A 120,340-nucleotide genomic window follows, 5' to 3' on the forward strand; every position below is an offset into this window, starting at 1 on the left:
ACACATTGAACGGAATGAAGTTGCTGTATTTGCGTGGTAGATACAAACTAAACTCGCCACAGAAAGTTAAGCCTTGTCCATTTCAGTCTAAGTACCCTTTTAAAGACATGATAAGTGTTAATTACTGCCAGTCAACTTCTCCGGCACTGAAAATTAACTATTATAAGTGTGGAATCTCATTCCTTCAGATTTTAATTGTTGGAAATTTTTAAAATGTAAAATTTTAAATTTAATTTTCTTTTACTTTTCTTTTCTGTCTCTTTTTTCTTTCTCTCTTAATCCAATCTTTCTTTCCCTCTCTTTATTTCTCTTTCTGTACTTGATTTACATTGAATTCACCCACTCTAATATACACTTCCTTCTCAGTTCTCAGTCTAATTGGTGGTTAAGGAGATACATAGTTGCTTGCCCTATTCACTCAGGTCCCAGATGCCCTGTTTCCCTCACTGCACTATTATCAGCTCGCACTTTCAGCAACTTGCCATGCAAAACATTTAAAACCTAAACGTGCAAGGGCGAGTTTAACTAATGGCAGACACCGTTAGATGCCCTGCCACAGCAAATTATGGCCCAATGTTATAGTAGATTGTTTTCAATTATGCAAAAGCTAAATCTACATTGTCCTTTCTTTTTAAAACTGTTTTAATTTAAGATCAGAATTTTCACCAATATATTCTACTACATTGTTCCAGTTTTGAGTTACCTGGTAAATGTGCATAAAACAGTGCCCGGTGATCTTTTGTTACCACACGAAGAGCTTTGTAACATAATCAAAATAACTTTCTACCAGGGTCTCTTGATTAGTTCCCAGGCAGACAAATGGGACTGATGATTTTTTTTTTAAATTAGAGTTTATCATTGAACATTGATGTCTCCAAGTAAAGCAACCCCATATGCTGTGCCAAAATTTTATGCTTTGTTATGAATCAGGCTCCTCCAGACACTTTTTCTCGTGTCTTGCACAAAAATCGGCTCCCATAGCCAAGCCCATACTTAGTATGAATTTAAGCAAGACCATATGTGCAAAATAATCTGGGATAGCATGCCCTGGGTGAACAGTAGACTCATTTATTGTCTTTGGATTACATGTATGATTTCCACTATGCTCCCATATCACTTCAGAAGATGGTTAATGTCAGACACTTTCCTAGCAAACTGAACTACCAAACAGGTATATTCAGTTAGACATTTACAGCAGCAAGCAGCAACAATGAATGGCCGAACTCAGTCCAAACAACATGGCAGCTTTGAACCAGTTCATGAAAGGGCTCAACGGACAACCTCGTTATTTAAGTTCCTTTAAATGGCTTTCCAAATCTTTCAAGAGAAAGATAAACAAACGTTTCTTAGAACAAATATAAAACCAAAAGGAGATTCTGAAAATCTGAAATAAAAACAGAAAATGTTGAATCTGGGTTCTGAGGTGGGGTCATCGACCTGATATATTAACTCTACCTTCCTCACTCCACAGTTGCTGTCTGATCTACTGAGTGTTTCCAGTATTTTCTGTTTTTAAATATTTCTTAGAAATGGAATAGCCACCTAATCCCTACTGCTGACTTTTTCTCTCAGAATTACTTGTGTATCTTGCCTGCAGAACTACTCTCCTGGCTGGCCTCCCATTTTCCACCCTCCATAAACTTGAGCTCATCAAAAACTCTGCTGCCCATATCCTAACTCGCACTAAGTTCCTTACTCCCATCATCCCTGTGCTTACTGACCTTCACTAGCTCCTGGTCCAGGAACGCCTCGATTTTAAAATTCTCGTTTTCAAATCCCTCCATGGCCTCACCGCTCCCTATCTCTGTAACCTCCTCCAGCCCTACAACCCGCCGAGATTTCTGCACTCCTTCAATTCTTGCCTCTTGCGCATCCCCAATTTTAATCGCTCCACCATTGGTGGCCCTGCCTTCAGCTGTCTAGGTCCTAAGCTCTGGAATTCCCTCCCTAAACTTCTCCACTTCACCTCCTTTAAGGCGTTCCTTAAAACCTACCTCTTTGACCAAGCTTTTGGTCATCTGTCCTAATATCTCCTTATGTGGCTTGGTGTCAAATTTTGTATGATAATGCTCCTGTGAAGCGCCTTGGGACATTTTACTATATTAAAGGCGCTATATCAATGTAAGTAGTTGTTGTTGTTTAGATTGTTCTTGTTTAGAGGTTTTAGTAGTAAACTGTATTAATGTTACAATAAAAGTGCTGTTAAAGCCAGAGCAGTACCTGTTCATGACGGTTTGTTTTGAAATAATGTTGTATGCAATGCAGAACTGGGGTTGCACCACTAGTGGACTTCCTTCTCCTGCCTCCGGGAAGGGAAATAGTGCTATAAGGTTCCAGAGGAAACACACTCTAGACAATTTTCAAGTCCTGGGCAGTGGAGTTGTTTTATTGACTGAAGCTGGCAGTAGGGAAGGGATATTCTGATCCCTCTCTTGTAGTTGGAGGGCTCCACAGAAAGAATTGGACAGAAGGTATAAAAACCCTATCCCTGGTTTTTGGAAGGAATCTGCCTTTTGCCTCAAAGAACAAGTTCTTTCGAAAGAAGAAAGAACTTGTATTTGTATTGCCCCTTTTATGTTCTCATGATGTCCCAAAGCACTTCACAACCAATTATGTACTTTTGAGGTGTACTCACTGTTGCAATGTATGCAAACTTGTCAAAAGTAAGGTCCCGCAAACAGCAATGAGATAAATGACCAGACAATTTGTTTTGGTGGTGTTGGTTGAGGGAAATATGTTGGCCAGGACACCATGAAAACCTCCCTGTCCTTTAAATAGTGCAATGGGATCTTTTATGTCCACCTGAACAGTCAGATGGTTGCCTTGGTTTAACACCTCCTCCAAAAAACAGCACCTCCAACAGTGTAAAACTCTCTCAGTACTGGATTGTAGTGTTAGTCTAGATTACATGCTTAAGTGTCTGGAGCAGGGCTTGAACCCACTACCTTCTAACTCAGAGGCAAGAGTGCTACCACTGGGCCAAGGGTGACGCATAGAGTGATGGTATGTCTTGCTGCAGGGCTGAATCCTTTGCCCTTCGGATGTGTTGGTGATTTACAATATTTTAAGTAATCTAAACTGATTTCAGTTAGGGAAGAATCTGCCTGTGCTGTTAATAAAGTTTGTTATTTTTTTTCAGTCTATATATTTAGTGTCACTGCAAATTGGACCCAACCTAACTCCAGAGAGGAGTTATGGTGACACACTGCTTGAGATACTGCTGCCCACAGTCTCAAAATATAAATTTTAACTTCTGGGAGTGGAGCTAATTACACATGTGCCACAGGTCTCTTCTGGATAGGAGAATAGCAGTTCCAGCAAGGCAATATAAAACGGGTCATCTGCAGTATAAATGGAGGATAAGACATTATCGTGAGATTCCCCTCTTTCATTATTGTCCTTGTTCCCCTTGTTCATTTTTATGAGTAAGTAATCTTATCTATTCAACTTTATGAATATAAAATAATTATGGAATATGCCTACTTTATTATACTAACAGCAGCAAGATGTTTGGATTTCATTCCAATGGTTTTCCCATGTCATCGTTTGCACCATTTTTGTGCTGTTGCATACTGAACTGAATAACAAATGTCACAATTGTCAACTAGTGCCATTTCAACTGTAATATAATTCCATTGAACAAGCTAAAATTGCTTGTTCTGTAGTATCTACGTTCATGAGCAACCGACACAGCATTCCCTCCCCCGACATGTTAGTTTTCTAACCAGCCAAAAAGTGCTCTTGATCATATTCACCGTAGATTGGATTATTTAAGAGCGGGAAGGCAGTGGACATACAAACTTCATCCAGGATTTTCAAAGAATGGGAGGAAGCAAAACATGCCAGATATTTGAGTTTATGGAGTCCCACAAGGATCCAGCCTTAGCCCATCCTCTTCCGCATCTACATGCTACCCTATGGTGACATCATCTGAAGACGTAGGGTCAGCTTACACTTGTGCTGATGACACCCAATTCCACCTCTCTACCACCTCTCTCAACCTATGCTACATTTGTGCTGTCAGACTGCTTGTCTGATATCCAGTTTTGAGTGAGTCACAATTTTCTCCAGTTAAACATTAGGAAGACCAAAGCCATCATCTGTGGCCCCCGCCACATATGCTGTACCCTCCTCAGTCATTGTCTCAGGTTGAACTAGACTGTTGGCAGCCATGGTGTCCTATTTGATCATGACCTGAGCTTCACAAAGGTTGCCTACTTGCTGCCTCTGCCTCTGTCTAAGCTCATCTGCTGCTGAAACTCTCATCCATGCCTTTGCTATTTCCAGACTTGACTATTCCAATGCTCTCCTGGCCAACCTTCCACTCTTCACGCTCTATAAACTTCAGTTTATCCAAAATTCTGCTGCTTGAACCTATCCCGCACCATCCCGCTTACCCTTCACTCCTGTTCACACTGACCTGTACAAGCTCCCAGTTCCTGAATGTGCCCAATTTAAAGTTCTCCTGCTCATGTTTAATTCCCTTCATGCACTTGACTCTCTTTATGTCTATAGCATGCTCCAGATCTACAACCCCACCTACCAGAACTCACCATTCCTCTGACTCTTGCATCTTGCGCCTTCCCCCTCCCTTCGCCCCACTATTGGCGACCGTACCTTCAGTTGTCTAGGCCCCACACTCTGGAATTTCCTTCGTAAACCCCTCCACTCTTCACCTTCCTCTCCTGCTTTATGACCCTGCACAAAACCCATCTCTTTGGTGAAGCTTTTGGTCACACCTCCTAATATCTACTTCCTCGATGGTGTCCCTTTTTGTCTGATTATGCTGCTTTGAAGAAGCTTGGGACATTTTTCTACGTTAAAGGAGCTATATAAATGCAAGTTGTTGTAGTTACAGTGATTATAGAGGATGAAACTGCTCTCTGAATTAGAGTTAACACACATGATGTGGGTGATGTGTAGTAATATGATGCAACAGGAACTTGAGTGCAATCTTCACCAGCTTCCCAAAATTCCTCCTGAGGCAGTACCAGTGTAACATGTATTAACACACAAACACAGATTCAATGTTTTTTTGACTTAATATGACTTGCTAAACACCAGCTATCGGTGAACATGTAAATTTGCACATGTTTGCCTTCAACAATGCATTGCACCTGTTGGTATTGAGGAAGGGTAACAGTCAGTAGAGGTCCAGTGTAGAGAAGAGCAAGAGTTACTGTAAAGAGGAAGTCACAACAGCATTGGTACATCTGCAAGCCTTAATTTGCTGAATGTGTTGGAGAACAAGGATAAAGAGAAGCCGAGAAGGCCCAGTTAAGTCTGAGGCCATTGGAGAAGGACCATCATCATCCACTCCTACCTCAGGTAAAATGCCTACCATCTGTTACAGAGCTACCTCAACCTCACTGAGAAGCAGCATGTAAGAAGGCTACATATTTCCAGGAAAGCCATAGATGAATTATGCAATCTCCTTAACTAGACCTGCAACCAAGGAGAAACATTGATACCACACTACCAACAGCTGTAAAACTGAGGCCGGCACTCAAATTTTTTCAGCTTGATTTGGCATGAATCAGTCAGTTTGTGGTTCACCACTGAATTACTTAAATCACAGGATGTACTGTTTCAACATATTGGTGAATACATTGAAATCAGCATGAGTGTGGAATAGCAGTAAGAGAGACTGACAGGGTTTTTTCAAAAGATGTGGCATTGCCAGGGTATAGGGTGCTGTTATGTTTTGGGGTTTTTATACCAGAGGGTTAATTTTCTGACTTAACACTACCAGCAGGGAACCTCACCTGCCTGAAGTGCATATCGCAAATTCAGTTGCGCTCTGCAAAGATTTCTCAACCGTTAATTTAAACGGTTGGAAAATTATGTAGGACGTGTTCCCATATTTTCACTATTCATTTCCGATGGGAGAGGTTCCCCACTGCATGCACAATGCTGGAACATTGCCCATTAGATATTTTCCAAGGTTCAGTGTCACAGACCACACCTGTGAGTTTTTGCTTTCTATGAACAGTGGAGTGTACCTTTATTTGCACAGTGTCTAGGTAAATATAGCAACCCCAGGGGTTGAATATATAACTTTTGTCACTATATTTTGGATCTATCACATGCCACCATATGGTTTCCTTGACTTTGGACAGTGGAAGAATATACATTCTATCTCTCTGTGGCTTACGCTTTAAATGCCTAGGCAGATTTATTGAATATTAAACAGATAAATGAATGGTAGCAATGACAAAAATAGATTTACAACAATTATAGACTTATCTATTTCTCTTGAGGATATAGAAAATAAGAAAGCTGCCTCTTCTGCACTAAAACTCAATGTAAAACTTAACCTGAAACAACATCTCTGACTAATGGTTCTTCACTGCTGACCTATCACAATCTCTTGCCTGCCCTATCTCTGAAGAATTCAGACGGACTGCTGACTTGAAGCAAAACAGCCAAAGATATATACTTTCAAAAATTTAATCAGAACAAAAGAAATTGAAAATGTACCACTCCAACTCATGGAAAGCTTCCAATCAAACATATTCTATAAAATGGTCCCTGCTGGAAAATGAGTCTATGGGCAAAAAGTATCCTCCAGTACCTCACCCAAGACACAATCATTCAGATGTAAGTCTTAAATTTCTGTGTAAGCAGAATGTTCGATCACAGGAAACAGTATAGCCCAGTATAATCTTGTTCTCATCTGACATCCACATATAAGTAGTTCAAGCAGGGGTTGCTGAAAAGCAATGTAGTAGGAACCCTGGTCAACTTTCTCCTCCCTAATTCAGTACCTTCACCTTCCTCATCTGTATGAATACTGATGAGATAAACTTGCTGAGTCATGAGACAGTTTGGCTCAATTGGAAGTACACTCTTCTGTGAGGTGGAAGACTATGGGTTCAAGTTCCACTTGAGCACATAACTTAAATTGAAATTTCATTGCAGTACTGAAAGAGTACTGCATTGTTGGAGGTGCCATCCTTCAGATTAGATGATAAACTGAGGCCTACATCTTTAAGAACTTAACACAATTAACTACTACTTGTTGAACTGCAGTAACATAAAACACAGCTGATATTTGCATTACCAATATCATACAAACAGCATTGAGATGTATTACAGGTTAACCTGATTAAGGGGGTATTGGTTGATGGAGAAGTATTGGCCCAGGACACCGGGAGAACTCCCTGCTCTTTTTTAAATAGCGCCATGAAAACTTTAATGTCCAATGAATCACCAGAACAAGTGTATAGCACCTCAGTTTATCATCTCATCCAAAAGTTGGAATCTTCAATGGAGCACTCCTTCATTAGTGCACTGCAGTATTAATCTTAACCAGGGGTGTCAAACTTGGTAACAACAATATTGGAAAACTTTTCCTTCAACAGAGTGTCATACTGCAGTTCAATAACTTCCATTTGGAGCTCCTCTGGTACATTATGCGCATTGACAGAAAATGGTGTGCGTAAAATTGCAAGATCTGATTCATGGTTCCTGAAGTCAGAGAATTGTTCTTAAAACTTCTTTCTCAGCTCTGCAATTTTGCCCATGTACCGTTCTGTGGCACCTTCACATTGAGTCCCAATAGTGTCATAGTGATTTCAAGGCGGGAAATTATGCCAAGTTACTCTGGGAAAGTTGCTTCTCACACAGCTGAAGCTTCATCTCAAAGGCCTGGATATTGTCATAGTAATCTATCACCACTTGGTTGCATTCTTCTGTTGAGCGAGTATAGGTGCTCCGTAATATCCACCATGAAAGCAAAGTCTTGAAGCCATTCATTATCCTGTAAGTCAGTAACATTGTTCCCTTTCTGATCCAAGAACGGTTGGATCTCACCATGCAATTCAAAGAAGTGCTTCAACACAGCTCCCCGACTTAGCCACCGAACTGCAGTGTGATATGGCAGTCCATGGTGAATGTCACATTCTTCCGATAGCCAGCTAAACTGCCGGTGGTTGAGAGCCACACTTTAAATAAAATTTACAGTTTATTAACAACATCCATAGTATAATTCATTTTCAAAGATTTACGACACAGAGCTTCTTGATGTAAAATGCAGTGAAAACTAGTAAACTGCTGGCTTGGATTTATACTTTCAATTTGGTCTTCAGTTTTGCCACAGTTCCAGCTTTCTCGCCCACCATTGCGGGTGTCCTGTCTGTGGCCACACTCACAGTCTTTATCCAGTCTCTGTAATTGATTCCTATGGTAATGACAAATGGTTAGCGCCATTTGCCCAATACAGGCGGCTGCCCATGATAAGCATGAAGGGTTTAAGCGGTGGGGACTGCATATAGTATAACCATGACTTATTTTAGGAATCTACCAAAAGAGGGCAGCACTAAGTATACAGATTGGTCATAAAATGAAATCTTCCTAAAGGTTACAAGATGTATTCACAAGTGCTTACTTCTACAATATTAATCAGACCTACATTGCTGAAATTAGGCAAATAGACAATGAATTAAACAATTTGGGGGGATTTTTGTAGGTGATGTTGCCCCTAAAGCTATTATTTCACAGCATCTCTCTCCTCTAAAGATTGAAGGGTTTCTGCTGTTAGCACTAAATGAGATTAACGTTGTCATGTCACAGTGCAACATCCTGTGGCAAATCCTACAAGTAGCATGATTTGCTGCATGCAATTACTCTAACTATAGGTCTATACTGAAGTTGCTTTTGATTTGTCAGCTCTTTGGGGGCTGTGTCAACTTTTTAAAACCTGTTGATCAGGTTTTGTTAGTTTTCTAGGTTGGTGTGTATGCCTCCCAGAGAGCTGTGTTTAAACTGCATGAGTTTTACCAGCAATAACTGCTTAACTTGCCTTATGTCCAATATCACCTGCAGTGATTTATTTAAAAAATGGGAATTTTAACAAACGGTTTATACTATTATTATCCCCAAACAACCTCCCAAACAAAAAAACATTAAAAAAAATTCTCCATTAATATCACTAGACTTTTGCATTTGCTTGTCCTCTAAGAGGAGATTATTTTTTTAACGTAATGATTTTTCAAATCTGCTGGATATATGGCTGCAGGGCAAAATTAACAGTGTAAAGGCAATGGATAAGGGGACCTTCTCAACCCCGCCACATTAAAATAAAGATAAATGTTTAGGGAGAGTGCTTTTTATTCAAGGTGCTCTCATATTATGTAAGAAAAGATTAATCTGGGTAGAAATGTTTTGGGCATTTTAGTAAAAATGTCAAGGTCTTGAAATTACATTGTACGAAGATTAGCATACGAATTCTTAGCATTTTACTTTAAACGTTATTTTAAATGAGTTAATGCCTTTTTTTAAATATCAAAGAACTACCTATAAATGCATAAATCATTTTTGTGTGATAACCTATGCACAGTATAATTTCAAAGCCTGAGCCTTTTATTGGCAAGGATGCCCTGGAGTTAGGTACCTCTTCCTGTTAAGCTGCCTCGGTGAAATTTACCTGTTAGAAATCACACTATGAGCAGGGGATGCAGATCTTGTTTGTCTAACTTTTCTGATTCTACTTCATCTTTATGATAATGACTCATCATAGCATGATCTGTGAATGTACAAAAAATCATTTCCTTAAAAAAAACATTCTGTGTAAAGATGTATAGTCCTGATCTTTGTAAGCTAGATTTATCTTTTCAGAATTTAAGCACCCCCTCAACTCTTTAGTGTTTCACCTGGAATTCTTTTATTGGGTAATTCCCCCATCAATCACGCCTGGAGACCACATTGCTGTAAGTGACTGGGATTGATTTTACGGAGGATTTCTGTTTGCTGTAGTTCATAGAGACTATTTTTAAATAGACTTTGTGAATAGACCTTGTTTGTTTTGCTGAGTAAATAAACTTTGTTCGTTTTCCTGTTTGCTCTATTTTGCTGTAAAATTCACGTCTTGCTGGCCGTAAGTCCCACCCTGCCACCAACTCATTGGCTGACACAGTGGTGTCAATAGTCACAGCGAATAATAATTCTGTGACACTTCGCAAGCACTATTTAACCACTTAACTAGTGGAAATAGCAAAATATTCAGTACTGCACTTGTGGAGTACAGAATTGTTGTGCATAATGGTCTAACAAAAATGGAAAAAACCATGGTTTCCCTACAAGGCTCCTTAAGTGTGCAGTCTCCAGGCGTGATTGATTGGGGAATCACCCAATCATCGCAATTCTGGCTGGGAATAGTGATGTCACTATATGCAGCTTATTACAGGTGGGCTGTGATTGATTTTCGCTCATTGTTGCTAATAAAATCCTATTTTTAACAAGATCAGCTATTGCAAAATTGTACAGCCATAATTTTGCTTCCAGCTCATAAAAATCTATGAAAAGAATACTTGAAGCCTTTATCAAAAGGAGGAAAATATAGGCCGAGACTCTTGAACTGTCTTTTCCTCCACTAACCAATATAAAGAATATATGAAAATAAGATTATTTTAATATATCGAGATTAGAGATTTAATTTTTTTAATTCATTCTCAGGATGCGGAGTCGCAACCCAAGTACAACTGAGTGGCTTGCTAGGCCACTTCAGAGGGCAGTTAAGAGTCAGCCATGTTGGTGTGGGCCTGGAGTCACATATAGGCCAGAGAGGGTAGGCATGGCAGATTTCCTTTCCTACAGGACATTAATGAACCAGTTAGGTTTTTACGACAATCCGACACTGCTTCCAACACTGTTTCTGGTAGGGCATTCCATAACCCTCTGCCTAAAAAAACAAATCACCCAACCTCTCTCTTCGTTCTTTTGGTGATAATCTTAAATTTATATCCTGTAGTTATTGACTCACACACTAGTGGAAATAATTTTCTCAATTTACCTCATGAAAACTCTTTATAATTTTGAACAGTTCTATCAAATCTCCTTTTAAACTTTTTTGTTCAAATGAAAAGAGTTCAGTTTCTCTAGTCTCCCCTCCTCCTTTAATATATGAACTAGGATCTCAACTGCACCAAAAATCTATTCTGTTGCATTCAATCTCTGATTTAGATATATTAAAAATTATTATAATATATTCTTTATATTAGTTGGTGAAGGAAAAGACATTCCAAGAGTCTCGGGCTATATTTTCCTTAATAAAGGCTCTAAATAATCTTTTCATGGATTTTTATGATCTGCATGCCTCTCATCCCTGGTATCACCTTAATAAATCTCTTCCATACGCTCTCCATGGCATTGACATCCCCCTGTCTAGAAAAGCTTGAGGCCGTCATATGTTGTGCAGATCCAACTAAATGTAGCCATCCTGCAGTTTCCAAACAGTTAAATGGTCAACCAGAAGTTGAGAGAGTTGTCATTAACAAGCTGAATACTTTTATGCCAAAGGCAGTGTCATGGTTCAGATTCTTTGGCCATATTCCCATGGAAATTCTAAATTTAATATCGCTTCTCTAACAGAAGCGATATTAAAATGTGTTCTGAGCAAATGTTACATAAAAGTTGTTAGCTTTTAGGGACATCCCATGCTGAGTTTTGATTCTGAGGGAAAACAAATGGTAATTAAAATGCAAGAACAGAAGAGGTTTCTTTCAGAGACTAAACAATAGGCAATTCATTAGCAAGGTCTGGTTATTCAAGAAGTCATCTAGCACCTTGGTGTTGACAAACGCTTTTGATCTCTGTGGGTCAGGGAGAGAAGCTTTTTAAATCAGCACAGACACCAGAAAGGCAGGCAGCAGCAGCTGGCTGTTTCGACACGTGTTTATTTTTTATAATAGTGCATGAACAGAAGTTATACTGAATGTACCAAGTGTCTCTCATCATACTCAGCATTCTAAATGATTTTCTGACTATGGAATAAAGCAGCTTATGAATCGAACCAAGCGCCATCTCGCCTATTGACTTGATCCGTCGTCAGTGAGATCGAAGGTGTACTTGTGCATAAGACATGGAGATCCAGTCGAAAACACAAAGGAGTTTCACTATTACACTCATGGGCCCTGCTACTGTGCTAACAGATACAGGGCAGTGGGAGTCCACTCCCATACGAAGCAGGTGGCCCAAACTCGTAAGGGAACAGCTGACACCACTGAACCAGAGTAGCTATCTGCAGCAGACCTGAGTTCATAACATAAAACTTGGATAGGTAGTAAACAGTAAGGAGGATAGTAGCAGACTTCATGAGGACATAGACAGACTAGTGAAATGGGCAAACACATGGCAGATGGAAATTAATGCAGAGAAGTGTGAAGTGATGCATTTTAGGAGGACGAATGAGGAGAGGCAATGTAAACTAAATATTACAATTTTAAAGGGGGTGCAGGAACAGAGAGACCTGGGGGTTTACATACACAAATCTTTGATGGTTTCAGGGCAAGTTGATAAAGCTGTTAAAAAAGCATACGGGATCCTTGGCTTTATAAACAGAGGCATAGAGTACGAAAGCAAGGAAGTTATGCTAAACCTTTATAAATTACTGGCTTGGCCTCAGTGGAGTATTGGGCTCAATTTTCAAAGTAAAAAATGGGTGGGTTGGGGGCGGGAGGGCATTGAAAATTGCCACCATTTCAGACCCGCCCCGAATTCGCCTCCAACCCGCCCATTTCCGGTTTTCACCGGGACGGGAAGAGGGAGGCAGGTCGGACCTTAAAACCTTTCAAGGAAGCATCAGACCTCCGTTTTTCTCGAATTCCCATTTCAACCCCGGGGGGGGGGGGCCGGGATTCCCGGGCCTTCTGTTTTAGCCCCGTGAAAGAAGGTGAGAAGGCCCGAGACTAATAGGTAGGTGCCTAGAAAGGCACAGCTTGTGGGCTTGGAGGAGCAGGAGTACTTCCCCCAGGCCCAACAAGTCTACCTGCATCAACCCCCCAACGATCGAAGACCCCCCTCCCCCTCCCCCGACCTCGATCCTCCCCCTCCGACCCCTGACCCCGATCCCCCGACTCCAATCCACCCCGACCCCTGACCCTGATCCCCCAACTCCCGACTGGCCCTCCCACTCCGATCCTCCCTCCCCACTCCGATCCTTCGACCCCCGATCCTCCCCCTGAACGATCGCAGACCCCTGTGATGACCCCTGATCCCGACTACCCCCCCCCCCCGTGACTGACCCTGATCCCATCCCCCATGACTCATGCCCACCTGTGCCAACCTATGCCCACTCATGCCCCCATGCCATCCCGTCCCCACCCCATCCATACAAACAAAGACTTACCTGCAGACTTACCTGAAGACGTCCTCTCCCTGGCTGGTCTCCCGTCTGACTGAGACCAGCCTGTCAATCAGGCCAGTCAGTTGTCATAGAGTCATAGAGTTAGAGTCATAGAGTTATACAGCACGGATAGAGGCCCTTCGGCCCATCGTGTCCGCGCCGGCCATCAAGCCCAGTCTAATCTAATCCCATATTCCAGCATTTGGTCCGTAGCCTTGTATGCTATGGCATTTCAAGTGCTCATCCAAATGCTTCTTGAATGTTGTGAGGGTTCCTGCCTCCACAACCCTCTCAGGCAGTGAGTTCCAGACTCCAACCACCCTCTGGGTGAAAAAGTTCTTTCTCAAATCCCCTCTAAACCTCCCGCCTTTTACCTTGAATCTATGCCCCCTTGTTATAGAACCCTCAACGAAGGGAAAAAGCTCCTGAGTATCCATCCTATCTATGCCCCTCATAATTTTGTACACCTCAATCATGTCCCCCCTCAGCCTCCTCTGCTCCAAGGAAAACAAACCCAATCTTCCCAGTCTCTCTTCATAGCTGAAGCGCTCCAGCCCTGGTAACATCCTGGTGAATCTCCTCTGCACCCTCTCCAAAGCGATCACATCCTTCCTGTAGTGCGGTGACCAGAACTGCACACAGTACTCCAGCTGTGGCCTAACCAGTGTTTTATACAGCTCCATCATAACCTCCTTGCTCTTATATTCTATGCCTCGGCTAATAAAGGCAAGTATCCCATATGCCTTCTTTACCACCTTATCTACCTGTTCCCCCGCCTTCAGGGATCTGTGAACTTGCACACCAAGATCCCTCTGACCCTCTGTCTTGCCTAGGGTCTTCCCATTCATTGTGTAGTCCCTTGCCTTGTTAGTCCCTCCAAAGTGCATCACCTCGCACTTTTCCGGGTTAAATTCCATTTGCCACTGTTCCGCCCATCTGACCAACCCATCTATATCGTCCTGCAGACTGAGGCTATCCTCCTCGCTATTTACCACCCTACCAATTTTGTATCATCAGCGAACTTACTGATCATACCTTTTACATTCATATCCAAGTCGTTAATGTAGACCACAAACAGCAAGGGCCCCAGCACCGATCCCTGTGGTACCCCACTGGCCACAGGCTTCCAGTCACAAAAACAACCTTCGACCATCACCCTCTGCCTTCTGCCACTAAGCCAGTTTTGTATCCAAAGTGCCAAGGCACCCTGGACTCCATGGGCTCGTACCTTCTTGACCAGTCTCCTGTGCGGGACTTTATCGAAGGCCTTACTGAAATCCATGTATACCACATCCACTGCGTTACCCTCATCCACACGCCTAGTCACCCCCTCAAAAAATTCAATCAAATTAGTCAGACATGATCTTCCCTTGACAAAGCCATGTTGACTATCCCTGATTAATCCTTGCTTCTCCAAGTGGAGACTAGTTTTGTCCTTCAGAATTTTTTCCAATAATTTTCCTACCACTGATGTTAGGCTCACTGGCCTGTAGTTCCCCGGTTTTTCCCTACTCCCCTTCTTGAATAATGGTACTACATTAGCGGTTCTCCAGTCCTCTGGCACATCCCCTGTGGCCAGAGAGGTTCTGAATATATGTGTTAGAGCCCCCGCAATCTCCTCCTTTGCCTCACACAGTAGCCTGGGATACATTTCGTCCGGGCCTGGGGATTTATCCATTTTTAGGCCTGCTAAAACCGCCAATACCTCCTCCCGCTCGATGTTAATATGTTCGAGTATATCACAGTCCCCCTGTCGTATTTCTCTGTCTACGTCGTCCTTCTCCATAGTGAAAGCAGATGCAAAAAATTCATTTAGAACCCCTCCTACATCTTCCGGCTCCACACACAGATTGCCATTTTTGTCCCTAATGGGTCCTATTTTTTCCCTAGTTATCCTCTTACCCTTAATATACTTATAAAACATCTTAGGATTTTCCTTTATTTTGCTCGCCAGAGTTTTTTCATGGCCCCTCCTTGATCTCCTAATTTCCTTTTTAAGTATCCCCCTGCACTTTTTGTACTCCTCTAGGGCTTCCTCCGTCCTTAGCCTTTTGTATCTGCCAAAAGCCCTCCTTTTTTTCCTAATCCATTCTCGTATATCCCCTGACATCCAAGGTTCCCTGGAGTTCTTGGAACCACCCTTGACCTTTACGGGAACATGTTGCCATTGTATGGTCTCAATCTCCCTTCTGAAAGACTCCCATTGCTCCGATGCAGATTTTCCTACAAGCAGCTGATCCCAGTCCATTTTGGCCAGATCCTGCCTTATCCTATTAAAATCGGCCTTCCCCCAATTTAGAACCTTTATTTCCGGCCCCTCCCTGTCCTTTTCCATGACCACCTTAAATCTCACTGAATTATGGTCACTGTCACCAAAGTGCTCACCTACTAGCACTTCTTCCACTTGGCCGGACTCATTCCCTAGAATTAGGTCCAGTACCGCCCCCTCTCTTGTAGGACTTTCTACATGCTGGCTCAAAAAGCTCTCCTGGATGCACGTTAAGAATTTTGTACCCTCTAAGCCTTTTACACTCTGAGTATCCCAGTTAATATTGGAGAAGTTGAAATCCCCCACTATTATTACCCTATTATTTGCACAATTTTCTGAGATTTGCCTACATATCTGTTCCTCTATCTCCCCCTGACTGTTTGGGGGCCTATAGTACACTCCCATCAAAGTGCTTGCCCCCTTTTTGTTTTTAAGCTCCACCCATATGGCCTCATTTGAGGAACCTGCTAATATATCATCCCTCCTTCTGGCAGTAATTGATTCTTTAATTAATATTGCGACCCCCCCTCCTCTTATACCTCCCCCTCTGTCTCGCCTGAAGATTCTGTACCCCAGAATATTGAGCTGCCAGTCTTGCCCCTCCCTCAACCATGTCTCTGTGACAGCAACAATGTCATACTCCCATGTGTTTATCAACACCTTCAGTTCATCCACCTTATTTGCAAGACTCCTTGCATTAAAATAGATGCCATCCAGCCTTGCTCTTACATATTTGCCCTGTCTTCCATTTGCCCTGTCTTCAATATTTGGCTGCACATCACCCCCTATTGTAGCTCCACTCTGTATCCCATCCCCCTGCCAAGTTAGTTTAAACCCCCCCCAACAGTGCTAGAAAACCTCCCCGCAAGGATATTTGTCCCGCTCTGGTTCAGGTGCAACCCGTCCGACTTGTACAAGTCCCACCTTCCCCAGAAGCAGGCCCAGTGATCCAAGAAACTGAAACCCTCCCTCCTGCACCAACTCTTTAGCCATGCATTCATCTGTTCTATCCTCCTATTTCTATACTCACTAGCCCGTGGCACTGGGAGTAATCCAGAGATTACAACCTTTGAGGTCTTGCTCTTTAATCTGCTACCTAGCTCCCTAAATTCTTGATGCAGGACCTCATCTCCCTTCCTACCTATGTCGTTGGTCCCAATGTGGACCACGACCTCTGCCTGCTCACCCTCCCCCTTGAGAATGCCCTGAAGCCGCTCAGTGACATCCATGACCCTGGCACCAGGGAGGCAACAAACCATCCTGGAGTCACGTTTACGGCCACAGAAACGCCTGTCTGTTCCCCTTACGATAGAATCCCCTACCACTATAGCTCTTCCACTCTTTTTCCTCCCAGCCTGTGCAGCAGAGCTACCCCTGGTGCCAGGAAGTTGGCTGCTGCTGCCTTCCCCTGATAAGTCATCCCCCTCAACAATATCCAAAGCGGTATATTTGTTTGAGAGGGGGACGGCCACAGAGGACCCCTGCACTGCCTGCCTGCTCCTCTTACTCTGCCTGGAGGTCACCCACTTACTTCCTGCCTGTACAACCTTTACCTGCGGTGTGACCATCTCACTAAACGTGCTGTCCACGACGTTTTCAGCATCGCAAATGCTCCATAATGAATCCATCCGCAGCTCCAGTGCCGCAATGCGGTTTGTCAGTAGCTGCAGCTGGATACATTTCCCGCACACATGGTCGTCAGGGACACCGGAAGGGTCCCTGATTTCCCACATAGAGCAGGAAGAGCATAACACGAGGCTGGGCTGTCCTGACATGACTTACCCTTTAACTAATTAATTCAAATTAAATGAATCCCACCAATTTCACTTCAATTAAAAGGTATACTCAAGGGCCCTTGCTGAACAGCAGTCCCCCACTACACAACAGAGACCCTAGAATCCACAAACTCTAACCTTAGACAAATTCAGCAGGAAAATACTCACCAACCAATCACTTACCTCTTCCTTGGTGACGTCCCACTTTGGATTACTTTTTGCTTCTTATTTATCTTAGGTCCAGGAGTTAAGTCCCTGAAAACAAAATATAAAAACGAACCTACCCTTTAAATTCCCTCTACCCCCCAAAAGGTTAGAGGAGGTGGGAGGGTGGGAGTCACTACTAGTGTAGTGTCTCGGGTTTAGCAACCGCTCCACCTATATACGGGTACCAATGAATTGGCCCCGCCCCCTGCCTTTGAAAAAGCCCGCGAAGCTCCCTCCCCGCTGGGGAAAAAGACTCACGTAGGTCTCTCCTAGGTCCGCTCCCGCCTGTAGCTCCGCTCCGAGTGCGGGTAGGCCCTCGAGCCTGGGCCTTTAGTAGTCTCCGAGTCCCGCGCTCTCTCCTAGGTCCGCTCCCGCCTGTAGCTCCGCTCCGAGTGCGGGTAGGCCCTCGAGCCTGGGCCTTTAGTAGTCTCCGAGTCCCGCGCTCTCTCCTAGGTCCGCTCCCGCCTGTAGCTCCGCTCCGAGTGCGGGTAGGCCCTCGAGCCTGGGCCTTTAGTAGTCTCCGAGTCCCGCGCTCTCTCCTAGGTCCGCTCTCGCCTGTAGCTCCGCTCCGAGTGCGGGTAGGCCCTCGAGCCTGGGCCTTTAGTAGTCTCCGAGTCCCGCGTTCTCTCCTAGGTCCGCTCCCGCCTGTAGCTCCGCTCCGAGTGCGGGTAGGCCCTCGAGCCTGGGCCTTTAGTAGTCTCCGAGTCCCGCGCTCTCTCCTAGGTCCGCTCCCGCCTGTAGCTCCACTCCGAGTGCGGGTAGGCCCTCGAGCCTGGGCCTTTAGTAGTCTCCGAGTCCCGCGCTCTCTCCTAGGTCCGCTCTCGCCTGTAGCTCCGCTCCGAGTGCGGGTAGGCCCTCGAGCCTGGGCCTTTAGTAGTCTCCGAGTCCCGCGCTCTCTCCTAGGTCCGCTCCCGCCTGTAGCTCCGCTCCGAGTGCGGGTAGGCCCTCGAGCCTGGGCCTTTAGTAGTCTCCGAGTCCCGCGCTCTCTCCTAGGTCCGCTCCCGCCTGTAGCTCCGCTCCGAGTTGGACGGGAAACTGATTAAAAAAAAGTCGTCCTTATGTCAAAATCGTAAGGACATCCAGGAAGCCCGTACTAATGGGTTTCCCTACCTCAATTTGACCCCCGCCCTCATCCCGGCTGGGTTTTAAAATTGAGCCCATTGTGTCCAATTCTGGGCACCACACCTTGGAGAGGGTGCAGAGGAGATTTACCAGAGTGATAGCAGGGATGATGGACTTCACTTATGTGAGGAGAATAGAAAAGCTGGGATTGTTGTCCTTAGAGCAGGGAAATTAAGGGGAGATTTAATAGAGGTGTTCAGAATTATGAGGCGTTTTGATAGATTAAATAACGAGAAACTGTTACCACTGGCAGGAGGGTTGGTAACCAGAGGACACAGATTTAAGATAATTGGCAAAAGAAGCAGAGGGGAGATGAGACTTTTTTTATGCAGCGAGTTATTATGATCTGGAATGCACTGCTTGAAAGGGTGACGGAAGCAGATTCAATAGTAACTTTCAAAAGGGAATTGGATATATACTTGAAAAGGAATAAATTGCAGGGCTGTGGGAAAGAACAAACAGTGGGACTAATTGCATAGCTCTTACAAAGAGCAGCACAAGCATAATGGCCTCCTTTTGTGTTGTATGATTCTATAAAGAAGAAAAATCAATCACTTTAGGAAAGTGGTTGGTAGATTGGGCCACTTTAGGCCTTCACCTCTTTGAAATACTCCATTTCTCAAAGTATTTTTCTAAGATATCAAATGGCAATAGGAATACATAGCTGATTTAATGAAATTACTGTTATCATAGCAGACTATATTTAGAGTTACCTAAGTAATCAACAGAATACTGAGAACATACTTTGTTGGTCTGAATTTAAGGAGTGAAAATATGTTTCTAATGGTGATTTAGCAAAAGATTGTAAGGAAACAGTTATCAAGATACTTTACATGGAACATTTAAAAATGTACATTTTTAAAAAATCATTCTCAGCAAAGTCCCACAAACAGCAATGAGATAAATGACTAATTAAACTGTTTTGTTTAGTAATGTTGGCTGAGCGCACCAGGGGATATCCCCTACACTACTTCAATTAGTGCCATGTGATCTTTTGTGTCCATCTGAGAAGGCAGATAGTACCTCATCTAGTTTAACATCCTCACCTCAAATACAACATCTCTGACAGTGCAGCACTGCCTCAGTATTACACTGAAGTGTCAGCGAAGATTATGTACTTAAATCCTGGAATGGGGCTTAAACCCACAACTTCCTGCCTCAGAAGCAAGAGTGCTACCACTGAGCCAAGAGTGACACCTCTAGCCAAAGAAAATGTATTTGAAAGGAAGTTTTCGGACTAACTCTCAAAGTATCATTGCACAATTCACCAGGAATCACATGGCCAAAATATATCTAACCATTAGCATGTTATAATAGCTGTGAAAGCTTGTGAAAGCTGTAAACCTCTTTCACGCAAAAGCCCTGAATCACTGCCAGTTTAACTCCTTCCTAGGAAAATGGTTGCAGGATATGTTGGCATCTTGTCCCACATTAAAAAGTGACTGAGCTATGGTGCTTTCTTTTATCTATTATGCCCGAAAATTTCCACATTTATGAAAGATAGGCATAAGAAAGCGTGTGAATTGGCAGATCCACACTTGTGACTAATCTTGCTTACCTGTTGGAGAGTACAAATAATACAAACGTGTTAATTTGAAGTTGTAGGGTCAGACCTGACAACCATGTTTAAGCACATGAAAAGTTTTAAAATGAAACTACGTCTGTGATTTTAAAAAAATGGATGTTTATGCAATTCAAGGAAGACAATTTATTCAATTCGCAAACATCAAGCAAAAGAATGAATATGTGTGAGGAACACAATGTAAGTCGACAAGGGAAAAACAATTTGTTTTGAATTTCACACAAGGGCTTCTCTTTCAGAGCTAATTAAGTTAAATCTTTTTGGAAACTCTTTCCGTAACAGAGTAGCAAAAACTACAGAGATGCTTCAGATTAACTGTGCTAGACAGCAAAGAATTCTGTATAAATGTTTTCACTGTTGTAGCACAGAGAGAGAATTACATTATTCTTTGGAGAGTTTACATTTGAGAACATTTTCTGTTATGAACATCAACACATCGTTTGTCAGAAGGTGGATTTTCAGTGAGGTTCTGGCCTCTTATGGGCGTCTCAGATCTAAAATCTGGCACCAACAAATTAGGAACAGGTCAAGAAGTGTTGTTTCCCTAGAGAACTCTTTAGAAGAACATTTTCACTATGATATGTAGTTTGATTTCTATATTACTTGAATCATTTGACACTGATTATATATGAGGTTACAAAATACCTCAAACTTAAGCCTTATACAGTTATCAGCTGTAACTTTTATTTTTACATTTGGCAGATTTTAACTTTTTATTTTTATCTAACATATGAAGCATATACCAGTACCCCAGTGTTTTGAGTTGAGATTAAGGTTCCATAATAAACCTGGTGTGTCACATGTTATTTTGATTGTGATTGCCCTTTCTAAATAATTCTGAATGTAAATACTGACAAGAATGGGAGCATTTGAAGGAGTGAAATCTTCTTAGAAAGGTTTGTTTGAAAACTCTTCTGATGTAAAATTGGAGGGCAGGGGTAGTTGAAAATGAAACATTGCGACTTTTTGGAAACATGGCTTCAAAGCATAAATATTTAAATAATGTATCAATTTTTTAAAGGAATTAATTCCTTAATATCATTGGTTAGTAGTATAACCTCAAATACTGTGGTGCTGCCATCAACAAATTGTCCATTGAGAAATACAATTCTTATTTTAAATTTACAGTGCAGATGCACACCTACTACTCTCCCAAGGGTGCTATTTTCAACATGGGTGGAGAAGGCTAAATATAGTTGTGCATTTCCACCCAACTGTAGCTTGATCTCATTTAATACCCCCCCCCCGCGCCCCCCATGGGACAATGACAAGCAGGCTCACTATCATGTTTGTACTATCTCCAGATTTGTCATTAGTTGGGTTACAGATATGCTAGTACATCCTCTAGATGGATGAGAGTATTAGAAAGATTCCTTTAATAACTTATTAATATTAACATTTTGTTACACCATACAAACTTAAAAAATTGCTTCTGAAATAACTTTTTTTGTTATGGGATGTCACAAGGTCACAAGATAGATATGGATGAGGAAGGTTGTTTGGCTCATTCTAATTCATCCATTAGAGTAAACCTATTTTCCAGGCTGATGCCTTTAAACCAATTGAATAAGCTGCATTTATTTAGTACCTTTAACATAACAACATTTCCTAAATTTCCTAACACACACACGTATGTTCAAATTTGGACTATTTGGGCAAAGCATGAGGTCAGTTCTCTGCAGTGCTCAAGGATCGGTGGTCCTAGTTCTACATTACCAGCCCCATTGTTTCTAATGTATGTAGCTTCCTGAACTAGATAAAAGGTAAAGTCTTCACTCCCATTCAATCCCAATGGGACAGACATTTAGAACTACCTAACCTTCCAATGCTGGTCTGATGCATCTTAAACCTTAAAGACGAGGTTTGCAGTATAAAAATCTCTTCAATAGTCACACACTAATTCCCAAAGATTATATAAAATTGGTCCTCCTTCTTACAGTGGAGAGATTGTAGTACATCAGCACAACAAATGGCTAACCTTTCCTACCACATCTTTGGCAAGTATGTGGTTGGAGAGGTCAGCCATATGTTGTGCCAATGCACTACAACCTCTCCACTGTAAGAAGGGAGTAACAGATATTTCATTACAGATCTTTGAACCTCTAAACCTGAGAGCTTATTAAATCATTAATATTGCTAGTCCCTATGATACCAACTGGATACTGCTCTTTAGTTTACAACTAGCAAAAAGATTAATTTTGCTGGCATCGAACTCCCATTCTATTTCAAGAGGAAATATTGGATGAATTCAGTAGAGAGAGTGAGTATTTTTAGATGGATGTGGGAAGCCGTTGAGAAATATGTGGAGTATTTCAACTGCCGGGTAGAGTTCACATAGAAATAAAACTTGGGTAATTTTCCATTATGCGTTTTGCTAATTCAAATGTTAACCCAGGGGAACAACCAGCTAAACAATCACAGTTTACACAGTTAATTACTTATCCTTGCATAAGCAAAATTAAACACAATAAACTAGCCATGTACAACATCTTATGGAATAAATATAAATTTCTATTTAACAAAAAGGCAAAAAAAAACACATCTATGTGCCTCAAATTAAAGGTTGGGTAACACCAGGTAGCGTGTAAAATGTTTACGCATGATGCTGAACGTGTATATTTAACCAATTAACAAAGATCTCCTCAACATGGCTCTCTATAAAATATACTGTAAATATTAAAAAATGGCCTAGAAATTTGTATGAGGCATAATGGGCACAGGGAACGATCCCGGCGTCAGCCCTCGGGTAAGTTTTTATCGGGGACCGCATAGGGTGGCGACCAGGAAAGGGGGCTATCGGGAGAGGGGCAACCGGAAGGGGCCAATCGGAAGAGGGTATGATAGGGAGGGAGGGTAGCGGTGTTTGGGAGGGCTGTGCAAAATTTAGGAAATTGGATGGATGACTCACAACACACTTCTGGCATGCAACACTGCTGTTGTACTCAACTGTACCCTTCCCAGCAAAGGGAACTTTGTCCTATATATGAAATGAAAAACTGTGCTGTTCCTTAGGAACGATATCCATAGCTTTGTTTGGTTCACAAATTCACCAATAAAGTGTTTTTTTTTACTAACTATATCTGAAGGAAGAGGAATTTAGGTTTAAGCCCATGAATTACTGTTGCCATATTGATGGACAAACGCTTAATATGTTGATGTGACATTTCTTTTCTGCTATTTTAGCAAAGGCACTAAGGGGTAAAAATTGGATAAGGGTCCATTCTGGGCGATGGTTGATCTACCATCCCGCGCCCAACGGACCCTACGTAGGCAGCAAGTGAACTTCGTGCTGCCTCCTACTTACCCTGAAACCTCCGGGCAGCAAGCGCAGCCCTCGCTGCTGAGAGGCTGCACGGAGAATGAGGAAGTTGGAAATGGGGCATGGACAGCGCACGTCATCAGCTGCCTGCACTACTTAAAGGTGTAGGCACATTTCTAATGGCAGATACAGAGCCAAGGACGAGAAGGGAGAATGGCATCTCGAGTAGCTGCACCAGCAAGAGAGCGGGCACCGAGATTCTCCGACGATGCTGAGGAGGCCCTGGTAGAAGGTGTGGACCATAGGAGGGCAGCCATGTACCCGCAGGGTGGCCGGAGACCATCTAGACTACAGCTGCGTAGGCATTGGCAGGCCGTGGCATAGGAGGTGAATGCGATGAGCATTGCAGCACGCACATGGGTGCAGTGCCGCAAGAAATTTAATGATTTGACACGAGTGGTCAAGGTGAGTGAATGCAAGTGTCAAGTGGCACATCCTACCAACTGCACCAATACTCCATGCACGACACCTCCCGTCACCCACCCACCCACCAACAAACACTGCCATCCATACGAAATGCTACATCTTACCCGCACATAATACCACACTTGCAGGCCACACAACCGGCACTCAAGTCACACAAACTGGCAGCTATTCGATCATGACAGGCACATCACCCACACACCTTGCAGGACACTCACTAACACACTGTCCTCTGTCTTGCAGGAGAAGATGGCGTATAACACCCGCCAGCAGGAGGGACCTGAGGCTGGACGGGCACGTCTACACGTCCTCATCCCCCTAGTTGAGGCGGTGCTGCGGATTATTGGGCAGGCCGTCGCTGCAGCCGTTACAACGTGCCGCGCTGGAGGTCCCGGTTAAAGGGGGTCTCTGCATATCTAATGATCCTTCTCCTTTTCCACATCTCCCTCCTCCCATAATCTTTTCTGACTCACGTGCTGCACACGCTGCCAGCACACACTCTTACTTGCTCCTCTCCCCACTCCACAACTCAACCTGTTTCCCTTTGTCATTGCAGATACCCAAAAACACTCGGCGGCACCTGAGGAGGAGGAGGAGGAGGAGGACACTGAAGCCACATCATCACTTGATCTGACACTTGCTTCCACCAGCTCAGAGACAGATACTGCACGTCCTTTAGAGGTTAGGTTAGAGGAGGGATCTGCACGTGGTGTGTCACTGAGCACAAGTGCGAAGGAGCCGGGGTGGAGGGAACGGATACCACAGAAGCCAACTCTCCCGAGGGCGAGGTCACTCACTAGTTCTGCTGCAGAGGAGTCAGATGAGGACTTCGATGGGCCAGACTACAGAAGACGGCTGATGGGCGCACACCAACAAATGCTTGGGGCACTGGAAAGCCTGCCAGAAAGCCTGCGCATAATGAGAAGGGGCATGGAGGAGTCCAACTCCAACTTGGTGCAGAGCTTGGAGCCCATCCTTTCCCACATGGAACCGGTGGTCACCTCAATCAGCGCACCTGTGGAACCCACCATGATGCAGCGTCTGATGACAGATGTCACAGCATCCATTGCAGTACAAACATCTGCCATCCAAGGTCTGACTGCTGCATTTGCAGCTCAGACTGCTGCATTGGAAGCTCAGACTGCTGCTATCATGGCTCTGGGGACCACTGTGGAACGGGGCTTCCAGGGCATCACAGCACTCCAGCAATCCGTTCTCCAGCCGATCACCAGGAGTGCTGAGGCGCCGCCCCGGGAGAGTGGCAGTGACGCCATGGCAGTCGGACCTGCTGTCCTCTCTCCGGATGACAGCATTCCTGTTCCCAGCCCTGCCACTCCGCCAGTGCCCCTGTTGTTGCCTGTCGGCCAGCCAGGCCAGACTGCTGCAGTTCATGCTGAGATGGTGCAGTCTGAAGCCGGGCCCTCCAGGCCCACAGCTGCTCGAGGTCATCCTCCAAGGCCATCTGGACGTTCCTCCATTGAAAGCCAGCAGCCTTCCACCACCCATGTTCCAGCCACTGGGGAAGCACCTCATAGGAGCACTAGGATAGGTAAAGGCACATGGACAACAGGCACTAAGGGAATAGTTCTGTTATGAAAAGGCTGAATAGTTCTGTTATGTTTGTATATTTTCATTTATTAATCCATAAATGAGAGTTTGATTTTGCAATGAGCTGAGAGGGACACCAATGTGTAATCTGATGGAGGGCGATTTGATTGTCTTGTGGGAGGGGAAAGGTGGGGAGTGTAGGACTGTTGGTGAGTTGGGGGATGTAGTTCCAATTATTGATAGCGAGCATACACAGCCCTTGCAGACAAGGCGTGTGGTTCCTGCTACAACCTTGCGTCTTCCTCCACCTCCTCTTCCGGCTCCAACCCCTCCTCCTGCTCCTCCTCAGCCTCTTCCTCCTCCTGCTCCTCCGCCTCTTTCTCCTCAGCCTCTTCCTCAGGATCTTCTGCAGTCATTGGTGGCAAAGGCTGGTCCCTCATGATGGTGAGATTGTGCAGCAAGCAGCAGACCACCACAAATCTGCCCACCCGCTCAGGGGAGTACTGCAGGGCTCCTCCAGACCAGTCTAGGCAGCAGAAGCGTTGTTTGAGGAGGCCTATGGTGTGCTCCACGATGTTGCGTGTGGGAGCATGGCTCTCATTATAGGCCTGCTGTGCACGTTTGCATGGATTCCTGACCGGTGTGATGAGCCGCATCGTGAATGGATAGCCCTTGTCACCCAATAGCCAGCCTTTGACTTGCCAAGTCAGATGAAACATAGCTGGCATGTTGGACTGCCGCATGACGAAGGTGTTGTGACTGCTCCCAGAGTGGCGGGCATCTACCTCCAAGATGTGATGCGTGTGGTCGCACACCAGCTGCACGTTGAGGGAGTCAAAGCCCTTTCGATTGACGAAGACAGCCGAATTGATGTGCGGGGCACGCAGGGCAATATGTGTGCAATCCATGGCACCCTGCACCATGGGGAAGCCAGCAATGCGGGCGAACCCCCGTGCTCACTCGTTCTGATTGTCTCTGTCGAGAGGGAAGGTGATGAACCTGTTCCTCATGTGGTACAGTGCATCTGTGACCTCCCTTATGCAGCAGTGGACTGCATACTGCGAGATGTTGCACATATCGCCAGCAGAGGCCAGCATGTTGGATGGTGTCCTCAGTGTGAAGGCGGGACTTCGTCTTCACAAGGACTGTGCGATGGTCACTCCTACCAATACTGTCATGGACAGATGCATCTGTGACAGGTAGATTGGTGAGGACGAGGTCAAGTAGGTATTTCCCTCATGTTGGTTCTCTCACCACCTGCCACAGGCCCAGTCTTGCAGCTATGTCCTTCAGGACTCGGCCAGCTCGGTCAGCTGTGGTGCTACCAAGCCACTTTTGGTGATGGACATTGAATTCCCCACCCTTTTTTTTATTCATTCATGGGATGTGGGCGTCGCTGGCGAGGCCAGCATTTATTGCCCATCCCTAATTGCCTTTGAGAAGGTAGTGGTGAGCCGTCTTCTTGAACCGCTGCAGTCCGTGTGGTGAAGGTTCTCCCACAGTGCTGTTATGAAGGGAGTTCCAGGATTTTGACCCAGCGACGATGAAGGAACAGCGATATATTTCCAAGTCGGGATGGTGTGTGACTTGGAGGGGAAGGTGCAGGTGGTGTTGTTCCCACGTGCCTGCTGCCCTTGTCCTTCTAGGGTAGAGGTCGTGGGTTTGGCAGGTGCTGTTGAAGAAGCCTTGGCGAGTTGCTGCAGTTATAGAGTCATAGAGTCATACAGCACGGATAGAGGCCCTTCGGCCCATCGTGTCGTACCATCCACAGTTCAACCTGTGGATGGTACACACTGTACCAGTGGTAAAGGGAGTGAATGTTTAGGGTGGTGGATGGGGTGCCAATGAAACAGGCTGCGTTGTCCTGGATGGTGTTGATCTTCTTGAGTGTTGTTAGAGCTGCACTCATCCAGGTAAGTGGAGAGTATGCCATCACACTCCTGACTGGTGCCTTGTAGATGGTGGAAAGGCTTTGGGGAGTCAGGAGGTGAGTTACTCGTCACAGACTAGCCAGCCTCTGACCTGCTCTAGTAGCCACAGTATTTATATGGCTGGTCCAGTTAAGTTTCTGGTCAAAGAGTACATTCTGTGCCCTTGCTACCCTCAGTGATTCCTCCAAGTAGTGCTCAACATAAAGGCGGACTGATTCATCAGCTGAGGGAGGGCAGTAGGTGGTAATCAGCAGGAGGTTTCCTTGCCCATGTTTGACCTGATACCATGAGATTTCATGGTGTCCGGAGTCAATGTTGTCGACTCCCAGGGCCACTCCCTCCTGACTGCATATCACTGGGACGTTGGCTGAAATTTGTGATTCTGGCTATGTCAGACTTTTGCTTGACAAGTCTGTGGGATGGCTCTCCCAATTTTGGCACAAGTCCCCAGATGTTAGTGGAGGACAGAGGAGGGTCGACTCAGCTTGGTTTGGTTCGCCTTTGTTGTGTCCAGTGCCTAATGGTCCGTCCAGTTTTATTCTTATTATGACTTTTTGTAGTGAGATTGTACAACTGAGTGGTTTGAGGTGGAGTGGGGCCCATTTCAGAGGGTGATTAAGAATCAACCACATTGCTGTGGTAAGGATGGTCAGTTTCCTTTCCTAAAGGGCATCAGTGAACCAGATGGGTTTTTACAACAATCCAGTAGTTTCATGGCCACTATTACTGATACTAGTTTTTTTTAATTCCAGATTTTATTTAATTGAATTTGAGTTCCCCAGCTGCTGCTGCAGGATTTGAACTCATGACTCCAAATTATTAGTCTAGGCCTCGGGATTACTAGTCCAGTAACATAACCACTATGCTACTGTACCTGGTATGATAGCACAATAAATCGGCTGTTAATATCACAAGAGTAATTGCTAGGCTGCAGTGTTTTGTACAACTTATTGCTTTTTTTGTTACACAGGCAGATCGTTTTTTAAAACGTTATTTTACAGTTCTGTTTCTGAATCAGTTTACATACTGAAAAGATTTTTGAAAATAAAATTTAGAAAATCAACATCAAACTTCTGTTAGAAGTATTCAAATCCTAATGGTATAAATAGGTAGGTTTCAGACATGATTCTGGTGCTTATTAAACCCTTTGGGTTTCACACTCCCAGATAAATCTGTAAAGCTGATTAGAGGTGATGAAAATCTCAAAAGATTTGCAGGCTGCTACAAGTAAATGACAATGTGGACTTCTCTTTCCGACTGGAAATGATGCTTTTCACAATAAAGTTTACTACTTTTTGTTGGTGGGAGAAGAAAAAGGGGTTTGAATTCTAAATCTTCTGAGCATTGGGAAATGTTCTCAAGCTTTCAAAATATATGTGTCTTTTACTGTCCCTTGAGATTAGGTTAGAAGGATTCACACTAGTGTTTTTAGTTTGCAGAGGAAGAAAATTGCCCTGAAAGCAGCACTCTGGAGGAGGACATGCAGCTGTTTTCTAATTAAACACCTCCAGATTTATGACAGTTGCCACTTATCTTTTCTGCAAGGCCTATTCATTTCAGTCAGTTGCTGACTGAAATTAAGTCATTGGTGCAAAATGTCAAAGTGGCAACTGGAACAGAAGTAGAAAATGCACTTTTGAAAATGAGTTTTGTTTAAATCTACATGTATGAAAGCAAGCAGGTTAATAATGGTTGTGATAATGTTGTCCTTCATTAAAAGGAAAGGAAACCAACAAAAAAAGAAAATAGATCCTACTCCCAAACCAAATATAAAACCCCATTTGCTCTATAGCTCCAATTGTGCAAGATTGGCAAGATGCGGGGATGGGCTGTGTTTGCCCATGGTGCGGGCACCAAATTTTGTGAGGCAAGCCCTTCCTTTTCATTCAAGGAGTATGGCCAGGCTGTAATTCACAAAATTTGGGGCAGGCTGCAGTTCTTAAAGGGGCAGGTGCATGCCCTTAAAAGGAAACTAGTATTTATGGTGCAAAGAAGGCCTTTGCAATGGAAACAAATGGCTGCAAGGAGAAATAGAGGCATAGAGTAGCAAAGGAGAGTGGGCCTGAAATTCGCTCGAGGCCCATTCTGCTGCCGGAGGTGCAATGGGGCAGGAATTCCAGTGTTAATCTGTCCCAGTCTTGATCCTGTCCCAAATCTCATGGATGGATCATTTGTGTACAGGGGTGGGTGTCTGGACCATTTACAGTGCTTCCTTGGCATTCTCCTTGCAGGGGCCAGGAGTTTTGGTGTGGTATCTTTTAATCTGTTGGGAGCGGGGTAGGTGAGGTGGGGTGGCGGGAGATATTCTGGCCAAGGATCGGTAATTTTTTTTAAAAAAGCATGATTTTACTGTTGCTACTTTCCTAACAGCAAACAATCATTCAGCAATTGATTGTCTTTAAGAAACTGGCATTGTGGACCTCTCTTCCACAGGATAATACCCTGGTAACACCCTACTTTACATTGGAGGCAAAAGTGGTGAAATTGCTTGGATTTCTGGCAGGTGACATCATCCCACTAGTCCCATCTTCTCTCCTGATGCCTGAACAGGAAGAGAGGGGACAGGGACAAGAAGCCCCCACTCCTACCTCTGTTAGGATTTTTTAACATTAACAAAGGGGGCAGAGACCTGGTGAAACCAATTCCTGTTCCAAATTCTGTCCGCCCACCCCAGTCCAAGCTTATGCTACTATAGCACCTTTCAGGACTGGTGACTCCATTTTGAGTGGGAGGCCCCCTTCCTGTGAAAGTTGAGGCATAAGGAGAATGGGAGAGGTGTCGAATGATTCAACGCAGTCTCTCAGGTCTGTCATACCAAGAAACAAATGAGGAAGAGGTTTGCTGGTATCCGGAGAACGGCCAAAATAAGTGTATCCTTCTTTGTTTATATGCATGGAAGGCACATTAGGTGGTAAAGTTTGGTCATTGCTCTACAATGAAGTGGAGACAATGGAGTCAGGTCTCCTTTCATAAATCCAGATAGGAATGGCATGGTCTGTAACTATGGGTTCTTGGGTAGTAACAAAAGTCAAGACATTGTCTTTGGACCTATAGATGTCCCCACATGAACTGGTCCTCTTCACACACCACTACTGGATAATTGAAAATTATTCACATCACCTTGTTAGGCAAAACTTGTACTGCAGCAATATTTCATAAGACTTCAGAAAAATGTGGCTTTGCAAACTGAAGGCTTCAGCAAAAATGCAGAAATATGGAAGGAAATAAAAAGCTGTTCCAGATATTCAATGCAGAAGTAGAGAAAGGCTCCCAGCAAAAAAATAATAGATTTCAACAGCTTTCCAAAGCAGGCTGTACCCGTTTTTAGCAATCATGTACCCATTTTAAATAAAAGCAGAAAATGCTAGAAAAACGTGGCAGGTCAGTTAGCATCTGCTTTTTTTTTTATTCGTTCATGGGATGTTAGCGTCACTGGCAAGGCCAGCATTTATTGCCCATCCCTAATTGCCCTTGAGAAGGCAGTGGTGAGCCGCCTTCTTGAACCACTGCAGTCCGTGTGGTGAAGGTTCTCCCACAGTGCTGTTAGGTAGGGAGTTCCAGGATTTTGACCCAGCAACGATGAAGGAATGGTGATATTCTCCAAGTTGGGATGGTGTGTGACTTGGAGGGAAACGTGCAGGTGGTGTTGTTCCCATGTGCCTGCTGCCCTTGTACTTCTAGGTGGTAGAGGTCGCGGGTTTGGGAGGTGCTGTCAAAGAAGCCTTGGCGAGTTGCTGCAGTGCATCCACGGTACGCCGGTGGTGAAGGGAATGAATGTTTAGGGTGGTGGATGGGGTGCCAATCAAGCGGGCTGCCTTTTCCTGGATGGTGTTGAGCTTCTTGAGTGTTACTTGCGCTGCACTCATCCAGGCAAGTGGAGAGTATTCCATCACACTCCTGACTTGTGCCTTGTGGATGATGGAAAGGCTTTGGGGAGTCAGGAGGTGAGTCACTCGCCATAGGATACCCAGCCTCTGACCTGCTGTTGTAGCCACAGTATTTATATGGCTGGTCCAGTTAAGTTTCTGGTCAATGGTGAGCCCCGGGATGTTGATGGTGGGGGATTCAGCAATGGTAATGCCGTTGAATGTCAAGGGGAGGTGATTAGACTCTCTCTTGCTGGAGATGGTCATTGCCTGGCACTTGTCTAGCGCGAATGTTATTTGCCACTTATGAGCCCAAGCCTGGATGTTGTCCAGGTCTTGCTGCATGTGCGGGCTCGGACTGCTTCATTATCTGAGGGGTTGCAAATGGAACTGGACACTGTGCAATCATCAGCGAATATCCCCATTTCTGACCTTATGATGGAGGGAAGGTCATTGATGAAGCAGCTGAAGATGGTTGGGCCGAGGACACTGCCCTGAGGAACTCCTGCAGCGATGTCCTGGGGCTGAGATGATTGGCTTCCAACAGCCACTACGTCTTCTTTTGTGCTAGGTACGACTCCAGCCACTGGAGAGTTTTCTCCCCAATTTCCATTGACTTCAATTTTACTTGGATTCCTTGGTGCCACACTCGGTCAAATGCTGCCTTGATTTCAAGGGCAGTCACTCTCACCTCACCTGTGGAATTCTGCTCTTTTGTCCACATTTAAACCAAGGCAGTAATGAGGTGTGGAACCGAGAGGACCTGGCGGAACCCAAACTGAGCAATAGTGAGCACGTTATTGGTGAGTAAGTGCCGCTTGATAGCACTGTTGACGACACCTTCCATCACTTTGCTGATGATTGAGAGTAGGCTGATGGGGCAGTAATTGGCCAGTTTGGATTTGTCTTGTTTTTTGTGGACAGGACATACCTGGGCAATTTTCCACATTGTCAGGTAGATGCCAGTGTTGTAGCTGTACTGGAAAAGTTTGGCTAGAGGTGGGGCTAGTTCTGGAGCACAAGTCTTCAGCACTACAGCTGGGATGTTGTCGGGGCCCATAGCCTTTGTTGTATCCAGTGCACTCAGCCATTTCTTGATATCACGTGGAGTGAATCGAATTGGCTGAAGACTGGCTTCTTTGATGGTGTGGATATCTGGAGGAGGCCAAGATGGATCATCTACTCGGCACTTCTGGCTGAAGATGGTTGCAAATGCTTCAGCTTTGTCTTTTGCACTCACTTGCGGGACTCTGCCATCATTGTGGATGGGGATGTTTACAGAGCCTCCTCCTCCCGTCAGTTGTTTAATTGTCCACCACCATTCACAACTGGATGTGGCAGGACTGCAGAGCTTTGATCTGATCTGTTGGGGATAATAGACAGCACTCGTGTAACTATCAAGGCACCAGAACCAGGAGCTCTGTGAACAGGAAGGTTTTCCACTCCATCAATGTACAATTGGTGTGTGATCACCGCAGAAGAATAATGCAGATCTTTGCGTGTTTCAATGGCAGCTGTCACAATGTCATCATGAGGGGGTACAAGTAATAGTCAGCGACCCTGTTCAGATCCTTCCCCCACCCCCCCACAGCCTTGAAATCCTCAATGCACACAACTCTTGCAGCGCTTTCACCCTGCAACATTCATCCAATACCCCCACTTTTTCACCCGTCCAGGAATGTCAGAGAACGGCTGCTAGGGGACAAGGGATACTCTCGCCACACCTGAATTAGAGCTATGGCACCACCAGGAATATCGTACAGCATATCATGGGCATATTGAAGCATAGGTTCAAGTGTCTTGTTTGGTCTGGGGCTCTCTATAACATGGCCCAGACAAAGTGTGCCATATCATTGTAGTGTGCTGCATTCTGCACAACCTGACAATGCAAAGAGGATTGCATTTCGAGGAGGTAGAGCAACGGGAAGGAGCATCATCCATTGAGGAAGGATTGGATGAAAGCAAGCCTGGTGCACATCATGTTTGGGAACCCTCCTTCCACTGCTGGGATGCATTCCTTAAGTCTCAAAAATGATCCAAAGATAGAGATTTTTTAACTGAATTTTCAACAGCAATAAACAGCAATCCATTCTTCATAAACAATCTCTTCGTTTTTTTTTAACCTTCGCCTAAGAAGCCATGCTTACATGTGCTGTTGTTCACAGGTGTTGTGTGTCAGAGCCTTTCGTAATAATAAAAAAATAAATGGAGTGTGGCAGCATGGGTAGGAAGTTGGTGAAAGGACGGATAATACAGAATAGTTGTTAACAGATGTTTTTTGTAAACAGTGGTGTCCCACTGGGGTCACTGATGAGGACATGGTTCCTCACAACATATATAAATGATGTGGACTTGGGTATAGGAGACACAGCTTCCAAGATGCGCCCGTACTGGCATAGGCACCCAACAGAAATATTAAAATTAGCTAACCTTGTCCTGTCCCCCAATACTCCGGCTGGGTCAGGAGCAGAGGTCAGTGGAACATTGGGATACCTGCGCCATCGTATTTATGGTGATGGAACGGGATTGAAGACTTTCGGCCTCCCCAAGGATTGTGACTGAATTTAAAGTAAAGGCCATCAAGCCAAAACCAGAAGGCAAAATTCTATGTTTTGTCACAGGCTAACTTGTGGCAGTCACAGTAGTTTTGCAAGAACAGTGGTTGGATACAGGACTAGAATGCAGAAGCTTTTTGAACCACTCATCCTAGATCATTTTTATCAGGTAATAAAATATTGCAAAAATCAGAGTCGCGGCTGATTATAACATTAATCAGCTTACAATCAAACTGTGTGTCTATCTGCAACATATTAAAAACGGTACATCAACACTTCAGATGTCACATTTTTACAGATGAAGAACAATCTTAAGATGCTGTGTGCTTCTCAACTGCAGCCTGAAACTCATAAGCACGCTGGAGTCTCTACAGTTCCCCGATTAAACATCCATTAAACTGTGAGTGACCTTTGAGCCTATGTTTACTGAATAACAATTAGACATTTTTTTTAAAAAGAGAAAAATTCCCAGCCTGACCTGTAATTAACATCAGCATTAATTTCAAGAATGCAGAGCGATTACACCTTCTTGCCTTAAAAGGATACACATCTACAGTTTAGCAGCAAATAATACAATGTGTGTTACATGATGTCACACTCCTGTCCGTATGAAACAGCACATTAGCGCCATGGGAAATCCATTAGCAACATTTTTTAAACGTGTGTCTAGTGCACAGTTTGTCTGTCACACTTTGGCGTCACATTTCTTTTTATATATCATACTTGGCCATCACACCTCCTCACCGCTCCCCGGCTGAGGCCTTCCAGTGCAGGCCTCCCCCCCGACCGCCAGCCAGCGTCTCAATCTGGCTGGCTGCCGGCTGGGGAATGGAGAAAAAAAATTCAAATGAGGTCCTGCCATTAAATTCGGCTGAACCTTCACATTCCCCGCATTTCTGGGTTTCCCGGCAGCTACAACCACCCTCCCCCCCCACCCCCCAACACCCTTTCCATAAATTTCAGGGCCCAAAAATCTACAAATCAAAAATAGGCAGTCAGCAGCAGTTACCAAAAGAAAAGAGGCAAACCAAACCAACAACAACAACAACAACTTGCATTTATATGGCGCCTTTAATGTAGCAAAATGTCCCAAAGTGCTTCACAGGAGCTTTGATAAACAAAATTTGACACCGAGTCACATATGGAGATATTAGGACAGGTGACCAAAAGCTTGGTCAGAGGTAGGTTTTAAGGAGTGTCTTAAAGGAGGAGAGAGGAATAGAGAGGCAGAGAGATTTAGGGAGGGAATTCCAGAGCCTAGGGCCTAGGCAGCTGAAGGCACGGCCGCCAATGGTGGAGCGATTAAAATCGGGAATGCGCAAGAAGCAAGAACTGGTGGAGCGCAGAGATCTTGGAGGGTTGGAGAGCTGCAGGTGGTTACAGAGATAGGGAGTGGTGAGGCCACGGAGGGATATGAGAACAAGGATAAGAATTTTAAAATTGAGGCGTTCCCGGACCGGGTGCCAGTGCAGGTCAGCGAGCATGGGGGTGATGGGAGAACGTGACTTGGTGCAAGTTAGGATATGGGCAGCAGAGTTTTGGATGAGCTCAAGTTTATGGAAGATGGGAGGCCAGCCAGGAGATGAGAAATAGGCGGGGACCAAGGATAAATCCTTGGGGAACTCCAGAGATAACAGTGCGGGAGAGGGAAGAGTAGCCATTGCAGCTGATTCTCTGGCTACAACTGGATACATAAGAATGGAACCAGGCGAGTGCAGTCCCACCCATCTGGACGATGGAGGAGAGGTTTTGGAGGAGGATGGTATGGTCAACCGTGTCAAAGGCTGCAGACAGGTCGAGAAGGATGAAGAATAGTCCAACCAAGAGGTAACAAAGTCCAAAGTCATGGATGAGGGCTTCAGCAGCAGATGAGTTGAGGCAGGGACGGAGACGGGCGATGTTATGGAGGTGGAAGTAGGCAGTCCTGGTGATGAAATGGATATGTGGTCGGAAGCTCATCTCAGGTCAAATAGGACGCCAAGGTTACGAACGGTCTGGTTCAGCCTCAGACAGTGGCCAGGGAGAGGGATGGAGTCGGTGGCTAGGGAACAGAGTTGGCGGTGGGGATCAAAGACAATGGCTTCGGTCTTCCCAATATTTAGTTGGAGGAAATTTTTGCTGACCCAGTACTGGATGTCGGACAAGCAATGTAACAAATGAGAGATAGTGGAGAGGTTGAGCGAGATGGTGGTGAGGTAGAGTTGGGCGTCATCAGCATACACGTAGAATCTGATGTTGTGTTTGCGGATGATGTTGCCAAGGGGCAGCATGTAGATGAGAAATAGGAGGGGACCAAGGATAAATCCTTGGGGGACTCCAGAGATAACAGTGCGGGAGAGGGAAGAGTAGCCATTGCAGGTGATTCTCTGGCTACAACTGGATACATAAGAATGGAACCAGGCGAGTGCAGTCCCACCCATCTGGACGACGGAGGAAAGGCGTTGGAGGAAGATGGTATGGTCGTATCAAAGGCGTTGGAGGAAGATGGTATGGTCGTATCAAAGGCGTTGGAGGAAGATGGTATGGTCGTATCAAAGGCTGCAGACAGGTTGAGAAGCATGAGGAGGAACAGTTTACCACGGTCACAATCACATAGGATGTCATTTGTGCCTTTGATAAGGGCCGTTTCAGTACTGTGGCAGGGGCAGAAACCTGATTGGAGGGATTCAAACGTGGACTTGTGGGAAAGATGGGCATGGATATGGGAGGCGACAACACATTCAAAGACTTTGGAGAAAAAAGGGAGGTTGGAGATGGGGCGGTAGTTTGCAAGGACAGAGGGGTCAAGGGTGGGTTTTTTGAGGAGGGGAGTGATGCTGCAGACTTGAAGGGGAGTGGGACAGTACCTGAGGAGACGGAACTGTTAACAATCACCTAACATGGTGGCCAGGAAGGGAAGTTGGGTGGTCAGCAGTTTGATGGGAATAGGGGCGAGGGAACAGGAGGTGGATCTCATGGTCAAGGTGAGCACGGAGAGGGCATGAGGGGAGATAGGAGAGAAACTAGTGAAGGATGCAAGTTCAGGGCTAGGGCAGGGGGGAATCTTAGGGGAAGTTTGGCTTGTTGGGCTAGGGCAAGGGAGGGAAGTGGCAGAGGCAGCTGAATGGATGGTCTCAATGTTAGTGACAAAGAAGTCCATGAGCTCCTCACACTTTTCGTTGGAGGTGCGGGTGGAGGGGGCAGGGGAGAGGAGTTTAAGAAGACAGTTTGTTGTGGAGAAGAGAAGCCGGGGATTATTTTTGCATTACAGGATGATCCTGAAATATTGAGCAGTTTTGGCAGAAGAGAGCAAATCGCACAGAATATTTTTTGAGAATCCGCTCGGCTACCAAGTTGGCTCTCCAATAAGCTGATACTGAAAATAATAAAACACATAAAAACAAAATGATTAAACTTACTTGTCCAATAGCATTTTCTGTGCTAGAAATGCCTATGAGAATATTTTCTGTAAGAAACTTATATTTATGTGAGAGGTTTGCACCTTGACTTCAGGCAGGTTTCCAAACATATCACTGTCAGCTGAAGAAACTAAACAAGGTAGTGTCCTACAACTATCAGCATGTGCCTGTGCCGATAACTTCTATTTTTTTTGGATTATACTAAGCCTGCACATTCACAGAGCATGCCAGGACCTGCCATTTGTCGGCCCAGCCCCTCCTGTACTTCTCTAGATGGATGAAAAATTACAGCAGATGATATCCCTCCAGGAAACCATTATTAGAAGCACTTAAGGTCCTTTGGATTTGTTTTGTTTCTATAAACTGTCAAAACAAGGTAAAATATGAAGAGGCCAAAAATCTGTGCTGGTTATGGCAAGATAGGACTGTAATGTTGGGTCAGCAAGATTTTGACAGGGTTGGATGTTTGTATATAAGCCATTCCCTCCAATATTACAACCATTTTCAATCCACCAAAATTTCTAGCTCTTAATAGAAGTGGCCTATTCCTCCATCTAGCCCTTCACCGCCGCACACGTGCAAATGAGATGGATGGCATTATGTATCTGAGTTCCAGCCAGTTCCACCCATTACGCAGAATTGATGTCAATTTTATTTTCAGATAAACGAGGTGTAATTGGACCAAGAGCATACTCAGTAGAAATGATGCATGTAAAGGCTGGGGTGGTGGAAGTTGCACTGACTGTCTCTGGCAGATCCCTCCAGACAACCTTCACAATTGTCCTATAGGGTTTCCTGCCCTCATTGCCCTTGTTTTCAAATCCCTCCATGGCCTCACCGCTCCCTATCTCTGTAACCTCCTCCAGCCCTACAACCCTCTGACATCTCTGCGCACCTCCAACTATTGCCTCTTGTGCATCCCCGATTTTAATCGCTCCACCATTGGTGGCTGTACCTTCAGCTGCCTAGGCCCTAAGCTCTGGAATTCCCTCCCTAAATCTCTCCGCCTCTTTACCTTTCTCTCCTCCTTTAAGACATTCCTTAAAACCTATCTCTTTGACCAAGCTGTCCTAATATCTCCTTATGTGGCTCTGTATCATATTTTGTTTGATAACGCTCCCATGAAACACCTTGGGGCATTTTACTAAGTTAAAGGCGCTATATAAATGAGTTGTTGTCGTCGTCGTCGTCGTCGTCGTCGTCGTCGTCGTCGTCGTCGTCGTCGCCGCCGCCGCCATGAGTGGGTATCTCTGTGCCAGTGCTCGGACAAGTAAAAGGCCAGGATGGACTTGGAGACAACATGGCAGCAGCTGTTAATCTGCTTACTATATCTAATGCCTCCTCTTCCTGTGGATTCAGATAGTCCCCCCCAAGATGCCTTTCTGTGGCACTGGTTGTTTGCCTTTGGAGGGAGAGTTGTCGGGCTGGAGGATGTTACAGGCCTGCGAGTGTCATGGAGATTTGCTCCATATCAGATTATGCATGCCATGATGATGAGAGGTGAAGGTGCCTTGACGCTTTAGATGAAGTGTCCTTGAAGCAGAAGCTCTAGTGGCAGGCACTGAGTTGAGAAAGTTGTTTGGAGTAAAGAAGGTATCTGAGTGTTTGGAGAGGTTGCTGTTAGCAAAAGAAAGTCCGCCTGATTGACCCAGGTGCTGAGAGAGGAAGAGTATGATAGGTAAGGAGGTGAGTGAAGTTGTGTGAGTGGTATAGGATGTGAATTGGCACCAGAGCCTTGACTTATCTTGGCCATCCTTGTCAGGTCATTGAACTTCATTCTGCATTGTGAGGTAGTTCTTGGGGTGGTGGAAGTTGCATTGACTGACTCTGGCAGCTCCCTCCAGACAGTCTTCACAATTGTCCTATAGGGCTTCCTGCCCTCATTGGTCCTTCCTAGCCCTCTCTTCTGCCAGCAATACCTCTACTGACTCATTGGAAATTTGGGAGCCCTTCCAACTGCTGACATCCCCAAGACTGCTGCTCCGTCTGCCATCCTTCTAAGAAGTGACGCTGCTCTTTCACAACATTTTAAAGGCTGCACCAGAACCATAGTCTCCTCCCTCCCAGCAGCAGTAAGCCAATGAAGGGTAGTTTTCTGGACTCCAAATCATCCTGCATGGTTAATGTGGGAGGAAATTGTAAGTTAGTGGAATTTTCACTTGGCGGTTATTAGGAAGATGCCCTACTGCAACACGCCAACGCGAGGAGAATTCAGACCAACATGTCTGACAATGCAGCACTCCCTCGTTACAGCACCAAAATGTCAGCCTAGAATATGTGCTCAGGTCCATAGTGGAGTTTAAACCCAGAATCTACTGATTCAGAAGTGACAATGCTATCAGCTGAGCAGAACTGACACTGTAACGCTTTTTTATTGGTGTTAATGCTTGAAAAGGGAACATTGGCCAGGACACTGGGAGAATTCTCTGCTCTTCTCAAATAATATGATGGGATCTTAAATAGCCACCTAAATTACTAAAACAAGCAGATGGAATCTCTGTTTAAAGCCTCATCTAAAGGACGGCATCTCAATCAATGCAACACTTCCTTTATTCTGCATTGGAGTGCTAGCCTAGATTATTTTTGAACACCTTGTGTGGGACTTCTTCTTTCTTGCCATTTACAACTTGATTAAGGGACCGAAAGGCTTCTAAATGACTTATGTATTTCAACATCTTGCTGATTCAATAAAAGTTGCAACAATACTGAGCTTGTAAATCCTAAATATCAAAGTTGATTTTCTCAGCTCATTTAAAGTCTTAATAAAAACTGGAAATAACCAGTGTTGCACGTTGAGAACCTTGCCTTAGATAGTTCCTTGGGTACAGCAGTGCTGGTCACTCCTGTATTCCCTTGTGATCTGAACTGGATATTTGTGTATTTCGCATATGTGCTTCTTCAATCTTTTAGAAGGCAGATCAAGAAAACGCGTGGTAAGACAGGCCAGATACTAATCATTAAGCTGTTTTATTTCACGCAAGTGAACAAATAGAGCAACAGTTATGAACGAACTCACTTAATTCAACAAGTGTAACTTGTCTTTGCTTAATAATATAAAAACAATGAACAGTGCTTCTCCACCTCAGTGGGTCATTTTGCTTCATTTAAATATATAACTCCTAACTACCCTTCTGCATTCTCCTTCTGAGACTAGCCAAAGCATGTCCTCGCAGCTTTCAGTTTTAAAAACATGACTGGCTGTTAGTGTCTCTGTTTTCATCTCCCTCTGTTCACAGCCAGAAAGGAAAGCCTGCCAGACCACCCATGTTGAGCGCCCAAGACCAGAGACTCCAGAACATAATGGGCGTGAAGTGTTTACTGATTACTAAGTTAGGCTAATGAATTGCTTATTGTGTATAGTTTTGGGGAAACAACACAAAAGCTTAGCTAATTAAAATTTTAACCACCTTTCATCTCAGTGCTAATTTTTTTCTAAACTTGTGTGAATATAAAACCCCAATACTTAAAAGTAACTATTTTTCCAAATTCTTTATGGAGAAAATGGTTATAAGTTCCCAAATAGTGACATCATACTCCACCATTTCTCCTTTACAACTTTTAATTATTTTTGCCTAATAATTTTCCCTTATGTTTATCATTTCTCTTTCATTAGGTGTGCTGGAAACAGACCTAGTGTACAGACACAGCTTGAAATGAAACCGATAGAAATATGGGCGGACACATGGCAGATGAAATGTAATGCAGAAAAATGCAAAGTGATACATTTTGGCAGGAAGAATGAGGAGAGGCAATATAAACTAAATTGCACAATGGACCGAATGGCCTCCTCCTGTGTTGTACCTACTATGGTACAATTCTAAAGGGGGTGCAGGAACAGAGAGACCTGGGGACATATGTGCACAAATCTTTGAAGGTGGCAGGACAGGTTGAGAAAGCAGTTAAAAAAGCATATGGGATTGTGAGCTTTATACACAGCGGCATGGAGTACAAAAGCAAGGAAGTTATGTTGAACCTTTATAAAACACTGGTTTGGCCACAGCTGGAGTATTGTGTCCAAATCTGGGCACCGCACTTTAGGAAGGATGTGAAGGCCTTAGGGAGGGTGCAGAAAAGAATTACTAGAATGGTTCCAGGGATGTGGGACTTCGGTTATGTGGATAGACTGGAGAAGCTGGGGTTGTTCTCCTTAGAGCAAAGAAAGTTAAGAGGAAATTTGAAGTGTTCAAAATCATGAAGGGTTTACATAAAGTAAATACAGAAATATTGGTGGAAGAGCCAAGAATCAAAGGACATGATTGGCAAAAGAACCAAAGGCGACATGAGGAAAAACCTTTTTACACAGCGAGTAGTTATGACCTGGAAGGTGCTGCCTGAAAAGGTGACTTTCAAAAAGGAATTGGATAAATACTTGAAGAGAAAAAATTTGCAGTGCTACGGGGAAAGGGCAGGGGAATGGGACTAACTGGATTGCTCTTACAAAGAGGTGGCACGGGCTTGATGGGATGAATGGCCTCCTTCTGTGCTGTAACCATTCTATGATTCTAAAAGGATCACTGCATATAATTAAAATCAATGAACAAGGGGAACATTTGAAGAAACAATTGGTATACGAACCCTGAATACATTACATGTATATAAACACAAACAATTTGTTGATCAAATGGAAAACGTGTTCCAAGAACAATCAAAATGGGAAGTTATTCAAGTGTCAAGAGTAACTAGGAAAGAGAAAAGGCAATGAAGGGCAAGGTACATTCTAGAAATCGAAGAAAAACAGACAACAATGAAGAAGATTGTTTTTGCAGGGGGGAGAAGAGGGAAGTCTTCTTCACTTGACCTCGTCCTCACTAATCTACCTGTCGCAGATGCATCTGTCCATGACAGTACTGGTAGGAGTGACCACCACACAGTCCTCGTGGAGACAAAGTCCCTTCTTCGCACTGAGGACACCATCCAACGTGTTGTGCGGCACTGCCACAGTGCTAAATGGGATAGATTCAGAACAGATCTAGCAGCTCAAAACTGGGCATCCATGAGGCGCTGTGGGCCATCAGCAGCAGCAGATTTGTATTCCAGCACAATCTGTAACCTCATGGCCGCATATCCCTCACTCTACCATTACCAACAAGCCAGGGGATCAACCCTGGTTCAATGAAGAGTGTAGAAGAGCATGCCAGGAGAAACGCCAGGCGTACCTAAAAATGAGGTGCCAATCTGGTGAAGCTACAATACAAGACTACTTGCATGCTAAACAGCGGAAACAACATGCTATAGACAGAGCTAAGCGATTCCACAACCAACGGATCAGATCGAAGCTCTGCAGTCCTGCCACATCCTGTCGTGAATGGTGATGGACAGTTAAGCAACTAACAGGAGGAGGAGGCTCTGTAAACATCCCCATCCTCAATGATGGCAGAGTCCAGCACGTGAGTGCAAAAGACAAGGCTGAAGCGTTTGCAACCATCTTCAGCCAGAAGTGCCGAGTAGATGATCCATCTCAGCCTCCTCCCGATATCCCCACCATCACAGAAGCCAGTCTTCAACCAATTCGATTCACTCCACGTGATATCAAGAAATGGCTGAGTGCACTGGATACAACAAAGGCTATGGGCCCAGACAACATCCCGGCTGCAGTGCTGAACACCTGTGCTCCAGAACTAGCCGCGCCTCTAGCCAAACTGTTTCAGTACAGCTACAACACTGGGATCTACTCGACAATGTGGAAAATTGCCCAGGTATGTCCTGTCCACAAAAAGCAGGACGAATCCAATCCGGCCAATTACCGCCCCATCAGTCTACTCTCAATCATCAGCAAAGTGATGGAAGGTGTCATCGACAGTGCTATCAAGCGGCATTTACTCACCAATAACCTGCTCACCGATGCTCAGTTTGGGCTCCGCCAGGACCACTCGGCTCCAGACCTCATTACAGCCTTGGTCCAAACATGGACAAAAGAGCTGAATTCCAGAGGTGAGGTGAGAGTGACTGCTCTTGACATGAAGGCAGCATTTGACCGAGTGTGGCACGAAGGAGCCCTAGTAAAATTGAAGTCAATGGGAATCAGGGGGAAAACTCTCCAGTGGCGGAGTCACACCTAGCACAAAGGAAGATGGTAGTGGTTGTTGGAGGCCAATCATCTCAGCCCCAGGACATTGCTGAAGGAGTTCCTCAGGGCAGTGCCCTAGGCCCAACCACCTTCAGCTACTTCATCAATGACCTTCCCTCCATCATAAGGTCAGAAATGGGGATGTTCGTTGATGATTGCACAGTGTTCAGTTCCATTCGCAACCCCTCAGATAATGAAGCAGTCCGTGCCCACATGCAGCAAGACCTGGACAACATCCAGGCTTGGGCTGCTAAGTGGCAAGTAACATTCGCGCCAGTCAATGACCATCTCCAACAAGAGAGAATATAAACACCTCCTCTTGACATTCAACGGCATTACCATTGCCAAATCCCCCACCATCAACATCCTGGGGGTCACCATTGACCAGAAACGTAACTGGGCCAGCCATATAAATACTGTGGCTACAAGAGCAGGTCAGAGGCTGGCTATTCTGCGGCGAGTGACTCACCTCCTGACTCCCCAAAGCCTTTCCACCATCTACAAGGCACAAGTCAGAAGTGTGATGGAATACTCTCCACTTGCCTGGATGAGTGTAGCTCCAACAACACTCAACAAGCTCGACAACATCCAGAACAAAGCAGCCCGCTTGATTGACACCCCATCCAACACCCTAAACATTCACTCCCTCCACCACCGGCGCACAGTGGCTGCAGTGTGTACCATCCACAGGAGGCACTGCAGCAACTTGCCAAGGCTTCTTTGACAGCACCTCCCAAACCCACAACCTCTACCACCTAGAAGGACAAGGACAGCAGGCGCACGGGAACAACACCAAAGCGGCAAGCCTGAGGATTGGGAGCAGTTCAGAATTCAGCAAAAGAGGACAAGGAGATTGATTAAGAGGGGAAAAATAGAGTATGAGAGTAAACTAGCAGGGAACATAAAAACTGACTGTAAAAGCTTCTATAAATATGTCAAGAGAAAAAGATTAGTGAAGACAAATGTAGGTCCCTTACAGTCAGAAATGGGGGAAATTATAATGGGGAACAAAGAAATGGCAGAACAATTGGACACATACTTTGGTTCTGTCTTCACAAAGGAGGACACAAATAACCTCCCAGAAATGCTAGGGAACCAAGAGTCTAGTGAGAGGAAGGAACTGAAGGAAACCAGTATTAGTAAGAAAATAGTGCAAGCGAAATTAATGGGCCTCAAGGCTGACAAAGCCCCAGGGCCTGATAATCTACATCCCAGAGTACCAAAGGAAGTGGCCCTGGAAATAGTGGATGTATTGGTGATCATTTTCCAAAATTCTATAGACTCTGGAATAGTTCCTACAGATTGGAGGGGGGCAAATGTAATCCCACTATTTAAAAAAGGAGGGAGAGAAAAAACAGGGAATTACAGACCAGTTAGCCTAACATCAGTAGTGGGGAAAAGATAAAAGATGTGATAACAGAACACGTGGAGGGCATTAACGGGATTGGACAAAGTCAACATGGGTTTATGAAAGGGAAATCGTGCTTAACAAATCTACTGGAGTTTTTTGAGGATGTGACTAGTAGAATAGATAGGGGAGAACCAGTGGATGTGGTGTATTAGGATTTTCAGAAGGCTTTTGATAAGGTCCCACTCAAGAGGTTAGTGTGCAAAATTAAAGCACGTGGGATTGTAGGGAATATACTGGCATGGATTGAGAATTGGGTGACAGACAGGAAACAGAGAGTAGGAATAAATGGGTCTTTTTCCGGGTGGGAGGCAGTGACTAGTGGGGTGCCGCAGGGATCAGTGCTTGGGCCCCAGCTATTCACAATATATATCAATGATTTGGATGAGGGAACTAAATGTAACATTTCCAAGTTTGCAGACAAACAAAGCTGGGGTGGAATGTGAGCTGTGAGGAGGATGCAAAGAGGCTCCAATGAGATTTAAACAAGTTGGGTGAGTGGGCAAGAACATGGCAGATGCATTATAATGTGGATAAATGTGAGGTTATCCACTTTGGTTGTAAAACAGAAAGGCAGATTATTATCTGAATGGTGATAGATTGGGAAAAGGGGAGGTGCAACGAGACCTGGGTGTCCTTGTACACCAGTCGCTGAAAGCAAGCAATCAGGTGCAGCAAGTAGTTAGGAAGGTGAATGGTATGTTGGCCTTCATTGCAAGAGGATTTGAGTACAGGAGTAGGGATGTCTTACTGCAGTTATACAGGGCCTTGGTGAGACCACATCTGGAGTATTGTGTGCAGTTTTGGTCTCCTTATCTGAGGAAGGATGTCCTTGCCATGGAGGGAGTGCAACAAAGGTTTACCAGACTGATTCCTGGGATGGCAGGACTGACGTATGAGGAGAGATTGGGTCGACTAGGCCTATATTCACTAGAGTTTAGAAGAATGAGAGGTGATCTCATCGAAACATGTAAAATTCTAACAGGACTAGACAGACTAGATGCAGAGAAGATGTTCCCAATGGCTGGGGAGTCCAGAACCGGGGTCACAGTCTCAGGATACGGGGTATGCCATTTAGAACTGAGATGAGGAGAAATTTCTTCACTCAGAGGGTGGTGAACCTGTGGAATTCTCTACCACAGAAGGCAGTGGAGGCCAAGTCATTAGATGTATTCAAGAAGGAGATAGATATATTTCTTAATGCTAAAGGGATCAAGGGATATGGGGAAAAAGCGGGAACAGGGTACTGAGTTAGATGATCAGCCATGATCATTTTGAATGACGCAGCAGGCCCGAAGGGCCGAATAGCCTACTCTTGCTCCTATTTTCTATGTTTCTATGCATGTTCCTCTTCAAGTCACACACCATCCTGACTTGGAAATATATCGCCGTTCCTTCATCGTCACTGGGCCAAAATCCTGGAACTCCCTACCTAACAGCACTGTGGGAGAACCTTCACCACACGGACTGCAGCGGTTCAAGAAGGCGGCTCACCAACACCTTCTCAAGGGCAATTAGGGATGGGCAATAAATGCTGGCCTTGCCAACGACGCCCACATCCCATGAACGAATAAAAAAAAGTGCGAAAGCATAAAACTGAGCATCAGTTCCACCTTGTTCAGATTTCATAATGTTTAGTTTAGCATTAATTCTGATGAGTTTCAAATATGTGGCAGTATGCTGGAGCTTTAAAATTAGTTTAGAGTACAGAAAGGGCTAATGAACACATTTCAGTATCTAGGTTAACTGTAATTCAATATTAGAAAAGAGGAAGTTTGCTCAGAAATTAATAAATGTTTGTGAAATACATGTCAACTAATAGCTACAAAGGGTTTTATTTAATACAGTAAAGTTTCCATATACTGCTTTAACTGACATAGGAAGATTAGATGAATACATAAAAGAAATTCTTGTATTAATGTGCCAATTTGTTAAATAATTTTAAAAGAATTTTCTGAATTGGAGAAGGGAATGATTTTAGAATTGTCAAACCTCATCACCCCATCCCATTCAAAAAAGTTCAGATTGATATTAAAACTGTCGAGCATCTTCTTTATAGGATGAATTGTGCAGTGAAACTCCTGAATTTTATATACTTTGAAAACAAATGTAGTACAGAAATACTTAAAAGACAAGCTGTATAGTCAAACACAAAACAGCACATTTGCCTAGGTCCATTGTTGTGAGATTTTCAGAAAGATAGTGACACACATTGAAAATCTACTTACATAGAAATACGTAGAAGTTACAACACGGAAACAGGCCATTCAGCCCAACCAGTCTGTGTCAGCATTTACCCTAAACTCGAGCAAATAGTTCTAATCACATTTAGCCACCCCATCCCCATATCCCTTCAACCATTTTACTTTCATCCACCAATCCAATCTAATCTTGAATGTTGACATAGTTTCTGCCTCAACCACTGACCCTGGAAGTGAAATCCACAGCCTCACAACTCTCTATGTGAAGAAGTTTCTGCTGCCCTCTGTTCAAAATCTCTTACATTTAATCTTGTATCACTGGCCCCTTGTTCTTGGTCCCTCATTTATTGAGTCTGCTTCTATATACCCTATCCCATCCTTTCATAATTTTGAAAACTTCAATTATGTCACCCAGTAATCTGCGCTGTTCTAACGAAAAAAAATCTTTCTTTGTGTTTGTATTTACGATTGGAGTTATTTTTAAATTAAAATACAACATAGAAAATGGGTTACATAAAAGGTTACGAGAAAATAAGTGATACATACAATTTTTTAGATTTTTAAATATAATCAATAAAATTAGTATATCTTCAGCGAAATTATGCAAACTACTCCAGAAGACAGCGAGTTTCCCAAATATATGAGGCAGCACGCCTATCAAGAATGCAAGACTAAACGAGGTGCTTATTATTTGTGCCAAAAAAAAATGATGATGGCACTTTATTGGCACTGGGCAACCCAGTGTTTTGTATGGGTTCACTCAAAGATGCCTCACTAGTGAGCTTGATGAACCGGATTGGAAATGGAGAAGGTATTATTGTATAATCGTTCTCTGTTCTCAGCCTTACAACTAACCGAGCATGAATCTGAGTCGTCTCGCACAGCGTGTCCACAGCAGTAGTGTTTAAAGTGCAGCCTCCAGAGCAGTGAAAGTCTTACGTTATATGCTGCTATTTGCATACACACAGACACATATTCAACACGGCTTGCCATGCCTGCAGATTCTCCTTTCACTCAGTCAAGCGACTGATTTATCGCGAAACGAGAATATAATTAATGCATCAATTTTTAAGAAAAAAATTCTCTCCAACATCAAATTATATTCAGGGGATTATGTTAACCATCCGACGAATGATACAGATCGCCAGGCAGTCTCTGTGTATTTGCGCGTGTGAGCCGCGTCAATACCGGGAAGTATGACGCAATCCCCGAACAATCCGGGCGCGCGCATGGTTTTGGGGGGGGGGTTCTGACGTCACTGCGGCTGAAGAGGGAAGTGGAGAAATCGGGAGCTCGAGCGGTGGTGCCGAGTGTCAAATGCCTGTGGGAGTTGCTTGTCTTTCATTGCCCTCAGCGCACGGCTGCTTATTTCTCAATGCTTCGGTTCCACAAGGAGAATTTCGTTGCATGGATTTTACCTTTAAATAGTGACTAAAATAAACCCCCCCAGCAATTCAAGTTGATCGTTTTTTTTAATATATATATATAAAATAGAAAGGGGCGGTTTTTTTTAAATTTTAATTCTTTCCACCAATTCCCTCCTCCTCCGCCTCGAAGGGGAGAGCAGGCACTACACAATGTCAGAAGTCAGGCCGCACTTTTACAAGCAGGAGTTGAATAAGACAATCTGGGAAGTGCCGGAGAGATACCAGAACCTCTCCCCCGTCGGCTCAGGGGCTTACGGCTCCGTCTGGTACGTGCCTCGCCGCCTTTTTATTTATTTATTCGCTCGAGCCGCGCACCGGTTGCACAAGTTTGTGAGCAAAAAGTTTCTTGAGCGGGGCGAGCGAGAGCAGCAGCAGCAGCAGCGCGGCGGCGTCGTCTCTGCTTTCCACTCGTGCAGGCCTCGCTAGGCCCAGAGTTGTTAAATACTGTACTGGCGTTTTTTTTTCTCGCGTTTTTCTTTTGACGCTGCGCAACCTTGTAGTGCACAGATGTGTTTTTTTTTTGCAAAATTTATTTCATTAGAGGGTTTACCAAAAAAAAAATTCACGCTGGTCAAAAATAGGTTGTTGGGTAACTTGTTGTATGATGCCTCTGTTGTCTAGAATGCTGCAGAAACCCCATACCGTGTGTAACAAAAGGGTGAAGCAACAGGAGCCCAGCGAAAGTTTATTGCACACAATTGTTGACCCGTTTTTTCTTGTATCACCGATGTTAGACTTTGATCCACCAGAGTTTGTCCTGTGTTTGAATTCCAAACCCTTTGGAATATTGAAAATGTGCTTAATGCTCTCTGATGTTGATTGTGCATTTGTTTGGTTAACAAAATGAGTAACTGTAATTTGCCTGGTTAAACACCGTAGTCAATCTTATTTTAGTTATTGTATTTATGATTGCCATTTTTTAAAATTGGCACACACTTGCATCAAGTGGACAAATTGGATAGTGTTTTAGAACCAGCTGCAACCTGTTGAGTGCCATTGGTTTGACTTGCTGACAGTTTTTCCTGTTGAGAAAGCCCCTAAATAGTTAATAGTAGTTTGGAACTTGCTGATTTGGATTTGAGAAGTCTGTCTTTCTTTTGTATGTAAAGTGATGTAGGCAAGGCTGCTATTGGAATCAATGTTAGTGGTCTTTCTTTACCTAGTTTAATTGTTTTGCTAATTAATCCAAAAGCAAAACATCACTATATGATGCACTTCTTAGGTTGCATGTTTGCAAAAACAGCAGCAATATGCTTTTATATATGTGAATCTCAGGGTCCTGCTGAACCTGACCTGAGCCTCAAACCCACATCCATCACTATGACTGTCTACTTTCAGAAGAAAGCAGGACTGAACACTGCCATAGATGGAGTAGAAGTGTGGAATTAACCAGCTAAAGTTGCAGCATTGAAGGACAGGGACTGTGATGTAGAGCTGGAGGTTGTATGCAGAGATAGGGTGGGGTGAAGCTGCAGGGGGACTTGTAAACAAGACTGAGGAATTTTATGTTTTGGGAGATATGGAGCCAATTGAAGGGATGGGGATGATGGGTGAGTGGCAGAGTTTTGGGCAAGTTGGAGTTTGTATAGGGTGGAGCTTGGGAGGCCAGTGAACAGAGAATCACAGATGGAATTCACAGCAAATGTGCACTATAATAACACCTCCAGACATATGGAGCACCACTAACATTGATTCCAATGGCAGCCCTGCCTACAGTATAAATGCAAGTGGAAGCAGAGGTTGCAAAGAAATACTCTGCTGGCAGGGTGAAGTACTCTTGCTCCACCAATGCTTAGATTTGTGAAGTATGGGTGTCAGTAAACAGTTCTTTAAACTTCTCAAATAGCTGTGCAGGAGCAAACCACTGCTGCTTGCATATATAGAGATATTATGAAAACTTCTAAACAACTATTTACTTGGTCTTGAGTAACTTTCATCATTACAGTAAAGCTATTTTATAGGTAAGTAATGAAGAATTGCTACACTCCTGAACTGAGGGGTATGAGAAATTAGTTTCTAACTTTCTTGCAAATTATAGATTTTTTTTTTTGGCTGTAACATCTACCTTGCATAATCATATATGTAACTTATTTCACAGTCGTGCATCTCCATTTCTTTGCCGAACTGGCTACAGTGGTGAGTGCTATCTGAAACAATTCTGTGAAATGATGACTGTGCAGCTGAAGGAACCAAAGCCCTCTTTGGGAGGGGTTTCCTGGGGTACCATAGGGTGCCACTGATGGCGCTCGGGTCATGTCACCTGTCAAATTAGGTCTGGCTATAGACAGGCTGGCTTCTTGGCTCACCTGTACAGACCCACAATATAGTTTCACCATTAGCAATCTTCCCCAATGCCCAGGAATGTTGTGATCAGTGTGGCAAAGTTGAGTACATGTGCAGTTAGTCACTTGTTGTATGTGCCCTACAACATAAATGGGCATATTTGGCGATTAAAAAAATTCTGTGGAAATAGTTTGATAGAATAAATGGCCTATAAAATACAAGATGTGGAATGGGTAGGTTTTGTGTTTAAGTCATGATTTCCAAACCTTTGCACTCCTGTTTAGAGTCAGCTTGTTAGAAGTGCAAAGTGCAGTCTAGAAGGTGAGAAGAAACTAAGTTGGGGGGAAATAATAAGAAAGTTGAAACATGTACCAATCCCTTTAGTTTTGTACCCCTTTTGAGTTTTGAAGGACCTGTGCTAATTTTGAAGTACAGTTTGTTTGTTGCCTACTGCAACAACTGAAATAATGAAATGTTGAATCATAGAATACTTCATCTCTCAATTTAAAAAAAACTTTTGTACTTCTCTTTTGAAAATATGCTGTTTACTGTTAGTTCAAAATTGCTTAACTTTTTTGAGCAAAATGCCTCCTGTGCTGTTCGCTTAATTCAAACTACTAGATGATTTGAAATTTTTTGAGCAAAAATGACATTGAAATATTGCAGTCATTGTTGGTAAAAGTCTGAGGAGACTGTTAAACATGCTATTTATTAAGAGCAAGTAATGAAGCAAAACTTGCCCTTTTCACTTTGTGTAAGATTGTCACAAGTTGGTTTCTTATAGGTGTAAAATTGTTACAGCAAATTTGCATAACTACTTCACAACAGTTGCCACACTAACATTAGAGGTAATGTTCCAGTAGGACCCGATTTTAAAAATTCAAATAGCTGTCATGAATTATGCTAATCATCTGCTTGTGTTAATATTTGAATATGATTGAAGGTGATAAATCAACGGATAATTCATTGTCACCTGTGCATGTTAATTCAGTTTCTTTCGCTATTGGACTCTGTAGTGCTTCCAAACTAATATTGCTAGCGATGAAATAAACACTTGATGTTTTAAATAAAAACATATTTACATATGGAACTCTTTTTGACCCCCCCCCCCCCCCCCCCCCCCCCCCCACTGCTGTTGAGGCTAGGACTAGATCAATTTCAAAACTGAGATTGATAGATTTTTGTTAGACAAGGGTTACAGAACCAAGGTGGGTAGATGGAGTTAAGTAAGATTAAGATCAGCCATCATCTAATTGAATGGCGGAACAGGCTCGAGGGGCTGAATGGCCTAGTCCTGTTCCTATTATAAATAAAAAAATAATTTTTATGGGGTGCTGTTGATTTAAACAATGTTGAAAACAGCTTTTAACAATGGTCGCATTTAAAAATTCTAAACAAGAAGAGAAAATGAAATTGAATAATAGTTTTGACACATTATGAAATCTACATGTTTTTGCAGTACTTCATATAGTGTATTTTAATTTATAAAGTCACCGTTGCATTTCACAGGACTTAAATTAAGGTACAATAGATTTCAACCTCTTATGTGCAATTCTGAAAATCCCATGGCAATACTGCACTTCTACTATGCTGTATAGTTGGCTTCTGCTGTCTCAGAACACACTTGAAATCCTCACCTCATGTACTGCCAACAGCATCAGCTTGCATACAGCATCTTTAATGTAGAAGGCATCCCAAAGTGCCTTAGAGAGGGGAGTGGTCACTAAACCATGGTAGGAGAGTTAGGGGAAGTGACCAAAAAGATGGATTTTGAGATGGTTTTAAAGGTGGAGAGAGAAGTAAAGGTGTGAAGGCATTTAGCAGAATAGGGCTGCCAATGAAATGAAAGGCATGAGCAAGTGGGACTTAGTGCATAACAGGGTATATAGCATACTGCGTTTTGGATGAGTTGGAGTATATGGAGCATCAGAGGCCAGCAAGGAAGACATTAGAGAATTTAAGTCTAGTAGTGACAAACGTGTGAATAAGTGTTCCAGTGGTGCTGGGGCTGTGGTGGGACGGGTGGGCATTGATGGAGAGGTGGAAATAAATGGCTTTGCTGATGTATAGTGTGTAAGCTCACTTCTGGATCAGAGGACAATGAGGTATGCTTCAGTCTGAGTGAGTGGCTGGGGAAGGGGACCGAATCAGTGGCAAAGTAGTGGAATTTATTGAGGGAAACAAATGATGGTTTTGATTTTCCCAACATTTGGTTGATAGCATTTATCATAGTACTTTTATTATGAAGGGATTTTTTCCAATTTTATTTTCCTTGTGGCTTCATCCTTGTTTCCATCCAAACAGCGATACATGAAGTACACAAGGCTGAGATGTCAGTCTTGGCTCCAAGCCAGAAGGGTGTGGGTTCAAGTCCCACTCCAGAGACTTAAGCACATAATCTAGGCTGTCACCTCAGTGTAGTACTGAGGGAGCGCTGCACTGACAGAGGTGTCATCTTTCGGATGAGACGTTAAACTGAGGGCCCTTTGGATGCAAATGACCCCATGACACTATTTGAAGAAGAGCAGGAGAGTTCTCCTCGGTGTCCTGGCCAATATTTATCCCTCCATCAGTATTACTAAAATAGATTATCTCTTTTGTTTGTGGGACCTTGCTGTGCGGCAAATTGGCTGCCGCATTTCCTACATTACAACAGTGACTACACTTTAAAAGTACTTAATTGGCTATAAAGCACTTTGGGATGTCCTCAGGTCATGTAAGGTGCCATATCAATGCAAGTTCGGTATTTCTTTTATTTGTTGTTTTTAACTACAAAGGTACACATCCTTGAATGTGTTGTCGCCTCCCAAATGCATGCCCATCTTTCCCGCAGCTCCGTGTTTGAATCCCTCCAATCAGGTTTCCACTCCTGCCGCAGTACTGAAATGGCCCTTATCAAAGGCACAAATGACATCCTATGTGACTGTGACGATGGTAAACTATCCCTCCTCATCCTTTTCGACCTGTCTGCACCCTTTGACACGGTTGACCACGCCATCTTCCTCCAATGTCTCTGTCATCCAGCTGGGTGGGACTGCACTCGCCTGGTTCCATTGTTATCTATCCAGTTGTAGCCAGAGAATCACCTGTAATGGCTTCTCTTTTCCCCCTCCTGCACAGTTATCTCTGGAGTCCCCCAAGGATCTATCCTTGGCCCCCTCCTATCTCTCCTCAATGACGTCAACCGAAAACACAACGTCAGATTCCACATGTACGCTGGCGACACCTAGCTCTACCTCACCAACGTGTCTCTCAATTGTCACACTGCTTGTTCGACTGGATGAGCAAAAATTTCCTCCAACTAAATATTGGGATGACGGAAGCCCTTGTCTTTGGTTCCTGCTGCAAACTTTGTTCCCTGGCCACTGTCTGAGGTTGAACCAGACCGCTCGCAACCTTGGAGTCCTATTTGACGCTGAGATGAGCTTCCAACCACATATCCACTTCTTCACCAGGACCGCCTACTTCCACCTCCATAACATTGCCCGTCTCTGCACATCTATGCTGAAACCCTTATCCATGCCTTTGTTACCTCTAGACTGGACTATTCCAATGCCCTCCTGACTGGCCTCTCACCTTCCACCCTCCATAAACTTGAGCGCATCCAAAACTCTGCTGCCCGTATCCTAACTCGCACCAAGTCCTGTTTTCCCATCACCCCTGTGCTCACTGACCTACATTGGCTCTTAGTCTGGGATTGCCTCGATTTTTAAAAAATTCTCCTCCTTGTTTTCAAATCCCTCTATGGCCTCACCTCTCCCTACCTTTTGTAACCTCCTCCAGCCCTACAACCCTCCAAGATATCTGCGCTTCTCCAATTCTTGCCTCTTGCGCATCCCGATTTTAATCGCTCCACCATTGGCAGCTGTACCTTCAACTGCCTAGGTCCCAAGCTCTGGAATTCCCTCCCTAAACTTCTCTACCACTCTCTTTTAAGATGTTTCTTAAAACCTGCCTCTTTGTCCAAGCTCTTGGTCACCTGTCCTAATACCTCCTATGTGGCTCGGTGTCAAATTCTGTTTGTAACGCTGCTGTGAAGCGCCTTGGGATGTTTTTCTACATTAAAGGTGCAATATAAATGAAAGTTGTGTATGTGTGTTGCCCTGAATAACTGTAAATCTCTGTTCTGTTTGTGTGTGTGTATGAATTAGGCTTCTGGCCCACTGGGTTACCAATAAAAAGGGTGCTAGATTTAATGTCACCTATTTACACTGCCAACAAATAAAGGCCCTTTTACCTCGTTTGACTTCTGAGAAACGGGTGCCTAAATTACCCCACTATGTCACATTCCTGCTTGTGTGTCAGTCTGTGCAGCTTAAAATTTTCAAAAGGCATTCGATAATGTGCCACGTAAAATGTTGTTACGCAAGATCAGGGCTCATGGGGTTGGGGGTAAAATATTAGCATGGATAGAGGATCGGTTAATGGACAGAAAACAGAGTAGGGATAAACTGGTCATTTTCAGGTTGGCAGGCTGTAACTAGTGGGGTGCCACAAGGATTGGTGCTTGGGCCTCAGCTAGTTACAATCTATTAATGACTTAGATGAAAGGACTGAGTGTAATGTATCCAAGTTTGCTGACGATACAAAGCTAGGTGAGAAAGTAAGCTGTGAGGAGGGTACAGAGTCTGCAAAAGGATATAGACAGGTTAAGTGAGTGGGCAAGAAGGTTGCAGATGGAGTATAATATGGGGAAATGTGAGGTTATTCACTTTGGTAGGAAGAATAGAAAAACAGAATGTTTTTTAAATGGTGAGAAACTATTAAATGTTGGGTGTTCAGACACACTTTGGTGTCTTAGTAGAAGAAACACAAGGCTGGCATGCAGTACAGCAAGCAATTAGGAAGGCAAATGGCAAGTTGGCCTTTATTGCAAGGGGGTTAGAGTACAAGAGTAAGGAAGTCTTACTATTGTACAGGGTTTTGGTGAGACTTCACCTGGACAGTTTTGATCTCTTTATCTAAGGAAGAATATACTTGCCTTAGAGGCGGTGCAACGAAGATTCACTGGATTAATTCCTGGAATATGAGGGTTGTCTGATGAGGAGAGGTTGAGTAGAATGGGCTGATACTTTCTGGCGTTTAGAAGAATGAGAGGTGATCTCATTGAAACATACAAGATTCTGAGGTGGCTTGACAGGGTAGAGGTTGCTGAGAGGTTGTTTTCCCTGGCTAGAGAGTCTAGAACTAGGGGGCATAGTTGCAGGATAAGGGCTGGGCCATTTAAGACTCAGATGAGGAGGAATTTCTTCACTCAGAGGCTTGTGAATCTTTGGAATTTACCCTAGAGGGCTGCGGATGCTGTCACTGAGTATTCAAGGCTGAGATAGTCATAGATTTTTGGACTTTAGGAGAATCAAGGGATGTGGAGATAGGGCAGGAAAGTGGAGTTGAGGTTGAAGATCAGCCATGATCTGATTGAATGGCAGAGCAAGCTCAAGGGGCCATATGGCATACCTGTGCTGCTATTTTTGTTATGTTCTTATGTAGCCCTGTTTCAGGTCATATCTGCTAACTGGGATTAAATTCAGGGGATTGTAAGATAATGAAGACACTGTTCAAAAATGGAGTCCTTTGGTTCAGCATTGTCTGTTTTGTTTCACATTTAGATTAAGATTTGAACTATCAAAAACTTTGGATCTTGAGAGAAATTGGGTTAAGAGTTCATACTGTCCTAGATTTGAATCAACTAGTTGATTCCTTAGCTAGTGTCCTACTAACTTGTGAATTTAGATATTTTCAGAGCTTATTAAAGAAAGCCCGAGGCTTAGTTTATCTCTGGTTTGAAGCAGTCATTTATTTAATACTTTGAATGGGAGTTATATTTAATTTTGGCTGTAATGGGCCTTCAAGATTTTTACATTTATTCACTTTCAAATGTTTCTCCTTCGAAAAATAGAACTGCTGTAGGGCTGGAGCCTTTAGTAATCTGTATCAAATCTGAAATTTAGGGCTTGGCTTTTCTTTAACCTGAGGCATACACCTGGTTAACTTTTTGTATCTTCTTGGCTGCAAATCTTTTGCAAACAACATGACTATATCTGTGTAAGGCATGTAGGTTTAAAGAGTTACGTTACTTACTGGAATTTGAAAAGACGCACCTTAAAGAACATATTACTCTATTGACTTTAGTATCCCTACTCTTTTTAGACTTACTGAATCAGAAACAGATTATTGCATTTTTACTTAAAATAATCCAAATGGTTCTTGTACCAAAACCAATCCCCTTTTATTCTGTGTAAATTTCTGATACAAGTAAATATATTTTGAGGTTTATGCTGTCTTACATTTTGATTTTAGAATTGGGGAAAATGGTTTGTAAATCTTACTAACCTATAGATTCTTGCACCACTTCATACTGCTTAGGTCAGATTTTTTTTATTCATTCAGGGGATGTGGGCGTCGCTGGCGAGGCCGGCATTTATTGCCCATCCCTAATTGCCCTTGAGAAGGTGGCGGTGAGCTGCGGTCCGTGTGGTGAAGGCTCTCCCACAGTGCTGTTAGGAAGGGAGTTCCAGGATTTTGACCCAGCGACGATGAAGGAACGGCGATATATTTCCAAGTCGGGATGGTATGTGACTTGGAGGGGAACGTGCAGGTGGTGTTGTTCCCATGTACCTGCTAATCTTGTCCTTCTAGGTGGTAGAGGTGGGTTTGGGAGGTGCTGTCGAAGAAGCCTTGGCAAGTTGCTGCAGTGCATCTTGTGGATGGTATACACTGCAGCCACTGTGCGCCGGTGGTGAAGGGAGTGAATGTTTAGGGTGGTGGATGGGGTGCCAATCAAGCGGGCTGCTTTGTCCTGGATAGTGTCGAGCTTCTTGACTGTTGTTGGAGCTGCACTCATCCAGGCAAGTGGAGAGTATTCCATCTCACTCCTGACTTGTGCCTTATAGATGGTGGAAAGGCTTTGGGGAGTCAGGAGGTGAGTCACTCGCCACAGAATATCCAGCCTCTGACCTGCTCTTGTAGCCACAGTATTTATATGGCTGGTCCAGTTAAGTTTCTGGCCAATGGTGACCCCCAGGATGTTGATGGTGGGGGATTCGGTGATGGTAATGCAGTTGAATGTCAAGGGGAGGTGGTTAGACTCTCTCTTGTTGGAGATGGTCTTGTCTGGCGCAAATGTTACTTGCCACTTAGCAGCCCAAGCCTGGATGTTGTCCAGGTCTTGCTGCATGCGGGCTCGGACTGCTTCATTATCTGAGGGGTTGCGAATGGAACTGAACACTGTGCAATCATCATCGAACATCCCCATTTCTGACCTTATGATGGAGGGAAGGTCATTGATGAAGCAGCTGAGATGGTTGGGCCTAGGACACTGCCTTGAGGAACTCTTGCAGCAATGTCCTGGGGCTGAGATGATTGGCCAGCAACAACCACTACCATCTTCCTTTGTGCTAGGTATGACTCCAGCCACTGGAGAGTTTTCCCCCTGATTCCCATTGACTTCAATTTTACTAGGGCTTCTTGGTGCCACACTCGGTCAAATGCTGCCTTGATGTCAAGGGCAGTCACTCTCACCTCACCTCTGGAATTCAGCTCTTTTGTCCATGTTTGGACCAAGGCTGTAATGCGGTCTGGAACAGAGTGGTCCTGGCAGAACCCAAACTGAGCATTGGTGAGCAGGTTATTGGTGAGTAAGTGCCGCTTGATAGCACTGTCGACGACCCCTTCCATCACTTTGCTGATGGTCGAGAGTAGACTGATGGGGCGGTAATTGGCGTGATTGAATTTGTCCTGCTTTTTGTGGACAGGACATACCTGGGCAATTTTCCACATTGTTGGGTAGATGCCAGTGTTGTAGCTATACTGGAACAGGTTGGCTAGAGGCACGGCTAGTTCTGGAACACAAGTGTTCGGCACTACAGCCAGGATGTTGTCGGGGCCCATAGCCTTTGCTGTATCCAGTGTACTCAGCTGTTTCTTGATATCACATGGAGTGAATCGAATTGGCTGAAGACAGGCTTCTGTGATGGTGGGGATATCGGGAGGTGGCCGAGATGGATCATCCACTCAGCACTTCTGGCTGAAGATGGTTGCAAACGCTTCAGCCTTGTCTTTTGCACTCACGTGCTGGACTCTGCCATCGTTGAGGATGGGGATGTTTACAGAGCCTCCTCCTCACGTTAGTTGTTTAATTGTCCACCACCATTCACGACTGGATGTGGCAGGACTGCAGAGCTTTGATCTGATCCGTTGGTTGTGGAACTGCTTAGCTCTGTCTCTAGCATGTTGCTTCCGCTGTTTAGCATGCATGTAGTCCTGAGTTGTAGCTTCACCAGGTTGGCACCTCATTTTTAGGTACGCCTGGTGCTGCTCCTGGCATGCTCTTCTACACTCCTCATTGAACCAGGGTTGATCCCCTGGCTTGTTGGTAATGGTAGAGTGAGGAATATGCCAGGCCATGAGGTTACAGATTGTGCTGGAATATAATTCTGCTGCAGCTGATGGCCCACAACGCCTCATGGATACCCAGTTTTGAGCTGCTCGATTTGTTCTGAATCTATCCCATTTAGCACGGTGGTAGTGCCACACAACACGTTGGATGGTGTCCTCAGAGCGAAGACGGTACTTCATCTCCACGAGGACTGTGCGGTGGTCACTCCTACCAATACTGTCATGGACAGATGCATCTGCGACAAGTAGATTGGTGAGGACGAGGTCAAGTAAGCTTTTCCCTCATGTTGGTTCGCTCACCACCTGCCGCAGGCCCAGTCTAGCAGCTATGTCCTTCAGGACTCGGCCAGCTCGGTCAGTAGTGGTGCTACCAAGCCAGTCTTGGTGATGGACATTGAAGTCCCCTACCCAGAGTACGTTCTGTGCCCTTGCTACCCTCAGTGCTTCCTCCAAGTGGTGTTCAACATGGAGGAGGACTGATTCATCAGCTGAGGGAGGGCGTTAGGTGGTAATCACATTTATGTGATCTACTGAAATGCATTGACTGTGAATTGGGTTTGGGTAGACCATTTTTTTCCTTTCAAATATTTCTTCAAAATATAAATCCTGAGCAACAGAGTTGAACTCAAACAGAACTTCAGTTGAAAATACTAAGTGTCAGGTTGCCTGGTTTACATAAAGAAGAACTTGAATTTATGTAGAACCTTCCACGTCCATAGGATGTCCCAATGCGCTTTACAGTTGATGAACTACTTTTGAACTGTAGTCATTGTTGTGATGTAGGTAAATATGGCAGCCAAATTGCATACAGCAAGATCCCACAAACAGCAAATGATCAAATCTGTTTTGATTGTGGTTATTGCTGGATAGATGTCAGCCAAGACACCCCTCTTGAAGTAGTACCATGGGATCTTTTACAATCATGGCACTACTCAAAGAAGAGCAGGGGCATTCCTTCGGGATCTTGGTTTAATGTCTCGTCTGAAAGATGGAATATTAAATGCTGCAGCATTCCCTCAGGACTGAATTTGAATGTCAATTTAGATTATGTGCTCAAGTCTCAGAAGTGGGCCTTGAACCCATGCCCTGACTTAACAGCAAGAGTGCTATCACTGAGCCAAGGTTGAGACTTGTATACAAATATAAAAAGAACAGGTATTTGTGTAAATTTTGCCTAAAGTGTACTGTATGTTGGAAGGATGTTTCTGTGGGGATGGGGTTATGGAGGAAAGAAAATAAAGGGGAATATCTAAATACCTAACTGCCTTCGGAAACTTCTTTAAGACTCTTCTTGACTATACTTTTATCTCCTAATCTCCCTTCCCATCCCTCCCTCTTCTCTTGACTGAGTGTCCACTTGCAATCCACCTTCCTGTAAAATGCTGAGGTGTCTTTGTATGTAATTAGTTGCTGTAGAAATGTAAGTTGTAGTTAATATATCTGCTCTGCAGTGTTGGTAATAGTAGCCCTGGCTTTGGCAGCTGTGCTGCTACCTCCTAAAGTTGCTAAGATCTATCCACAGAGGTGATTTTTCCCTTGCACTTCCAAAACAGCAATGTTACCAAGCCTCTGACATTGCTGAATAGCACTTTTCCTGGCTCTGGTTGGGTTGAGCACTCAGTCTGTTCTTATTGACCAGTAATGTGGCTTTTCCATTACTGGCCTACTCCGACCTTCCCAAGTCATTGAGGATGGATTGGTGACCAGAAAACTTCTACAATCTTGGCTTTCAAACAACTGTATATTGGTGCTATGGAAATTGACAACGGTATTAAGGGTGATTGGTGCAGCCCTGGGCTAAGGGGAAACACCAGCCAGGGTTTCTGGTTTTGATTGATGTCCAGTGACCTCTGCTAGAAAGGGGTGTGTGAGCATTATCACTTGGGTGTGGTACCATAAAGCTGTTGCTTATTGAAGAGAATGCCAGCAATAATTAGCACCTGGAGGAGGAAGGGAAGTCAAAATGGAGACAAGATATCTTGTCCTGGTGGGTTCGAAATTTCAGAGGTAATTCAGTAGTATAGATTGACTACATTTTTACAAATGTGAGCTTGTCTGTATTCATTTTGAAAAATGTCATGAACTAATACTTTTTCAAAATCATAATGCATTAAAAGATGGTAACCCACAGTTGCACACACAGAATTAAAATTTTCATTGTTAACGGGGGTGTGTGCTTGCGTGCCTGTTAAAATAAAATTTGGACGTAAACTGGATGAAACTCCAGTATATCTGTGTGCCTATTAGATTTGTCTTACAATTTGCCTCCTAATATGTGTATACTGTAACTAGTATGACTGAATGTAATAGGTGCTAAATTTGAGTATGGTACCAAAGAGCCCTAACAAAACAGGTTAATCACGATCAAAGGGAAAACCTTCCAGTGGCTGAGGTCATACCTGTTACAAAGGAAAATAGTCATGGATGTTGGAGGCCAATCGTTGCAAAAGTTCCTCAGGGCAGCGTCCTTGGCCGAATCATCGTCGGCTACTTCATCAGTGACTTTCCCTCCATCACAAAGTTAGGAGTGGGGCTGTTTTCCAATGATTCTACTGTGTTCAGCTCTATTCACAACTCTTTCAATAAATGAAACAGCCTACAGCAGGGCCTGGCTGACAAGTTGGCAACATTTGTGGCACTTAGTTGCTAGACATTGACCATTTCCAACAAGAAAAGGCTGAACCACTTCCCCCTGAGCTTCAACTGCATACCATCAATATCCTGGGGTTACCGTTGGCCAGAAGCTTAACTGGACTAGCCATTTTCACTATGCAGCTATAAGGGGAGTGCAGAGGCTGGGCATTGTGCAATGAGTGGCTCATGGAGGAGGTTATACAGATAGGGAGGGGCGAGGCTACGGAAGGATTTGAAAACAAGGTTGAGAATTTTAAAATCGAGACTTTGCCGGACCGGGAGACAATGTAGGTCAGCAAGCACGGATGATGGATGAACCGGGACTTGGTGCAAATTAGGATATCGGCAGCAGAGTTTTGGTTGAGCTCAAGTTTACTGAGGGTGCAGGATGGGAGGCCGGCCAGAAGAGCATTGGAATAGTCGACTCTAGAGATAACAAAGGCATTGTTGAGGGTTTCAGCAGCAGGGGTGGAGATGGGTAATGTTAGAGGTGGAAGTAGGTGTTCTTGGTGATGGAGATGATACTGGGTAGGAAGCTCAGCTCAGCTTCACATTAAATTGCATGTCACTTTGTCTGCCCATTCCACTAAGGTTGATAATTGATTGTTGTAGCTCCAGCCTTAAATGATGGTCAATACTTTTAGGTTGATGTCCTTGAATGTTCCACTTAACATCACCTTGACCCTTAAAGATAATGACCTTAAGCATCACTACTTACTAGGTTAGATATTTTAACTTTTAATGGACTTGAAACAGTTTCTAGTAAATCTAATTCAAGTTTAAAGAGATATACTAGTTACTGTAAACACATGCTAGTTAATTGGAATATTATAACTGGGGTTTTAAAAGAAAACAATATTCCTTTAGGATTGGGCAAAATCGCATCCTAAAGAATTTCTAGTTCCTTCTCCACAAAGATCTTCAATTTAGCTGCTGTAACTTACAAAAGCACATCAAAAGAAATCCAACCTTCCACAAATTATCCGTATCGGGGTGGGAATTCTAGCTGACAAATTTAAAAATGTTTAGTCATGTTGTTCTAATAGTGTAGAAGTTGCATTCTACAAGGAAAAATGTCTTCCAGATTTGCATAAATCTAGAATCAACCACCTTGAACTAAATGAATGTGTAAACCAGGATCATTCACTGTTTTCAACCCTGAGTAGTGTCTTCCACAAGAGCCTCTTTCAGGAAGGCTCCAACCCACTGCATCATATAGAGAGATCGAACAAGTGTTTGTCGTCTGATTTCCCATCCATTGAGCTCCTGGTTTCAAATATGGCACCTCTAGTGGAGGCCAGGCCCTTTCCTAAAAGGTTTGGTGGGGGGGGTGGGGGGAAGAAATGATGAGACTTACAGGTCTATTAAAAATATTGTCATGGGAAGGAAGATTCCTGAATTCCAACTGTCCCAACATCAGTAGCTGAGCAGATGAAGTATAAGTGTGCTGTCAATGGACCCCAGGACTTTTGAGTATTATTGGTATAAACTGATGGAAATGATAAATTGGTAATTTCATTGGGGCAAAACATACATTCTGTAGGTTAGCGTTCTGTATATGTATGAGATTTTGTTTTAGAACATCACTTGAATATCCACCTCTCTTGCTGTGGTATCTTAATTTGCATGACAGTAATTCCATATTCTTCAAATGTCTTTCCCTTAAAATGTATGATTTAAGCTAAGAAATATTAGAATCCAACAGTGTTCACAAGTGATGATTGCTTTGAGAACAGTAGAGAAATACAGCTAGAGTATTGTATCCAATTCTGGGCACCACACTTTAGGAAGGATGCCAAAGCCTTAGAGAGGGTGCAGAAGAGGTTTACTAGAATGGTACCAGAGATGAAAGACTTCAGTTACATGGAGAGACTAAAGAATCTGGGATGGTTTTCCTTTTGAGCAGAGAAGGTTAAAGGAAGGTTTGATAGGTGTTTGAAATCATGAAGGGTTTTGATGGAGTAAATAAGGAGGAACTATTTTCAGTGGCAGAAGGATCGGTAACCAGAGGACACAGATTTAAGATAATTGGCATAAGAACCAGAGGCGACATGAGAATTTTTTTTACACAGCAAGTTATGATCTGGAATGCACAGCCTGAAAGGGTGGTGGAAGCAGATTCAATAATAACTTTCAAAAGGGAATTGGATAAATACATGAAGTGGAAAAATTTGCAGGGTTATGGGGAAAGAGCAGGGAAGTGGGACCATTTGGGGGATAGCTCTTTCAAGGAGCCGGCTCAGGCATGATGAGCTGACTGGCCTCCTTCTATGCTGTGTCCTTCTATGATTCTGTAAATTTCATCAGATTGGAAAACACATTCCAGATGTGCATATTTTCTTAACATACCTATTTTGAGCGATAGCAGTATTTTTGACCTGAATGTGGTGCTGCCATTGGTCAATAGAATTCATGAATAGCACCATTTCTTTTTGAAAACATGTGTTGGATTTTTATTTACCACACTAATGTTTGATACATGCTCATTTGTTAACGGTGGTTTTTGTTATGGGTTATGTCTTTGCACCTGTTTTTTAAAAAAATGAATTCGATTTTTGCATTTAAAATTGCAAATTTCAACATCTTCAGTGTCCTGAAATGTTGAGAAGTGTATATTTGTATTATATTGTGTGATGTATGCTGCAGATCCAGTCCAAGGATAGAAATATTTTACTGATCCATTTATAACTTTGGAACATTGTGCAAGCTTCATTTTGTTTCTAATGTGTAGAATATACAATATGATATGTCCTCTTCCATAACAATAAGCAAGTTCAAATCCGTTCAAGTACATATTCTTATATTACTAATTGGTTTGGTTGTTACTTTTTAAAAAAAAACACATACTATTTAAAATGACATCGTGCAAATGCAAGCTGGATATCCTGTTTATTTTCACTTTGTTTATAGTATGGTAAAAATTGTTTTTCAGTAAATCAGCATTCCCTGCTCTAGCATGCAATACTGATCTGCGGCAAACCTAGCTAGGTTGCCAACACCTAAAATTCTTTCTAAACTGTGTGACTGCAGATACATTATTATTAATACTCGGCATGTGGGTGTCGCTGGCAAGGCTGACATTTGTTGCCCATCCCTAGTTGCCATGAGAAGGTGGTGATGGGCCTTCTTGAACCACTGATGGTTTGATACAACTAGGGCAGTTAAGAGTCGACCATTTTGGAACTGGAATTACGTATAGGCCAGACCAGATAAGGATAGCCGGTTTCCTTAAAGGATGTTAGTTGGGTGTTTTACAACAATCTGATGTTTTCAAAACTGAATTCAAATTCTCAAACTGCCATGGTGGAGGTTTGAACTCGTGTGCTCTGGATTATTAGTCTATTAACATAACCACCACACTACTGTACCCTGCCCTGTTGAGATAAAACCTTACTTTTGCACACTAGTTCCATTGTTTCTGATGGTTTGGGAAGAGGCTGTAATGATCAATCCAATACTGACTTTTAACACTGCAACACTGACTTTTAAAGTATTATTATGGCTTCGTATGAGCAGTCTTGATTTAAATATCTTGAGATACAGAATCCTTTTATTTTAGTTAAGCATCACAGATTGCATCTCTCTTTCTCCTCCCCCCCCCCCCCCCCCCAAAAAAAAATAACTGCAGTTTAAAAAACTATATTTATTTGCTAAAATCTTAAATTTGAAAGAAATACATTTTAATGAATAAGCAGAATTACTGTCTTACAAATGTAGATACCACAGAAAAAGAGAGAACTTAGAGAGATGTTATAAAAGGAATCTCAAAAATCTAAAGCATTTAAACTTTTGATTTCCTGGCAGCCTACCAGGACCCACATAATTTGTCTCTGCTGTTAAGCTGAGTCCGATACATGGAGCTCTGAATAATGCTAAATATGGTTAAGCTGCCAAATTTAGTGTTTAAATTTGAAATAGTTGTTCACAAACATCAATGCTATTTTTCAGGTTTTTTTAAAAAAGAGGGCCAGACGGAAGAGAAAGAAATAAAAGAATTAATGCCAGTGTATTATTTAGATCCAAATAATATTACCAGTTGATTAAAATGGAAATTACTTACCCCTTTGGAAGCTTGGAGGCCAGTTACTGCTTTACTATAGGATATAAAATAAACTACATGATAAGCAATAGCAAGTATAAACTATTGCATGCCTAAATTTAGTTAATATTTTGGACATTATTGAGTTGGTACTTAAACACTTCCCAGTCCCTGAAGATTCCTAAACTCTAACATGTAACACTCCATAGGAGCTAAAATTGTACTCGATTCCTGATGTAGGTAATTTATAAGAATTATTTTCAACAAAATGACTTTGGAATACAGATTTTGTTTATGGCAACAAATGTATCTGTAGATTCTCGCCTAGCAAGTGTTCATCATATACCTATCAGGTGTCACACCTGAAAGTGTGGCCTTGTGGATGTTGCGCATCTGGCTGTTAATGCATAACATGTCAATAGGGCAAAACTTAATGTTTGGCAAAAGTGATGCTCTGTCTGTTAAATTACCAATTTATCGTCCGATTGACTAAACCTAAATGATCCAAAGAAAAAACTTTCAGTTTGTATAATGCTGTTGACATCCTGTAAGCACTTTAAATTAATTACTTTTGAAGTGTGGTCACTGTTTTGTAGCCAGGACTCATGAACAACAAATAAATGACTAGTTAATCTGTTTAGGTGGTATTGGTTGAAGGTAGAACGTTGGCTAGGGGACTGGGAAATTCCCTGCTTTAAATAGTGTCTTGGGGACTTTTACTTGATCTGAACAGGCAGAAGATACCTTTGGTTTAACGGCTCATCAACAAGAAGTACATCATTCCCTCAGTATTGCACTGAAATGACAGCCTAGATTATGTGTTCAGGCCCCAGAGTGGGGCTTGAACACACTCTTCTGACAGAGAGGTGAATATCCTGTTTCTTGATACACCGCATTTCAGTGAAACCACCAATAAATCTACCAACAAAAATTTTACTGGCTTGGCAAGTGGATTGTTTGTGTACCATTGGAGAGTGTTGATGTTGAATTGGTCATAATAGAAGCTCAAACTGTATTTCAAGTAAAAATTCAAATGAACAATTTGATACTCTGCTTCAAATATGTAGCTGTTGTCAAGGCCACATTACTAATAATTTAGTAGCAAGTATTTAATTATTCATTGCATAACATACATTTGTACTTAATATATCCATGGTAATCAAAAAAAATTCTTTCAATTTGGCTAAGGGGACATACAGCGGAGAAAAGTTCTTGTTTGTAAAGCAATTTTTAAAAAATCTGTTGCAGACATGACTTTCTAATCCTACTACTTGGTGAAACAAATTCAGAATAAATGGTTCCTACTTATTTGGTAGTAGCTGTTAATGGTTTTGAAGAGTTTTAGTATTTCTCCATCACCAGGGATAATGTCACTGCTTACTGGATGAAGAAATTAATATGGAAGTCTAGGAGTTCTGTGCATGTAAAACTGTATTTATAGAGTCAATACACAAACTGAATTTATTTAATTACTCTAAAGCAAGAAACTGTCAAATTTTAGTACAGTATTTCCAGTACAGGTACCACTGATTTGTTTCCTCATGTATTTAACTGCCATGGAAATGGCCTCTTGTGATAGACTACTATTCTGTACAACACTGTGGCTGTTTAAAAAACAAAAGTTAACTTTTTTTAAACTATAAATGATAGAGCAGTACCAATAATTAGATACAGGAGTGTTCTCTGTATAATGTAATTGTAATTTTCCTTTAGAGGCATTCTTACTTTAAGTGCCAATAACAATGCACTCGAATAATAAATATAGAAGCATAGGTTCAAATTTTCATGAGTGATGTGATCTGCCACTTGAGTAACATGCTTTTGTCCTCGTCTGCTAAATGCTTGCTGCTGGTTCAATGCGTTTTTGTGTGCTTATTTCATGATGCCGAGCTGAGACCATGACAGGACTGCTGAACTGACACAAGCTGCAACTTTTAACCTATTGCGTGTCAAAGCCATCTGTTCTTGAACATCTCAATAATTGGCTTTTCAGGGCCAAATCAAATACTTAAAATGCTTATTAAATAGCACTGAAGACTACAGATGATTTGCCAATCTAATGGACAACACTTACTCAAATTCAGTTGAAGGCAGTAGAGATATTACACTAAGAAGGAAAATATTTTTGTCTGCAGACGTATTTTCAGACAAACTGGTTGTTAACTCAGTAATAGCAACTGAAAGCTCCTCTTGAGTTGCAGGAAACCTCTTATTTATATCAATGTGGCTATCTGCATTTAAATAGGCTAATCAATCTGATTTAGGATCTGAGTGCAAGAGCAATCTGCATATTTGTACATGTGGGTAATTTTCCCTTCCTATTGCCTTGACAGTGGTCTGTGATGCATTAGGTGTGTATAATGTGCTATTTTCTTATATTGCTGAAACCAAGCTTTACTAGTGTAGCGCGGTCAAGCACTAATGGTAAACATCCAATCCAAGATTGGACGTGAGCTGTTGCAATTATAGCAAGGGATATTGCACGGTTGAGCTCAGATTGGGTAAGAATGAATGTGGGGTGGATCTTCCGTTTAACAGATTGTGCAGTTGGTTAGTTATTAAAACTAGGGTTAGGCCGCGACTGTTGCCATGTACTTGGCATTTTAAAATTTTTCATACAATATAATCAGTATTTCTATTTTTCATCCTGAATGATTTTTTTCAAAATTGAGTGTTGATGTTGGGGAGGATGAATTTTTTTGGAAAAAAGATAACTAGTTCGATCATGAGAAAGTTAATGCTAGCTGAATGTGGAACACTACTTGGGAAAGTCTTAATGGTTAAATATTCAATGGCTTAATCTTTTTGATTTTTGAGTTCATAATGCAATGTAATTTATTGATGGCAGCAATAGATGAACATTAATGAGGTTTAATTATATTTTTGTAGCTCTGCTTTTGACACAAAAACGGGTGTTCGAGTGGCAGTGAAAAAACTTTCCAGACCATTTCAATCTATCATTCATGCAAAACGAACATACAGAGAGCTGCGATTATTGAAACATATGAAACATGAAAATGTAAGTACTTCATATGGATTGTGTGAGAGTAATGTATCAAATTATATTCTGGCATTCCAAAACAACTATTAGAATAATGAAGCCGATTATATTTTTGCAAATGTTCAAAGCTGTTACATTCGACAATGCGGCATGGCAACTTCATTGCTAAAATAACATTGTAAACACTATTGTTTTTATAAATGTTGGAATAAGATGCTATACTGCTACATATGGAAATTTGCAGACTTTTTAAAGTAGGTCTTTCTGTCCGATTAGCTTAATGTTCTCATGGCAATATTGAAATGTAAATTAAAATAGGTATTAGGTGAATTTAATATAGCTAGGCTAGAGTAGCGAATTTCTAAATTTTTAACGGTATAACTATTAAAAGACACGAAGCTGTGTGTGTATCTCAGTTTCCTTGCCCTCACTAAACCCAAGTTGTGACTAGAGCAGGGAAATGTTTTGGTGATAGCATTTTAGGAACACCTATTATCTCAATACAGTTCATTAAATTTTCTCCAGACTTATTGAATCCTGCTGCACAGAAGGCGGCCATTCAGCCCATCATGACTGTGCTGGCTCTTTGCAAGAGCTATCCAATTAGTCCCACTCCCTTGCTATTTCCCCATAGCCCTACAAATATTTTCCTGTTCAAGTATATATCCAATTCCCTTTTCAAAGTTACTATTGAATCTGCTTCCACCCTTTCAGGCAGTGCATTCCAGATCATAACTCGCTGTGATTTTTAAAAAAAATTCTCCTCATCTCTCCTCTGGTTCTTTTGCTAATTATCTTAAATCGTGTCCTCTGGTTCCCGGTCCTCCTGCTAGTTGAAACAGTTTCTCCCTATCTACTCTGTCAAAACCCCTCTTCCAGTTACTGCAGCATCCCACGAGTCTGACGTCCTGGGACTGCCATCCCACATCTCTTATTCTAGGGACTGTTCTCTACCAACAGGCGCACACGCACCCCAATACTCACATCCCATAACCCTACTCCAGTTCTCCCACATTGTGAAACCTTTGCTATTCTTAAATCCCACTCCCACTTCTCCCACATCCTGACACTACACTTCTACCACTGCCAGACCGTGTAATCCCCCCTCACCACTACTACGTCCCCATGTACAACTGGCTCTGTTCTCAAACCTCAAGACGCTCTTCCCACCACTTGCATGTTTTAGAGTTCACTGCACGACCCCCCTAGTCCCCAGAAACCCCTTTCTCTACAACTATTAAACCACACTCTCAAATTCTCACATTGCCTAAAATATATCCAACACAATGCTCCCAACTCTCTTGGTTTTTTTCTCTCTCGCTCGCGCGCTCTCATTGAGCTGCTAGTGTAATACATATAAACACAAATGGCATCGGCTCTACTGATATAGATAATTAACAAAAAAATGTTTTTAAAAAAAAATTTTAGATAATTTTTTAAAATAAAAGTCTCTCTCTACATTTGGACTGTGAGTGACTCCCAATGTCTTCCTGTAGACTAAGAACATTGTGGTTTTTCAAAAAAGCTGAAATCCTATTTTATTCTGTCTTAGCAAGTGAATCAGTGCAGCAGTGACTGTTTTAGGCTTACTTTACAGTTCATTATACTTCCTAACATTTGTACTTTGTGCTAGTTTGGAAATCCTTGATCCACAAACTTAAGAATCAAAAAAATGTTGGCTGCTATTTGCATATAGATCAGTTTGCTTGGGCATTTTGTCAAATGTGGTGACTTTCTATACAGGATTTTTGCTTCCATATATGCTGACTTTCCTCATTTATTCAGCTAGGCTCGATTTTAAGGAATTCTGGCATTTCCTAATTGTAAAACCCACCCAGAATTTGGGTAATTTTATTGCAAGTGATTTTTAAGTTGCTGAGTACTCCATTAAAATATGTTACTCTTAACTGTCCAAGAAAAGCACAGATTTGTGTGTTCGGGGTGGGGGAAACAAACATGTGCAAAATTTTAATTTGCAAAGTTGACCCATGGATCCTGCCAGCCATGGGTTTTAAGGGAGAGCTGGATTCATGTTCAGCAGAGGGACTAGTCCCACATTATTAACTCTGCATCTGCTTCACATCATTGATGATCAGTTTATATACACTTCCCTAAGTTTGTAATCTGCGGTAGATTTTGCCAAAAAGATGTCTGCAGCGCCTGAATTACCAGCAGAATAAATTTGATTGAGATTCCAGCAAAGTAACATTTTAAATATATCCCACCTGAAATTACATAAGAGTTTTAGAACACTATAACATTGAAGTTATGCATCTTAAATAAAACATCTGCATCTTGAATGTTCTCCCTTTACCTGGTTTTTGTTTTCATAGGTGATTGGCCTGTTGGACGTTTTCACACCAGCAACAACTTTGGAAGAATTTACAGATGTGTAAGTATGCTACTTTATAAATTTATAAATACTTTATAAATTTGTGCTGTTTTTCTGAGTGCAGATTTTTTTTTTGCTAGGTCAGGACTTTGTACTTCACTGCTGTTTTCCATTTCATCTCCCCCCAGCCAAAAAAAGTACTTCACTGACCTAAAGAAAATAGCCACCCCTTCCACATATATATTTATATTTTTTGGGTCCTAATCATTACCAAGGATGAAGCTGTTTCCTGTGTGGAAATAGCTGTGAGTAATCATTTAACAAATGAACACTACAAAATTGTGGCAAACATTACTAAGTTTCCCTTTGATTTTATCTGAAATAAAGGCATTTTGCAGCCATGTATGCTGTGTTCTTTTACCTCTGTTAACCACTAAAGTGCTTGTCCAACACATTTGTTGTACCAATTCTAGTTATTTAACTCTTAAATATTGATATAAAAAGTTAAATTAAATGACAGTATCAAGAAAAATGTTACAATGATTTTGCCCACATTATTAGATCTGTTCCGAGGTACAGTAAGCTGACTATTCTGAATCACCAGATGTGGAGGCATTGTAAAGGAGAATGGTGTTGGAAAGGCCAACTGTAACACAGACTCTCCTCCTTACAAAATGCATTGTGCATAAGTTTGTAGTTAATACTATCTTCTGACAAGCAGTCAAGGCATTTTGAAGATGACCATGGATGATTCAGCCACTCAGCCAGGCCCAGATCATGACGAATGATCACTTGTTCAGGTGTTGGCCATTGCAGACTCAACACTTGTGGAGGGGGAGGGAAGAGACAGTGCTCTTCAAAAACTACAAATCCACTGTGGAAAGTAAGGAGAGTAAACAATATATTTTATAATCATGTAACTAACTGTGGGGAAATAAGGAGAAAGGTTGTGGGGAGGTAAGAGGAAGAATAAATACATAATTTGCATTTTAAGCAATTACTGGAAATCTGCTAAAGGAGGCAGAGCAAAACAAATGGAACATAGGAAAGTACAGGACAGGAAAAGTCTCCATTCCCAAAGTTAAAACCCCTTAATCGTGCTCTCCAGCAGTTTGATATGAAAAGCAATAATCAGTGGGGTTATCTGTTTCAGGAATTTTTTTCTCTTCATCCATCAAATAATTTTTTTAGAATGCCACAGAGAAGCCCTTTAGTTAAAACTGGCAGAGGAGAAATATGTGGGATGCATCCATAAGCAGAGCTGGCATTCTCTTAAGTTGGTTTCCCTATGCCCCCGCCCCCCATTAATCCATTTTTTTTACAAGTTCCTATCATCCTTGATGAAGCTTGTTCTTCAAAAAAGAAACAAATAAATTGTATATCGAAGTGAAGTAGATTGGTACTCAGGAATGGAACGTGCCAATTCTTAACACCAGGTGTTAAGCATCAAATCATAGAATCATAGAAGTTACAACATGGAAACAGGCCCTTCGGCCCAACATGTCCATGTCGCCCAGTTTATACCACTAAGCTAGTCCCAATTGCCTGCACTTGGCCCATATATAGAAATGATCTGTTAGTGAATGCACAAGTCATATATGGGGTAAATATTCCAATACTTTGCCATAAACTGAATGCACCAGTGTGTAATTTTCATTTCCTTAATAGTCATCCTCAACATCTTTCCACAATATATATCTTGAGTAAGACTAAGACTAATAATTTAGTGCAGAATTATGGGCAGTTATGTAGTGTGATCTTGCACCAACTAGGAACTGTGTTGAAATTGCAAAATTAATTAAACCTATAACTTTTGCAGCTATAGATTTCCTTCCTGTTACCCTAGGCTGGATTTAAGGTATCGGAAGTGAAAGAACAATGTTCTTTCTGTACCTCCCAGTTCCCCACAATTCCCACTTAATTACATTTTATTTGATAAATTACAAACTTTCATTTTAAAAAAAAGTTACTTTTGACAAAAAAAAATCAATTCTGAAAATGTGCTTTGTAATCCAGTATGTTTGTTGTAAAGTGGCCCCTACACTCTAAATGAATGCCTTAATGTTTACCTAGTTAGGAAGAACTAGCAATACCTTGTATTGGGGATTACAAAGTGTTGGGCTTCAATTTTTAAAATGTTATAAAGTGCTTATAGGGCATGGGTACAATCTAAAATATTGGAAAAAAACAGCTGAAAATCTCAACTATGGTGTTTTCTAATGAGCTAGTTAAGTTACCTGAAAAATATTGCCCTTTTTTATTTTTGTAATTTTATTTTATATAAGATTACATATTCTCAAGACAGTTTACTAAAGTAGTAGGCATTTCACAGTACTTGTAGGTAAATGCAGTATGTGTCCTACATAACTACAGAACCCTATACATTAGGGTGATTGGTGACAGGGCTGAGGCCATCCCTGGTCAGCGTGGTGGGAGATTTTGGGGGGAGGATGAGATGCTGCAATAAGTTACAGCAGTAATATTTCTTGGCATTGAGGACTGTACCTGCAGGTAGCCCTTGGAGTGGATGAGTGACTGGTTTTCAGGAAGGATTGCCCTATTGCTTGGTGTTTCTCCAACTCCATGCACAGTCCATACATTACTCACTCTTAACTGCCAGATGCCCCCCATGTGCTGAAACCACATGTTTCTTGTAGGGGGTATTTGATTGCGCCACAACAGGAGAATGCATCTTGCTGCTAGGAGCAAGATCTGTGTAAGTTTGCAATTAGTCGGGATTCCTTGCCATGCTGGCAGTAGACCAAGAATGCATGGGCTTGGGTCCGGAGATAAGTTTGATCTTTCATCGCTTAAGTGGCCTTCTGACCAGAAGGACTGAAGAGTGCAGCAGAACTAGAATATGTGCAGAAACATGCCCTATAGCCACAGTTCTGTTGCCACTCATCTACCTGGATCGGGTGAGATATATAGTGGGGGAATCCTGAATTGGCCCCCTCACTCTGCTACAGGTAGAGGTTATGAGGGATAATCATGGTGTCTCTTTTACTAAATAAACTACACTGTTATTTGTCTTGGTCAACTGGCCACACTCTGTTTCTAACTGAAGAAATGAGTGGCTAACTGGTTTCAGGTGCACCCTTATTCGTTTACCCCTTCAAATGTTCTGTAAAGCTAGATCTCGTGCAGGTATGACGTTACAAAATGTAGTACAGTACAACAATGTGTTTGTCTCATCTTATTCCCCAATGCCCACCATTTTTCTTGATTATATTTCATGATTGCTACTGCAGAAGTAAAGATTTATGACTGGAACTGTGCTAATCAGCTCTAAAACTTAGAATCCTAGAATGTTGGAGTGTAGAAACAGGCCATTTGGCCCATCAATTCTGCTGTACATCCCACTAGTCTAATGCCACACTCCCATTTGTTCTCATACCCTTTTATTGATCTGCTTCTTTGCAGATCTAACTTCTGATGGTCTGTTCCTATCTAGCCCCAATGGGAATAGAATCCGCTATTTCCAAGAGAGGTGATGTGAAGTCTCGGAATAGATTTGATGGTCTGAAAACAGCAAGTGTGTAATTTCAGTGCATTCCAGATCCTAACCACTCACTTTTAAAAAAAAAAAAAAAAAAAGTTTTTCCTCATGACGTAAGAACATAAACAGGAGCAGGCCATCCGGCCTCTCGAGCCTGCTCCCGCATTGAACAAGATCATGGCTGACCTACCTCAACGGCATTTTCCTGCACTATCCCCATATCCCTTGATGCCTTTAATATCTAGAAATCTATCGATCTCTGTTTTGAATGTACTCAATGACTGAACCTCCACAGCCTTCTGGGGTAGAGAATTCCAAAGATTCACCACCCTCTGAGTGAAGAAATTTCTCCTCATCTCAGTCCTAAATGGCCTACCCCTTATTCTGAGACTCCAACCCCTGGTTCTAGACTCTCCAGCCAGGGGAAACATCCACCTTGCATTTACCCTGTTGAGCCCTGTAAGAATTTTGTATGTTTCAATGAGATCACCTCTCATTCTTCGAAACTCTAGAGAATACAGGCCTAGTCTACTCAATCTCTCCTCATACGACAATCCTGCCATCCCAGGAATCAGTCTTGTGAACCTTCGTTGCACTCCCTTTATGGCAAGTATATGCTTTCTTAGGTAAGGAGACCAAAATTGTACACAATACTCCAGGTGCGGCCTCACCAAGTCCCTATATGATTGCAGTAAAACATCTTTACTCCTGTACTCAAATCCTCTTGTAATGGCCAACATACCATTTGCCTTCCTAATTGCTTGCTGCACCTGCGTGTTAGCTTTTAGTGACTCATGTACAAGGACACCCAGGTCCCTTTGAACATCAACATTTCCCAATCTCTTACTATTTAAAAAAAAATACTCTGCATTTGTTTTTCCTACCAAAGGTGATAACTTCACATTTTTCCACATTATATTCCATCTGCCATGTTCTTGCCCACTCACTTAGCCTATCTATGTCCCCATGAAGCCTCTTTGCATCCTCCCCACAACTCACATTCCCACCTAGTTTTGTGTCATCAGCAAACTTGGAAATATTACATTTGGTCCCCTCATCCAAATCATTGATATAGATTGTGAATAGCTGGGGCCCAAGCACCGATCCCTGCAGTACTCCACTAGTCACAGTCTGCCAACCTGAAAAAGACCCGTTTATTCCCACTCTCTGTTTTCTGTCTGTTAAACAAATCTCAATCTATGCCAGTATATTACCCCCAATTCCATGTGTTCTAACTTTGTTCACTAACCTGTGTGGGTCCTTATCGGAAGCCTTCTGAAAATCCCAATACACCGCATCCACTGGTTTCCCCCTTATCTATTCTACTAGTTGCATCCTCAAAGAACTCCAATAGGTTTGTCAAACATGGTTTCCCTTTCATAAATCCCTGTTGACTGCCAAATCCTATTATTATTTTCTAAGTGTCCTGTTATCACATCCTTTATAATAGATTCTAGCATTTTCCCTACTACTGATGTCAGGCTAACAGGTCTGTAGTTCCTTGTTTTCTCTCTCCCTCCTTTCTTAAATAGTGGGGTTACATTTGCCGCTCCAATCTGCAGGAACCTTTCCAGAATCTATAGAATTTTGGAAGATGACAACCAATGCATCCACTATCTCTATAACCACCTCTTTCAAAACCCTGGGATGTAGATCATCAGGTCCTTGGGATTTATGGACTTTCAGTCCCATTAATTTCTCTTAGTACTTTTTTTTTACTAATACTAATTTCCTTCAGTTCCTCTTTCTCCAGACCCTTGGTTCTCTAGTATTTCTGGGAGGTTTTTTGTATTGTCTTCCATGAAGACACACGCAAAGTATTTGTTTAATTTCTCTGCCATTTCCTTATTCCCCATTATAAATTTTCCCGTCTCTGTCTATAAGGGACCCACATTTGCCTTCGCCAGTCTTTTCCTTTTTACATTCCTATAGAAGCTTTTGCAGTCTGTTTTTATGTTTCTTGATGTGGAGATGCCGGTGATGGACTGGGGTTGACAATTGTAAACAATTTTACAACACCAAGTTATAGTCCAACAATTTTTATTTGAAATCTACAAGCTTTCGGAGGCTTCCTCCTTTGTCAGGTAAATGTTCAGGAGCTCCTCGAAGCCTACGCATTTATACATATAGAACAATACATGGTGTTTACATTTATACATATAGAACAATACATGGTGTTTTATGTTTCTTGCTAGTTTAGTCTCATATTCTATTTCCCCTTCATCGATTTCTTGGTCTACCTTTGCTGAATTCTAAAATGCTCCCGATCCTCAGGCTTACAACTTTTTCTAGCAACTTTATATTCCTCTTCCTTTGATTTAATACTATATTTAATTTCTCTTGTTAGCCACGGTTGGATCACTTTTCCTGTTGGTTTTTTGTGCCTTAAAGGAATATCTATTTGTTGCAAATTGTCTATTCTTTAAATGCTAGCCATTGTCTGAATACAGTCATACCTTTTTAATGTAGTTTCCCAATCAACCACAGCCAACTTGCGCCTCATACTTTTATAGTTTCCTTTGTTTAGATTTAAGACCCTAGTTTCAGATTGAACTACATCACTTTCAAACTTAATGAAGTCTATCGTATTATGTTCTGTCCCCTTTGGTTCTTTTGCCAATCACCTTAAACCTATGTCCTTTGGTTCTTGACCCTACTGCCAATGAGAACAGTTTCTTTCTCTCTACTGTCTAGACCCTTCATGATTTTTGAATACCTCTATCAAATCTCCTTGCAACCATCTCTTTTCCAAGGAGAATAACCCCAGCTTCTCCAGTCTACCTACGTAACTAAAGCCCCTCATCCCTGGAATTATTCTAGTAAATCTCTCCTGCACCCTCTCCAAGGACTTCACATCTTTCCTAAAGTGCGGTGCCCAGAACTGGACACAATACTCCAGTTGTGGCTGAACCAGTGTTTTATAAAGGTTCATCATGACTTCCATACTTTTGTACTCTATGCCTCTATTTATAAAGCCCAGGATCCCGTATGCTTTTTTTAAACCGTTTTCTCAACCTGCCACCTTCAACGATTTGTGCCCCCAGATCTCTCTGTTCCTATACCCCTTTGAGTTGTGCCCCTTAGTTTATATTGCCACTTGTTCTTCCTACCGAAATGTATCACTTCACATTTTTCTGTTAGATTTCATCTGCCACGTGTCTGCCCATGCCACCAGCCTGTCTATATCCTCTTTAAGTCTATCACTATCCTTCTCACTGTTTACTACCCGTCCAAATTTTGTGACATCTGCAAATTTTAAAATTGTGCCCTGTACACCCAAGTCCAAGTCATTAATATCAATCAACAAAAGCAGTGATCCCAGCACCAACCCCTGGGGAGCACCACTGTACTCCTCCCTCCAGTCCGAAAAACAACTGTTCACCATTACTGTCTGTTTCCTGTCACTTAGCCAATTCTGTGTTCTTGTTGCTACTGCTCCCTTTGTTCCATGGGCCACAATCTTGATGAAAAACCTACCATGCGGCACTTCATCAAAAGCCTTTTTGAAAGTCCATATACACCACATCAACTGCATTGCCCTCATCTATCCTCTGTTAACTCATCAAAAAAAACTATCAAGTTAGTTAAACACTATTTGCCTTTAACACATCCGTGCTGGCTTTCCCTAATCAATCCACACTCCAAGTGACTGTCAATTCTGTCCCAGATTATTGTTTCTAAAAGTTTCACCACCACTGAGGTTAAACTGACTGGCCTATAGTTGCTGGGTTTATCCTTACACCCTTTTTTGAACAAGGGTGTAACATTTGCAATTCTCCAGTCCTCTGGCACCAATCCCGTTTCTACGGATGTTTGGAAGATTATGGCCAGTACCTCTGCAATTTCCACCCTTACTTCCCTCAGCAACCTAGGATGCATCCCATCAGGACCAGGTGACTTATCTACTGCAAGTACAGCTAGCCTTACTAATACATCTATTTTATCAATTTTTAGCCCATCCAGTATCTCAACTATATCTTCCTTTTACTGAGACTCCGGCAGCATCTTCTTCCTTGGTAAAGACAGATGCAAAGTACTCATTTAGTACCTCGGCTATGCCCTCTGCTTCCATGAGTAGATCTCCTTTTCGGTCCCTAATCGGCCCTACCCCTCCTCTTACTACCTGTTTACTGTTTACATGCATATAGAAGACTCTTGGATTTCCTTTTATGTTGACCACCAGTCTATTCTTATAATCTATCTTTGCCCCTCTTATTTCCTTTTTCACTTCCCCTCTGAATTTTCTATATTCTGCCTAGTTCTCACTTGTGTTATCAACCTGACATCTGTTGTATACCCCCTTTTTCCATTTCATCTTACTCACTATCTCTTTTGTCATCCAGGGAGCTCTGGCTTTAGTTGCCCTACTTTTCTGCCTCGTGGGAATGTGCTTTCTATATCCGAACCATCTCCTCTTTAAAGGCTGCCCATTGTTCAATTACAGTTTTGCTTGCCAATCTTTGATTCCAATTTACCCGGGCCAGATCAGTTCTGATCCCATGAAATTGGCCTCCTCCAATTGAGTATTTTTACTTTAGAGTGGTCCGTCTCTTTTTCCATAGCTATTCTAAACCTTATGATACTATGATCGCTGCTGATACTATGATCACTTGTAGCTTATTTTGAATTTGATGTTTTCTACACAGGTATTTGGTGACGCACCTTATGGGAGCAGACCTAAACAATATAGTTAAATGTCAGAAGCTCACAGATGACCATGTACAGTTCCTAATTTATCAGATACTGCGGGGCCTTAAGGTGAGAATTCTGGAAGTAATGACTCTTGCAGGGGTATGGGTGACTTGGTAAAATTGACGGGAAGAATTTCACTTTCATTTCTTAGTAGTAGTCTTGCTTTTTGTATGATTTTAGTAATTGAATCATACAACATAAAAGGAGGCCATTTGGCCCATTGTGCCTGTGCCGGCTCTTTGAAAGAGCTATCCAATTAATTCCATTCCTCTGGTCTTTCCTCATGGCCCTGCAATTTTTTCCCTTTTCGTGTGCGTGTGTGTCTAATTCCCTTTGAAAGTTACTATTGAATCTGTGTCCATCATCTTTTCAGGCAGTGCATTCCATAGAATCATAGAAAATTTATGGCACAGAAGGAGGCCATTCGGCCCATCGTGTCCGCACCGGCCAAAAATGAGCCACCCAGCCTAATCCCACTTTCTAGCACTTGGTCTGTAGCCTTGTAGGTTATGGCACTTCAAGTGCACATCCAAGTACTTTTTAAATGAGTTGAGGGTTTCTGCCTCTGCCACCCTTTCAGGCAGTGAGTTCCAGACCCCCACCACCCTCTGGGTGAAAACATTTTTCCTCAGCTCCTCTCTAATCCTTCTACCAATCACTTTAAATCTATACCCCCTGATTATTGACCTCTCTGCTAAGGGAAATAAGTCCTTCCTTTCCACTCTATCTGGGCCCTTCATAATTTTGTATACCTCAATCAAATCACCCCTCAGCCTCCTCTGTTCCAAAGAGAACAACCCCAGCCTATCCAATCTTTCCAAATAGCTAAAATTAATCAGTCCTGCCAACATCCTCAAATCTTCTCTGTACCCCCTCTAGTGCAATTACATCCTTCCTGTGATGTGGTGACCAGAACTGTATGCAGTACTCAAGCTGTGGCCTAACTAGTGTTTTATATTGTACTAGCATAATCTCCCTGCTCTTATATTCTGTGCCTCGGCTAATAAAGGTAAATATCCCATATGCCTCCTTAACCACCTTATCTACTTGGCCTACTACATTCAGGGATCCAGATCAAAACTTGCTACATAAAAAAAAATTCTTCTCATCTCCCCTCCAGGTCTTTTGCCAGTTACCTTAAATCTGTGGCCTCTGGTTACTGACCCTCTTGCCAGTGGAACCAGTTACTGTCAAAACCCCTCAATTCTAAACAGCTCTCTTAAATCTCCCCTTAACCTTCTTTGGAACAATTCCAGCTTCTCTAGTCTCTCCACATAACTGAACTCCTTCATCCCTGGTACAATTCTAGTAAATCCTCTTTCTAAGGCTTTGACATCCTTCCTAAAGTGTGGTGCCCAGAATTGGACACTACTCCAGCTGAGGCCTAACCAATGATTTATAAAGGTTTAGCATAACGTCCTTGAGTTTGTACACTCTGCCTCTATTTAGTATGCGGCTGCAACAGCCTTATCATCTTGTCCTGCCACTTGCAAAGATTTATGTATGTGAACCCCCAGGTGTCTCTGCTCCTGCACCCGCTTTAAAATTGTATAATTTAGTTTATATTGTCTTATTCTTCCTCTCAAAATGCATCACTTCATACTTCTGCATGAAATTCCATTTGCCATGTGTCTGCCCATTTCACCAGTCTCTGTCCTCCTGAAGTCTATTATCCTCACTGTTCACTACTTTTCCAAGTTTTGTGCCATCTGCAAGCTTTGAAATTATGCTGTCTATACCCAAGTGCAGATAATCAAAATATATCAGAGCAGTGGTCCTAATACTGAGCCCTGGGGGACACCACTGTATACTTCCCTCCAATCTGAAAAACAGCCATTCACCACTACTCTCTATTTCATAGCCAATTTCATATCCATGCTGCCATTGCCCCTTTAATCTCACAGACTTCAATTTTGCTAACAAGTCTGTTATGCGGCACTTTATCAAACGCCTTTTGAAAGTCCATATTCACAACACAACTGCACTACCTTCATCAACCCTCTGCTATTTCATCAAAAAACTTGAAAATAAGGGGATTATAGATTCAGATCCTAGAATATATTATTGTAAAAGGCACAGTTGCTCCCAGTATCTGTTTTATGGTGCCCGGCTTACTTGAACACAACCCTAAATTAGGGAATATATGGTTCAGATGTAGTGTACCCATTTGCTAATGATGATTTGACTCTTCTGATATGGCAAAATCTTGCAAAATAATGTTGTGGTGAATGACTATCAACTTGTTCAGACTAATGCAAGTCCTTGTCTAGTTAACTATCCTGAATTGCCTTTGAGTAGTATGTGCGAAAGCAGATCAAATGATTGTATCACACCCGTACTTAGTGTCCACAGTAAGCCAAGTAATTTGGTTTAGAATTTTCAGTTCAGTAACTTTCACAACCCTAAAGACCCATATTAGTATAAGGTCCTTTGTGAGAAGTGAAAGCAAATGATTGCTCACTTTTTCTATATATAGAATGCCGCCTTCTACATAGTTGTAAGACTTCATTTTAAATAATGTCTAGTTGCAACATATTTTTATCTAATTTGTAGAATATGGTTTGATTTCAAAACTGCAACAGTAGCTAATTTTACTCTTTTTTGACAGTATATCCATTCAGCTGGAATCATACACAGAGTAAGTATTCTTTGAATCGTGACTGTATAATTTTGCTCTTAAGTACTATCTACAGAAGCATTGAAAGGACAGTAGCTATTGATGCATTTTTTAAAAAAAAGTAGCAGATTCATTTGTGCTTGAACATTTACAGCATTTAAGACACAATGAAATAGCTATCAGTGCATGTGGGTGTCGTCTCGAAGTTAATTTCATTTAAGACCTGATAAATATTGAGCAATAGTATCAAATATTTGCATGCGCCCTGTAGTTTTTACCAAATTTAACATTAGAGTGCAGCTTTGCTTCTGTCAGTTTAGTTGTGATGCTTCTTTGGAAGGTTGAGAAAAGACTTCAGAGGGACTCGAGCTGACCTTGAGTAGAAGGGCTGTAATGCCATTTTGTTTGTTGATTAAACAAAAGAAAGGCCACTTTTTTATAATTGTGTAAATTGTCCAAGACACCGGGAAGGCGAGTTGGTTTCGACAGACACCCAATTCCTTTTTCTTGTGGTCCACATTAACATCTGTGAAGCAAGGCTATGTGGGTAAAGAGGAAAGAAAAGCTGAAGCGTCTTAGTTTTTCTTCTCCTTACTGATTTTTAAAAAAAAATTCATTCTCTGAATGTGGGCGTCACTGGCAAGTTCGTATTAATTGCCCATCCGCAGATATACCTTACAAAGCTCAAAAGTTTGGACACAGAAAACAAGACCAACCAGGGCCACTTTCAAAAGCACGATATTACAATTAATGGCCTCCTCCTCCAGGTGGAGTATTCTGGGATCTCCTCTCTTTTTAATTTTGGGTCAGTTAGGTGTCTAACATACATTAAAACCTGTCAATTTAAACCGCTCAAAAATCTATACCCATATGTATGATTTCTGTTTGTTTAATGTGGAGTGCGCGCACTTTCCTTGTAGGGACGTAAATAAATAGACTAAGTTTAGCGAGTTTAAGTGTGGGTTGGAAGAGAATGGGGCACCCCCAGCAGAGTCAACCGAGCAGATGGGTAATTTTAACCCCTAAGAACGGGTGAGTTCAGAGTGGGTCGGCAGTAAAAATGGTGGATTTTTGGAACGGCTCCCACATGCTTGCTTCCGGGTTTGACTCTGACATGTTTAGAGCGTGCAACAGACACCTGGAAGTCCCACCCTCACTTAAAGCTGGCGGGCCGATATCTAAAGGGGCAAAGTGCCTCATTAAAATAGTTGAGGTACTTGATTTTTTTGTGTATTACAAAAGTAAAACAACTATAACCTTACCTGTTCGGTTTTCCCATCGCTTCCAATTCACGTCTGGTGAAAGCAGGCGGGAAGGGCTGGATCCGTGAAGTAGAATCATAGAAGTTTACAACATGGAAACAGGCCCTTCGGCCCAACATGTCCATGTTGCCCAGTTTATACCACTAAGCTAGTCCCAGTTGCCTGCACTTGGCCCATATCCCTCTATACCCATCTTACTCATGTAACTGTCCAAATGCTTTTTAAAAGACAAAATTGTACCCCCCCTCTACTACTGCCTCTGGCAGCTCGTTCCAGACACTCACCACCCTTTGAGTGAAAAAATTGCCCCTCTGGACCCTTTTTGTATCTCTCCCCTCTCACCTTAAATCTATGCCCCCTCGTTATAGACTCCCCTACCTTTGGGAAAAGATTTTGACGATCTATCTTATCTATGCCCCTCATTATTTTATAGACTTCTATAAGATCACCCCTAAACCTCCTACTCTCCAGGGAAAAAAGTCTCAGTCTATCCAACCTCTCCCTATAAGTCAAACCATCAAGTCCCGGTAGCATCCTAGTAAATCTTTTCTGCACTCTTTCTAGTTTAATAATATCCTTTCTACCCATGTAACTGTCCAAATGCTTTATAAAAGACAAAATTGTACCTGCCTCTACTACTGCCTCTGGCAGCTCGTTTAGTGAGTGCCTTTATTGCAGTGCTTGTGGGCCCAGAGGAGCAGGAGTGCTTCTTCCAGGCCCAACAAGTTCACCTGGGGGCGACGTGATCCAGCGATCGGCCGATTCTCTCACCCCACCACCAACTCTTCACCTGACCTCCGATCTCTTCTCCCTCTTTTAGCAGCCTCCGAACTCTTCGCAGCATCAGCCCCCTCCCCCACCCCATGTCCTCCCCGGCCCACAATCCAATCCTCCCTCTTCTCCGATCCCTGGCCAGCCAACCTGTCAATCAGGCTGGCTGCAGGGCGCGAAGCCCAGAAGTAAAATTTATTGACCTCATTAAGGTTGCGACCGCAGATGTTGCCAACTTCCAGATTTTGTGGCCAATTATCTTCCACCCTGTTCTCTTCACCCTTTCGTGTTAAAATCATGCCCATCGTCTCGGTGTTAGTGACAAAATGGAGGGGACAGAGGAGAGGGGTTTAAGGAGCTATTTGATAGTGGATAAAAAGCCAGGTATTATCTTTTGCTTGCCACGATGTCTCGAGACATGGGCGGTTTTTGCAGAGGCAAGCACGGCCTGAAGGGTCCATCCAGATCTGGTGATGGATGGTTAAGTTAGTTGTGTGTCAGAAATGAAGTTTACACCCATTATACTTGAGGGAGTGAAAATGGGGGTCATACTGAGTTGGGAGAGAGTAAAGATTTTTACTCTGGACAAGGGCATCAGAAGTGGAAGTGAGGGTAAGGTTAAACAAATCAATGGCGTTAGAAGTATTTTGGAAAATAGAAGGTCAAAGGCTAGACAGCTGGCAGTGACATGGGGGAGGTTTTTATTTTGCAGGGGCGGGTTGGAAGGAAATGGGTGATGAAAGAAAGGCCACGGGAGATGGCAAGATCGAGGTGGTGTCCATGAGTATGGATAGGAGAGTTTATATAGATGGAGTCTTTAATGTGGGTAAGAAACCTGCGAACAAGGGTATATACCACAGATAATCTTGATTTTAGGTCTCTGCGATGGAGTCCATAATTATAACTTAGTAGCAATTTTGCATTGAGATGTACTTGCACAAAAGTCAAATATTGCCTTCCTGGCTGGAGAAACACACAAATGTGTCGACGCATTTTAATTCTAGTAAACACTTTGGGGAAAGAAACTGGAATTGAGAGCAGTTTGATTAACCTCGTAACAGTTTCTATTTTGAGAGCTTATTTAAAAATGTTTGAATTCCAAACAAAATTACTCCATTGTGGGTCAATGGTTCAAGCAGTGGAGATCAGAAAATTCAGTTGATTGTACTCTTTGGTCAAGGAGTAGGGCCACTTGGAGAATTGTATAATATGAGCTAAACAGCTACTTGCTGCTAAATGTCTTGAGGGCCCTGCATCTCCAGTGATTATTTTTCTTTTGTTATGCTAATTTTATCATAGTATATGGAAGATTGCAACATTTTAAAGATTAAGGCATATTGCATCTAAACAAATAGGAGCCCAGTTCAGTCTATCCTGTTAAGCTTTGAAAACTTTTGATGATATAAATGTGGGATCAGTGAATCCAAATAGAAATCTGGGATAGAGGCACTTCGACTAAATCAAAGCTTGAAGGCAACCTTTTATCATAAAGCCTATGTTGTCCAAAATGCCAGAATGTTGCCTTGGCCCTTGTTTAGGTCAGCTTTGCCTTTACCTTTGGCATTTAGTTTGTTTAATGGAATGGTTCAGAATGTATTTTAGCCACTTAGTGTAACAAAAAACAGCCTAGCAAGATCATGTTTAAAAAAAAAGTTATTTTCTTTTGTTTTGTGGTAGGATTTGAAACCCAGCAATCTAGCAGTGAATGAAGATTGTGAGCTAAAGGTAAGGAGACAAAATATTTTTAACAATTCAATTGTTAGCTGACTTACTTAAAAGCTTCCTTGACCAGAATGACTTTCTGTTCTTAAGTGGATAACAGGATATGGGAGAGGCATAGAACCAAAAGAAACTAATATTGAAATAAATTAATTAGTTTGTATGGAATCATTGCTGGCACCCCTAGTGGGTTTCCTTACAGAAGACCAGCATGTGCTGCAGTGCAGATGTAAGTGCAGTTCTCAAAACAAAGAACTTTCTTCTCTCTTCCCACCCCAAGATTAGATCACAATATGAATACTCCTGCCGGCAATAAACAAATTAGTGACTTGGTGTTAATGGCATACTGCGTTGTAATTGCACAAACAATTTTACATTTTTTGTGAACTTCTCAAGTGGTAGTTCTATGTAAAATGTTTTAGTTTATTTCATACAAAGCTTATGAAAATGAAGGACAGGAAAAGACCAGCTGGTCAATTCAGCCTGTTCCAAATGGTCATGGTACAATTAAGCAAGCCATGAATGCCTGCCCCCTCCCCCCCTCCCAAACAAACCCGACCACATAATCTCATAGGAGAGGCAAAAAGAACCCAGAAAAAAAAAGGACTGATTTTATAAATAAAACTCTGGGAAATTCCTCTCCTGCCCTGAAGGCAATGAAACACATTTCAGGAGACCATAAGTGACTGGGGGAGAATCTCCTCCAATACCTACTTACCTTCTATACACAGTTACGTCAGCCACACTCAGAAAATAGTCAAGCTCTTCTTAATTTTGCAACAAATCCGCACTCACTGCAACTTGTTCCATAGGTTGGCAACTGTAAAAAGTACCTCCTGATATCTAACCTAGTTCTATGCTTGCATTATTTATACTTGAGTCCTCTAGTCTCCCTGATCTATCTAATTCAAAAGCTTATCCATGTGGCCTGAATGTAATAATTTCATCATTTTAAAGATCTCTATCACATCTCCTCAAAGTCTATGCTTTTCTAGAGTGAAAGGTCCTAGCTTTCTAAGCCCATCATAGTAACTAAGGGCCTTTGAACTAGGTATCAATCTAGTGGCCCTTCTCTGAACCTTTTCTAAGGCTTGTATGCCACCTCCCATGGGGGGCAGGACTGGGCATAGTATTCTAAATGAGGCCTAACCCAAGGCCTTGTACAAAGACCATTAGTATTTTTTATTTAATCGTCCTAGCAATACATCCTAACGCTGTACTTGCTTTTGCAATACTTTTTTTGTGGAGATAACCTATTGCTATGATATCAGTATACTAGGATAAAATTAGTTTTAATTTCAAGGTGCTATACACCTTGTTTCTCTCTCCACAGATGGTACCCGACCTGAGTGTTTTCCATCGTTTTCTGTTTCTAAGCAGATATACAATACTCTAGAGGCACAACGTAAAGGCACAGAAATTCACTGTGCACTGTCTGTTGGCTTGCTGGCACATCAATGTTTTGCAGAGGAAAGTGGCCTGCCCAAACATAATTCGAATGAGCTTTGTTTCGCAACTGTTTAATGAAAACTTGTTATACAGCCAGGGGAGCTGTTTTTCCCTTCTCGTATATCTGGGGTGATAGAATAATATTGGCTGTTGAGGAAGAGTTTAGGCTTTTCTTCAAAGACACTTAACTGTTGTGGCAAGTTTGGGATCAGGAGACCGCTCCCAACTCAGCTCCTAACCACTCAGTTACCACTCCTTGGCTTAGTGGCCACAGACATCGTCAACTTCTCTTGCTCCTTGTAGTGTCTTCCAGTCCCTATTCAAAACCATCATAATCAGTCCATAAAAAGCCTTCAGTCTGGCTTCTTTCCTACTCAACGCATTGAATCCTTCCAGGGGAAAAAGTCACCAGTAAAATTCCGTATCAATGTGAGTGTATTGTTACCCCACCTCAACCTCTATGGCTTTCAACGTGGCTGACAACTGCATCCTTCTCCACAGCTTCCTCTGGTCCATCGAAGAGTTGTTGATGAGGGTAGTGTGGTTGATGTGTTGATTTTCAAAAGGCATTTGATTAAGTGCCACATAATAGATTTGTTAGCAAAATTGAAACCCGTGGGATTAAAGGGGCAGTGACTGTATGGATAGACATTGGCTACGGGACAGAAAGCAGAGAGTAGTGGTGAACAGTTGTTTTTTTCAGACTGGAGGTAAGTGTGCAGTGTTGTCCCCTAAGGGTCGGCGTTGGGACCACTGCTCTTTTTGATATATATTGATGACCTGGACTTGGGTATACAGGGCATAATTTCAAAGTTTGCAGATGATACAAAACTTGACAATGTAGTGAGTACAGTACAGTGAGGAGGATAGTAACAGACTTCAGGAGGCCATAGACAGACTGGTGAAATGGGCAGACGCATGGCAGACGAAATCATTTTGGTAGGAAGAATGAGGGGAGGCAATATAAAATAAATTATTCAATTTTAAAGGAGGTGCAGGAACGGAGAACTGGGGGTGCATGTACAAAAGTCTTTGAAGGTGGCAGGACAAGTAGAGAAGGCTATTAAAAAGGCATATGTGATCCTTGGTTTTATAAATAGAGGCATAGAGTACAAAAACAAGGAAGTTACACTAAACCATTATAAAACACTGGTTAAGCCCCATTTGGAATATTGTGTCCAATTCTGGGCACCACACTTTAGGAAGGATGTTAAGGCCTTAGAGTGCAGAGGAAATTTACTAGACTGGTACCAGGGATGAGGGACTTAAGTTACACGGAGAGACTAAAGAATCTGGGGTTGTTCTCCTTTAGAGCAGAGAAGGTTATGGGGAGATTTGATAGAGGTGTTGAAAAATCATGAAGGGTTTTGATAGAATAAATAAGGAGAAATTGTTCCAGTGGCAGAAGGGTTAGTAATCAGAAGACATAAATTTAAGGTAATTGGCAAAAGAACCAGAGGTGACGTGAGGAAAAAACTTTTTAGGCAGCGAGTTGTGATGTTTTGGAATGCACTGCCTGAAAGGGTGGTGGAAGCAAATTCAATAATAACTTTCAAAAGGGAATGGGATAAAAACTTGAAGTGGAAAAATTTGCAGGGCTATGGGGAAAGAGCAGGGGTGTGGGACTACTTGGATAGCTCTTCCAAAAAGCCAGCACAGGCATGATGGGCCGAATGGCCACCTTCTATGCTGTACCATTCAATGATTCACCTTGTATACTTCCATTCCTATATCTCAACAGTTAACGCATCTTGTTACACTGGGACAGTAGGAGAGTGACAGATTGTAACAAGGCAGCATCCCTAAGCTGATTTGTGTGTCCAAAGATCAGAATTTGCAAATTTATGCATATGAAGGCAGTATTAGATCATAGACTAATAATTACCCTTTAATTATCTTTGGAGCCAGAGATTGAGTGGACTGCCCAACACATGCTCCATTTCTCTCTAAAGCAGAATGCAATACATTTGAGACCATATTATTCAAGCTAAAACTAGTATAAAAATTGATGAGTTATAATTACACAGAAGAAAGAATACAGCAATTCAGTGCTTGACTTATGCAATACTTAAGTTGTCCTGAAAATAAAAAATCTCAAATCTTGGTGTCCTTTTCAAAATCTTTAAATTGAGTCTTTGAACGTAACATGGGCGTTTCAACTCAACTCCACGCAGCCCTTCCCTGTTTCACATTATAGAAACTGACAGGTGACTGAGAGCTAGCTGTATGTCCTAGTTGTGAAGATATATTCTTGGATTTCTTTGAAGTGGGGGCAGACTTCTTAGAACATCAGGCCAGATCAAAGCAGCTATTTCCCACAAGACAGTCATATTAATCAGTTTTACCAGTCAGATTGATGGTGTGAACAGCATATTTCTGGCTATTCTAGTAGATTTTTTTTTTGCTTTGTGACACCTGACTTCTATATTAAATAACTTGGCTTGAGACAACCCCATGTGTCTGACATATGTTTAATGTTTCAAAGAGGGAATGTCTGGTGCAATTAACTTGAGTATATGTAATGTCTTCCCTATGGGAAATGAGCTGTCTCAGATAGCTAACCTATAGAAACATAAATATTGCAAGTATTCATGCATTTTCTTTTCCCCTGAAAGAACAAAAGATCTCAGAATATGGTTGACTAAAGCCCATTTAACATTTACAATATTCTGGCCTATCTAGTTTCATATGAAAGAGACATGATGCAGAAAACTTTCGTACAAAGTATGACAGACATCAGCTTTGCCATGTAACTTTCTCCTCCTCATCCCCTTTCCCTACCCAACCCACTGTGAAAATAGATACTTGTCAGTGCCACTTACACAGTGCTTGCGCGAACCTGTCTGGTCTTTTGCTCAGATGAACAATCCAGAACAATGCTGACTTTCCAGTTAAAACGCTCGATGAGAAGAGTGAAGTTCTAAATGATAGCCATGCTCCTTTGGCAACTCTCACCTCCTGTACGTTATGGTCCTGTATGCAGCAAGAGCTGGGTGTATTGCTTGCCTAGCATTATATTCTCCCCCCCCCCCCCCCCCCCCCCCCAAAATCCATAACCCTATGTTTGCCTTTTGAATGAACTGCATCAAGTAGTCAGATCTCACCAGTGATTGACTCATAGCTTTGCAAGAACTTTGCCGTCTGCTTTTCCTGCTTGTGTGACTGATGTGTAACTAGAATAACTAACTCTTCTTCCCAATTGAAGGACCCACTCTGCCCCTAACTAATACACCAATTATGTGACTCCTCTATACTTTGCAATTTGGGTGTAAGCCTGATTCCTACTATCCTCTCGTATAGCATGTTGGAACAAGTTTATTTTCCAAAAGTGGTAGTGGTGGATCTGTATAAGAAATAAAATATGAATTAACATTTAAAAAAAAAAATATCATTGATGCACCAAAAAAAGTTGAAATGTACGCTTCGTAGAGAAACTTAATTTGTTTTGTATAGACTGGCACCAGTTCTTGTATCATATTTTACTGCCAAAAATCATTAGTTGCTCACTAGTGAACTCAACAGGCATAATACAGCAATGCAGCAAGAATACTTTACTTGGACCATTGCGTTCCCTCCTCAGATTCAACTTTGACCAAACTTGTCCTGAGGAGGAACACCACTTGCAGGTGTCATTGGAGACTAGAATTAAGTCACCAGTTGAATGCCCCAGTGTTCTTGGATGTAATGACCTGAAAGCTGGGGTGAATGTAATATTGTTAACTGTCAATACGGTAATTGGATTTGAAGAGTAGCCTGTTTAAAAATGATTTCTTTCCTTCTGCTAATTGCAGGGAACTCATTTACTTATAAAAACTAGGTGTAATTTTGACCCTTTAATTTTCAACAGTTTTAAAATTCTGTGATCTTTCTATAATTGTTTTATGCTTATAGATCTTGGACTTTGGATTGGCTCGTCATACTGATGATGAGATGACTGGATACGTAGCCACCAGGTGGTATAGAGCTCCAGAGATAATGCTAAACTGGATGCATTACAATCAAACAGGTGAGGCACAGCAACAAGGTGATCGACACATCACTTTCGACTTTTTTAAAAATCTGAACAATAATTACTCTTGAATTTTTATATTAAAAAATAACAGGGCTTCATTTCTTTGGCACAAGAGGAAACTTGTTTGAATTTTGAATTATACCTAATTTTTCAAAATTGGTCATCTACTACATTATGTAAAGCTACAGAACTTGTGCCACTGCACTGTTCTTTTTTTCCTCCCCAGCTGAAAGGTTATGTTTTTGCTCTGTCATTCCTTCTGTTACTGTATGGGGATAAGCTTTTAGTCTACTCAAGATTGGATTAGTCATTGATTTTGTAATTATAATTCTGTTTCCAACCCGACCAGTGCGTATTTTCACGGGTACGTGTTGGCAGTTTTCTCCAGAGTGTTTAAACAGTCGCATGTTGGGAGCTGTATGTAGTGTGCTATCTTTTTTAGGGGTGTTTTGAGCTGATCAAGTGATAACTCTGCAATCCTAGTGAATGCACATCTTGGGCATAGACTTGCATTGGAAAATGTTGTTAGATGCATTTTACACACAAAAAAATGACTTATTGATGGATTATGCTGATTGCTCATACTGTTATTTCCATGTGTCCTTGGTAGTTCCTCTGGTAGTTTTTTCCACATGCTGTGCTCTGGTTTGATTCAGGTAGATAGAAATAATTACATAAGTAAATCTGTAATGCTTGCAACGGTGTTTTCTGTTGGTGCCCTGAGCCTCAAGTTCAAGTAATTTGCCAGACTTATCAACATTAGTTGAAAAAACTTGAGCTAGCATGCTACAGGTTATAGCATGACTATAACTATGCTTTTATTGTTTGAATTTTCAGTATAAACAAATTAAAGAAAGGCAGGCGCTGTAACAATTTAAAATACATTACAAAATATAAAGAATGCTATTTTGAAATTTGGCAACGTTTAAAGTTCCATTTGTCACACATGGAATATAGTAATACAGCTCTTTACTATGCATCTGTTCAAGGTGTGGCTTTTTGTAATTAAGGCCAAGATATATATATCATTTTATCTTGCCGTTTTCATTTTTTACCAAATATCTCGGTAATAGCACTTGGTGTGTTTAAGCAGAACCTTTTGATAAAACATATTAAATTCAGAACTTTCCTCAACTCATTTAATTGTACAGACTTTCTGGAAGTTGCTACCTGTTTGTTTATATAAAGTCACTGATTTTGCATTCTCAGTATTAACTTCTAGAAATTGTAGGTGCAGGTCTGTGTAGCTTGCTAGCACAAGTCTCTTCAGCAACAGTGATGGATCTGGGATTCTGCATGGACTTGAGGTTCAGGCTTCTCACATAGTCAGAGCTCCAATGGAAAAAGTTTGCTATAGGCCTTTTAAACAAAAATTCTGTTGTACAGGCAAGTTTAATCATTTTTTTGTAATTTTTAATGTCTCTTATTTTACAGACTTTATTTTCGGTAGTAAGTGCACAGATTAGTGGAGAACCCAAAATGATACCAGAAAGGTTTTACAAAAGAATATTTAGAGCAGTTTCACCTTTTTAATTGGTGGCTATTGCTGTATGTCTGTTTTTCACGAGTGGCTTTTTGACCTTTTGTGATTGGTGTTTTTTAAAATTCCTGCTTGATTAGTGTGCTACCCACCTATTCAGTTGTGATTTGTTGCCGTTTGATTCAAGTTTCATATTTATAAATCAGGTGCAATTATTATAAAGAAATTTGCAGGTGTGATGGACGAACACATACTAGATAGTTTTTTTTGTTAAGTATGCATCAATCACACATCAGACGTCATACTTTAAGATGGAAAACTGTTTCTTAAAAATGTATGAGCAGGCTAATCATTGACCTGGAATGTTTACAAGCAGCTACAGCTGCCTTCTGATTGATTTATAATTAGCTGCATTTATCTGGATTTGTCTATTTAGAGCTGTGACAACTTTTTAAAACTAACTGCACTATAGCATTTAGCATTATTCTGTCTTTTAATTGTTTTTGATGACTGTAATGTTGGTGGTGTCTTCTGTTGCTACATCCCATATCAAGGGTAAAAATGGACACAATTATTTTTGAGATTTCAGTTGTTTGACACTTAATGTCTATAAAAACATAAATTAAAATACTATGACCAGTTTTAAAAAGCCACTTTTAAAAAAATTTCATGAGCCTTGAGGTGTACACAGTAAGTGGAAAATTTTAAGTGTTAGTGTTTTTTAAAATTCCTAAATAATCCATGCAGGATCAAACAAATACTAACTATCTTCTCTCTTTCTATCTCCAGTTGATATTTGGTCTGTTGGGTGCATTATGGCAGAACTGCTGACAGGAAAGACTCTATTTCCAGGCACAGACCGTATCCTTGATCGCTTTTTTAAAAAAAAACTTGGCACCTCTTGAATTTTTTTTGTTTGTGAGCAGGGGTAAAGATTTTATGTTCTGTTTTAGCCATGAATATTAACCTGTAACCTCAGTAACAAGTGCTTTATTAAATTTTCACAATCTGGTAGTGTCTTAAGACCATTCTTTTCAGAGGCAGGCATTTAATAATGCATTTTTAACAAAAATAGTAACTTCATCTCCATTTAAACGCTATTGTGCTCACTGAATTTGATAAGTAACTTCTCTGAACAAACTGCCTCACTTTTCGAAAAGTGAGACATCCATGTATTCCTTTGCATCCATTAATTTGAATCAAAAGCCTTTGATTTAAAATTTTAAAAAATCCCTTCACATTTTGACAGATCCGCAACATTTTCATGAAATGGGTTTATCAGGTGCAAGATTTCTTTTCAAAATGGGTGCATTGGGAACTAAGCTTTCTGTATTGCTACTTTATTGCTAATTACTTGCATGATGCTCTAGATAATTCTACAAATGCCTTTTAAACAAATTGCATCTCAATTTCAAAATGTAGTAATTTTACAAAACTGGAGTTTCCATGTCAGACGATCAAAATTACTTTTGGGAATGGTCATGCTCGAGAACCATCTGCCCTGGCTTTACCCTACTTAAACTCCACTTTGTCCAGAACTCAGTCACCTGCTTCCTATTCTGCACTCCTAAAGGCCTGGTTCTTGACAACTTTCATTGACTCCCTATTTCCCAATACATTGACCTAAAATCTTTATCCTTGTTTTCAAATACCTCTGATTTTGTCTTCTCTACCTATGCAATCTTCTATAAACCTACATCCCAGCAAGCACTCTCTGCTCCTTCACCTCTGGTCCACTGCACGTTCTCATGCTCCTCTCCTTACTATCTGATCCATGGTCAGTGGCAGAGTATCGGCTATCATGCGCTTGTCCTCTGGCATTCTCCTCTTGAACTTTTCTACTTTGCTCCTCAAAACCTACCTCTTTGTGCTTTTGGTCACATTTCCCAATTCCTCTCCACCAACCACCATCACCACCACCCCCCTGCCCCCAAAACCTGGTTTTAAGCACCCGGGACATTTTGCTTGCTATAAAAGTGAACGGTATTGTGAATACTAATTTTGTGAATCAATATATGTTCTCTCCAAACTTGAAGACTTTCCAGTTTTTTTGGCAAGTAGTTTATTAAAACAATATCATGGTGATAAGTCTCCAACTTTTCTTTTGAAAATCAGCATACAGGATATTGCCAAACATGAGCTGGTTAACTTTGTTAAAAATGGAGTTGAATTGTTACATTTTATAAATGATGTGCCCTTTTTAGACTTCATTACTTTCAAAAATAATTCATGACATTGGCAAGTTTTTACAGCATAAGCTCAAAATGCTTTGTTGGATTACTGGGTACCAAATTTCTCTACTTACTGCAAAATGATTTTTTTTGACATCAGAGTACTGATATTGTTGCTTTCTATCTGAGAAATTTGGGCTGTTGTACCTCTGACAAATTAATGATTTTTTTTGTTACTGATTGCATTCCCACCTTTTTTGTTTAGTTTACCCTGACACAATTAACCTCCGCTAATGCCAAACATTTAAAGATTTGAGCAAAGCAGAATGTGGGGGAAAAAAACTGGTCGCTGTTTAATCCATTTTTAAAAAACTTTTAAGCATCTCCCGTTTAAGTTTGAAAATGTTTGTGTAGAAATAGTTAAAATCATAGCACATTGCATGTAACAAGAGGTTACTTTAATATACTTTAACGTATATTAAATGACTAAAAAAAAATGAGTTTTGCTTCAACCTCCAAATAGGATAGGTTCCTCTTTTAGTAAGATCCCTTCAATACAGAATTTTTTTTTAACAGTATAGTAATTCCCACCCCTCTCATGGCTTTTCTCTTCACAATGTTTCCCTTTACCTATATGACGTAACAATCCAGTTTGTTTCAGATGGAAGATTTTTTTCACTTCAACCAATGAAACTAAACTGTGTTCAGTAGCCTGTGTCCTGATATTGTTTCCAAGCAAAACTAATTCCTTTTCCAAAATCATTTTGTTCTTGGTTCCTTACTCTGCCAACTACACACTGGCACAAGTCAGACTACACAACAATTTCCATTGCTGCATATTTCACCAAAGTAATGACTTCAGCTCTAATGTCTATTGGAAAAATTAATATTTCAGAAAATCTTTCTCTGCTGCTTGTACTCTTAACATTAAATACCTGTCAGACCTTCGCCATTTCTGACATTTTGTGCTTGGATGTCTTTACAAAATTACTGTACGAGCAATGTGCTGGTATATACCTTTTGTGGTTGTGAACTTTTCCACCCAGAAAACTTTCATGCTTTGCCAGGTTTTTAGCAGACAATCTTTCATCCTAGCACAGCATATTGGTTATTTTTTTAAGACATTGTGATTTTGTTTTTTGTGTAGTGAGCTACTGAACTGAATAAAACCTATACCTGTGGATTATCAGTACAGTTATATTTGCATTGTTCTATAAATTACATTTGAATTGCCTTTTTGAGTGATTCCCTGTCTGTCAATGGTATTTTTAGAAATTTTTGAGCTTTGCTCATTTTTCTGTTAATTGCTAGCTTGAGTTTTTCTACATAAATGCAGTGTGCCAGATCTGTATGCAAATACTTTACAAACATACTTTAATCATAAAATTGTTTGTAGATTTGTTAGCACTTTATGCATGGATTAATGCTTTGTGTTGCTGTGGAATGTTTTGCAATTAACCTATTTTCTCAATGCTTATATTCTCTCCTGGTTTAATTGTTCTTTTGCTCAGAAGGAAGACCACAGCTGTGACCTCAACTGTGCATGTCACATAATTGGTTACAGGAAAGTGCCCCAGTATTTTATAACTCCATGGTTACTTGAAATTTGCATGAGCCATAGTTTCATGTGTTTACACTTGTGCTTTGTGTTTTGTCTTTACTAACCCAATCCTACTCAGACAAACATTTTAATTACTAGCTGGACCTCTTAATGCTTATATCACAGGAAAGTTAACTTGTGGGTTACCTTTGCATGCAGTCTTAACCAAGCTTACACACTGAATATAGTTTTGAGGGGCTGAATTCAAGTTTAAAACTTAATTATGAAGCAAGGATTTGACTTGTGACATGATGGTATTAAGAGTATGTATCATAATTAAAATCACCAATACCTATACTTGATTATATTAAGTTTTTAAAAAGTTATTGAATAAATGAATCCCCTTTAAATGTGCTATGGGTAAGTAGTACATTAAATGATTTGATTTAAAAAGTCCTTGTGGAGATTCCTGTGAGTAAAGGCACCAAACAACACTCAGCCATTCAGACTAGAAGCTTCCAATTTCAATTCTTGGTCTGTGCTAAGCTAACTGTTCTCAGCTGGGGCAACAAGTGGGGTACTACAGTTGGTCTGGGGGGAATAGTTGGGGTTCCTGCTCTTAATAACTATCCAGAAACTGTTGCTAGAAAGTACATTTGTATGGGCATTGGGTGAGGACAAGATCAGGTTGCTCCTGATTGCACTAATGATTGAAAAGCATGTCAAAATTGCCTGACACTCTGAGTGGCCACTTGGGGAAGGTACTGTAGGGCTGCTAGTGCTCGAAAAACTTTATGCCAACATGAATGAGCACCTTCAGAAAAGAAGCAGTGTTTAGAGCCTATAGTTATTTGTTAATCCTAACTCTTAATTGATGATGAATCTGACCATTTTCACCTTGTTTTGGGATTTTTTTAATAAAACTATTCTAAATTCTTTAACCCATAAAACAATACTAATATTGGTGCAAGTGTTTGAATTTCCTTTTTTATCAGTAGACTAGGATTTAAAATTACTATGCATCACAGATGTTTGATGTTTAAATTGTAAAGCTTTTAAAAGTCCATGGGAAGCTTCCTGTGAAATCTTTTGCTTTCACTCTGCTTTTATGTTTTGTAGTGAAAATTTGGATTGAATTCTGGACATGCTGATCAATTTTGTGAACTGGCTGCTTCTAGTGTGCTCTTTCGATCTCTCTTCTGATGCTGCAGTACATAAATCAATTTTTTTTGCTTCAAATATCCATAGGAACTATACTGAGTGTAATTCTGAAATGTATTATCTATAGATCATAGAATTAACATTTGGGGGGATACTTCAAATAAAGATGTCATTTTTTATGTACTAAAGTGCATCTAGCATCGGTAGACTGCACTTGGATGTATGGGAGTGCAAAAATTAAGCATTTTGTTGGCTTCATAAATTTATTTCAGTTGGAGGTGAAATGAAGTGTTTGCCTTAAATGTGGCCTTGTTTGAGACTGCTGATATTCGAGTGCCACAAATCTCAACCATGCCACTAGATTGGATATCATAATAGGGAAATGTTGATAGTTGTTGTCTAGTCCTGTATTAGCTTCCTTTCTAGTGCTTGGTTTTAGCATTTAACTGACATCCTGATTGTGGTCAATGCAAGAGCATAAGAATCCCCAGAAAGCAGGAGGGGGAAATTTTTTTTTTAAATGGAGTAAAATGTGTGTCTGAATAGGATATTTTTATTTTGGCAGTGGTTTAGAGTTGTATCGGTAATATGACAGCAGTATTATGCTAAACCAGCTTTTTGTATCCTGCAAGTGTTGCCACAGGTTACACACACTGGCACTGCACCATTTCTAATAAAGATATAGACAAATAAGAAAAAAATGTAGTTGAAAAGTAATTGGATAAACAAAGCTAAAACCAAACTTCTACAAATTTAAAGCATTGGAAGAAGCTTGAAATTCTGTACCCAAAGGTACACATTTCTTTGTTTTCCACTCATTTCTATTTAGGATATCCTCAGCACTTGTTCAGTAGCTTCAGTGTTAAACTGCATGTATGTAAATACATATGAAACAATTCATCAAAAAAGTTTTAAACTAATATTTCTACATGTAGCAACATCAATGCTGATGATTGGCATTATCGGCATTTCCCACTTTGTCAGACTGCAATAGCCCAAAATTAATCATTTTCTATTTTTTAATTCTCACTTCGAATCTTGAGTATTACTCTAGAATTGAACTTTGTTGCTGAGCAAAACAGATTTTCTCTTCCTGCCTCAAAAAATCACTACCTGTACAGTTTTTATGAAAGCCATAACCCTCAGTTATCAGAAATTAACAAAATACTAATGAACAGTTCGTCACCTATGACCTGAACATTGGCTCATGATTCCTCTGAACTCCATTATCGTTACAACTCTAAAATGCATTGGCCGTTTTTGTTATAACCTGTCCCCTATGTTTTCCTTTATGTTACAATGTTAGATATTGATCAGTTGAAGCTAATAATGCAGCTCGTCGGAACACCAGGGCCAGAACTTTTGATGAAAATATCATCTGATTCTGTGAGTTTGTATTGCCTGTACTTTCCACTGATAGTTATTGACCATTCCTAGTCAGTCACTTCTTGCAACACCTCAAATTAAAGCACCAAACCACAAATTAATTGGCACGGTTTGGTTTTCTACTAGAAATGTGTTTTTTATTGTTGTGGTGATTTTAGTTAATACAGAAATAGTATTGTAGGTAGTAATGTTTTACCCTAATCCATAACAAGCCTAAAATAACACAGTACCTCAGTTTCTTACCTGATTGATTTTTTAAAATAAGTTTTTACTAAATGTGAGGTTTGACAACATAAAATATTGATGAATGTTTGCAGTTTGCTTATATTTGAAGTGCTCTATATATCTTTTTAAAAAAAGTTTTAATACAATAACATCCATTTAGAACTAACAAATCTAACACCACAGCATGCTGGGTAAGTGGTCACGGTCTTTTTCCCCTCTGCATGCTTGTGTGTCTTTTTATTTTCCACTGCATCCTGTTGACCTTCTCTAATATAACAACCAGCAGCACATAAATTTTATTAAAATAGTTACTAAAGTTGCTGAAAACTACAGTTTTTCAAACCTTTTGAGTACCCTTTTGAAAACTGGATAAACGCCTTGACCTGGGCGTTCAAGATATTAACCAGCTTCAGCAGATCATGAGATTGACAGGAACCCCTCCTGCATCCTTAATTAACAGGATGCCCAGCCATGAGGTGAGACAGACAGGCTACCAATGAACTCCTCGTAGGAGAGGACTTTTGTTGCTACTCATGTATTTACTGTATATTTGGATCAATGGACTACTTAACTGATGCACAGTGTCAATTTTACAGTAAACTTAGCTGCCAGTTGTTCTTGTTTGGGATGAATTATCCTCAGTTTCCTTGTTGATTTGTGGGCAAAATGCAAAATTTATCTGAAAGATTTTAATGTAACAACTTGACATACAAGTTGTTTTGTGGGCCAATATAATATCCATTTAAGGTTTCTAAGGTCTTTGCGGTGTTCTACTTTAAACTAGTGTTTCCTAACAATGCACCACGTAGAAAACCCACTGCTAATTGAGGACAATTGTACAGATAAATCCTGTTTGGGTCAGAATTGCAAGCAATAATTTGAGCCAGTTGGGTGGTTCAGATTACTGTTCTTATTTCTGCAGTCCTGGGAACATGGATAGTTATGAATTTCATATTTTTGAAGATAATTTTTGCTTCATGTCACCTTTTGGTGTGGAGGATTGTTTAAGTATTTTTGTGGGTTTCAATTCTTTCATGTGTTAATGTATTTTTTCACAACCAAAGTACCTAGCTTTAAGATACACTGTCTCTTGTGCATGTTTTTCTTGGTCACTGTGAGGGTTTCCTGAAATTAAAGGACATTGTGTGTAAAGCAGTTTATTTTATAGGGCCTCTGTAATCCCATTAAAATCTATAGCGTTTAGCCAAGCAACCATTTCATGTTGTTAATCAGCTATGAATGCTTAAAGCATATAACTTAAAGTTGGGGGAACAAAAGTTGAAAGTTGTACCCATGAAATGGTCTTATGTAATTTTTTAAAAATTACATAAAAATAAGATACATGTTCTAATAATGAATTTCTGTAAAAGAGAACTTATCCACTATTCATTCAGCTATGCAAATTTAAAATCTTCTAGGAATCGGAAATGTAATTTTATTCCAACTTTTATGTATGGTGTCAATATTTTAAATTCTTGTGATTCCTTGGAAGGTAGGAAGTTCTGCAATTACCAAAGTCAGACCCTGCTAACTACAGATGATTATTCCAATTACCAATTATTTCAAAGCTCATGGAAAGCACAATGAATAATTGTATGTAACTGTGACAAAAATGATGTATCATAATATTTGTTTCTTTCTATACTGGTGCATTGGAAGGTTAAACAATTTTACACTCTCAACTGCCCAGCTTGTTATCTCTGCTCTGGATATCTTGGGTGGGGGGAGAGACTAAGTCATTCATTTTAAATACAGGCATGTTTTGAATTTTGTTTAATATGTTTGATTGGCAAACCTTTGAGTTTAAGAAATACATATTTAAATTTCCTTTGTCCTGATAAAGCTTTGACAAGTATTTCTCAGCTTTTCTTGTTTCAATTGAATAGTCTATCTAAAAGCCATCGGGGATAGATAGGTCAGAGATTATTCATGGAAGGTTAGAGTGAACTATCATAAGGTCAATATTCACTGACTTTGTGCCATGTCCAATTCATATGAACATATGAAATTGATGGGCAGGAAAAGAACATCTGGTCCATCAAGCCTGCCACACCTCATGATGGCTTGAGCAACGTGACAAAACACTTTCCACCTCACTCCAACCCTCTGTCCCTCCACCATGTAATCTCCTGGGAGAGCCAAAAAACCCACGGCCAATAAGGGAAAAAATATTCTGGAAAATTCCTTTCTGACCCCCCTCGAAACCAATCCAGGAGGTCGCATGGATCATGTATTATCTATAAAGACATTTACCTTCTATATAATGCGATCTCTGCCCCAGTCAAGAACTGGTCCAGCTCCCTCTTGAAGGCATGCAGAGAGTTAGCACCTATCACACCAGCCGGCAAAGTATATTGATGAATAGTGCTGCAGGCAAAACTGTTGCTTCCATCTTCTGAGGAGGGATAGTTCAGCATATAACAATTGTAAATCTACAGTGTGCCTTTGCTAATGTTCACTTATCAGTGTTACCGTTTGCTAAGTCTGGCAGTCTGTTCTACCACAGTTCACGTGCCTTCCAAAGTTTAAGTTACATGAGGGCAAATGAAGGAACCAGTGAGCCTAAATATAGTGGTGAGGGTTATCTGCTTGACCCTTGGGCTTGCTATTGAGATATTTGGCAGGTGAAGATGAATTCCAATTTGTAGGGTGAAGAGCATGCCTACAGGAAAGATCTGAGACATTAAACAGGAGAAAAATATCAATTAAGTAAAAATCTAAAAAATGGTAACCTCGCAATCCCAAGGACCTGATATACAATCACCAATTTGATTGTGGAACAAATCTGTCAGCTTGTGATACTGTCAATAGCCTTCAGAAGAGCTTTGCATTTCAGTCTTATTAAAGACCTGCAGTCTTGTGCCTTATCTTGGTGTGTGCTTTTGAACTTCATACGTAACTTCCGCAGAGGTTGCAAGTGCATTATGATAGATAAACATCTTTCCAACACCTACACAAGGTCCCTCTGTATCTTGTCTTTTTTAACAGCCTAGCAGATGTTTTGTTGATGTCGGTTCTCTAGAATGGTAACTTCCCATCTAAAAGACAAACAGTGACTGAATTGCTGCAGGCATATGTGAACAGAATCCAATGGTGGATAAGCAAATTATCTTCAGTATTAAGAAGACTAAGTCAATAACTATGAAAAGATTGCCTAGAGATGTTGCCCCCTCACCTCTTTGGGGATACTGAGAGCTTTTTAGTTAGACACACCACTCTTTGGTAATTGCATCTGAATTAAATTGGAGCAAATAAAGAGCAAATCTGGCAGAAGTGTGGGAATTCTTGAGAAAGGTCTGCCCTGCTTGCCACTAGCAATTTCATTGTTCAAATCAATGGACTGAAATGAGGCAGCCTTCCCATGTCTCAAATAAAAACAGAAAATGCTGGAAACACTCAGCAGTTCGGGCAGCATCTGTAATTTCATGTCTCTGTTCACCTACAACTTCAGAGTGATTTATCTGGGCAGAGTCTTGAACACTGGAGCAGCACTACAGGAATAGCTAATCCTTTAGCAACACCTCTATGCTTATGCCAGGAATATAATAGCCATTGCAATTGTATCTCCTAATTTATGTAGCAGTCCAAAAAATGTTGAGGCTATTGCTAACTAGCTTCACACATGACTTGTTTATAGATCATGTTTTCACACTGGGCTGAGTACAGCAGATTTCTGAACTTTTTTGCATTTGTGCACTTAATAGTACATTATCTGCTATTATAAGCACTGCTTTCCTTTTTAGTAGCTGACACTATCTTTTGAAAATTGGAAAGGAGAGTCCCCAGGATTGTATCATAATGTGCAAGGGTTTTCTGACAAATGAGCTGTTGTGTATCACTGAGAAAGAAAGAATAAACTTGCATTTCTATAGTGCCTTTTTATGTCTCCAGGACATCCAAAAGCACTTCACAGTCAATGAATTACTTTAAGTGCAGTCATCGTTGTTTAGTAGGCGAACATGGCAGCCATTTTGCACATTGCAAGGTCCCACAAACAGCAATGAGATGATGAATTGGGTTTATACACAAGACATATCCTTGGGTTCAGCAATATGGCCACTGCTGTAAGCATTCTTAGTATACATTAAGGTCCAGAGTGCGCCTTTTCTGCCAAATGTCTAGGTAAACGATAGACCCAGAATTGTTGAGGACTCTCTCACTATACAGTGTCTACTAGAAGGTATTACATGCTAACACACGATTCTTCAGTCTCCAGAAGCAGAGTAGAGTGGATATTCACTCTTGCCAAACCAAACACTCGTGGCTTAGAATAGACAAATGATTTTATTTATGTAAGATAGATGAATGGACAGTAAGTAGTATCACACCATAAAATAAATACTACTCTTCCCTGTTACATAAATTGTAAACAATTTTACAACACCAAGTTATAGTCCAGCAATTTTATTTTAAATTCACAAGCTTTCGGAGATTTTCTCCTTCCTCAGGCAAATGTTTCAAGAGCTCCTTGAAGCCTACGCATTGCGTAGGCTTCAAGGAGCTCTTGAAACATTTGCCTGAGGAAGGAGAAAATCTCCGAAAGCTTGTGAATTTAAAATAAAATTGCTGGACTATAACTTGGTGTTGTAAAATTGTTTACAATTGTCAACCCCAGTCCATCACCGGCATCTCCACATCACTGTTACATAAAAGAATAGATGCCACTTGATGGTCCCTAAACATAGACTTTAAACTGAAGTTTATTTACGGTAGCTACTGCCTAGCCTAGCTCCCCTTGCTAGGCTGGCTGTGGACTCATCCCTGATGCCAATATAATTCCATAATATTGGAGCGAACTTAGCTTTGAGGGAGCATGCATTGAGGATGGAAAATCCTACTTGCCTTTTGGCAATCCAGTGAAGGATGGTCATTCTAAGTTTCTACCTGTATGCTGTTACACTACCTAACGTACTTTCAAAAAAAACTCATGTTTAGCTTCTTAGCAAATAGGGCGCATTGTTTCCACACTTAATGCATGCCAGAAAATTTCTCACAACTACACTCATATTGCTAAATAACATATAGTAGAGCATCATTTGCAGTATTGTGAGCACATTGTGTCTAAACATATCCTTTCTGTCTTGATCACTTATAGAAGGTGCTAATGTGTTGGTGCTTTGACTATTGTACGATGGAACACTTGTATATTAACCTGTCCCTAGAGACCCAGAAAGATTTTTTTTTTCAGATGTCTTTGCTTTTCCTGGGATGTGGTCAAAAAATTGACAAGTAGAGAATATCTTGATAAATATGGAATGTTATGTTGACACCATAGTACATATCCTTCATAGTTCCCAACACAATGATCCCTTTCAGTTCTAAAGCAGAAAGTACTCCGAATTGTTGTAGTTTCCATTTAGTTGGTCTAAAATCCTGTTTTTCAGTCTTTTACAATTGACTAAAGCGCATCTGTTTGATGCAGGTATCAGCACCAGATGTCTGCCACTTTGTTTACTGAATGCCTGGCTAAGATGCTTAAAGTTGGGTACATTCCAACAGCTTTTTCTTCCCCCCCCCCCCCCCCCCCCCCTTGAAGTTTTGGCTTCTCTGCAGTCACATGCATTGACTCATTTAAGTTAGCCATGCAAACAATTTTTCAATGTCTTCACTTGTTTCCTTCGAGACTTGATGAATTCAAAATTGTCCTTGTACTGTAGACCGAGAAGTGAGCAATGGTTAATTTGTTCAACTACGTACAAAATGGTGGGTTAATAGCTTTCTGATTGTCTTCGGTATCCAAATCTGTTTGTATGTATGTTAATTCTGATGAATACCTCCATCTGTCCTTAAAAACCTGACCGGATGGGTCTGTTTGCAAAGACATCTGTCAGTGGTAGGATTAATTTTCTAAGTGTTGGACTCTCTAATTTTAGTTCTTCCCACTTGTAGATTATTTTGATTCATTGTCCGTGGAATTTTTGATATGGCTTCAAAATTTGCTGGGATGCTTGTATCGGTTCAACAAAATTACTATTTGTTCTGAACTGACTGTGTGCCTCCATACTTGAGTAGGAATCATAGTGTAATTAGCAGTGAGAGTTTTTGTCAAACAGCAGGTATATAAGAATTGTGAGCATATAGTATTGTCAAATACATTCAAATTCTACAAATTGTTTTAATTATAAATGTGTATTCTGTCCATTTAGAAGTGAATTGTTTAGGTTGTGCAAATTGCTTATTTAAATGAAACATAGCAACGAATTGGACAAAGTAAAATTCTGATTACGTTCAGTGGATAATTCAAGAGAAAAGGTTTACCTTGAGTTAACATTTTTGTATGTATTAATTGAGCTTTTATTGGTGTGTTGGGTGAGATTCAGGTTTATATAAATATTTTGTTAAAAGTTGCCCATAAAATGATGCGCATCAGTTCAGATTAGTCTCACTATTGCAATTTTTGCAGAAAAGTTTGACAACTAAAAATATTCCCAAATCTTTGGGATATGACCTTCATTGTGGCCAGTTAGGGAAGTGTTCTGGTTGTTTTCTTGATGCTGCACTGTGGCATGTCTAATTTTTTTTTAAGAAGTGCTAAATAACATGTTTGAAATTATTTTTTCTTGAATATTAACTTGTGGTATCACTTTTCAAGTGATCTTTAAGTTTTATCTGTTTCACAAATTCAAAACCAAATGAACAACATTGTGATTGGACTTGCACAGAGATATTTCTGATTTTGATAGGTGACCATGAACTAAAAAATGTTTCCTAAAATGTAAATATTAGTGTTCAGTATGGGTCTGTAAAAGACCCAAGAAAAGTGATACTGCAGCTTGGATTAGTATTGAGAGTATGGATTCTTTTTTATACTTAACAGAATATAAATAAATCCATGTAAACTATTTCTGCAGGCTAGAAACTACATACAATCATTACAGCACATGCCAAAACAAAGCTTTGAAGATGTATTCATTGGAGCTAATCCTCAAGGTAACTGCATTTTAATATTATCTGTATTCATATATATCTTTATAAATCAACTTGGTTCTCTATTTCTGATTTGAAAAGACAGTAAGCATTGTATTCCAGACCCCTATTGTTGCCACATTGGAAGTGGAAGAGAAAATGTAGAAGTGTGGATTAGGTTGTCTAATGTTTATATTTTTTTCCTTTTGTGGAGAAATAATCATCAATTAAGAATTTGATATCCGAATTCACTTTGTTAGGAATTGCAGGCATAAACCTGTTTCCCAGCAGTTGATAGTACAGTATATAGTGTCCACCACTTACACCGTTTACGCATATAACAGGCAGCCACCTATATCGGACAAATAGTGCTAACCATTTGCCAGTACCATAGGAGTCACTTACAAAGGAACCGTTTAAAATATGTTAAGCTCGTCAGCTATTTTGCGCAGTTCAATTCCCTGTATTTACTGATATAATAAACTTCCTGTTTTTCCACGTATCACAGCAAAGAAGACCTTTTTTATATTTTCTAACATTACATTGATACGAATCTCGAGTCAGAATTGGAATGTGATTCGATCCAAGTACTGAAGCCCAGGGCTGCTTTCGTTTGGTAGTGTGCGCGATAGTTAATAGGTAATCTCCACCCCCTCACACCCAAACCAATGTACAAAACCCAACCAACAGTTTATACCCTGAATCCTATGGAGGGAGTCTGGGGCTAATGTTTCATTCTTGCAACCTATGATGGTTTTACCGTCCAACACTTATAGCGAACGAATCACATTAACACCATTGCGCCTACTATAAACGGGGACTGTATTTATATTCAGCAGTTTCATTTTCCTTTACTTAAATTGTCTTTGTGGTTAAGAAAGGGAGGGGGGTGAGAAGGAAGAAAGGCAGAGCTAATTAATGTGTCTCTCAGTTGCTTTTTAAAGATTAACATTCTGCCAGCTTTTGTTGACGTGAATAATCTAACTGATAAGGTCGTGTAAAACTTTGTTGCTATTGAATAGAAACACACAAGTGGTTGTAATGTTGCAAAACAAATCCTTTAAGTTTTGTATAAACCGTTTTTATTACTTTATTGTATAGCTGTTGACCTTTTGGAGAAAATGCTTGTGCTGGACACAGATAAGAGGATTACAGCAGCAGAAGCTTTGGCTCATTCTTATTTCTCACAGTATCATGACCCAGATGATGAGCCTGAAGCAGACCCTTATGATCAGTCATTTGAAAGCCGAGAACTTGAAATAGAAGAATGGAAAAGTAAGTGAAACTATTTTTACATTATATGAAGTGGTTCTGGAGACATGTTCAGATCAACTTTTATGCAATGCTGTTCGTAGTATTCCTTTATTCCTGTTATTGCTAATCAGACCGAGACACAGTAATCCTCACTGCTTTTGGTTTGAATTGGAGTCTCTCATTGTTAGTGTTGTTGAATGCAGGAATAGTGTGCAGCTGTTATTGACTACACTCCACTAATGTAAAATCTTTTGTACAGGTGGACTTAAGTATACATAGCAGACATTAACTGGATCCATCTTGAAGATTATCAAACTGAGTAAAGACTATTACTATTCTTGGTAGAAGAGCAGCTTCGCTCCTATTTAAGAGATTGGCTCTGATTAAAATCTTGCTGATAGTGGCTCTTAAGGTGGTTCTTCAGTTTGTCGTGCATGCATTGGTGTGCTCTCTAGGAAAACGGAGCAGTCAAAGTACCAGTAGGATTTTGCTCTTGTTTTTATTGATTTTCCTAAGGCTTCTGACGTAGTGTTGACCCTGCATGTTATAAAAGTTCAAAGCAAAATCTTGGATTTTTTGGATCTACACTCCATCTCCCGGATCTGTGTACAGGTAGAATAGAAACTCGCATCACTACTCTTTCAATAGGTTGAGTAAGTGTTCTCAACATTTGCCCACCCTGCTCGATGTCTTCACTGGGCTGGTAATTCATTGTACGGGACTCCATCGATGTGCCTGTTCCAAGCAATTCTGAAAATATTGCAGCACTCCTCTCTGGATGCTAGCAGTAGGAAGCAGCTTCAGTAAGCTATGCAGTTTTTACTGGTTAAGCTTCAACAGTACACCAGAACACACTTGGGTGTCATTAATCCTTGCCTCTGCCAACTGCACCTAAGGGCGCTCAAGTTGGGTAAGTGGGATGTGTCCCTATGGGGAGAGTGTGTGTTCTCCATACTTGCAAACAGAAATCCTACAGGCAGATGTAGATTTTTCAGTAGCTTGATTTGGAGACTGTTGAACATAATGATGGGTTTCCACATGTGTCAGACGCCCAGCTGACCAAAACAAATATTTGAGATAGTAAAAGTACACCACCAGTACCCACCCAATAAAATCTAGTGATGCCAGTTGCACTTGTTGAGGTTTTACATTCATCAAGCAGCTCGCCTATAATAGAACTGTATAGTATAGTAACCAAGAAGATAGATGAGGGCTGTGCAGTAGACGTGGTCTACATGGACTTTAGCAAAGCCTTTGACAAGGTACCGCATGGTAGGTTGTTACATAAGGTTAAATCTCACGGGATCCAAGGTGAGGTAGCCAATTGGATACAACATTGGCTTGACGACAGAAGACAGAGGGTGGGTGTAGAGGGTTGTTTTTCAAATTGGAGGCCTGTGACCAGCGGTGTGCCTCAGGGATCGGTGCTGGGTCCGCTGTTATTTGTTATTTATATTAATGATTTGGATGAGAATTTAGGAGGCATGGTTAGTAAGTTTGCAGATGACACCAAGATTGGTGGCATCGTGGGCAGTGAATAAGGTTATCTAGGATTGCAACGGGATCTTGATAAATTGGGCCAGTGGGCCGATGACTGGCAGATGGAGTTTAATTTAGATAAATGTGAGGTGATGCATTTTGGGAGATCGAATCGGGCCAGGACCTACTTCGTTAATGGTAGGGCGTTGGAGAGAGTTATAGAACAAAGAGATCTAGGAGTACAGGTTCATAGCTCCTTGAAAGTGGAGTCACAGGTGGATAGGGTGGTGAAGAAGGCATTCAGCTTGCTTGGTTTCATTGGTCAGAACATTGAATACAGGAGTTGGGATGTCTTGTTGAAGTTGTACAAGACATTAGTTAGGCCACACTTGGAATACTGTGTACAGTTCTGGTCACCCTATTATAGAAAGGATATTATTAAACTAGAAAGAGTGCAGAAAAGATTTACTAGGATGCTGCCAGGACATGATGGTTTGACTTATAGGGAGAGGTTAGATAGACTGGGACTTTTTTCCCTGGAGAGTAGGAGGTTGAGGGGTGATCTTATACAAGTCTATAAAATAATGAGGGGCATAGATAAGGTAGATAGTCAAAATCTTTTCCCAAAGGTAGGGGAGTCTATAACGAGGGGGCATAGATTTAAGGTGAGAGGGGAGAGATACAAAAGGGTCCAGAGGGGCAATTTTTTCACTCAAAGGGTGGTGTGTCTGGAACGAGCTGCCAGAGGCAAAAGTAGAGGCGGGTACAATTTTGTCTTTTAAAAAGCATTTGGACAGTTACATGGGTAAGATGGGTATAGAGGGATATGGGCCAAGTGCAGGCAATTGGGACTAGCTTAGTGGTATAAACTGGGCGACATGGACACGTTGGGCCGAAGGGCCTGTTTCCATGTTGTAAACTTCTATGATTCTGTGATTCTATATGTACAAAATAGCTTAAACATTTTTTAAATTGATGCTTTTTGAGCAAGAGGAAGGATTGTTAAGAGTGAATGTGCGTGATCTCTGAGAAGGCTGCTTTTACCAGTTTGAAGGATTGTAAACAATTTTACAACACCAAGTTATAGTCCAGCAATTTTATTTTAAATTCACAAGCTTTCGGAGGCTTCCTCCTTCGTCAGGTGAACGATGTGAAATTTTTTTGTGAAAAAATTGAGTGAAAAAATTGCCCCTCTGGACCCTTTTGTATCTCTCCCCTCTCACCTTAAATTTGAAGGAGCCCTTTGACTCATTGCGCATTCCCTGTCTACTGTCCTGCATGTTATTGTATTAATGTTTTATTACTGTAAAAAGGACTTTGAGAAAAGTAAAAGCAATAATCACAACATGGAAACAGGCCCTTCGGCCCAACGTGTCCATGTCGCCCAGTTTATACCACTAAGCTAGTCCCAATTGCCTGCACTTGGCCCATATCCCTCTATACCCATCTTACCCATGTAACTGTCCAAATGCTTTTTAAAAGACAAACTTGTACCCGCCTCTACTACTGCCTCTGGCAGCTCGTTCCAGACACACCACCCTTTGAGTGAAAAAATTGCCCCTCTGGACCCTTTTGTATCTCTCCCCTCTCACCTTAAGTTTGAAGGAGCCCTTTGACTCATTGCGCATTCCCTGTCTACTGTCCTGCATGTTATTGTATTAATGTTTTATTACTGTAAAAAGGACTTTGAGAAAAGTAAAAGCAATAAGAACTTTTCTCCTATGGTCAATCTTGGGAGTGCCTTTTTAAAAAAAAACACTTCTATTATGATAAAAATGTGCAACAATGAACATCTATAGCAGAAAATAGTATGCCAATTTTCCTTCATTGCTTTTTGAGTGGAGCTTGTTTAGAGACTGAATTTTACATTAATATTTACATGAATGCAAGTATTATACAGTATGTGACGAGGCTCACTTTCATTATATATTTTTATTCACACTTGAAAATCCTATGGTGTTTAAAATGTTGCTCTTTCCTGTTCAGGGTTAACCTATGAAGAAGTAATCAGCTTTGTGCCACCAGAGCTAGACCCCGAGAGTATGGAATTGGAGCCATGAAAATCGTACTTCTGTATTGAGATCTTTATATCACATCACTGTGAGGACTTAACCAGTTTGACTGATGGTCCTTTCCAATATTATCAAGTGCCTATCATGGTCTTGATGACGGATTGTTTATGGGTGAGGGCAAAAAAGAACTTTTATAACAATTATTCTACATCCTGCATGTTTTGCTAAATCCTGGGCAATAGCCAGCTTTTTGTATATTGCCATTATCATCCACTGTGAACTCTGTTTGCTAACTACAGCCCTTGCAAGCACTTGTATTCAAACTGGTAAACTTTTGTGTATTTGTATGCCTTATTTTCAGAATTGCATACTATTTTAAATGTTCAATTATATGTACAAAAGCCACCCAAACCTAAACAAAATGCAAGCAGTAATTGTTACTTTTATAAAAAGTACAAATGGGATGTACATTAATTTATAGATGTATTTACAGCATAAAAAGGGGTGATTGTTTTTATTGTGATTTCATTTTTAAAACCTACTTGACTCTTCAGCAATACTACTACAAACTAAAAGAACGCATGTTTTCACTGTTTATAGGGATTTGGAATGGGAATGTTATAGCACAAATTCAAAGATTTAGGTAAATTTACTTATTTGTATTAAAATGCTTCACCACTCTTGTGTAAGGTTAAGTAGAAGAATTATATGAAAAATATTTTCCATACGGTAATAACTACTGCAGCTGTTCAATGTACCTGTAGAGTTCTTTGTTGTAATTGGAATGTGACTTACCAAGTGTGACATTGTAGTGAGACCATACAATAAACGACTCTGAAATAAATTCAAATGCTTTTTCAAAAATGAGTAGTTGTGTCTATGAAACTATGATAAGGTTTTCTGTAAGTAGGACAACCTAAATTTTCTAAGTAGTAAAATGTAAACTTTGGCATAGGTATTGGATGGAGGAGTATCAGTTGTATGAATTTTGATAAACTTATTTCTGCCATCATGCTCGTTGTTAAGTGGTCTGAGTTCAATTTGGCAAATTACATTTTTATATAGAAATAGCTTAAGCTGTTTTTAGATCTTTCCAACATTATGTTGCTAATTCTTTTCCCATGGTTCAAGACAACAGCCCTTTTAAAACAAAAGAAAGGTAATAATGCAGAAGATGAAAGGATGAACAAGTACCATTCATTGTCTTTTACTTAATTTGGGTAACTCAAGCAATCCAATGAGGAAAAGACTAATTTTTCCTCAAATGAGGAAAAAATATATACATTCTACCATGCCACATGAAATCCCTCTTCAGTGCCCCCCTCCTGCATTTGTCCTCTAAGTGTTTGGCCAAAGAGTTTGAATTTCTTTGTGCATATTGTGTATTTTTGAGTTCTAACTTTTCTTTAACTATCAATTTAATGTCAAAATATCAATCACAGGCTGCAAGCAGTGCTTCCCTATAAGACGACAGTGCTATTGTTTTAGATTTTGGTCAAACATCTAAGAAATCTAGAATTAAAAGTTCCTGTGGTGTCTAAGAAATTTATGTGAAGGGCCAAGGCTCATTGTGCAGTATACAAGCAAGGTTGGAAAGAGTAGGAGGGAAAACAAAAGGAATCAAGGAGTTGTGGTTGTGTGGCATCAATCGTTGAGTTTTAAAACCTGTAGATTGTAGGAGGAAGATTGCTTGAAGAGCCAGTGCAATTTTGTGGCTAAAGCAGCAACTCAATTATTTGCATGTTGGGCTTGACCACAAATCATGAAAGGAAACCAAAGGAGCATCTGATGACAATGTGGTTTGGGTACAACTCATTAACCAGCATTTGGTTCTTTTGGACTTCAGTACTGAAGACCACATCAGGTAAGCCACCGAGAGAAGGAAACTTGAGTCTAATCCAGAGCTTTTTAATTGCATTGCAGCATATGTCTGTCCACCAGGGCAGATGCAATAACTGGATTCAATGTGTGGTAGATTGGAAATGATCTGTAATCTTTCTCATCTGTAAGGTGAGAAAGTGTAACTACATCCAGTTTAAATACTGCATTTTAAATACTGACAAAAATGGTAGCCAGGAAAATACAAAAAAAAAATCAAATGCTTGAAATCAAATTAGTTACAGAAAATGCTGGTCTAACCTGAAATGTTAAATGTTGTGTAATGTTTTGGACAGGAGAAGACCATTGGTCCATCTAGCCTACCCTTTCAAACTTCCCCTCTGGTTGCTTACCCAATTCTGGAATTAATAGCGCTGTATCCCATTTCCTAACAGGATTTCATTCAACCTTTCTTTCAAACCTTGCCGTGGTTTCCTGCTCCCCTACCTCGCTAGTAATCTGTTTCACCATTCTATCACCCTCTTAATAAAGAAATGTTGTTTAAACTTACTATTTTCCTTTGACATCCTTAACTTTAGACTTCCCTGACCTTGAATTTTGTGCCTAACAGAAGAACTTTCCAGGATCTAATTTCTCCATACCAGTGAAAACTTTAGACCCCTATGTAGTCCCTCCTCATCATCCTCTTAAGAGAATCAAGTTCTAGAATGGGCAATGTTTTCTCCTGACTGAATCTTAAATTCAGCAATCTGCTTCATAACCCCTGCTTTGGATTCCCTCCAATAACCCTAACGTTTCTGTAATATGAAGACCAAAGTGCAGTCTCATCAAAGCCAGATACAATTTCAACATCATTGCTTTTGACTTGTAATTCACCACCACAAGCTATGCATGCCAACGCTTTATTTACTTTCTTGACCGCCTGTGAACACTGTTTTAATAACCTATACATCAAAACAACCAGATCTCTTTCCTGCTGTTACCTCAAGCTTGTGACCACATAACTTGTACTCCACATTTGTTTATTCTAGTTAACCTCATCACTTTCTACTTATGTCTTGAACATAAGTAGAAAGTGATGAGGTTAACTAGAATAAACAAATTCTAGTTAACCTCATCATGCCGGCGCGGACACGATGGGTCGAAGGGCCTCTCTCTGTGCTGTATAACTCTATGACTCTATCATCTGCTACCTCTAGCCTGTCCTGTTCCCTCTGGATTATTGCACAGTGGTTAACATAAATGGCCACTGCACCCAATTTGGTGCCATCTACTGTGGACAATATTCTGCCCTCCAAGTCATTTATAAAAATTATAAACAATAGCAGCCCAACACTGACTCCTGTGGGACTCCATTAGCAAACCAGTTTCCACTCCTACTTCTGCGCAAACCACCACTTTTTTCTGTGTGCCACGCCTTGTAAGCTAGTCTGCTAGGTGGGACAGTGAAATGCAAGTAGGTAACATCCACTGCCTCACCTTTCCGTACCAGATCTGTAACTGCCTTAAAGAAACTCAGTAAAATGGTCAGATACGACCAGCCCCTTCTGAACCCATGGTGGCTGTCTCATACCTGGTTGTTTTAGATGATCCCTTGTACAATCTCTCATCAATGTTTTGAACATTTTCCCCACAATTGAGGTATGGCTTACAATGCTGTAATTTCAAGGTTTATCATCTCTTTTTTTAAATGAGGTCGAATGTGATCTCAATCCACTGAACATGTGAAAGATGTTGGTGAGGAGATTTGCAATCTACAGCCAATTTTACCAGCACCCCGGGATGGAAATTGTCAGAGTCCAAAACCTCATTTACCTTAAGCTTCCTAAACCTTTCTACTATACTTTGTCTTGCGGTAGGAAGGGTTTCTGGTCTGCTCTCTCTCTTGTACTCCTTTTTGAACTCTGGTATCCATCCTTCCCCCTTCAGCAGTATTTAGCAATTCCACCACTTTCTAGTTTTTAGACACCACCACTGCCACTGAGAAACAATGTCCCTCTGCGCCTATTTCTAGCTTCTATTATATTAAGAACACTTTGTCCCTTTATTTTCCTCTATGTTCTCTACATGGTCCCTGTTTGCATCAGATCAGTTTCTTGGCTCTCCTCTGCTTGATTTTATATTTTCTCCCTATCCTGTTCCTTGTACGTTTTCAAATTTTGTATGCCCTTTCTGACTCCCTAATGTCTTCCATGACCCCTTTTTTCTCCTAGTCTGTTTACTTATGTTTAGACATCAATTTGTTTCTGGGATAAACTGCCTAATTTAAAAAAAAATCCTTACAACGCTCCCATTTTCCATCAACAGGCTTTCTTTTAAACATTTTGCATTTTTATTCCTTTCATGCAGCATTTTATTCTCAAGTTTACTCTCCTGAAATCCAGTTTTAGTTTTTATCTGTTCTATCTACACTTGAACTTTAAAATTCAACAGTTTTAATGATGAGTAGACTTCAAATGTTCCCTTACTTTAACTTGGCTCATTACTCCCTTTCTCGTATTGCCTTGCCCCTTGTGGATTTTCTCAGCTATTTAAAAAAGTTTCTTTGCTTCAGTAAACTCCTCTGCACATATATCTCCACTGTAAGTCCCAGTTTATGTCAAGATGATTAAAATCCCGAAGCACTCTTTTTTTATGCCCATTTGCAATCTTGGCAGTCTGTTCAACATGAGCTGAGCTTTAAACCCCACATCCTATCCATTACCAAGATACTTAATTTCATCCCTGCAGCATTGCTTGCCTCTGTCTCTCCCAGCCCTTCCACTGCTGAACCAGTTACACTCCAGACTCTTAGTTTTGAGTTCTCTTTGCTGGCCTCTCATTCTGCACCCTCTAAATTCCAATTTGTTCAATGCTCTGCTGCATGGATCCTGTTCTACAGTAAGTCCCAATCACTCATAGTCCCTAGCCTTGCTGCCCTACACTGTCCACCAATGTTTGGAATTCAAAATTTCTGTCTTCGTCTATAAAGCTTTCCATGGCCTTACTGCACTGTCTCTGCAATTTCCTCAAGCCCTATTTCTCCTCTTGAACACTGTTTCTGTGACTTCAGCCTTCTGTCCAATTCCCCTCCTTTCAACTAGCCATTGGTGGCGCTGCCTTGGTCCTCCCCTTTGGAAGTCCCCACCTAAATCTCTCCATCTTCCTGGATCGGCATCTGTTTTCATTATGGCTATTTGTGAAGAACCTTGTGATATTTTGAATGTTAAAGACACTATATAAATGCAAGTTGTATGTTCTATCCGCCACAACAGTACATCCACCTTTTTATCGTGGCCAATAATATATTCCTGCCACTAACTTTTTTTTCTGTCTCTTCCAAATCCATCAATAAAGACTGCCAATTCTCAATTCCACCCATAGACTCCCAATTCCCTGTTCCTTCATTTCTGTAATATATAAACCTTGCCTGATAAATAATGCCACCCTTTCCTTCCTCATCATTCATGACACACAGCCCTGCAAATTTGTCCTCCACTCATCCTTTTCCATAAGACAGGTTTCAGTAACTGTTTCCTACCTATGAGTTCTAATTCATCCATTTTATTTCATATGGTCCTGGCATTCATGCGAATACATCATCTTCCTTGCTATCTTCACCTGACTTCTTCCTATTAATTGGTCTATGTTGCTACCCTAGTTTATATAATTTCAAACAGTTTTATTTATTCTATCAAGACATGTGTACTTCACTTTAGGTGAAAGCCATCCTTTCCTCCAGCTATGATACCAGTTAACCAAAAATTGTATGTTCATGTGTTCAGCCATGCCTTTATAAGGAGCGGTGATCTATTTATTAGGGTTACAGCTAGGGCTAGCTTCATCTGAAGTTCTGAATTTCAAATGATGTAAAGCAAGTATGCTAGTTGTATATTTTCTTAAAACAACTAAAAAGTTTATTTACAACAAACACATTGGAATTTCTTTTCTTAAACTACCTTATTTCAGGTACAGGCAAAAATGCACAGACTCACCTAGATAAGAGGGAAAAAGTTTTGCTTTTAGCAAGCCTAGTTATTGGACTTCTATATGCAAAAGTTAACTGCAAAAGAATGGATTGTGATCTTTTATTCATTTGAAGAGTTGGTTATTTACAATAAATGTCATCTTTGCTTTTTCATCAATAAATTCACTTGATAGTTAAGTTTAAACTGCTCTTTAAATGCAGAAGATTTTTTTCTGTAGGAGGCACAGTAAAGATACAGTTGCTAACGTAAATAACAAAGTTTTCTGTTTGTTCTAGGCCTCGATCAGAAACTGACCTAGATATGAACTTAACAGTACTACCTTCTCCTGCAAGCAATAGTGAAGAAGTTTAGTGTCAGAGCATATAAAGGGACACACAAATGTCTGTCCTGCAGTCCATCATAGGTGTGAGTTCTTGTGCATCTAGCTAGATTTTGTTATCTAAAAGGGCTTCACCCAAAAGCTGTCAAATAAAATGAAAATGCTGGAAATACGCAGGTCAGTCAACAACTGTAAAGAGAGAGGTTATGATCTGGCTGGGGAATTAAAGTGGTGAACTACAGGCAGGTCAGGATCGCACTTCCAAATGTAGCTATCATCGAATATGCATTTGGTCACTCCAGTGTAAAGGAGACCACACTGAGTAGCAAAAACCATGTACTAGATTGGAGGAAGTACACTTAAATTGTCTCCTGTAGAAGGAGCATTTGGGACTTGGGACAACAGTGTGGGAAGAAGTGAATGGATATGTGTTGCATCTGATGCTCTTACATGGGAAGGTGCCGGGGAAGGACATCTGGAATTAGAGGCTGTAAGAATGTATAAAGGGCTGATTCTTTCGCAAAGCAGGAGGAAATGTTCTTGGTTGTGAGATCATTTTGTCGCTGGCAGAAAATGACCTGGCAAATGCAGAGGCTGGTGGGATGGAAGTTGAGGGCGAGAGGATCCTGAGGTTTTTGATGGAGGGAGAGGTCTGGGAAATGTGGAACCTTGGATTAAGAAAATGAACATTTCAGAAGCTCTGGTATGGAAAGAGGAATCATTAGAGCAAATGTGATAGAGTTGGAAGTACTGGGAGAAAGGAATGGCTTCTTCACCGAAGGGAATGGGATGAAACACAATCAAGATAGTTGTGGGAGTCAGTAATAGATGTCAGTGGAAATTCGATCGGCAGAGATGGCAAGAGACGGAAGTCCACGAAGGGTAGGGAATAGATCAAATGAAGAGTCAAATTGGAAACATAGTTAATGAAATTCTCTAGACTAGATCCAGAGTAAGAAGTATCACAGACATAGTCATTAATGTAACAGGGAGAGGTCAAAGAGGGGCCTGAGTAGGATTGGAACAGTGTGTTCCACATATCCTACGAAAAGACAGGCATAGCTGGGACTCATGTGGTTTCCCAAAGTGACACCGTTAGTTCAGAGGAAAGAGAAGTTGTTCAAGATGTGAACAAGTTTAGCCAGGCAGAGGAGAGTGGTGGAGGATAGGGGCTGGTTGGGCTGCTGTTCAAGGAGGAAGTGGAGAGCCTGAAAGCCATCCTGGTGAAGGATGGAGATGTAGAGGGATTGTGTATACATGGTGAAAAGGAAATGATAGAGATCAAAGAATCTAAAATTGTTAAAGTGGCAGAGGGCATTGATACAGATATAGGTGGGCAGGGACTGAACAAGGGGGCAAAGGATAGAGTCAAGATAAGAGGAAATTGTTTCAGCCTGTTTCTGACCCACTGAAATAATCAGGCTGTTGGGACAGTTCTAAAATGAAAGAAAGAACTTACATTTATATAGCACCTTTTGCGACCTCAGGATGTCCCAAAGTGCTTGACAGCAGATGAAGTACTTTTTGAAGTGTAGTCACTGATGTAATGTAGGAATCACAGTAGCCACTTTGGGCACAGCGAAGTCCCACAAACAGCAATGTGATAATGACCAAATAATCTGTTTGTGATGTTGGTTGAGGGAGGAATATTGGCCAGGACACCAAGGGGTTCTCCCCTACTCTTCGAATAGTGCCATGGGATCTTTTATGTCCACCAAGAAGCCTTTGTTTAACTGAACCATGGCTGACACCCATTCTGTTTGTGTTTCTCAGGGAAGAAATAGAAATGGGATGTGTGGAGTTTAAAAAAAACAATGAGATTGAAGATTGTAGGGGGAAGACTGGTCCAGAGAGATAGAAGTAGGAGGTCATCAGAAAATTGGTGTCAAGGTTGAAGTCCTTCCAGTGTACAACAACAGAACCTCCTTTGTCAGTTTTAATTATGTTGATTGGAGCAGAGAGCAGTAAGGTCAGAGGCGTCAAGGGGAGTAGAGAAACTGATACGGTGATGGTTCTTGATGAAAAGATTGAGAAGTGGCAAGAGACCAGATGGGGGTGCTCATGAGAATGAAGATGGCTGGAGGCAGGAAAAGGGATCATCTTTATTTGTGGAGGAGAGTCTCATAGCCTAGATTTAGAGGCAGCATAAGAGCTCATTATCATGTCGAGCTGAGAATTATTTGAGGTAGGACATAGAAGAATGAAACTTACGGAAATTATAGACCAGTTAGCCTAACATCTGTTGTTGGGAAATTACTAGAGTCTATAATTAAGGATAGGGTGACTGAGCACCTTGAAATTTTTCAGCTGATCAGAGAGAGCCAGCATAGATTTGTAAAGGGTAGATCATGCCTGACGAACCCGATTTCATTTTTTGAGGAGGTGACTAAAGTAGTGGACAGGGGAATGTCTATGGATGTTTATATCGACTTCCAGAAGGCATTTGATAAAGTTGCTCATAAGGGACTGTTGGCTAAAGTTGAAGCTCATGGAATTGAGGGCAATTTATTGACCTTGTTAGGAAATTGGCTGAGTGGCAGGAGACAGAGAGTAGGGATAATGGGCAGGTACTCAAATTGGCAGGATGTGACAAGTGGTGTCCCACAAGGTTCTGCATTGGGGCATCAACTATTCACTCTATTTATTAATGACGTAGATGACTGGATAGAGAGCTACATATCCAAGTTTGCCAATGACACAAAGATAGGCAGCATTGTAAGCAGTGTAGATGGAAGCATAAAATTACAGATATTAATAGATTAAGTGAATGGGCAAAACTGTGGCAAATGGATTTCAATGTAGGCAAGTGTGAGGTCATCCATTTTGGACCTGAAAAGGATAGATCAGAGTACTTTCTAAATGGTGAAAAGCTCAACAGTGGAGTTCTAAAGAAACTTAGGGGTCCATGTACATAGATCATTAAAATATCATGGACAGGTACAGAAAATAATCAAAAAGACTAATGGAATGCTGGCCTTTATATCTAGAGAACTAGAATTCAAGGGGGTAGAAGTTATGCTACAGTTATACAAAGCCCTGGTTAGACCACACCTGGAGTACTGTTTTTCAGTTCTGTGCAACGCACCTTAGGAAGGATATATTGGCCTTGGAGGGAGTGCAGTGCAGATTTTCTAGAATGATACCTGAACTCCAAGGGTTAAATTCCAAGGAGAGATTACACAAACTAGGGTTGCATTCCCTGGAATTTATAAGATTAAGGGGTGATTTGATCGAAGTTTGCAAGATATTAAGGGGAACTGATAGGGTAGATAGAGAGAAACTATTTCCGCTGGTTGAGGAGTCTAGGACCTAGGGGACATAGCCTAAAAATTAGAGCCAGGACGCAAAGGGTGGTAGAAATTTGGAACTCTCTTCCGCAAATGGCAGTTGATATTAGCTCAATTTTTAATTTTAAATCTGAGATTGCTAGATTTTTGTTATCCAAAAGTATTTTGGCATATGGGGCTAAGGTGGGTATATGGAGTTAGGTCACAGATCAACCATGATCTCATTGAATGGAGAAACAGGCTCGAGGGGTTAAATGGCTTACTCCTGTTCCTATGTTCCTGAGGGCCTTTGCTGAGGACAGAATTGTCGGTGTCAGAAAGGGGAAGGTCAGAGGAGATGGTGAAAACCCGGCAAGGAGTGAGATTAGGAGAGATCGGGTTGGAA

General features: G+C 41.4%; 1 protein-coding gene across 2 annotated transcripts; it reads left to right on the forward strand.

Moving 5' to 3' along the window:
* Window positions 1-48,046: 48,046 nt before the first annotated feature.
* LOC137344463 (mitogen-activated protein kinase 14) lies at window positions 48,047-111,402 on the forward strand. Of its 2 annotated transcripts, none has more exons than XM_068007444.1 (12): window positions 48,047-48,487; window positions 68,464-68,593; window positions 70,909-70,967; window positions 79,053-79,164; window positions 81,707-81,736; window positions 85,426-85,473; window positions 90,808-90,922; window positions 93,198-93,269; window positions 99,288-99,367; window positions 105,743-105,821; window positions 106,899-107,072; window positions 110,517-111,402. In XM_068007444.1, exons 1-12 carry the CDS (start codon window positions 48,372-48,374, stop codon window positions 110,588-110,590), a joined length of 1,089 nt encoding a protein of 362 aa, XP_067863545.1. In that variant the 5' UTR covers window positions 48,047-48,371; the 3' UTR covers window positions 110,591-111,402. The 2 variants fall into 2 exon arrangements, with proteins under 2 accessions (XP_067863545.1, XP_067863544.1); XM_068007443.1 differs by lacking the exon at window positions 99,288-99,367 and adding an exon at window positions 98,587-98,666 and having other exon boundaries at window positions 110,517-111,401.
* Window positions 111,403-120,340: the final 8,938 nt, after the last annotated feature.

The sequence above is a fragment of the Heptranchias perlo genome, chromosome 27 (assembly GCF_035084215.1).
Source record: "Heptranchias perlo isolate sHepPer1 chromosome 27, sHepPer1.hap1, whole genome shotgun sequence".
NCBI classification, from domain to species: Eukaryota; Metazoa; Chordata; class Chondrichthyes; order Hexanchiformes; family Hexanchidae; genus Heptranchias; species Heptranchias perlo.

What these genes read in the sequence shown, in the direction of transcription:
- LOC137344463 (XM_068007444.1), top strand. Translation starts at nt 48,372, where the DNA reads ATGTCAGAAGTCAGGCCGCACTTTTACAAGCAGGAGTTGAATAAGACA. An exon ending in AGATACTGCGGGGCCTTAAG is followed by an intron (nt 79,165 to 81,706) that starts GTGAGAATTCTG and finishes CTTTTTTGACAG; the next exon opens with TATATCCATTCAGCTGGAAT. An exon ending in GATGCATTACAATCAAACAG is followed by an intron (nt 90,923 to 93,197) that starts GTGAGGCACAGC and finishes TTCTATCTCCAG; the next exon opens with TTGATATTTGGTCTGTTGGG.